The sequence below is a fragment of the Equus asinus genome, chromosome 22 (genome assembly GCF_041296235.1).
Source record: "Equus asinus isolate D_3611 breed Donkey chromosome 22, EquAss-T2T_v2, whole genome shotgun sequence".
In the NCBI taxonomy this organism is placed as follows: Eukaryota; Metazoa; Chordata; class Mammalia; order Perissodactyla; family Equidae; genus Equus; species Equus asinus.
In genome coordinates, this window is record NC_091811.1 from 18,943,063 (window position 1) to 19,087,241 (window position 144,179).

Consider the following 144,179-nt stretch of genomic DNA (forward strand, 5'->3'; position numbering starts at 1 on the left):
TTGTGAAGGTATTTTTGTCTGCAGATAGTTGTTCAAATCGATGTTTCTGGGTCGGGAGAGAAGTGGTAGAAATTCCTATGTTGGCATTTTGCTGATGTCATTCTCCTCTCTCTCTAACTTGTAGGCAACCTTTAGAGTAGATCTGACCTGATGATTCCTATATCCCTCTTGTGCCTGTAGTGATGCTGATCCCGGTCTTAGGTAGGTCACCACTACACACAGAACTTATTTCTTGTGCAGTTCAGGTCGTCCAGTCAGATGGGCCACAAGCCTGTTCCAATGTGAGCAGAGACCATAGCATTGAGGGATGTCCATGGGGGAGGAGGACATCACTCAAGTATTAGTTCTGATCATAGATCATAGATCAAAAGGCTTGGTAATCCATCTCCACTCTACAACACTGGAAACTCTCCTGTTCATCAGTCAGTTCTGTTAATGCACTGAGGTGAGAAATGCTAGTAAATAAGTTATGGATAAGTGATAAGTATTTCCCAAGACTGTCAGCCTTCCTCATCTGAACAGTTGTGAGCTCCCTCCTCTGAGACTGCAGGGGATTGTTAGAATGAGGTAGATGCTGAATCTGAATTTCTGCCAAAACTACACTGATCAGCTAAACACAAGCGGGCTTGATTTTGATTCAAGAGATCATGGAGAATTTGGGTATGGATGTCTCTCTGGAAGTATGTTTGGAAACCTGTAAGCTCATGAGAAATTACCTTCTTATCTTTAATCAACTAGTTTACTGATCTCATACTAATTAGATACTGATTGTACATACTATATACTGATTTTTAAGTTTTGAACAAGATTCTCTGCTAAATACTGCAGAAGTAGCTCAGATTTGATTATTGGCATTGCCTCCTTTGAAATTGGCCAAATTCAAATTTTCAAATTATCTGAGTTTCAGTTTCCTCAACTAGAAAATGTAGATGATTAATCAAAACTACCTTAAATGCTTACTGTGAGATTTGAATGGTTTAATACAAAGTAATTAATAGTTTCTCAATAAAACTACTATTTTTGAAAGATGAAGTTGAATCACTCTGGTAATGGTATAGGATTAAGCAAAAAATTATTTCTTTCAGGAATTTCAAGTAATTAGATATGGCTGGAATAACAAACTAAAGGTCCATATCCTGCAAGTGTCATAGTCACACCAACCATGTGAATCATATAGACTGGGCCCCTTGTACTAGACTTAGGGCATTTAGTTGTTCTATAAATGTTAGTGAATAAATTAAATTATATTTCACAAGATTTTTTCTGGAGTAATGGGAACAGTATAGTAAGTTGGGGAAGACAGGATGCTTGCAAAGTAGTTAGGATATCCTAGACTTTTCTCACAGAAAATATCTTATTAAGCTCATTGAGGCAATGATAGGACCCCACTCTTCATTGTGTCTCATACATGAAACTGACACAGCTTGGGAACAATCACCCACACCCTCTCCTTTCTTTGCCTTTACTCCTTACGTTTTATCCTGATCTTAAGATCACAGGCCCTGGGGAGGTACTGTTTTCTTTCTCTCTTCTGAGCTCCCAGAGGCAGGATTTGTGTGGAAACACAAGGAGCTATGAGGGAAAGTCACTGGAGAGGTGTCCAAATAAGAGTCATTTCTTGAGCATATAAATTTATGGACCTAAATTTCGCTATCTCATTTGCCAAAATATGTTCCTTTGTTGCAAAAGCAGTTCTGTGGCTGGGTTGAAGTCAGAGGACATTAGCAGCTCCGTGTCAAACTGGAGTCACAGAGAGTCCCTAGGCTCCAAGATGTGAATCTCAAGTCACCTCTCAGGGCTAAAGCTGCCTTTCATGAACTGGAGCTCTATGTATCCCAGGAAAAGACAGATCTTTAGAGAAGAGCTGTTTGACTTTTCTTTTGTAGTCCCGAGTGCACTGTGCAAACAGCTAAGGAATTCCGGGACTGTCATTTTTTTAAGGTTATCTTTTTTGTTATTTCCTTCGGCTTACTTGTGATACCCATCTATCTATTCATCCATTATTTGTCCATTCATTAATCCATTCATTCTCCACCCATCTCTCTATTTTTCTGTCTCTGTCTTCTCATTTTGTGTGTGTGTGTATATTTTAATTTATACCTTAGAGGAATCAGTTACCCTTATTAATAATAAATACTTCTGGTGTGGAAAATTAGTTCTTGGAAGAAAATAATTAAAAATCCTAAAGTAACTAGCATAAGCTCTTCAGCAACATGTATCTCCAATCAACACTAGATATTTTGATAAGTAGCAAAATAGATGTTAGAAATGATTTTTGCACATTTTAATTTTTATCTAATTTCGAATGTACATAAAAATTGCCAGAATATTACAAAGAACAATTCTCCACTTTTACCATTTAACATTTGCTCCATTCCCTCTCCCCCTCTTTTCTGCACTGCAGACATCATGTGCTCTTTTCCTGAAATTCATCACTGTGTATTGCCTAAGAACAATGATTATTTAAGGTAGCCAAGTACAGTTATCAAATCAAAATATTGTATCATGCAAAGTTCATATATATGTAGTTATTGTTTCAATTAACTCAATCCTGTCATCCAGGATATTCAGCCAAGTATATCATGTATTACATTTAATTGTCATGTCTCTTTAGAAAGTCTTCTTTAATGAACTCAGAATATTATAGATAAGTAGATTGATAGACAAATATATGGGTAGAAACATATCAATAGATATTTAGACAGATATAAAATACATATATGTGCGTATATGTATGTATATATGTGTGTGTGCACGTATGTTTATGTATGTGTATTTTTTTTCCAGTTCCCTGCTGAGATGGACTCTGTCTTAGTCACCTTGGACTGCCATAACAAAATATCACAGATTGGATGGTTTAAAAAGAGAAACTTATTTCTCACAATTCTAGAGGCTGGGAAGTCTGAGATCAAGGTGCTGGCAATTTGGTTTCTGGTGAGAAATCTCTTCCTGGCTGTAGACAGCTGTCTTCTCACTGTGTCCTGACATGACAGAGAGAGAGAGCTCTGATGTCTCTTACTTGTTCTATAAGGCAGCAGCCCTATCAGATTAGGGCCACCCTTATGACCTCATTTAAACCTAATTACCTTCTAAAGGCCTTATCTCCTTATCGCCAAATACAGTCATATTGAGTTTGGGGCTTCAGCATATGAATTTTGAGGGGACTCAATTAAGTTCATAACAGACTCTAAATAGTGACTCCCAGGAGCAATGAGATCACTTAAAACTCCAGTATTGCTTTCAAAATTCCACTTCCCTCTAAAAGAAACCAAAGCTCCTTGGAAAAGTGCCTAACTCCAGAGCTGGGAAAAGGAAACTACAAGACGAACCTGAGATCTATAATTGTGACATAAATTTAGAAGTACTCAAAGATGATGGAAATGTGTCTAATGGACATAGGAGCTAGCATGAGGGGGCCCCTACCGGCCAAACATGAGACAATTTGTGCACCAATGTAAATAATTTTAGCAACGAACTACAGTCATTCAATAAAATTAAAACTCATGTGTTCGTATTGAATAAATAAATGCAGAAGTAGGAAAAATTCTTTCTTACAGAATTTTAACAAATAAACAAATTAGAAATTATGGATTTAAAAGTCATCATTTGCTAATCATCATAGTAATAATTGATTCAGGTAAGATAATAAATAGATGCTAAGACTAGTAATTGAGGCACAATGGAGTGAGCAGGTTGGCAAATCCTCTCCCCCAAAAGAAACTAAAAAAGTAAATAAAACAGTAAAAAAAAAAAAACCTTTTCAGAACTCTGGAAATTGACCAAAGGCAAAAATCAATTTGAGGGGCGGCCTTGTGGCCTAGCGGTTAAGTTTGTGTGCTCGTCTTTGGCGGCCCAGGGTTTCACCGGTTCGGATCCTAGGTGCAGACATGGCACCACTCATCAGGCCATGCTGAGGCAGTGTCCCACATGCCACAACTAGAAGGACCCACAACTAAAATTATACAACTACGTCCCAGAGGACTTTGGGGAGAAGAAGGAAAAATAAAATCTTTAAAATAAAAAAAAAAGAACTACAAGGGCTGGCCCCGTGGCCGAGTGGTTAAGTTCGCGCGCTCCGCTGCAGGCGGCCCAGTGTTTCGTTAGTTCGAATCCTGGGCGCGGACATGGCACTGCTCGTCAGACCACGCTGAGGCAGCGTCCCACATGCCACAACTAGAGGAACCCACAACGAAGAATGCACAACTATGTACCGGGGGGCTTTGGGGAGAAAAAGGAAAAAATAAAAAAAAATCTTAAAAAAAAAAAAAAAGAACTACAAAAGAAATATTAACTTTCTCTTGGTAGTTAAAAAAAAATCAATTTGAGAACTGTCTATCATGAACTTTGGGTAGGAACAGTAAGAAATTGTGGCATTATTGCCTGGGATAGCTCTCACTCCCCCATCCCAATTATCCCACTGCCACCCAAAAAACCCAGTGGACTAGGTAGATACTTAACAGGGAGATCTGGGAACTGAGACAGCAATAGAAGAGTCAAATAAGATCTCCACACATCTCTGACTCACTGGAGGTTGCACACACATGCAGAAGAAGCACAAGAGGCTCTGGCAGAAATTAAAAGCAAGGGCAGACTTTAAAATGCCTAAACTTAGAATAAGTTCTTCAAACACACAGATCCAGTGGTAGAAGAAGGCGGCCTTACTGGTTCACTGTGTCTGAGCACGTCTAACCAATAATTGGCTGACCCTTAAGCATTGCAGATCGAAGAGTCATCTCCACAAAACCAGGTGTAAAAAAAAATCAAGAAAAAACCCTAAGTATAGACATCAGTGACTGCACAACATAAGGGAGATAGATTCCACAGATGTAGTCCAGGCAAGTTAACACACAAATCACAACAACAATTGCCTTGGGGCACAAAGTAGAAACCAGAATTGCAGCAATATATTATCTAAAATACAAAGTTTTAAACAACAACAAAAATGAGACATGAGAGAAACAGGATAGTATGATGCATACTCATGAAGAAAAACGAAAGCAATCAATGGAAACTATCTCTAAGTGAGTCAAGATGCTGGATTGAGCAGACAAGGACTTCAAAGCAACTACTATGAATAAGTTTGAAGAACTAAAGAAAATCATGTGTGTGGAATTAAAGAAAAGTATGATGACAATGACTCAGCAAATAAGAAGAGATAAAATCTGTAAAAAACCAATAGAAATTCTGGAGTTGAAACATACAACTGAAACAATAACTTATTAATGTGGCTTAGCAGCATATTTGAAATTGCAGAAGAAAAAAATTAATAAACTTCATCAGTAGAAACAACCCAATCTAAAGAACACGGATAAAAGAGATTGCAGAAAAATGAACAGAGCTTGAATGAAAACACACATGTACTGGGAGGCACAGAAAGAGAAGAGACAAAAAAGAGGCAGAAAACTATTTGAAGAAATAATGGTTGAAAACTTCCAAAATTTGATGAAAAACATTAATTTAGAAATCCAAGAAGTTCAACAAATCCCAAGGAGGAAAAACAGAAAGAAATCCTCACCTAGACATATCACAACCAAATTGTTGAAAAACAAAAAGAAAATCCTGAAAACAGCAAGAGAAAAATGACTCATCATGTACAAGAACACATATGATTTATGCTAGACTTAGTGGAAGTTTAAAGAAAAATAATGTAATAAGAATGAGGCATCTTTATTTTACTCAGATGGACAATATATGTTCATTTATATTCAAGAAAGAGTGACACAGGTAGACAAAGGTGGACATAAACATTCCAAAATGTTAACAGTAATTATCTCAGAATGGTAGAATTATTAGTATTTGTTATTACTCTTTCAATATTTTCCATATTTTTTATGAAACAGAAATAGAGATAGCTCTGCATTTTTATATAGGAACCCATAATATTTTTACTGAAGGACAAAATATTGGTCAGGGTTAAATGATAATATTTAAACTCTCTACTACATTTTTTCATAATATTTACTGCACATATAATGCATGGCTGGGCCCCAGAATTTACTTTAAATCTAAGGGACAATCTAAGATCTTGCTCTCTCTTGAGAAAAAGCTTTCAAAACAAGCTTCTTTTGGAATGGAGCGAATTATTCTTTCTGATAAGATTTATGGACCAAAGTGTCCTGATTTGTAGCCTCTCCAACTCCTTGAAAGCAGAGGCCCTAAATGAACAAAAGGTGTTTGGGGACATAAAGATTATAAAATTTCCCTTATAACAAACTAGTCCTCTTTTCCTATTTTTACGTCCCCTCTAAGAGCTCCATGAAGCCTATTGCTTTTTCCAAAATTATTTTAATTTTGAGATATGTATTTATCACTGTAATATATCTGTTGCAGTTCCTATGGGAACAATGATATTCTCAAAATCTGAAGATGTTAAGCTAGAAGGAAGAGCAATTGAACAAAGCCATCAATGAATAAATCTAGTAGGGATAAAAATAAAGTGACTATTCTGACATTCAATTTTGAAAGTGATGCTTTCTACATTCAAATCTCTATGGAATTAAGCACACTTGATCCATAAGAACAGCCACAAATCAGCTTCAAGTAATGTTTTTCGTTGTTCAGTTTATTATGGTAGGAGTGTTTCTTAGTGATTGTCTTAGTTTGGGCTGCTATAATAGAATACCATAGACTGGGTGGCTGATAAAAGCAGACATTTATTTCTCAAAGTTCTGGAGGCTGGAAGTCTGAGATCAGGGTGCTAGTGTGCTCGGGTTCTGGTGAGAGCCCTCTTCCAGGCTCTAGACTGACAACCTCTCATTGTATCCTCCCACGGTGAAAAGAGAGTGAGAGCTCTCTGGGATCCCTTTTACAAAAGCATTAATTGCATTCATGAGGCCTCCGCCTTCATGTCCTAATTACTTCCCAAAGGCCTCACCTCCTAATATCATCATATTGTGAGTTAAGATTTCAATATATGAATTTGGGGCAGGGGCACAAAAATTTAGTCCATAACAGTGATACACATAATTTGACTTTTATTATCACCAGTCTTTACCAATTTAGCTGTTCTCTTATTGATCAGGAAATGTTGTTTGGACCAACTTTCCACAGGGTAAGTTGAATTCCTCTTCACTCATTTGAAAATTGCTGTCTCTTTCAAAAACATTTGGAAGCTGATCTGAAATTATAAAACAAGAGGCAATAAGCTCCTCTTCTTCTAAACAAAGCCACTACTGTATATAAAGACAAACACACACACGCGCGCGCACACACACACACAGCATGAAGAATTGATCAATTGGGACAGATCTAGCAGGTGTTAGGTCCTAATATTCCCTTCTATACCCAGATGTTAGTCAGTTTTCTTCCTGACCCCATAGTCAATCTAGAATTCTGAGTTCCAGCATGTAATAATATAATTTAATTGTCAAAGAAAGAGAGTTAAATAGCATCAAAATGAAAGAGGAAGGTAAAACTGTTTATGGGTTTGCTTTTGAAATGCCTCTGGAAATTACTCTTTCAAAATTCTATGGTTTGGACTCTGTTAACTCAGAATTTAGGATTAACGATGTTTAGACAGGGCAAGGGCGTTCCGTTATATCATACAATAATAAATCTGCTAAGTGTTGTGGGCTGAATCATGTCCCTCAAAATTTATATGTTGAAGTCCTAATCTCTAGTAGCTTAGGCTTTGGAGATAGGGACTGTACAGAGGTAACTAAGGTGAACTGAGGTCGTTTGGGTGAGCCCTAACCCAGTATGACTGGACCCTTAAAAGAACAGAATGGACACAGACACACACAGACCAAGGGGTGAACATGTGAGAACACAGACAGATTATGGTTCTCTACAAGTCAAGGAGAGGCTTCAGAAGAAATGAAACCTACTGACACCTTGATCTTGGACTTCTAGCCTACAAAACTGTGAGAAAATAAATTACTGATGTTTAAGCCACTCAGTCTGCGGTATTTTGTTTTGGCAGCGCTAGCAAGCTAATACATCCGCTAAACACAATAATAAACTAAACAGAATTGCTGGAGGAAAATGTTTTCTAATTTAAAACTTTAGTTTCAAGTATTTTAAAAGCAACATTCATACTCTTTGCATAGAATTCTGCTAATACAAATTACTGTTTATTAAAATTGGTTTAGAATAATCTAGACAATCTTTTGTTCTTTATATCATGCAGATGGAAATATAAAATCCACTTTTAAAGAAAACATTTTCGTTCAAGATTTTCACTGAACTTGTCCAGATAAAGAAATTAGTATCCTTATCAATAACTAAGATATCGCATATGAAGAGAAAGGAGGCTTCAACTCTAAATACAAATAAGTTCTAGTATTACTTAAAACAGTTCCTACTAAATTATGTTGGGGCTAGTTACCATCTAAATGGTTTTCATGTTCTTTGCCTCTGATTTTTCTAACATTTTTCCTCTTATTTTGGTAACAATATATTTTTGGGAAAAAAAAAGAGGAACTCAAGCTCATTCACTTGGATCCTTCGGTCAAATGTGAAATAGTTTTGTGCAGGTGATGCCTAAATATTCTATAATAAAAATCAGGAGATAGGACTTATGTCTGCACCCTACCATCTATTCCCATAAAAAAAATTCATAATTGGCTCTGGATTACCTAGGAATGCTCTTTTCAGTATTGCTTGTTCACCCATGCTGGAAATTAGACAGTTTTCTCAATGCTATTTATAAAGCGTTGTGCTTTCCAGTGCTGTGACTTCATCAAGTTCAATTCCTCTCTCCATCATGCCTGGACCACCCACTCTCTGCTAGGTGTGGGCAGTGATTAATCATGTCCTGTTAAACCTTGGGATTCCTTGACAATTTAACAAAAAGCACCAGCAAGCTGTTATTCTAATAAGCAATGCTCTTAGAATTTGAGAGTCAGTATTGCTCTTTTCCTGCCAGACTTCCAGTTGACTTTGACTTTTGTCTCTTTTTGTCTTGGTACTGGTAGGTGTTTTAGAATTTCCCTTTAAATATATATATATATATATATATATATATATATATGCAACATCATCATATAATGAGTGCTTGTTTTCCTAAGTCTCTAGAGCATGATTCCATTGTTTATTATGTTAAAGTTTTCACATCAGATAAAGATACCTACATTTAACAAATATTAAGCATGTATTATATGCTAGGCACTGAAGATCAAAACAATAATGGGCAATATTAATGCACTGAATCTGGGCTGTACTTAATTAAATACGAAGATCCTACTCTGCGTAATCGAAATGAACAGATGGGCTCACCCGGTGGTGCAGCGGTTAAGTGCACACATTCGGCTTTGGCAGCCCAGGGGTCGCTGGTTCAGATCCTGGGTGCAGACATGGTACCACTTGGCAAGCCATGCTGTGATAGGCATCCCACATATAAAGTGGAGGAAGATGGGCATGGATGTTAGCTCAGGGCCAGTCTTCCTCAGCAAAAAGAGGAGGATTGGCAGCAGATGTTAGCTCAGGGCTAATCTTCCTCAAAAAAAAAAAAAAAGAACAGAAATCCTAGAAACAGAGGTTGTTAATGAGCAATATTTGAAGCTGGGATCTAATCATCCTCTTTCTTAGTGACAGACTATCCACAGCCTCAGCCAATGATCAGAAATAATCCTGATAAACTCTTTAAGCTTTCTATAGGAACAACTTTCTCATCATCCATTCTCTTTTCCAGAGGGAAACTTTGAATACTCAACAGACTGGGGATATAGACCAGTCCCATAATATATATGGTAACATAAAGGTAGGAAAAATTGTGTTTAATTCTGTAAGGGTAGGAGATCTGTGTGTGTTGAGTTTTAGTGACAGAGCAATGTTCTCAAATTACCTAGTGGGTTTGGAAGCCCAAATTCATTTTGTGGCTTCCAAGACAGGAGGAACTTCCAGCAGTGTTATGTGGCCAACATCTTCACAACCATGGATGGAGGTGCTATCTAAAAAAAAAAGGCAAAATCTGTATTACCTAGTAGGAGAAAACATCCCTGCAGAGGGAAGAGCTGTTAAATGCAGTCTTTGAGCAGCTAGGAAAATACAATCAAGCAAGGAATGCTTATCACATGACTGAAGAGCATCCTCAGTTATTATTTTGAAGGAAAACATTTAATTATCAAGCTTAAAAGGTCAAACCATTAAGCTATTATCATCACTAACAGTGCAGCTATAATTAGATGATCAGATTTGCTCCCAGTATCTTGAAGGCCTAGAACTGTGAAATTTATATTTTGATTTAAAAAAAGGACAAGCAAACTCAAGGGTAAGAGTCATTGTCCAGAGATAGGAGGTACAATAAGTTGTAATGAGGGAAACATCCCATTCTTAGCAGAATTGAGAGAAATGGAGAATTGTTGTCTATGGATGGAAAAGTTTAGATAACTGAATATTAATAAGGTTGAATATGACTGGATCTGTAAGAGTGATTGCCTGAACTTCTGGTTTCCCATCTGGAATGTAAGAAGCTTGGAAGTCATCACTCCCATTCATACAACAACAAAAAAGCTGAACAAATTGAAAAGCAACAACTTTTCTTAGATCCCTCAGAGAATTGAGATCACAGGGGAAACCACTGCCCTCAAAATTGGAGAGACAGACAGGCAGAGACAGAGAATTACAAATTGCTGGAGCAGAAGTGCATGAACAGAAACCTTTGTGGGAACCAGTAATAGGGGTAGGAAAACCTAAACTGTAATTGACAAATTGCTGGAGATTCAGTGTGGACAAGCTTGAGTGTTAAAAACTTCAGGGTTCCTACAATTTTGTTAGTTTTACCTCTAGGAGCTCTACTACATTCTCACAGGGAAGATTGGAGAAAAATTCCTGTGTGATTACAGCAGGAAATATACACAAAGTATTCTGTTCTTCTTAACAAGGCCTGCCTTTAAGAGAAACTATTTTATCAGAACCTAAGGATTTGGGATTTTACCAGAGCCTAAATGACCTGGGGGAAGGGAAATATCCAGCCACAGCCCCCTCTAGCCTTCTTGTCTCAGTGAGCTAAGAGGGGAAGAAAACCGGAGAAGCACTTGTGAAGGTCACAGCCCAAGGGCACAGGCTCACTAGAAAACTGAGACCAAATCATGGGACTGTACAATGCTTCCCCTCCTTCACATTACTAGCACACCAATAGGGCTCCTATATAATAACTGGGGAATACAAGTGGAAGAGCTGCATATCTGAGATGTTATTTAAGAAGAAGTCACTAGGGAACCCTGAAGACAAGATGGGAGACAAAAACAGGGATACCAGAAGAAACTTCAGCTTCTGACACCTAAACCTACAGCAAATGGTAAACACAGCCCAACTCCTAGCCAGATAAACATAAAACCTCATACCAAAGGCCTATTTACCTCAATTTCCTTTAGCCAGTCCCTCATGTCTGGCTTTAAACAAAAGATGGCAAGGCACAGAGAAAGATAAAAATACACTTTGAAGAGACAGAGCATGCATCAGAATCAGACTGATTATGGAAGAGATATTAGAATTATCAGACCAGGAATTTAAAATAACTATGATTAATATGCTAACGGAAGAAGTGGACAACCTGCAAGAACATATGGATAACATAAACAGATAGATGGAAATTCTAAGAAAGAGTTAAAAAAATACTAAAAATCAACAGTGTTGTAACAGATACGCCTTTGAAAGTGGCCTAGGGGCAGGAGAGCAAAAAGGAAAAAAACAGAGGATTCCCACATATCTCTGGATTTCCCTTCCCCAGTCCTCTGGCCAGAAGGATGGGCTTCTCTGGCAGACCAGGAGGGAAAAAAAACCCAAGAAATTCACCAGCACAGCCGTAATAGTCTTTCTTCAGTTTTTAAGATCCTTCTCAAGCTATTTACTTTTCAGAGTCTTAAGGATTTTTCTTTTTTTTTTTTTTTGCCATCTTAACCATTTTAGGTGTACATTTCAGTGATATCAAGTACATTCATGTTCTCGTGCAATGATAACCACCATTCATCTTGAGAACTCTTTTCATTTTGCAAAACTGAAACTCTATACCCATTAAACATAACTCTCATTCCCCCTCCCCTGCAGCCCTTGGCAACCACCATTCTACTTTCTGTCTCTACGATTTTGACTACTGTAGGTATGTCATATAAATGGAATCATACAATATTTGTCTTTTTGTGATTGGCTGATTTCACTTAGCATAGTGTCCTCAAGGTTCATCCATGTTGTCGCATGTCAGAATTTCCTTTCTTTTTAAGGTTGAATAATATTCCATTGTGTGGATATACTACCTTTGGCTTATTCATTCTCTGTCAATAGACATTTGGGTTGCTTCCATGTTTTGGCTGTTGTGAATAACGCTGTTATGAACACGGGTGTACAAGCATCTCTTAGAGACCTGTTTTTGATTCTTTTGGATATATACCCAGAAGTGGAATTGCTAGACCATATGGCAATTTTATTTTAAATTTTTTGAGGGACTAACATACTGTTTTCCACAGTGGCTGTATCATTTTATATTCCCACCAACAATACATGAGTGTTCCAATTTCTCCATGTTTGCCAACACTTGTTATTTTCTGTTTGTTTATTTATTTATTTCTTTAGTAGGAGCCATTTCAATGGGTCTGAGGTGAGGTGGCTGTTTTTCATATTTGCTCAGAGATTTTAGTTATAATCAGTAGGATATATAGGGTACAGTTGGCTTATTTCATCCTCCCTGAAATTGATGTCACCAGTTATATTTATTAGATATTTTAATCATACCCAATTTTCTTCTTATGAGTTTTACTATACTTTCATCCTTTGTTTTTTTTTTTTGTTTTCTGTAAGTCCAATTATTATCTATTGGTCTATCATACAACTCACTCTTTCTCTTTTAAGCTCTATTCAATTTTATCTATTGAGTTCTTAATTTCAGTTTTGTATTTTTCACTTATAGGATTTCTATTTCATTCTTATACATAACTTCCAATTCTGTGGTGAAATCTCTATCTGGCCAGATTTTTTCTCGAATTCATTAATCATAGTTATTTTAAAATATCTGATAACCATAGTATCTGAGTCACCTTCGGTTCAGGTTCTTTTGTATTTTTTTACATTTGGTCCTATTTCTTGGTAAGCCTGGCATTTTTTTAAATACTGAATCTTGTGTTTAACATTTTAGATGTTCTGGATGATATTATTTCCCTCAAGAGAAGATTCACTTTATCTTCTGGCAGACAGCAGAGTTGCAGATCATGTCAATATGGTCAGACGGTAATTAATAAAAATGTGGAGCAATAGGAACTTTCCTAGACTGCTGTTGGAAGTGTAAATGGAAACAATCACTTCAAAAAACAACTAGATGTATCCAGCAATTTGGAGATAGCACGCTCTACACTGGCACAATTCTTTTACTAGGTACAGGTTACGGGCCGAGTCACGTCCCCCTAAATTCGCATGTTGAAGTCCTACTGCCTAGTACCTTAGAACATGAGTGTATTGGGAGATAGGGTCTTTAAAGAGATAATTTTAAATGAGGTCATTAAGGTGGGCCCTAACCCAATATGACTGGTCTTCTTATAAGAAGAGGAATTTAAGACACAGAGAGGTACAGAGGGAAGATATGAAGACACAGAGACTGGCCGGCTATCCTCAAGCCAAGGAGACAGATCTCAGAAGAAATCAACTCTGCTGACACTGTGATTTCCGACGTCTGAACTCTGGAATTGTGAGGAGATAAATTTCTGTTGTTTAATTTATCCATGGTGGCTTTCTTATGGCGGCTCCAGCAAAACTAACACAGTAATAACCCCCACCACCATCAATGAGATAAGTGGGCTCCAAATTTTCAATCAGATAAAATGCAGAGCACTGTTGAAAGAAAGCACTGTCTATTCTCTTTTTTGTACCTAACAGCCCTAAATTTCCTCCAGTGCAATACAAATCCACTTAAGAACTTTAAAGTCAAATGACAAACTGGGAAATTGTATATAATGGATAACATAGAAGAAGAATCAATAGTCTTAATATTAAAATAGTACTTGCAAATTAAGACATGTATTCAATGTTAAAGGAAAAACTGGCAAGTCTTAAGGCTTTAAAATTGGTTAACACATATGTAAAAAATAATGTATCTCCTTGGTAATTGAAATAATGTTAAAATAACAGTGAGATACCATTATCAAATAATTAGCAAAATTATAAAAGAGGTGAAAATATTTAGTGTTAGAGACTATGCAGCAAAATACCTTTTCACTTATAACTTACAGGAATAAAATTTGTTATAACTAGTGGAAAGCCACTTGCCAGACTCTGTTTATTATGTAGTCACAGCAATTCTACTTATAGTTATTTCTTCAAAGAAATGATTAAAAGCTTTATGAACTGTTTTGTACATATATTATATGTCATAAAAACATTTTAAATAATCATAAATGTACAAAAAATAATACCCAATGAAGATAGCCATATTAATAAAAATGAAAATAAAATAAAATTGAAAACAATTGTTTATTGCTTATTGGCTTTGTAATAAAACTGAGGACAGACATTTGACTGCTCACATCTGAAGCAGTTCAACACTTTTCATTTTAATTCTCTCCACTTGGTTCCTCTGCCATGGACTAAATATGACGCTGAAGATGAAATGAATGAGGGTGTAGATTCTAATTTTCTTAATTTTGAATAGTGTTTTATTTCATCAACTCCTCCTTTTGCTTCCCTTTCACATGAAGTATTTTGTATAGGAGGCTGAGATAAATCTCAGTCAAGTAAGAGTATCTAAATACCAGTGGTATTTCCTCATATTCCCACCCTCTCTATAGAGTGAGGCCACTGGAGTCACAAACCTGAAGTGCTCATCTGCCGTGAATCCTCTCTGGTAAGGCAGGTATCCATCTCATGGAATAGGTCCTCCTCTAGAGAATCTCTTCTTCTGGATGAAACTGAGAATGATGCCCCATGGTTAGGATTTAAATTCAAATGGCTGATCTCTTACACTAGGACATATATCTACGAGGTTTGAAATATATTGATCCCTCTGAGTTAAAATCTATAGATCCTTTCAGCACCAATTTCTGCTAGTGAATTCTCAATGTTTCTAATATTCATTATCCTTTTGCTGAGCCCTTGAAATTCCTCCATTTTTATTACCAAGTCCTTTATATAACATTTACTGTGTGCTGGCCACCATTCTTATATATGATTAATTCATTTAACTCTCATAATAATCTAATGAGGTAGCAATAGTATTGTCTCTACTTTACAGATTAGGAAATTGGAGCTTGACAAAGTAAACTTTCTAGTCAAAGGTCACGCAGCTAGTAAATGATAAATAGCTGAGGTTCAAACCCAGGACATCTTTGCTTTTAATTCTCCACCACGGTTCGCCATTTCCCATTGGCTGTTTCTTATTTCTGCAATCTGGAGCCTGAACCAAAGTACACAATTACCTTCCTTTCATCAGCTAAGATCATTGCCCATCTGATACATCACCTCTATTGTATACTACAGCTTCCAAGTGATCACATTTCTACAAAAGGAAATTGTGGATTGGCTGATTCTTGATCATTCCACGTGCTTCTCTATTTGGCTGCCACTTTCCACCCAACTCACTCAAGGTGGCAAATGGTTTTGTTTCTCTCTGCGGGAATTCCCCATTCCTTGTGCCCTTGGTTCCAGATAACCCACATTTTATGCAACTCTAATGGGGCTCTCACCTCTGAGCAGATGTTTTTTCTTCTCTACATGAGACCACACAAGAATAAATAGAATAAACAGAACCAGGAGGAGCCCAAGGATACCAGACAAAATAAATGCTGAGTGACCTGTATAGAAATTAAACATTGATAGGCATTTAACTAGTAGATATCAATTGCGAATTTATACACTGAAAAAGAACCGACTTTCTAGTTGCCGAGAAGAATGAGGGCTATAAGTTTTTGCATATTCACAAATGGCACAATCTCTGAGAACTATCTCAGATAAAAAATATCTCTAAACAGTAGATTTCTTTTAATCTTCTACAGAGCTTTCCATAATTCTATTGTCCTAAATTCTCTCCAATTGTATACAAAAGGTTTGATGATTAAGCCTTATCTCTTGCATTGCATTCACCACTAAAACACCAGTCCTAGAAAATAGCCAGGGCTTGAGCTGTTTTTGCCTGTCTTATAAAGAATATTTGAGAACCTGCAGAGATAACTTTTTTTTCTGAGGGTAGCATGAGCGTTCCTTATCCTTCTCCATATTTAAAAAGTTACTTTTTTATAGAGAAGTTCTGCACACCAGAGTAGACTCATAGAGCTGTCGATACCAACCACTGCCATCCATAGTTTCATAATTTCTGAAGTCCCCAGCCTCCTTTGATTTCATTGCAGTTTGCTCTCTCCCTTGACCTCCCATATTGTCTTAGTTATTAGTGACATTTCTGATGGGCAGAAAACTGTACCTGAGACTTCAAGGGATCTCGGCGACTGTCCTGCAAAAGAAAGAGACAGTGAAAAAGAGAGACACATAAATGTAGATGAAATAGAAATCAAAACGGAACTGGGTATTTCTTTTTGCATTCCCTGGGTGTATAGAGTGTCCTTTAAAGTATCACTCCGAATCCTCTCAATTGGAAGTCTGAGGCTAAATCCAGCTTTCTCCCCTCAAAGTGATGAAAAGGTTTAGAGAACAGGGAAATGTTATCTTATTTAGTTAGGCAAAAGGATAATCTTTTTTTTAATTTTATTTTTTCCTTTTTCTCCCCAAAGCCCCCTGGTACATAGTTGTATATTCTTCGTTGTGGGTCCTTCTAGTCGTGGCATGTGGGACGCCTCCTCAGCGTGGTTTGATGAGCAGTGCCATGTCCGCGCCCAGGATTCGAACCAACGAAACACTGGGCCACCTGCAGCAGAGTGCGCGAACTTAACCACTAGGCCACGGGGCCAGCCCCACAAAAGGATAATTTAACATAGCCTTTCATTTCTTTAACAAGAAATCCTAGTATCCTCCAGGTCAACTATCTGAGGCTGTTTCTCAATGCTTTCACTCTTAGCAGGGCTCCTAGTTTAAATTCAGCCTTTTCACACTTACCAGAGCACCTCACACCAGCATCTTCCTTGTGTCCGCAGTCACTTTGTCCCCAGGGCTTGGAATGACAGTCCCACAGAGAAGACTCATTTCCCTTGCACTGTATGTCATCCAACCAGATAGGTCCAGTCCCCTGGCCAAACGCTGCCTCCCCCACAGCAGCCAGAGCAGAGCCACAGCCAAGTTGCTGACACACCACCTCAGCCTCTGCCAGGTCCCAGGAATCGTCACACACTGTACCCCAGGAGCTTTTGTGCCAGATCTCCACTCTCCCAGAGCACTTGGTGTCGCCTCCACTGACTCTTATCTTATCTAGAAAGGCACAAAATGGCTGTTATTAATCTTGAAAGTCGTTGTGGATGAATGCTGCGGTGGAAAGACTTGAAAGTGGTAAACCTGATTGATGAATCTGGAGGTGGTGAGGAAGGCAGAGTTCCAATGTTACACGAATTAGAGAATAATCTGTAAGGAGCAGAAGCCTCTACACATTGCTGTGGTTTGTCCTGGTTATGAACAAGGGGTGGAAAATCTTCAACCTGGCCGAAACTGGTTATTTGTTTTCTACTGTTAGATATTTAAAGACAAAATACATTGATTTCATTTTCCAAATTTCTGTGTCTTATCCTCTGACCCTAACTTCCTATCCTGCCCCTCTCATTTTCATAATTACTCCAGATATAACATTTGTTTGACTGAAGTCCGATCTACAGACCACTGATTCTCCTATTCCCTCGAATTATCATCTCTTCTTGCCTTCACTTCCCTGCCTATAATGCACATGGGCTATGATCATAACTACAAACATTCTCTTGCCCAAGTAAAAGACTCTTGGCACTACTGACATTCCATTATACCCACATGGTTGTGTATAAATACAGGGTAAGGTTAACTGTCCACTTCTTTTGAGTCAGTTCCTGAAATATTGAGTTTCATTTGCAGGGGAGCAGAATTTGCCACCCCAAAATGTGTCTCTTTGGCTTGATTATTTTTAACCATATAAGACTCAGGAAGAAACTTGGATCTTCCCCCTAACTGCCTGAAAGAATAGAAGGCCTGTTTCAGGAAGGAGCTATCACCATAGATAACCATAGTATAATGTGAACTAGGTGTGGTAGACAGGGAGAAACCTAGCAAGGCCCATTTGATCAAAGTCCTCTCCATGTCCCATTGTCTCTGCCCGGCTTGGCAAACATTTGTTTACCAAACATTTGCTTTTCCACCTCCATGTGAATTGCCTTCCTCCCCCTTGAAGTTCCAAACCACTACCCCCAACATTCTCTTTTGTCTTTAGTTGAAGATGATATTTAAGGTAGTGGCTTTAGCCATTTTGATGAGTTACTCAGTTTTCCTGGGTTTCTCTCATGTGTACATATAGTTAAACTCTGTTTGCTTTTCCTGTTATTCTGTCTCATGTCAATTTAACTCTTAGATCAGCCAGAAGAACTTAGAAGAATAGAAGAAAATTTCTTAATCCTCTAGAATTGCAGATAATCATAACTGGTGTCGTTATAAAATTATTGTTAAAAAATATGCTAAACCTTCAATATTTTTAAATGGTCTTACCATTCTTTTCAGTTAACTTTATTTCTCATTCTTCATTACTTTGTTAATGTTCTTTAATATCTAAACCTTTCCTTATCAATGCCCACCAACTACATGAAGATCAAGAGGGGGAGTCTCAGGATTTTACTTCACTTAATATTATGGGAAAAGCCACAGTTATAAAAGATAATTAGCTTTTAGGTAATCTGGCTTCTACCAGAGGGGTTTTGACCTGAACTCTACATCCCTAAGCACATTAACTTGATAGTTTTCACATGTGCTTTTTAAAAAATTTCCTTTCCTCTGGTTATAAGGACCCTTCTCCAGCTACCATTTTATCTGTTTTCTGCCTTACAGCAAAACTTCTTGAAAGAATTTGGTTTATTTTTGTCTTCATTTTTTAAAATTTCCTATTTATTAATAAACCCTTCTAGACTACCTTTTACCTTCCACCAATACCCAGTGCATCACCAAGTGGCCTATATCATCATAAATTCAAAGTATGGTTTATAATCCTATCTTCCTTAATCTTTTCACAAAATAGACCAAGAAAACTAAAATAATCCAATAATATTTGGTATTCTCTTAGATATTAATAAACTGGTATCCAAAGCAGTAGCAGATATTCACTTTGAAATATTAAAACAATTATTATGGTCAATATACTATTAAAGACCATAAAAGGTAGAATTTGTTCTAATGAATTTTATGGGGCAACAAATCCACAACCCTAAAATCAGCAAATATAAAAAGAGTGCTAAAGGAACACTATGGCACAGTATCTTTTACAGGTGCAAAATTTCTAAGTAAAATATTCGCAAATTAAAAGTTAAGATGGTTGAAATCCAAAATTTTACTTAATGCAATTGATGATTCAATAGGTAAGTTGATTTTTCTTAGAAAATATTAAGAAGTATGCTTAAAAATGATTTTCTATATGTTTAAAGATTTTTTTATGTGGTGTTATTTAAAATGGAAAAATAACTTGAATTCTCCAAATGTCCATCAACAGGTGTTTGGTGCACTGAATCAGAGTATATCATACTATAAAGAAGTATGCTTTAACATGAAAAAGTGTTGCTGAATCAGAAGAGCAAGAGACAGAAATATACATAGTATAACTTTGCTTGTACCAAAATATATGCAAATGTACTGTACACAAGAATGTAAAATCAGCTAATATATCATCAGTTAACAATGAGATTATAGCTATTTGTGTCTTTCATGATTGCTGTATTTTCAATTTTTTTTTGTTTTGAGAGAGATTTTATGTTATGATAAAAGTCACATAGTAAAAAGAAGCAAGAAATTTAAAAATATGAACCCCAAATGGAAAATATTCATGAAAAATGTCTGTATCATTACTAATAAAATCCATTCAAATTATGTTGAGATAGGTGAAATTTAAATTTGGGAAAGTGTGCGTACATCTCTGTGTGTTTCTCTCTGTGTATAACATTGGTTGGAGGGTAAGAGGAAATTGATTCTCTCGTATACTGATCATAAGAATGGAAATTAATACACAAGTTTTCTGTAGGGGCAATTAGCTAGTATGTATAAAGAATCCTGAAAATGTTCATTGCCTGTACCCTTTCATTACAAGATTAGTCATACAGTTTTCAAGTATAATCAGAGATTCACCAAAATGGATAAGAACGTTTGCAATGGTGTTATTTATACTGGTTTCACATTGGGAAATAGTCTTAATACCAATAAAGACATGATTATTTAATATTTTATGGCATTTGAGGACCACTTATTGAAATTAGAATATATTCACAGCATAATTTTATATAAAAAAGGATACAAAAATCAAAATGTATATAATATATATCTAAATAAATATAGTGTAATACTATACATTACATGTATATATACTATACTATATAAACATACACAAATTATATTATAAAGGTTATAAATAGTATATCTAAATTTCCTATATGCAATCATAATCACAATTAGAGTTTTGTACGAAAGGAAGCCCAGTAGTCAATACTTGTGAATATTAGAGAAAGTTATTTATTTTTATTTTTTTGAGGAAGATTAGCCCTGAGCTAACATCTGCTGCCCATCCTTCTCTCCTTGCTGAGGAAGATTGGCCCTGAGCTAACATCCATACCTGTCTTCCTGTACTTTATATGTGGGATGCCTGCCACAGCATGGCTTGATAAACGGTGCCAATGTCCGCACCTGCCACCCCAGGCCACGAAGTGGAGCGTGCGAACCCAACCACTACACCACCGGCCAGCCCCCAGTGATAGTTATTTTTGATGGTAGGATTAAATGTGGAATGCATTTTATTACTTGTAATTTTAAAAATGTCTAAATTTCTATAATAAACATTAAATTTTAATTGAATAAAGCTAATTATAAATGTACAAATTATCAACTTTTCATACTGGAAATTTCTGCAGGAAACAATGGAACATTTTAATCTCCCCAATTAATTTACATACTTCCCAAAAGTTCTAAGATGTCTAGAATTTCTAAGACAAATTATATTTTATTTATAGTATATTTAATATAACATTTTAATTTAAGAAATATATTTATAATAAGAAGACATATTATATTTTTCAGTTTCTACACCACCACAATTTTATATGATTTTCACCCATCTGCTCACAGGGGCCTTAAAGGAAGCAAACAAGACAATACACACTACAAAAACCGAACAAACTGTAAAATACCAAACCAGAGTAACGAAGTTGCACTGTGGGACAGAAGTGATAAATCAGCATTTATTGTCATGTACTTTTTGTGAGTTTGCCATGTGCTCCTGAACTGAAAGATTAGATATTTGTTAGTGGCAAATTATATTTCACAGGGCCTCAGATGGCAGCCAGTGTTCAGAAGGATACCCACCTTCACATGTGATCCAGGCCTCTTCTGCTGGGCTAGATATTCTCTTCTCCCAGGGGGCAGATGGGCACTGCCATATGGAGATATGCATTTCAGGACACTGAATGTCATCTACCCATATGAAGCCAGAGCCTGTCTTATATGAAGGGGACGGGCTGACAACTCCATTCTCTGCACAGCCCAGCTGCCGGCATACGATCCCCGCTGTGACGGCAGTGATTCTCCTGCCCACGCCGCCCCAGGTCCCATTGTAGAAGACCTCCAACCTCCCAGCACAGGTGTCCCTTTCAGTTTCACTGTAGAGCCTCAAAGCTGTGAATTCTGGAGAGAAATAGAGAATATAGAGTTAATTATTTCCTTTAGAGTTTCAAAAGTATTCCTCCCTAGGATCCATTTTTTTTTTCCTGGAAATAGTTTTTTAGGGCTCATAATACAATTTCATAAACGATACTAACATATTAACAGAATGTCTCCAGGGGAAACTAAGGATCTCGGGTGATTTCAGGGTTAATATGGATTTTCCAAGGATGGTATTTGAGCTTTAAACTTGTATCAAATTAAAATGCATCTCTCTTCCTTCTACTCTCTCACATAAATTAGAGTCAGAAAATAATCAGGTTAATCTCATTTCTGCTACTTACTGGAATGTGTTTTGGGGCAAATTACTCAAGGTCTTTTGGCTTCTTAACACCAGAGTGGATAGAATGTAAGGTCCCTTTCTTGGGGTCTAACTTTCCCTGATTCTAAGATCAACCCTCTATTTCCTAAATTATGAAAGGACACTCAAACAAATGAAATATTTTGGCAGGGTATTAAGAAATCAGTGTAAGAACAGGATTAAAATCAATTCTCAGATCAGTACATTTTCACTATACTTTACCGTTGTGCCATGTGGCGGTGTGTATGTGTGCGTGTGTATAGGGGAGGGTGTGAAGGTTGCAGCGCAGACCTGAGCAGATGACCCCTGCGTCTTCCTTGTGCCTGCAGTCCTGCTGCCCCCAGCCCCGGGAAGGGCACTTCCACACGTGGGACTCCTTTCCTGTGCAGTTCAGGTCGTCCAGCCAGATAGGCCCTGATCCAGCCCCAAAGTGAGCAGATTTGGTAGCATTAATGGCTACTCCACAGCCCAACTGTCTGCACACCACGTGGGCATCACTCAGGTCCCAGTTATCATCACAGATGGTGCCCCAGGAGCCCTGGTGAAAGATCTCCACTCTGCCGGCACAGCGACCGCCCCCGTCCACCAGGCGGAGCAGTTTGTCCTCTAAGAGGTGAAAGTCCAGTTAATAGGTGACATTTTTTTAGAGTTGCAAAGCACTTCCTGGCACTGTGATTTACTTACCTGAGCAGATGAAATCACTACCTTCTGGGACTACAGACATAGATAAGTCAGATAAACTTGCAGAGCATGGAAACAATGGCTGGGTCTGGTTTCCTGGTGGGGGTGTAGGAAATGGGGCAAAAGTAAGGTCAAAATACATAAAAAAGATTGAACAGTTCTCTGACAAAGTAGAATAAGCAATCATGGTAAGGACTCTTCAAACTCTTGTGATCAATAAAAATTGTCTTTATTAATGTCTACTTGCAAACCCCAAATGGAGAGGTGAGTTACCTTTGCCCTAGGAGCATCCCCAGTCATCATTATTCATTACATGTTACTTTTTGACTGTCATGCCTATCCTACCCCCACTCCCCACCCCGGCCCCATTTTCTTATCTATCTTTCCTTTAATCCCTTACCTCCTCCAGTACTTCTGGGCTATATTGCCAGTAGGTGACCAGGAGCACTGTTCCCTTACCTGAGCAGGTCACAGAGATGACATTTTCATGGGCACAGAGAGGTGCTCCAAGGACTGTCATCTGACAATTATCCAGAAGGGACTCATTCCCTAAGCAATGAAATCTGTGTCCCCAAACACGACCACTTCCTTCTCCAATATATTTTCCTTTTGTGGTTGAGAGAGCAACCCCACAGCTGAGTTGACTGCATAGGACATTGGCATCTTCCAGGTCCCAGTAACTGTCACAGAGGGAGCCCCAATATCCAAGCACCTTGATCTCCACTTGCCCCTCACATTGGGATTTGCCATTCACAAGTCGGGCGTCTGTATAGCCTAAGAGGAGATAAAGCCTTAGAGAAGAGGCCATGACTTTTCAACTCCAGCCCCACATTCTCCATCTCCAGCCCCAGCCAATTAAGCTCATTAGATAGCTTACGAGAACAGACAATTCCAACTTCTCTGCTGTGGTTACAAGTCTCTTCTGGATGGGGCACAGTGGGGCACAATGCAAGGTGAGTTTCATTCCCTTCACACTCGAACTTTTCAGCCCAAATTGGACCATTCCCATTTCCAAAGTGAGCTCCCACAGAAAGAGATCTGGCCTCTCCACAATTTAATTCTCTGCACAGCACATTGGCAGCATGGAGAGAGAAGTCAGAATCACAGACAGAACCCCACGTGTCTCCATGTTTCACTTCAACACGTCCAGAACAGGAAATATCAGTTCCAACCAGCCTGGGCTGCCTGTGGACTACACAGAATATTTCAGAGGTTAGTTTTTATAGTCTCCAATTCTATCCCTGTCCTCTAATCTCCATATCTAACTCCAGGGCACTTTTTCTCCATTGATCATTAGAACACTCCATTTGCAGGGGATCAGAGAATGATGTTATGTAATTTAGACTTGGTTCCTAAGATCCAGATTATCCGTTTACTCTCTATATTTTGGTAACACACAAATCCAGGATTAGAACTCCTCTGAAGGAAGTGAATGGCACAACTAGTTTACATTAAAAAGTACTGACTGGGTAAACTTCAGCATTAAACAAGAGATATTAAGATTTTGTAATCCTTTTAGGAAGGTGAGGATGTAATCTAAAAATAGAGGGTTAGATCCGAGAAACACATTTTAGTAATCTAAAAACAAACAAAAATATTGCCTTGTTTTTCTGACCCCATCATTTGTAGCATAACTACTTGTATTAATAATCTATGATATCTGCTTCCAATCCAGATATTTTTTCCAAACTCCTGACTCATTTATCCAACTGCTACCTAGCATTTCCAACTGGATTTCTTACAGACATCTCAAACTGAATTCTTGACTGTCCTTTCAAGCATCTTCTAAGACTGCAGTCTTCCATATTTCAGTTGATGGAAATCCATCACTCCAGATATTAAAAAATATTGGAGTAATTCTTCACTCCTATTACATCGTATATTCCACCTTTTAGGAAATTTTGTTTTCTGTATCTTCAAACTATGTTAATAATCCCAACATTTATCACCCTTCCATTGCTAACACCTGGACTGGGCCACCATTATCTCTTGCCTGGATTACTGCAGTAGACTCCTATGAATTCCCTATTTCCATCATTGATCCTCTATAGTTTATTCTTAATTAAAAAGCCAGAGAGGTCATTTAAAATTAGAAATCAGACATTATCAGGTTTTTGCTCCTCCAATGGCTCCATGTTTCACTCAGAGTAAAAACCTAAATTCTTGACCTACTTATTCCCAAATAACCTGCCTCATCCAATTACCTCTTTTTTTCTTTTAAAAGATTGGCACCTGAGCTAACAACTGTTGCCAATCGTCTTCATTTTTCCCCCTCCCCTTCTCCCCAAAGCCCCCCAGTACATAGTTGTATATTCTAGTTGTGGGTCCTTCTAGTTGTGCTATGTGGGACACCGCCTCAGCATGGCCTGATGAGCAGTGCCAGGTCCGTGCCCGGGATCCGAACCGGCCAAACCCCTGGCCACCAAAGCAGAGTGGGTGAACTTAACCACTCAGCCACGGGCCAGTCCCCACTTACCTCTTTTGATGCCATGTCCAACTGTTCTACTTCTTGCTCTTCAACCCACACTGGACTCCTTACTGTTCCTCAAACATGTCAGGCATAATCTTGTCATAAGGCGTTTGAACTGGCTGTTTCCTCTACCTGTATTTTTCTTCCGCATATATGCGCATTACTAACTCTCTTGCCTCCTTCAATTTTGTTCAAGTTTCACCTTTTGAATAAGGCCTATCACAGACATCCTATTTGAATTATATTGTGTCCCATACACAATCTGAATCCCATTTTTCTTGTTTTATTTTCTTTTTGTATAGCCCTTAACATCCGCTAATTGTATATATTTTACTCTATCACAGAAAGTTCTATTGAACGACGCTACTCTCAACTCTTCTATCAAAGAAAAAATTAAGCAATTTCCCTGGACCTATATTCCTTTTTAGTCATCGCCTTAGCTATCTCTTCCCCTTAAAATTTGTCTCTTTGAAAAATTGTCTATAATTGTCTTCCCAACATCCTAATTCCCATCAACTGTTCAACTTGAAACTATCTTTTTTTTTCAATGCAACAAGATTGCTTTCGTTAAGTTTACTAAACTTTGTGGAAAATGTTCAGTTTCATCTATATTAACCTCTCAATAACTTTTGACAGAGCTGATAATGCCTTCCTTTTTGAAATGTCCTCTTCCGTTGATTTCAGTGACATGACATTCTCTGACCACGATTCCTCAGTATCCTTCTCCAGCTTCTTTGAAGTTGATAAACCATTTAATATTGTTATTCCTCAGGGATAAGAACTCTTTTTTCTTGGGTCTATTTATTTTACTCCTAGTTTACATTTTATCCCTAGGTTTTAGTTAACATCCACATCCTAGTATTTATCTCTCTATCCAAGAAAAGTCTTCTGATCACCTAACTCTTATATCCATGTTCCTGCCACCCCCTTTATTTGACTGTTTTACAAATACCACAAACTCAACATTTACAAAACTAAATTCATCATTCCACACTCTCCAACTTTCTCCTCTACCAGGATATTCTTTTTAGATGACACAGCTGCAGTATATCTGTTTGCTTAGTCCAGAAATCTTGGAGCAATCTTTGAGTCTTCTTTATCCAAACTCCTACATTCAATGAATTATCAAGTTCTTTTTGTTCCAGCAACTAATGTTTCTTGGATCCGTTAACTTTTCAACAGACCCACAACGAATATCCTACTCAGAACTTCATGCTTTCATTAGAATCATCAAACAACTTGACGTCCTGCATCCTATAGCCCCCTACCACCTCCACACACACACAAACACACACACACACACACACACACTACAGACTTTTCTCTTTAAAATGTATCTTCTCATGCTTACGCCCTTCAATGGTTTCCCTTTCACTTTAGAATAAAGTACCAAAATCTCTACTCCATAAATAATCTTGCCCTTGCCTACATCTCAAGGCTTTACTGGAACCTCTTCCCCTTGTTCATTCACTTAGGTCTAACGCTTTTCCTTCAGCCATATTTTGGTTCCCGGAATCAGACAAGCTCATTCCACCTTTGGTACTTGAATAAAATACTATCTATATTTTTCCATGATCTTCCTAACACTTTTTTACTTGATTAAGTCATACTCATACTTTAGGTCCTTTCTTAAATATCATCACAGAAATATTCTTTGACTCTGCAAATAGGTAATATCTTCTAATTATGCCTTCTCATTTCATCTTGTACTTCTGCTTCATACAACTTTAAATCAATCATTATTTCATTATATATTTTCATTATACACCTATCGTCTTCTTTTCTATATAAGAGAATAGAGCTACTTTTATTTAGCTCATCTACTTTTGACCTAGTATTGTTAAATAGCCACTCCATAAATATTGATTAAATACATGAAAGAATAAATAGTTGAATAAATGTATTTTTCTTTGCCCAGAAATTACCTGAGCAGATCACACTAGCTTCTGTATGAGAAAGACATGTAGTCTGTATCCACTTCCAATGGGCACACTCCCAGAGAGAGGCTTCATTTCCAGTGCAGCCAGATGTAGATAGTAAGATGTGTGATGTTCTCCCAGTGAAATGAAACTCTCTGGAGATACTGAGTACAGAGCCACACCCGAGTTGCCTGCAAACAACTGCAGCAATGTTCATTCCCCAGCGGGTAGCACACACAGTTGCCGTGGCACCCTGGACTTCCACCTCGACTCTACCAGCACATCTGCTGCCTCCACCCACAAGCCTCAGTTCCATATCTGATTCATCTGTAATCAAAACACCAGAGTGATTTTAGAGAAGTGTACCACATAAGACATTTAAGATTCTTTCCCACTCATAAACCAGTGATCAAAAGCTGAGAGATTGTCCAGGTCCTGACTTCTCTAGTGTGTTTAATAACTTTATTTTATGTTTTCCTTCAAAGTTCATGTTTCCTTTTTATTGGATTTAAAAAAATGTATCACTCAGGTATGCTCCAAACTCATGAAAATTTCTGGTTTGTAAAGAAGTGGGGCTGGCCCAGTGGTGCAGCGGTTAAGTGCTCACGTTCTGCTTCTCGGTGGCCCAGGGTTCACTGGTTCGGATCCCGGGTGTGGACATGGCACTGCTTGGCACGCCATGCTGTGGTAGGCATCCTGCATATAAAGTGGAGGAAGATGGGCATGGATGTTAGCTCAGGGCCAGGCTTCCTCAGCAAAAAGAGGAGGATTGGCAGTAGTTAGCGCAGAGCTAATCTTCCTCAAAAAAAAGAGAAAAGAAGGGATATCACTTTGCCTACAAAATCTGAACAGAGACTTTGGATAAAAGTAACATTACACCTACAACACGACTGACAAAAAATAATATACAACTGAAATTTCACAAGATTGTAAGCTATCATAAACTCAATAAAAATTAACTTTAAAAAAATAGAAAAAATAACGTTACTTAATGGTCTTAATTTTTGTCTTAATTTTGAATAACTACATGTTATCTGCTAGAGACTCAGGAGAATATTAAGGAAAGGTGATATAATATATGTGGAATCAAAGAAGAAATGCACACATCTGTGATATTACAAAATCCAGGAAAAGCTAGAATAAACTTAAATCTGTTAGAGATGCTAGATGAAAATAATCTTAAAAAGACATTGGCCTCTACGAAAAGAAAACATGAAATTTACTGTATGTGATTTTTTGAAGAATTAACATCTGCCGCCAATTTTCCTCTTTTTGCTGAAGAAGACTGGCCCTGAGCTAACATTTGTGCCCATCTTCCTCTATTTTATATGTGGGATGCCTGGCACAGCACGGCTTGATAAGTGGTGTGTAGGTCTGCACCTGGGATCCTGGCCAGTGAAATCTGGGCCACTGAAGCAGAGTGCACAAACTTAACCACTATGCTACCGGGCTGGCCCAAAACAGTCAGCTTTTGAAGGCAAGTCTCACAAGTATCGATGTGAAATGGAATGAGACCTGTTCTAGCAAAGCTGATTTATCTCTTTTAGGGCATGTTAGTAGTTTTTGGTGTGCTGTGGTATAGTTTGTGAAACAAATAATATTGCCTACTGATGTGAAAGTAATATATTTAATTATACTAAGCATGCAATACTTCTTTATCTAATTCATGCTTTAATTTTTAATGAATAGTGGATGATGTCAACTTATTTTATCTTATTTTTAATTAAAAAATAAAATTAATATTAATAAATATGTGATATCTATGTGAATTCATACTCCGTATTTTCTACTTTATTTATTAAATTATATTAATAGATCTAACTTACTAATATTGAAAGATCTGACATGTCAGAAAATCAGTTCTATTAGTGTGACCAAATTACTGCCGATTGGCCTTGAGGAGAGGAACAACATAATTAATATGCTCCAGAGGACCTTGCAATGTCTGCCCTTTCCTTTCACGCCAGCCCCATTGCCTGATGCTTATAACACTGCTGAGTAAAATTTAACTATATTAGTTATTTTGACATAATTATGTTTGAGTGGATATGGAATGATTCTCTAAGTAAAACTCCCATTAAATAGAGAAATAAAATTGCAGTGTATTTTCATTTTAAGCCTATATGTTTCTCTGTGTTATTGGGGCTCAGTGACAGTGTTTGTGAAGCAAGGGTTAAGGTCTTTTCATAGTTAGCAGAGGTTTTGAAAGTGTAATCATTTGAGGTTGGTAGAGCAGTTATTTTCAACTTTTCCATAATAGTAAAAAGACATTTTTACAAATGAGACTTATTTTAGGTACTGATATTTACAGAGCTATGCTTTTGGGGAGTATCTATATGTCTTGCAGGAATCTCTAAGAAGATTGAGATTACCTGAAAAGGTGGTCTAGAAGCAGACAAAAATTTTTTGCCCTAAGAAAGTACTCTAAATATAGGGAAAAACATATTTCACTGCTGGGTAGCAACATATATTCACTGTGAGACAGGCTTAGGTAGAAAATCAGTTGTAGTAGATGGTTCAGCATGAGAAGGTAACATCACATTGACATGTAGGTTTTCCTGAATTACACATCTTTAATATAAACAAACAATAACATCTCCCTCTAAAGGAGTCTGAAGTTTACCATAATAGATACAAGCACAGGAAAAAAAAATGTGGATAGTTTCTATGGACTAGAGTTGGATCTCATGTTCAGGGAACCTGAATTCTTTTATTGAAAGATACGTTGTGGCATTATGCACAATAGCCAGACATGCAAACAACCTTTGTGCCCGTTGATGGATGAACGGATAAAGAAGATGTGGTATGTATATACAATGGAACACTACTTGGCCATAAAAAAGATGAAACCCTGCCGTTTGTGACAACATGGACCTTGAGGGTATTATGCTAAGTTAGACAGAGAAAGAAAAATACCACATGATTTCACTCATACATGGAAGATAAACAAAAAACAACAAAACGCATGGGTACAGAGAACAGATTGGTAGTTACCAGAGGGGAGAGGTGGTAGGGAAAGGGTGAAGGGGAAAAAGGGGACATCTGTACAATGACAGATGGAAACTAGACTTTTGGTGGTCAACAGGATGCAGTATATACTGAAGTCAAAATGATGTATACCTGAAATCTATACAATGTTATAAACCAATGTTATGTCAATTAAAAAAATAAAATAAAAATTAAAAAAGGAAAACATATTGATATTCATGGCATGGGAAGCAAAATTTCCCCTTAAAAGAGGTTGTTTCAGTGGCAGAACAAGCTTCCAGAAGACATGTGAAAAATTCAAGTTGGAAGAATAGCTCCTCTGAGGAAGGATTGTAATTATTTGTAAATTGTAACTGTAGATCTACCTAAATTGAAAGGCAGAATAGAATGGTCAAAGTTTAAGAGGTAAATTTCAGATTTATATTGGAGTTTAATGATTCTTTAAAACACAATTCAATGTCTTACTCATTTATCTCAGAAAGGAACATATAGAGTAAGAGATAAAGATGTTGGGATTCACTGAACATAAGGAAACTCCAAGACTAATAAAACAGTATATAAAAAGTAAGGGAATTCAACTCTTCTGAAATTGTACTACCTGCATAGGTATACATGAAATTTTTCTTTGGACCATTTGAAAGTTGTCTAATTAAAACTTTGGCCTTGGAGAAGGAGTCTGAAGGGGAATTCTTGACATTTTTGAAATATAAACCATAAGCCCAGACTTTTAGATGAGGTTCACTTGCTTTAATGCTATTGGTATAAATTTTACATAAATAAATCTTTCAGGTAAGAATGCATATTTGGGTAATCATGGGAAAGAATTTTCAAGTATGTGGATGTTTTACCACAAGTGTTTAAGTGTCTTAATGACTGAATTTTTATTATTTTTTCCTAAACTAATCTGACTATGGATAATTTCTTTTTGTAGAATCCTTTGTAACACTAGTGTTTGGGGAAGCTAACCTTGGGAAAATCTTGGCAAATATTAGAACATAAGGTTTCATTTCCTGAGGGTTTGGTACTATAGAAAGAGGCATTAAAAATCTGAATGAGGATATGAGGTATCAGTAGTTTGCAAAAGTGAGAAATGAGTACTCTGCAATACAGGTACCCATTCAAGGGGAAAAAAAGAGTGTGTTAGGGAGCCCAGGCATTTTTATAGGAAATCCTGGTTTGGGTGTCTTACCAGAACAGGTCACTCCAACATCTTCACTGTGACTGCAGTCATGATTTCCCCACCCACTGTGGCTGCATGCCCAGAGTTGTGCCTCATCCCCATCACAGATAACATCATCAAGCCAAATTTTTCCAGATCCTACAGAAGCATTTCCAAGACCCATGCCAATAATAGAAGATGGACAATCCAGCTGGTCACACACCACAGCAGCAGCATTACTGCTCCAATTGTCATCACATACTGTGCCCCACTGTCCTTGAAAGTACACCTCCAGTCTTCCTGAGCAGCGGCTGTTGCCATCTATCAGCCTCAGGCTCCACTTTGTATTATCTACATCAAAAACAGTGAAGCAAGTAGTTAGTGGGTGTGATGGTTAATATTATGTGTCAAGTTGGCTAGGTTACGGAACTGAGTTGTTTGGTCAAACACCAGTCCAGATGTTGCTGTGAAGCTAATTTTAGATGTAAATAACATTTAACTCAGCAAACTTTGAGTATAGCAGATTATCCTCCATGAGGTGGGTTGGCCTCATCTAATTAGTTGAAGACTTTAAGAGAAAAGAATGAATGAATATCTCTAGACTGTCTTTGGGCTCAAATCTGCAAGATCAACTCTTTCTGGGCTTTCCAGTCTGCTGGCCTACCCTACAGATTTTGGATTTGAACCCCGTAATTCCTTAAAGTCTCTCTTTCCCTCAGTCTCTCTCTCACTCCGTCAATCTCTCCCTCTCTCTCCCTCTCTCTCCCTCTCCCTTTCCTTCTCTCTCTCTCTCTCTGTCTCTCATATATATATAACCTCCTCCCCAAGGTAGTTGCTTTGCATGACCCTCCTGATCCTCCTCAGGACCCACCCCCACTACCCTTCTTTATTTCTAGAACTACAACTAGACTCAAGACCCAGTAGGTCCCAAAGTGAGGTACAAAATGTGACTCATGTGGAAGAGTGCACAGAAAAAACATGATTTTTCAAATTTATATGGTCATAAATCTGGGGAATATGTGTGGAAATGCATATTAAGGGTGTGAGATAACAGCGGAAGGAAATTAAAATTGAATTCGGCTGAATTTATTGATATAGGCCCACTAAGCAGATATTCTAGATTTAATGAAGCAGCTCAGGTGGTTAGAAAGGGCTCTAATAGTTTGATTGGTTGGCTGAAACATTGACCAAAAGATGGCCTACATTAAATGAAGTTAAAATGCCAGAACTGCCTCTGTATATGGTAGAGGAAGAATCCAAAGGCTTAGGTAGCTTGGAATGTTAGAGTGGATTTATCATGTAAGATCTACTCATCCACCCTGGGAGGGTCCAGAGAACACACCTTTTACCGTGACTATGAGAAATAAATTTGTGAGAGGAGCCCATCATTCTTGAAGAGATTTGTAGCTGCTCTTCATACAGGTCAGAAAGAAATTACAATGGAAACTGCTGCCACTGAGTTCAGATTCTTAAATACAGTGGGGATAACTGAATTCCAAGGTGGTGAGGACAAGAGATGGGCGCTTAACTGTCAAAGGCAAGGTGGGTGTGGTTACCATAATAGATAGTACATTCAAAGCAGTAATCAAAATAGTCTGATTTGCAGAGACCTATGGCATCAGCTAGTTGATAATGGTGTTTATAGAAGTGAAATAGGCAGGCAGTCTATTAACTTCTTGATCTGCATAAGTAGAAGAGTTCTAGGTCAAGCAAATATAAATCTAACTTGAATCATAGGAACAGAGACTCATGGTCCCTCAATTGATTCCCAGACTTGAGTCAGTTTACACACCCAGAATCCCATGAAGGAAGGGAGGCCAGATCACCTTGAGGATGGACCCAGTCACAGTGCCAAATATTTATACTGTTAAATTTTCTCCCAACATTTCCCAGAGTGACCTACAATCTTTTACCAAGGTGACTGTGCATTTGGGAAAAGAAAATAATCAGACCTTTTAAGAACCATTGGACACTCACTCTGAACTGACATTAATTCCAGGAGACCCAAAACATCTGTCGGTCCACCACCCAGTGTAGGGGTTTATGGAGGTCAAGTGATCAATGGGGTTTTAGTACAGGTCTGCCTCACGGTGGGCCCACTGGGTTCCCTAACTCATTCTGTGGTTGTTTCCCCAGATCCATAGCTAATTGGAATTCGTTAATTCTAACTATGAATTATGCATAATTAGAACATACATACTTAGCAACTGGAAGAATTCTCACATTGGCTCCCTGACTTGTAGAGTGAGGGCTATTATGGTGTAAAAGGCCAAGTGGAAGCCACTAGAACTGCCTCCACCTAGGAAATTAGTAAACCAAAATCCATACCACTTTCCTGGAATGATAGCAGAGTTTAGTGCTACCGTCAAGGACTTGAAGGATGCAGGAGTTGTGATTCCTAACATATCCCCATTCAACTCACCTATTTGGTCTGCGCAGAAAACATGTGAGTCTTGGAGAAAGACAATGGATTATCATAAGCTTAACCAAATGGTGACTCCAATTGCAGCTGCTTTTTCAGATATGATTTTATTGCTTGAGCAAATTGATACATCCTCTGATAATTGTTATGCAGTTATTGATCTGACAAATGCTTTTTTTCCTCAATATCTTTTAAAAAAGACCACCAGAAGCAATTTGCTTTCAGCTGGCAAGGCCAACAGTGCACCTCCACTGTCCTACATCAGGAATATATCAACTCTCCTTATCTTCAAGTGGCATTTTGAACATGACTTTTCTGAGGAAGACTTGCCCATTACAATTCCTCACACCCTGACGTTTCCCAATGCAACTGCAGCACCTTTTAATTCATCCTATGTGGTTCTAGCCATACAATATTTTCCTAATACTGCATTAGGTTCACTTTCTGTACATTAGTCAATAAATTACCTGAGATATTCAACACTTTATTATAGGTTTTGTGTTAGATTATTTTGCCCAACTGTAAGCTAATGTAAGTGTTCTAGCCATGATTAAGCGAGGCTAAGCTGTGATGTTCAGTAGGTTAGGTGTATTAAATGCATTTTTTATTTATGATACTTTCAATTTATGATGCGATGTAACCCCAATGTAAGTTGAAGATGATCTGTACTTGATGATCCATGCATGTGAATGAGTTTTAAGCATTATTTTCTCACTGCCCAATAAGTCCAGGGTGTTCTCCACTCTGTTCAGGGGTCCTTGTTGAGTCTAACAGGAATACTACTAACCACAAGCGTATATACAGAGGTAGGAGGAAAATCACTACATATGTTTGATATTACTTAAAATTCAGATGAATGTGTTTCTATGACATTTCTTAATTATTTAATAATTTATCCAATTAAAAATAATTTTCTTAATTATTTGAATAAGGCTCTTGTATATCTATTGTCACTAATCCAACTATTTCACAATAAGTTATAAATATTCAGGGTCTAATAATATTTTCTAAAAGAAAATCTAAATATTTACCTTTTATCAAATACTATACAGATCTTCCCTGACTTGTGATGGGGTTTCATCCCAATAAACCCATTTTAAGTTGAAAATATTGTAAATTGAAAATGCATTTAATACATCTAACCTACCTAACATCGTAGCTTAGCCTACTACCTTAAATGTACTCAGAACACTTACATTAGCCTATAGTTGCGAAAAATCATCTAACACAAAGCCTATCTTATAATAAAGTCTTGAATATCTCACATAATTTACTGACGACCGTACTGAAGGTGAAAAACAGAATGGTTGCCTGGGTACAGATTGGTTGTAAGTGTATTGGTTGTTTACCCTTGTGATCACGTGGCTGCCTGGGAGCTGTGGCTTGCTGCTACTGCCCAGCATCACAAGAGAGTATTGTACCGCACATTGCTAGCCAGGGAAAAGATCAACATTTGAAATTTGAAGTATGGTTTCTACTGAATGCATCACTTTTGCACCACTGTAAAGTCAAAAAATCATAAGCTGAACCATTGTAAGGCGGGAACCATCTGTAATATCTCTTAGCCCTGTATTATCCCTATGAAATATTTTCATTTTTTTGATTCAAATGTACTTCAAATTCCTCTTTCCTTCTTTTAGTGCTATTGGGAAATTCCTAGTTAGACAATCTTTGAAAACTACAAGGCTACAGATAACAGATGTTTTAAAATCAAGACTGAGAATATGAAGGGGAGTAAAAGCAATAAATGAGGTGGGGGAGTAGAAGATAGCATTTTCTCTCTTCAGACAATGACTTTTGCTAATACTTTCTGATTTAACAGTGAGAGTTTTCTAACTATATACCCCATGTTATAAAGTCTGTGGATTCCCCCCCCCTTCTATTCTGCCTCAACCGTATGAAGTGCCATTCTTATGAATACTATTCCTTTTGTCAGGATAGAATAAACAAAATGAATCTTACCTGAGCAGGTCACAGTCACATCCTCTCTGTGTACACAGTTATGCTTTCCCCATCCAGCGTGTTCACAGTCCCAGATAGTTGACTCATTTCCACTACAAGAAACATCATCCAACCAGATAGGTCCTGATGCTTCCGTAATATGGGTCATACCATATATATGGACAGGATTTCCACATCCCAATTGTTTACACACAACAGCTGTATTCTTTGTGCTCCATTTGTCATGGCACACAGTCCCCCACTCTCCTTGGTATTTCACCTCCAATCTCCCATAACAGTGATTATCTGTACCCACAAGCCTCAGGTCCAGATCCACCTCATCTGCAAGAAAGACAAAACTGCACGTTTGAGATAAAATTGATAGGACCCTTTCAGAAGACTAAATGTGGCATTTTCCTCATTTAATATACTCAACACTCTGAGACTTTAGGCTAAGAGATAATATATTAGGCATATGTATTGATGGACAGTTTTTCTTTCTTGTGATAATTTCTTATTTAAATTTTGGACGGAGGATGTCCCTACAGGATGAAACAAAAGAAACAAATTTACTGAAGTTAAGTCTGGGATCATTATAAAGCCTCCCAGAATGACTGACTTGGACAATGAAGGCAACATGGAATCATGGGTAGGGGTTCTTTGAGGCATGGGTGTATTCAGGAGATTAAAACTCTGGCACGTTTCTGTAGTGGAGTTCAGTGTTGGCTCATCCCCTCATATTCTTCATTTTAGTTTGTCCACCCATGTTTTATAAAGTAAAGGAGGTGGGAGTACATGAAAATGTCCTTTCATGAAATAAATTTCTTTTTATCTTGATTTTTCCAATGTTCAAAGCACTTAAGAAATATTTTTCTAACCAGCTATTATTATTATGTAGGAAAGATATAACATGTTATAGCAGACCACTTTAAAAATTCTCAAAGCTTTCCAATTCCTTTACTGGATATTCAGTAAGACAAATCTATTGTATATATATAATAATCTTCCACTTTATTCACCATGGTGTATATATATTTTTAAAATACAATATTTAATGGTTTCATGGTACCCCATCACACAGGGATTCTCTAAGTTATTTAATTAATACATAATTCTTGGTTATTCAAGTTATTGATCAATTTTCATTTTTGTAAATTATGCTGCCATGGACATTCTTGCCCATAAAGTTTGAGTATGTCACCAATTATTTCTAAGAGAATTATAATGGAAGTGAATGTTCTCAGTGTAAGTTAAATATATTCATACAATATATACATACAATATATAATATATAATCTCCATATATACCAAATAAAAATTCATAGAAACAAAGGAAAGAAAAAATTTTAATTTCCTGAGGCAAATAAGAGAAACACATAAATTAAATAACGTATTCTCTTCTCCTATAGCAGAACTAGCTGTTGTAATAATATAATTTCTTCCAAAATCAAGCCAATTCATATGTTTATTACCTAAAACCAATTTCAATTTTAACCCATATTTAGAAGAATAAATATGGAAGAATAGCAAGGGAATTTTATGAAAAAAAAGAATAATTACGGGGTATATGCCTCAATACACATTAACCAATAGAAAGCTATAATAATTAGAACACCATGGTTCTGAAAATAGAAGAGAGGATCATGTATTTTGCAGAGACTCTAAAATAGAGCCCCTGTTTTCATATTATGAAGACAAAGACATATCACACAATAGATAACTGGCCAAAGAACAAGAAAAGACAATCCACAAACAAATACAAATAAATTTCCAATGAAGAATTGGGGAAAAATTCTTCTTTGTTGTTAAAACAGTTTTGAGCACTGACTCTGGAGCCAAACAGCCTATATTTGAATTCCAGTGTCCCCACTGCCCTTGTAGCTGAGTAACATTTGGTGAGTTACTTTCAGTACCTCTATTCCCTCACAGTAAAACAGAGGCTGGAATAGTATCTACCTCCTGGGATTACATGAAGATTACGTGAAACCATATATGTACAGCAAATAGAACAAAGCCTAGCACACAGATGTTCAACAGTGTTAGTTGATATTATTATTATAATTTTTTATCATGCTGACAGTAATTTTAAAATATGAAAGTATTCAGTGTTAGTGGGATGAAGTGGGATAGTAGAAAAAAGAGATTTATGGGGCTGGCCCCGTGGCCGAGTGGTTAAGTTCACACGCTCCGCTGCGGGTGGCCCAGTGTTTCGTTGGTTCGAATCCTGGGCGTGGACATGGCACTGCTCATCAAACCACGCTGAGGCAGCGTCCCACATGCCACAACTAGAAGGACCCACAACGAAGAATATACAACTATGTACCGGGGGGCTTTGGGGAGAAAAAGGAAAAAAATAAAATCTTTAAAAAAAAGAAAAAAGAGAGATTTAGTAGAAGAGAAAAAAATGAAATTCCTGGAAGGTGATTTGTCAATATAATTCCAAACTTTGAAAAGATGCATACTCTTTTATATAACAATCTCATTTTTAAGTGCTTAGCAAAGTAAATAATCAAAGTGTGAAAAATGTATTTTTCAGTATATCCAATATAGCAATATTTTGAATAGTGAAAACTTGAAAGCTTTTAAAAACTTAACAGTATGGGAATAATTAATAAATTGCAGTACATTTAGGCAAAATACTAAGTAGCCTTTAACATGATGATAGATTAATAATGGCCATGTGGCATATATCTGTGATATATTATTCAGCAAAAAGAGTCACACACACAGACACATAGTTATGTATCCATGATGTTGTAACATAAACAACAAAATTGTAAAAAAATTTTACATAAATGGTGGCACTGCAAGTGGATTTTAAAGATTCTTTTTAATTTTTTGCATTTTGAAGAAAACTATGAATTAATAAAATTTAGCTTTATATTAGGAGGAACTTCCTAATTGTTTTAGAGATACAGATTAAATATAGGGATACATTTGGAAACCAGCTGCATTTGTTTTCAGGGAAGATTGGTGAGGCAATGAAAGCTCTCTTTTTTACAATGTGCACTTAAAAATACAGTCAGTCAAGGTATGTTAAAGGCAGGATGACGTGGAACTATCTTTTGTTAGTATATTAGAGTGGGATTCACTCATAGACTCAAATTATATTTCTAGATTTCATCTCTTCTAAGCTTGAGTTATGAAGATTAATCAGTGTTTTCTCATGAATAAAAAGCAAGTAACACAGCACTGAAGAAAGCTATAAGACAAATTTTTCCCTGCAGTTTGAGGGTATGTTAGGGTATCTTTTGTGTGTGTGTGTGTGAGAAAGATTCACCCTGAGCTAACATCCATTGCCAATCCTCCTCTTCTTTTGCTGGAGAAAGATGAACCCTGAGCTAACGTCTATGCCAATCTTCTTCTACTTTGTCTGTAGGATGCCTCCACAGCATGGCTGATGAGTGGAGTATGTCCACACCAGGATCTGAAACGGTGAACCTAGGCAGTGGTATTAGAGAGCTTGGAACTTTAACCACTTGGCCATGGGACCAGCCCCATGTTAGGGTATTTTGTAAGATCCAAAAAAGCCTCCCTCCAAGATATCAAGTGTTTACACCTCCCAACAAATTATACCTGAGAATTCAAAATCGTATACTCTCGTGATCTTTGAACCTTACCAGAACAGATTACGCCAGCATCTGATCTTCGGACACATGCTTGCTTTGCTTTTCCATCATACACGCAGTCCCAGAGAGCTGATTCATTTCCAGTACAAGATATACTGTTTATCCAAATTTCCTTAGATTCACTACTGGGTTTAGCATAGAGACTGCCAGTGATATCAGTTGGACATCCTAGCTGTTTACAAACCACAGTGGCTTGTTTGTTACTCCAGTCATAGCCACATATTGTCCACCACTGTCCATGGATTCTCACCTCTACTCTCCCTGAACAATTGCTTCTTCCATCCACCAATCGCAGGTCCAAATCCGCTCCATCTAGAACAAAATGGCAGAGAAATATCTCGGTCGTGTTTGGGACAGGATCATCAGCTTGCTTCACCCCCTAGCCCCACCGTGTGAAGATAAGATGTATCTTTCATATGCTGAGAAAAATGAAACATGAGAATGCATTTTTTCTAGAATTTTAACAAAAATTCTTCAATATGAAAATGTATGTCTGCCTTTTTGGAAACAATCCTCTCTTCGACATGAAAATTGAAATCATAAACCTAAGAGAACCTTGCTTTAACCTTGGCTAAAATTTAAGAAACTACGTGTCACAATGGAAAGCCTTAGAATCCTATTTTATTATAAATTATATTAATTTTCACAATACTAGATTAATTATTTTTAACTAAGTAAAATAAAATGAAGAGAGTGTTGGGAAATATCCTATTTCAGTAACTTCAGGAGGAAAAAGTACAAAACGAATGCAGCATTAGGAAAAACTTTTTCTTGGATTTAAAGGGAAACATATTCTTTCTCATACTATGTTTTCTATGAAGAAACAAAACTTCCTTTATAAAATATATTTGTTGTAGTTACCAGACCTTCCTAATTTCCAGACACATTTTGGGTACTTTCCTTGCAGTATTTTACTTAACGTTGTTGTCCTGTCTACAATATGAGAAACCGGCAGCTTAGAGGCTGATTTATACAAAGTCACATAATTATCAAACGACAGATTCTAAGCTACAAACTATATCTGTTTGGTAAAAAAATCCCTATGACTGTGGGGCTGAGGAGAAGACGAACGTACGTAGTTACCCATCTTCGCATGGTTGGCAGTGTGCATCTGTCCTCATTATTGGGACTCTTTTCTAATTTTATTTTCACATAACTTCCTTTATGGCTTTCCCTTACTCTTTCAGAAGCACACAATTCTAGAGATTCCAGAATTTGAAATGCAAATGTTCTCACAGTTAGGGATATTATGTCAGAAATGCACTACTGTGCATTCAATTTTGAATATTGTAAGAAAGTTTATGTTTAATCAAAATGATTGAAATTCTCTCTTTCCTTCTCCTTCCCTCTCTCCTTTCATCTCATCTTCTCATGTCTCTCTCCTCTCTTCCCCAAGTTTTTCTTTCCCTTTCTAGTCTGTCCATTTATGTAATAAGTGATGGATTAGTTAACTATATTTTGGGAAACTCTTCTTTTGCAGGGTGGAAGTGGTTGGTCCCCAGACAAAACTTGCAAGCAAACTAGTGTAAAAAGAAAAAATAAAGTGAAAAGACTTCCTAAATATAGTCTCATTCTCAAATGTCCTTTGAGGATGGAATGGAGAGCTACAGTAATCAATAAATCTCACTGCCTATATGTGTTTTCCTCTGTGCACATTTCCCTGCACTTCTAGACTTAAGCAAAACTCTATTTAAAATCTATGGCCTGATCTCAAACTCTACAGGAAATTAGATGAAGGCATCTTGTGTGTCAGACCAGTGGAGTAGCGTCAGCTACTAAAGAAAATAATTTACTAAAGAAACCCCTTCCATCATGACAAAAGAGACTTTCAGAGGAAAATAATTGACTCTATATCTAGAGATTCTTCTTTCATAAGGATATTAGAAGGTGTAGATTTACTTTTACTAAGAGAGTGGACAGGTTTTCTTACATCTTTGAACATAGAACACTGATGTGAGATAAATACTAGGGAATATTTCAAGCCCTGGCCATACAAAGCTATAAGTAAACAACAAGGCGAAAATTGCTTGTAGATGAGAATTCAAAACTAGAAAATGAATGGCTACAGACAAAAACTTTACTAGTGTAAAGTATGAAGTAATTAAGACGTCATAAAGTTTTAGATACTGTTTGAAAATAGTTTATTTTAGTGAAAAGAAGTGCTAAAATAAGCCTAATTTTGACATTATAAAAAAATATTGTGTGTCTCTGAACATACCAAGTAATTAGAGTACACATTTAAAAACTTTTACTGAATATTAATAAATCATGCATTTGTGAAGACTAATAATAATTTTGACTAGATTGGATATTTTGTTGCATCAATAAGAATTAAGTAAAATGGTGTCAGAGATTATAAACCTCATTCCCAAGATAGGAGATTTACAATATAATATGCTAGAAGGTATAGAAACATCCCCTGAGGAAAAATGAAAAGTGTCAATTCCTACATACACAATTGGTTGTAACTTCAGGGCTTGTTCCTGTTTCTCCAAAAGAGATATTTTATCTGATGTACCATAGAAATGTAAGTCTTACCTGAGCAGATCACAGCCACATCCTTCTGATGAATACAATTATAATGTACCCTTCCAGAATGTCTGCAGTCCCAAAGAAAAGATTCATTACCAGAGCAGGAGACATCATCAAGCCATATAGTACCAGACCCTGATTCAAAATGAGGCAAGCCAGGGAAATGAAGTGCTGTTCCACACCCCAACTGCTTGCATACTACGTTAGCAGCAAGATTGTTCCAGTTATGGTGGCATATGGTTCCCCACTTTCCTTGTACTTTCAACTCTACTCTCCCAGCACAGCGGTTACTTCCACCCACAAGCCTCAGTTCTAGATCAGTACCATCTGAAACAGAGATACAAACAAAAATCTCAAGTGAAGTTTTGATCAGACACTTCAGACTCCAAATCTTGTTTCCCCAAATAAGCACAAATATATTGTAATTTGATTTGAGAGTCAATGGATGTCTAGTCCTTGCCTTTTCAAATCCCTGTACAAGTTTAATGTAGTAGAATTTTTTTTCCCGGGAAGGGATCACAGTATGATATTGACAATATACCATAATCTCTGTTGTTTGGGGAATTAAGCACAATAGAGAGTGGAAATACCCTTTCTGATTGTGAGGTAAGAATCAACTAATTATGGGCCAAGAATCATGCCCATTTGTTCTTGAAACAGAGATCTTCTCATCCTCTGCCTTCTCCGCCTAGCCAGAGGATATAATAGAACTTACAATTGTGTTAAATAAAGGCAGTGGGATGAGATATCATCACCATCTCACCCATTTCAATATTGTCACTAGTCTTCATTTAAACAAGCATTTAAGTCCAATTTCTTGTAACACAGCTTCTAACAGTTCATCTTATTTAGATTTATTCTCTTGAAAGATACCAATGACTAATAAAGCTTCCAAAGGTGAAAGCAAGTGTGACCAGCAGTAAATTATCATCTTGTCATTTTGTTACAGTACTTTGTTGATTTAATCCAAATTCTCTATTCAAAATGCTCTTTCTCTGTGTTCTTGTTATATATATGCAAAGGAATCTTAACATTAAGTAAATCTACAGTGGTCACTTCTAGTTATGAAATGAAGAGATAGAAAGATATCTTTAGACACTAATTTAAATATCACATAATTTTCTCTTGCTTCTATTCTGCATGCATTCTCTCTAATGTATTATCTGAAACAACATATCACCACATTCCTTAGAATCAACACAACTACAATGCTACCTTAGTGAAGAGCCTTGAAATAAACAGATGTAAAGATAGAAAAATTGCAAAGCTACCACATATTCTGAGTCCATCTTCACCCACTGTGATAGAAATATATTTGTTGGTAAACATAGGTGTAGATTAACTATCTAATTAAAGATCTTATCCCTTTTTGGCCACAGCCATTTATTCAGATATTAAAATGCCTTCTTAAATGGAACTGATTTCAATCCTTAGTCTAAACTATTGGAGTTTTTGTTAACAGTTATGAAGAGATCTGATGTTAGCTATGAAGATTTCTAATTATTCAGAAGAAGAATTTCATTTCCTGGCCTTCTCTCAGTCTTTGCCTCCATCTGCCAAGAATACATCCTCTCTCTCTAATTGCTTTTTGTCCCCATTTATCTCAGTTAAATAAATTAAATTATATTTTCCTAACCCAAGAATTGTTTAAGGAAATAGGCATCCTATCATTCATCCAAAGGTAAAAACATTTTTTAAAAAAAAAAAGAAAGAAGGACCATCCTTATCACTGCTACTGCATGTGTATATGACCTCAGTGGATGATGGGATTATCATAGAATATTAAAAAACAGATGTTTTATTGAAGCCATATAGTAGGTTTATAAGCCTACAGTTAAAATTAGCATTTTCACAAGAAGGAATTGTCCTAGTATCATATGTTTCAGAAGAAATAGCCTCTGCCTCTATAGTCATGGAGTTAGATAAGGAATATTAACTCAAAATATGGTTCTTCAGTAGACATAAGAAAGGAACTTATGTTTTTCTTTCAAGTATCTATCATTTGTAAATACTTTTAAGTATATGCAAAACCCCCTCATAAGGCAAGTTTTATCTTTATATACCCATTTATGTAAAATCTTCCTGAATTCAGAACCCATCAAGAAGGAGAAACCTCAGTAAACCCACAGACTTTGGGAAGGTATCCCAAAGGGTACATTCCTAGGAGTAAGGAGTAGGAATAGACCAGCCTTTGTAGGAACTTAAGCCTGTATTCAAATGTTCTCTAGCTGTGATTGGATTAAGTTGTATTCCGAGATTTCCTTCAGCCAAAAACTTAAAATTATCCTAGACCTCCAATTGTCTTTATAATTTTTCGTAAACCATGTTTATCACTGTCTCATAAATAATAAAGATATCAGAAGACAACATACTCTAAAACCAGGAGAAGCAAAAGACACAGATCAACAGGAGGTATATGTAATTGAATTACCAGAAACAGACTTTATATGACCATCCTTAATATGTCCAACAAAATAAAAGGCACGACTGGGAATTTTGGCAGAGAAACAAAAAACATAAAAGAAACCTAACAGAGATTCTAGAATTGAAAAACATAATCACTAAATTAAGAACACAATATATGAGTTTAACAGCAAATTTATCACAGAAAAATAAAGTATTAGTGTAGTGTAGGATACGCACAGAATCAAAGAGAAAGAGTCAAAAGTATATAAAATACATAAAAAATACTTCAAGAGGCATAGAGGATGGAGTAAGAAGAACTAATATATGTGTAATTGGAGTCCAAGAAAGTGAAAAGATAGAGAATTCAGCAGAAGAAATATTTGAAAATACGATTAAGAATTTTCTAAAAATGAAGAAGACTTTCCAAATATAGCCAAAAATTCAAGAGGCACCACTGAACTCCAAGCAGAACAACAACAACAACAACAACAACAACAACACCATGTCTAGGCACATAATGGTATAATTATTGGAAACTAAAGACATAGAAAAAAACTTTGAAAGCATCCAGAGACATAAAAAGACAGATTACCTTCGATGAAAATTCAATAAGGACAGCTCACTTTTCAACAGAAAAAATGAAAACCATATAATATGGAACAATACTTTCCAGATGTTAAAAAGAAACCAGACCAGCCTAAAATCCTGAGATTAATTCTAAGGGTGATATTGCTAGTTTCCTCTTTTAAAGAATAAACAATTATGATAAATTTGAACACATATTTCCTTTTTTTTTGGTTTCCATGGGTTGAAAGTATTACCAGATTGCCAGAACAGATCACCCCAGTAGCCTACTTATGATTACAATTATTATTCCCCATTCATGGTGTATGCATCCCCAGAGAGCTGACTCATTTCAAAAGCAAGATAAGTGATAAATCCAGATTTTCTTGGATGAAACACCATTAGGATGAAAATTTGTCTTGATGACAGTGGGGCAATCCAGTTGATTACAAACAATAGTAACATTATTAACAACCCAGTTCTGATGACACAGTTTCTCACTGATCCTGGACTTTGACATTTACCAATCCTTTGCATTTGCTTCCACTCACCATCTTTAACTACAGATCCTTTCCATCTGCAAAGAGATGGAGGTGTAGGTCGTAAATGAGATTAAGGAAAATCAGCCTTCCTGGTTCTGAAAGCATCTTTCATTTCCATAGGATATTTCTTCTTGACTCAAGACTCATGGCTCTAATGTCAAAATATTGTCCTCTCAATTCATTTTACTAAAACAACTGTTCTTTCAGTTCCAGAAAAAAGAGAATTCACACAAATGATGTACTCATTCACTTAAGCAACATAAATCTTTTGGCTGACACATTTAAGATTTATTGTACCCGGGAGGAAAACAGACACCCCCAGGAAATGGATTTGAGGGAATATCTGTGGATGCCCTCAAATGCTGTATTTTACAGGTACCAAAATCACATAAGTAATTTAAAAACTTTTCATGATATGATCCTCAGTCAATGGAGAAAAATAGGGTTGAAGCAAGCTCTCCACAAAGAGCTATTTGAAATGGACATAATAAAATTTTCATGGAATGAAAGGTTCATCATTTGTATATGCATAATTAAAATGTTTTAGAACCATGCAAACCTAATCACAATGATATGCTTTTAGTCTCAAAAGGGAAAGGCTAAATTATGGTATAAAAGAAAAGCAATATTTCATATTATACAGAGAATTTAGAGTATGGTTGTTTTTTACTAAAAAGACGGAGATCACAGAAAAAAGTATATTATCAGCCTGTTATCAAGATAAAAGCAAGCCGGGTAGCAAGACTTTGACAATGTCAGGCTTAGCAGGTGTGAGTCTTGTTCAGCAAACATGACAGTCCCTTCCGCTCAAGCAGGTATATTTCCAAGTTGATGTTTCAAATTGTCTATGTTTAATGATAGTGGTTAATCATTAATTATAACTTACTTCCCTAGCTTCTTTTAGTTAATTCTCACTCAACATATTATACAGTTACGTAATAAATTTCTGTATCAATTTTCCTATAATGTATATTCTGACCAGCCATCAAATACATTCTGATCTACTTGGTAGTTATATTTCTAACTGCAAAACAATAATTTGGAAGTTTATTTCTGTGTCATTCTATTACAAATTTAGTAATGAATAAGGCCTGAATAATATACCTGCCTGAGTGGAATAGCTCATTTCTCAAAATTTTGGCAAGAGTTTGATATACTATTTTACATTTTTGGGGCATTTGAGGTCACTTAAATGTAGTGAAACTATAAAATCAACAGTTGCTAATTCTGCTGCTGATATCCCTTTCACAGATTGTAGGTAGCCAGAAGATGTTGGCAAATTTAAGTAATCTGGTCAAATCATTGGGTCCATAAGCATGTGGACCCAAAGTAAAATGTGAATAATAAATTATATTCTGCATGTCTTCTACAGAAGCAGAATTTTAAAAATTTGATTATATATAAAATATTGTGTTATATGCCAAAATTATTAAACATAATCAGAAGATATATTTTTAGTAATGTTTAATAAACACAAAAAATCTATGTAAAATAAAGGGTATTATTATCTCATATTTGAAATTGTAACCTGGCGCTTTGAACGTCCTCATTTTGTCCTGAAGAGAAATATATTTTTAAACTATTTAACAATTAAAAGACATTCTGGGTTAAATGATAGAATTTTTAGGAAACATTATGGCATTTAAAAAATCTAAACAAAATGTTCATGTGGTAGACAATATTGCAATTACAAAAAATATTTTATGAATCTCCTTGGGATTTGCCTTCACAGTAAATTTGCAAACCAAGAAAATATATCTATTTCAATTCCTTTGAAACCACCCAACAATTTATCAATTTTAAAGGCCTCAAGCACTACCGATATGCTGACACCTTCCAATTTATATCTCTAGTTCATACCTTTCTTCTGAGAATTCTCAGTGTGAATATCTACCTGTATATTTCCCAAGTACCTAAGAAATGTTCTAACACAGAAATCATCATCTTTCTTGCAAATGGTACCACTAGCCACCTGATTGCATACATAAGAAATTTGGGAAGAATTCTTACTCTTCTTTCTCTTTCATCTTTATATCTACATTTCCTGGTGCAGTTAATTCTACATTGTAAATATAATTCAAACCCATCCACTTATCTTTATCTTACTGGTATAGCCCTAGTCCAAACCACCATGATCTTTTATCTTGACTCCTTAAAGAACTTCTTGTTTCTTTGCATCCAAGCTTGGCTCCCATCAAGTTACTCTCCATTCAGTTAGTCCACATACTTTAATAATCAGATCTTTTCAAAACTAATTATCTGTATAAAGTTCTCCCAAGAATATCCTTGGCATTTAGGATAAAGTTTAAAACTCTTAACAAAGCTCCCCAGTCTCTTGCTCCAACCCTCAGCCCATCAACTACCATTCAACTTGCTCATTAAGCTCTAGCCACACCAGTGTTCTTTCTATTCTCGGAAGCCACCAAGTTCTTTCCTAGTTTAGGAGCATTGTGCTCGCCCCTTTGCCTGAAATGCTTTTCCTGGAAACATTGCTTCTCATATTTCAGGACTCAGTGAAGCCAATTCTGAATGCCTATACTGAGTCAGTAATCTTATTAAGTAATCTTATAACACTCTGTACCTTTCTTTCAAAGCACTCATCAGAGTTTATAAATGTATGGATGTTTGTAGAAGAGAGAATGGGGGAATTCTAAGGACTTCATAGTAGGATCTAAATATTCTCCTTGACTTTGAACTACTCCAAGACTTTTGGTTCTTTCAGATTATTATCCACTTTGGGTAGGAAGAACTCTGTCGACATTGGAAGACAGAAAATTTAGAAATTAAAGAACTTTGTAGCTTCCTGCAGTTCTAAATATATCATTTCAGTCTGATGATGTAATGAATGTATGGTGCTAACAGATTAAAAAACAGACTTAAAGATGATCCCCTAGATTTATGACTTGAGCAATTGAGTGGGAGATTGTGTCATTTACTGAGTTTAGGAAGATTAGAAGAAAAGTAGAGAGAGAATAATAAGTTTACTTTTGGAAATGTTAAGGTTCAGATATATTTTGGAGATATCATAGGCAGATGGATATATGTATCTAGAGCTCTTAAAGAGGCATCTGGCCTGAAATTTTAATTGAGATGGGTTAAGCTGAAGCTATGAAAGTAGACGTGATTGCTGAGGGAGAGAGTTTAAAGTGAGAAGATCAGGGGCCTAGTCCTGATGAAATCCAAGTTTTGGTAGTTGGAAAGAGAAGAGAAGCGGTAAAACAAGACTAAGAATGAGAGACCATAGAGAAAGAAGGAAAAACTATAATGTTGTGTCAAGAAATACATTGAAAAAGGTTTTAAGGAGAAGGGACTGTTCAGCATGTGGAATGGTGCAAAGTGATGAAGAAATATTAAAACTACAAGTGTACTTTGGACTTATTAGGAAGAACAGTTTTGAAAAAGCATTTAGGATAAATCCAGAATAGAGTAATTTCAAGAGTAACCGAAGTTTCTTATAACCAGAGAAAATTCTTATCCAGGAAATAATTGGCCTTTCTCCTTCCATACATATTCTTTCCAAACAAATTGTTCCTTTCTTCCACATGATGTCTTGAGATCTTACCAGAACAAGTCAATGTGGCATCCTCATTATGATGGCAGTCATGTATCCCCCATTCACGGTGACCACAATCCCAGAGTGCTGACTCATTGCCATTACAGGAAATATTATCCAGCCAAATGGGGCTATATGTAGCAGGGCTATTAATGAGTCCAGTAAAAAAGAAAGCAGATGGACATCCCAGTTGCCTGCATACCACAGCAGCAGCATTCAAGTCCCAACCATCATCACATACAGTCCCCCACTGTCCTTGGTATTTCACCTCCACTCTCCCTGAACAGGGGCTGCTTCCATCCACCAACCTCAAACCCAGGTTGTCTTTACCTATAAGAAAGACAAACAGACATGTCAGAAATGGGCCCAATTTGAGTCTGAAATGAAATCAAAAGGATCCTTAGAAGATAGCCCTGTTATCAAGGAAGTTACCAAGAACAAAAAGAAGTCTATTAAAAAATATTTAAAGGGGACAGTGTAGGAGACTTTTCCGGAAACATGAATACACGGGCAAAGAAGCATTCTAGGGTGAAAACCCAATCATTAGCACGGTCTTCTTTATTTTTTTGATTTTATTCTATATTGTGTTCTTCACAAAATATTTTTTCTTTCAGTGTTTTCAGCACATGAGAAAAGACATTTAAATCAAAGCTATTCCTAAGGTTATGAATGTAATTTATAAAATTACTAAAAGAGTACTTAAATTTAGCCAGGATTACTTGAAATAACATTTAAATTAAATTTGAATGTTGTTACTTTAGTATAGTATGTAGTAGCCAAAATGACAGCAAAATGGTTGAGCCAAAGAGAAAGTAATGTAATGACTCTCACAGATTTTTGAATCATGGAACATTGTTAAGGTCTCATCATGCCCATGTCCATAACTATGTCTGACAACTTACTGAGTGTCTATTTAAATAATGCATAGTATTAAACATATATTAAGCATTAAATTAGTGTTGAATGAAATTAAATTAAAAATGAAAACAACTCTGTTTTCCCAACTCTGTTTTCCCAACTCTGTTGTGCCCAAACCTCATCAAACACTGGCAGTTGCTTATGTTTGATATTTTATAAAATAGGCAGTCAGTATATGTTAAAGAAAAGAATGAATCATTGGATCTTGCTCTTCATATACAACTTATTAGAGAACACAAGAATGTGTAAAACAAAAAGACATATACTGAGTTTGAAAGTGCCACTACCCAAGATTTTCAAGTAATTGTGTCTTTCTCCTGGATTTCACCCAAAAGTGAAATTTCAAGGATGTAACAATTAAATTCAGCTAAAGTCAGCAGTGTACTATTCCCTAGAATTATGTTTTCTGCATGAATATAAAGAATAATACAAATAAAAAAAATAAGACCTACTTTTTCTGTCCTAATAAAGCTTATAATTTAGTGGGAGCACTTAAGTGGGAGTGAAGCAGAAAAGAAGGATGGGATACATGAGCTCATATTTTCAGTTCTTAAGATGTACTAAAAAATTTACATACATCATTTCAAACAAAGAAATGAATATGTGAAAATATAAAAATGAAATTATAAACAGCAACAAGATAAAGAGTACAGACAAAGTGAAAATGCTAAGTTGAAATTTATTCTGTTAAGAGGGAATAAGATTTTATAAAGCAGAAATTACATTGGTAACTGCAGTGTGCATGCTCTTTCTCTGTGTCTGCCCCTTTTTCATTTCTATCTAATCTCAGTTGTAGTTATAAAAAAAGAACAATAATTAGACATTACTTTGGAAGAAAGAAAAAGGGTAGAATATACCTCTTTACATCTTCCAGAGAGACATTGTTAAAGTCTGAATAGAAATCTCCAGCTCCCAGAAAATGCTTCCTGAGGATAGATCTTACCTTACCTCACCTTATCTTCTTACTCTGGTTAGACTCTTACCATAACAGCTTACACCAACATCCTCTCTATGACTACAGTCATGGTTTCCCCATTCCTTGTGTTGGCACTCCCAGAGAGCTGATTCATTCCCATAACAGGAAACATCATCAAGCCAAATTTTTCCACGTCCAGCCATGGCATTTCCGAGACCAAATTTGGTGATAAAAAATGGACATCCTAGCTGTTTGCACACAACAATTATTTCAGCAGTAGTCCAACCATCATCACACACGGTCCCCCACTCTTCATGGAATTTCACCTCTACTCTTCCAGAGCAGTTACTGTCTCCACCGGTCAGCCTCAACTCCAGACCTGTTCCATCTGCAAGAAAGACAGAGACACAAATTTGAGGTGGCAAAGGCTAGAAAGCAGAAATGATATAAGTAGATGAGACTAATAATGATAATTTAGTCTGCATGATGTTATTAGAAAAAATGAGGAAATTTGAGGTTAAAAGCTTTGATGAAAATATGATCTTGGATTTTTCCCTGTAGAAAATTAAAGATCACTTTACAGCACGATCTCATTTTGCATTCTAAAGCGAAAGTAACAAGAGTAGGAAGGAAATTTTCCTTTTGGTGATATTCCCATCAATATAAACCATAGTAAAGGAAACGTTTTCTTTTGCACAGCAAGATGACAAGAAAGTACTTTAGCTAGTCAGTTTCAAAGTTATCTATACCTGAGGATTATATTTCACATGTCTGCAAAAGATATTTTACATTATTTAACTTAATAATTGCAAACATCTTGTACGGTTGACACAATAATCTTCACATTTACAACCAACTCAATAAAATCTATAGCATTAAATACTTTTGGATATTTCTAGCTCCAAATATTTTAAATACATACTAAAATAAGCCTTGTGGGAGAAGACTTAGTTATCCATGATTGTAGTAAGTTACACTACCTACCCTAGTCACAGTTATTGGAACAGACAGCTACCTCAGGAAGAGTCAGTCCTTTGGATGACCAGTGACTATTCATATTCCTTGCCTTGAAAATTTGAAATAAAAAAACAAAGAATGACTTGGACAATTTCGTCATTGAAGCCATGAGACCAAGTAGAGTTAGCCTTAACCCAAGTCTATTTGCAAGCAAAATTTTTGAGTAGCAGACATTAGAATTTAATTGGCAAACTGATTTGAGGAAAGAGAAGATTAAAGCAACCATGAGTTTGCAATATGAAACATTATGGTGATGAATTTCATGACTATGATGGTGGTGAGGGACTGTGATAGAGTAAGTGAGGAAAAGGGAGAAAGACAAGCGATAAAGAGGAAGAAAGAGAGGGGAAGGAAAAAGGAAGAGAGAGACACATAGAACATTTGCAAATCCTTCTGAAACAAAGAGAAGAAAGAAGTGGTTTTAAATGGTTGTATAAGCACTTCCAGTGGATATTTCCCATGACTCAGCACAGGGCCAGTAGGCAAACCTACCCACATCCATATTTCTCCCTGAAAGGGCTAGACTGAATGTCTACTGTCCTGACTTTCCCAGCCTCTGTCTGAAGGTTGGGCTTCCAATTAGCTTGTAGCTTGGAGTTGATAGAGCAGGCAATAAGTACTCTTCCAGAGCATGAAGGGCCTATGGGCACTTCCTTTGCCTTCAGGACATCAATGGGACTGAACAAACTCTAATCTGTTGGGGTCAATAAGATAAAAGATGGCAGTTTGACAAGCACAAAGGTTTGAGAGGCACCCACAATATCTGGCTGGGCTAATTGGTGACATTTATCTCCTAAACAAGGCCAGTCTCTCAAGACTGGGAAAGGTGGCTGTTTCATCTAATGCAGAGAAATGTACATGGAGAGTCAGGTAAAATGAAGTAACATGGAAACATGTTCCAAAAGAAGAACAAGATAAATCTCCAGAAACAGAGATAAGTGATTTGTCTGACAGGAAACTCAAAATAGGGTCGTAAGATCACTCACTGAGATCAAGAGAGAATGTATGAATAAAGTGAGTTTTTAAGAAAGTGACAGAAAATGTAAAAAGTACCAAATAGAAATTATAAAGCTGAAGAATACATAAGTGAACTGAAAAATTCAATAGCAAAGTTTAACAGCAGACTAGATCAATCAGAAGGAAAGATTAGCAAATTCAAAGACAAGTCATTGGCAATCATGCAATCAGAGGAACAAAAAGAAAAAAAGATATAAAAGAGTGAACATAGCTTAGGGGACATCATAAGTGGACCAAATATGCATTATGGGAGTTCCAGAAGGAGAAGAGAGCGAAAAAGGGGCAGAAATCTTAGTCAAAGAAATAATGGCTGAAAACTTCCCAAACCTGGGGTGAGAAATAGATATCTAGATGCAGGAAGTGAAAAGAACACCACATAATATGAATTCAAAGAGACCCACACTGGGACACATTATAATTAAATTGTCAAAAGTTAAAGACAAAGGGAGAATTTTGAAAGCAGCAAGAGAAAAGTGACTTGCTATGTACAAAGGAATCCCCATAGAACTATTAGTGGTTTTTTTTCAGCAGAAATCTTGCAGGCCAGAAGGGAGTAGGATGACATATTCAAAGTGCTAATGAAGAATATTATACCCAGCAAACCTATCCTTCAAAAATGAAGAGGACTTCAGAAAAAGACTTTCTCAGACAAACGAAAGCTGAGAAAGTTTATCACCATAGACTTGTCTTACAAGAATTATAAAGGAAGATCTTCAAGTTAAAAAGAAGACTGCTAAACAGTAACATGAGAGCATAAAAAAGGATGAAACTCATTGGTAGAGGCATATATATGGACAAAGCAGAATATTGTATTACTATAAGAGTGGTGGGTAAACCTCTTTTAATTCTACTACAAAAATTAAGAGATAAAGTATTAAAAACAACTATAACTAGGTTATGTTAATGGATACATAACATAAATAGATGTAATTGTGACATCAATAGCATATAAAGTGGAAAGAAGAGAGGAAAAATGAGAGTTCTTGTGTCCAAGTGAAGTTAAGTTGATATCAGCTTAAAATAGACTGGTATAACTTAAGGTATTTTATGTCAGTGCTTTGGTAACCTTAGAGAAAATACCTATAGAAGTTACATAAAGGAAAAAGAGAAAGGAATCAAAACCTATCAATACATAAAAAAAGAAGCACAAAGGAAGACAGAAAGAGAAAAGAAGAGAGACAAAAGAACTACAAGACAAACAGAAAGCAATTAACAAAATGTCAACAGTAAACATTCCCTTATCAATAATTATTTTAAATGTAAATGGACTAAACTTCCCAATAAAAAGATAGAGAGTGGCTTAATGGATATGAAACTTAGTTCCAACTATATGCTGTCTATGAGAAACTCCCTTTAGATTCAAGGACACATGCAGACTTAAAGTGAAGGAATGGAAAAAGATATTCCATGCAAATGATAACCCAAAGAAAGCAAGAGTGGCTATACTTAAATCAGATAAAGTAGACTTTAAGTTAAAAACTGTATCTAGAGAAAAAGAAGGTCATTAAATAATGATCAAAAGATGAATTCAACAGAAAGATATAATAATTGTAAATACATATGCACCCCAAATCAGAGTACCTAAATATATAAAAGAAATATTGACAAAGCTGAAAGGAGAAATAGACAGCAACACAATAATAATAGGAGGCTTCAATACCCCACTTTCAATAAAGGATAGAACATGCAAACAGAAAATCAGTAAAGAAACAGTGGACTTGAAAAACACCCTAGACCAAATGTACCTAACATACTATGTATACAAAACGTTTAACCCAACAGCAGAAAAATACAAATTCTTCTCAAGTGCACATGGAACATTTTCCAGGATAGATCAAATGTTATGTCACAAAACAAGTCTTAACAAATTTAAAAGGATAGAAATCATACCAAGTATCTTTTCCAACTACAATGGAATGATACTAGAAATCAATAATAGTAAGAAAACAGGAAAACTCATAAATATGTGGAAACTAAATAACACGCTCTTAAGCAACCATTGGGTCAAAGGGGAAATTGACAGGGAATTTAAAAAATATCTTGAGACAAATAAAAATGAACATACAACTTACTAAACCTTACATGATGCAGCAAAAGAAATACTAAAAAGGAAACTTATACAGACAAATGCCTAAATTAAAAAAAAGAAGAAAGATCTCAAATAAGCAACCTAATTTTACATTTACAACTAGAAAAAGAACAAATTAAAACCAAAGTTAGCAGAAGACATGAAATAAAAAGATCAAAGCAGAAATAAATCAAATAGAGAATAGAAAAACAATAGAAAAAGTCAACAAAACTAAGAGTTGGCTTTTTAAAAAAAATAAACAAAATTGACAAACCCTTAGCTAGACAGGGAAAAAAGGGAGAAAAATTAAATAAATAAACTTGGAAATGACAGAGGAGACATTACAATGGATGCCTCAGAAATAAAAAGGATCATAAGGGACTGTTATAAAGAATTATATGCAAATGAAATTAATTTGGTGTACATGGTCTAGTATATATAAAAACTAGTCTAGTATATATTAGAAAACTAGAGTAATTAAAACAGTGGGATATCGGTGTAGAATTAGACAACAACTAATTGGAAGAAAATAGACTGTCTTCAAAGAGTTTCACACAACATATACTACGATATATGGTACAGACAGTGATTCAAATTAGCATGAAAAAGAGTGTCTACAATAAATTGTGCTAGGAAAATAGATTATCTACTTGGAAGAAATTAAATTAAATTAGTGTCTTATTTCATGCATTAGAAAATCTAATTTGGATCTTTGCAGATATGTGAAAAACAACACCTTATGACATTTAGAGGGTAAAAAGCAATATTCATTTTGACCTTGGGTAAATAAGCTTTTCTTTAAACAAGATGCAAAGAGTACTAATTATTAAGTAAAATGATTCTTTAATTAAGAACTTCTGCTCTTCAAAAGACATCATTTAAAAAGCGAACAGACAAGTCCAAACTTGGAGAATATATCTACAACATAAATTATGACTATGGATTAGTATTTAGATTATATTTAAAAAATACATATATTTATAAAAACATACAAAGTGAGCAAATGACTTGAACAGACACTTCACAGAAGGAAACAAAAGACCTGACCATTAATACATAAAGAGATCTGAAACTCTTTAACATTTTAGAGACTGAAAATTAAGATAACATGATATAGCTTTATACTCTCTAGTTTAGCAAAACAAAGCCCTCTGAATATTTCAATGTTAGAGAGGATTTGGATCATAGGAAACACATACATTGTGGGTGGAAGTCATCCTACTTGGAAAGGTTGAAGACGTGCATCCTAGCATCTGGCAATGTCACTACTACCTGTAGATCTTAGATAAACTCCTAAAAATATGCACCAGAGATATGTAGTACAAGAATATTTATACCAGCACATTTGATAATAGTAACAAACAATCCAAACGACTGTTGACAGGATAATAGATAAATTCATTGGGAATTTTTACTTATACAAGAGAATATTGTGAGTGAAGTAAACTTACGTGACTGAAGACTAAATTAACTACAGCTATTGTAACAACAGAGATGAAACTTAGAAATATAATATTGAAAATAAAAGTAATCCCAGAACACTAAATGCAGTTTGATATTTTATAAAGCTTAAGACAAGCAAAACTAAACAACGCATTATTTACTTATAAATATATCTATGTGTAGTATATCAGTAAGCAAGATAATGAGAAATACACCATTCAGGATAGAAGTAACCTCTAGAGGTGGTGGCAGATAGAGTGAAGAGAGGAAGGAAACTGGTAGGAAAAAGAGGTTGGCAAAGATCCAGTTTCCTGTTTGAATGGTGGGTTTTTGTGCATTTGGTGCATTGTGGGTTAATAAATTGTATACATGTTATGGACATTTTTGTCTAATCAAATATTATATTCAGCAGAAAGGAATTTAAAGCAATTTAAAAAGCAAATAAATGAGTGGAAAATATTTGAAACATATATGATGAGAAGAAATACTGTTTTCATACTATTCTAATGTTAAATAGAAATATTAAAAATACATGAAAAAACTAAAAATTTAATTAAAATAAGCATTTTAATATCATGATTCAATCTCAAAAGCATTTAAAATGTTCACTTAAAACAATACAATACATTCAGGCTGTAACTTTGGCATTAATTAAAATCATAGAAAATATGAAAAGCATATAAAAATGATAATTTCTGTATCATGTTAGATAATTACTGTTTAATGATACTGTGTCAGATCTATGAAATATAACGTATTTGCAAGATTATTAAAATATAAAATTTAATGAAAGAACTTCAATAATCACCTGTAGAGTCTTATTTAAATCATTCGAGTATTTCCAGGTGATGGAAACATTCACAGTCAATAAAACTGTGTATCATAGGTGAATATGTGATGTAATAAAAATGTTAAAGAACTATACAGATAGTAACTTGTAGTATAGTATAATATTAACTTTCTCTCAAATATTGTATATTCATATAAAAATATATCACAAATTGGTATTTCAAATTCTGAGGTGTGTTTTTCTCTGGGTGTTAATATTACCTATGTTTTATTTTGTCTAATTCTCTCTGATTTCTGTATTTTTCAAATCTTTATTAACTTTTTCCAGTTACAAAAATACACTATGTTTATATATCCGTATTTTTTCCATGAGACTTCCAAAATTATTTTCACATGTTCTATTGACCTCAAAATAGTTATTTTGGGTAGTGAGTAGAGAAAAGGTCGGGTGAAGGAGAGACAGCCCAAAAGTAGTCATCTCACAGAACTCACTAAAACAGCTGGTGAGAAAGCAGGAATTCAGGAACAGGATGTAAACTACCACAGTGGGCAAAAGACTCTGATGAAAGCAGCATCTTCCAAAACCTGTAGGAACAAAATATAGCGAGATGGAATTCCATGCCTTTCTGAGGAATGTGGATGACTTCAGTCATTTAAACCCACAACGGAGTAGGAGCAGTGAAAGGATTCTTCCAACTGTCAAGAAAATGGCACAAAAACTTCTTTTATCCTAGGAAAATGTCGCAGGATTAGATCCTGTTTGTGATGCAAAGCCACCAGATGGTTTACATCAGGGTATTTTAGCATGTGATGTTAGAAGTTTACATTCTGTGTCCAAATCTATTTTGTGGCTTTTTGGGGGTAATTTAATTAGTATTTTGGGCTAGTTGTTTTTACTTCTCAGCTCTTTGGTCTGCCTTCTCCTCAGTTTTATTACCATGTTTTTCCTCCTGACCTTATCACTCCACTTTGTTCATTCCTTTACTCATTTATTGAGTATGAAGTATGCACCAGATTTGACACTTTGTTATGGGAATAGAAGGATGATTAAAAGTATTCTTCCCTGCATTCTACTCAGTGGCTTCGGACTGGAATGTACAAACAAGCCAACATTTGCAGCTCACTCTAATGATCACTGCTGATTAACGTTATGATGATTTACCAGAACTAACCACTTTTCTTCCATCTCACTATTTTTTTTAATTTAATAGCTGCCGTTTCTTTCTTTCTTCCTCCCTCCCTACTTTCTTCCTTCCCTCTCTCTTCCTCTCTCACTCTCTTTCCTTTTTTTCTTTCTTTCTACAGCTTTTTTTTGAGATGAATAAATTCAGGGGATCTAATGCACAGCATGGCGATTATTTGGTAATACTGCACTATGTACCTGAGAGTTGCTAAGAGAGTAGATTGTAAATGTTTTCACCACAAAAAAGAAATAGTAATTATGTCACATGATGGAGATTTTAGCTCATGTTATGGTGGTAATCATTTTGCTGCGTATATAATTGTATCAAATCAAAATGTTGATTATATCTCAAAAACTCATCTCACTATTTTATCTACAGAATCTTGTCACTTTCCTCACTTCTCTCTCCCTTTCCAATTTGTTCTCAGTTCTGCACCTAGCAAAGTATATGTTAATATATGGGAAAAGAATAAGTTGAGATAGGCAAAAGCAACATACAACCAAAGGGATCAAGACTTTATTCTGATAGTAATTTAGTGACTTCAAGGAATTTAATCAGGATATGATAAATAACATTTTAGAAAGATTGCTTTCAAAGTAGATAGGAGGATTAATTCATGGGGATTTACAGGGATAAAGGTAAATTCACAAGGGTAGTGTAAAACATTATCATATTTACGTGAGGGGTATAGAAAATCTGTAATTGTTAAAGAACTATTTTAAATAGTATTTTTATTAGTACTTATAAGAAAGATGAAGCAAGAGTTAAACTGAATATACTTAATTTCAGATAATGAAAATGGAAACCGTAGGAGAGCACAGAGAGGAGGACCAGTAGGAGAAAGGCCCAACCAACTGGGGCTGTGAAGAAGGCGGGATGAGAAGCACTAAGAGTTCTGAGCCCTAACCTGGAGTGGCACTGCTTTGGCTCACATTTTATTTTTCCAGATGATGCTTTGAGACTGAAACTGATCCCAAGAGCTTCTCTAAGAACAAGTAACCCCAAATTGGATTCCTGCAACAATCGATAATAACCAGAGAAAATACATTATTGTTATAACTATCATCAATCACTATAATCCATCAGTCTCAGAAAGAGTACCCAAACCGTTAGAAAACTCTCCCTATAGAACCAAAGATGGAGAAACAAAAGATGTGGAATGCACAACTAGTGCCCCAATGTCCTTCTTTTCCATCATTGTCCAAAATGATTATTAAGTTGGTCTTTTTTTTCCTCTTATTTTTCAGTTCCTAATTACAGGAATATTTAGTTCTGTCAAACCTCATGGGTAAGTTTATCTTAGGAGGCCATTTTGCCCGCCCAAATTCCTCCAGAAAACTATGAGTGGCTATCCATAAGTGGTTAGAGCAGAAGACAAGCTGTAAGGAGGCTAGTTAGCATGATCTGATACCAACATATGCAAAAACTGATGAGAATGTGAACAAGTAGGGCAGTAATGAAGATAAGAGAGACAACTATTAAAGTATTATTGCCAGACTTGTGGTCCTCTGTATAGCTAATGCCATCTTGCCAAATTCACAACTTTCATCTTCCTTGTTCATTTTCTAATTAGAGACAAGACATACAACATGCTAAAGGTTAAAGTAACCCTTTAAGTAACACACATGAATTATGAAGATCTGTAGTCCATTAAGTTGAACTTTGCTAGGTATGAGCGAGCCATGGCTCTTAAACTATATAGGTCTTCCTCATAAAGGAGTCTTTGAAAAAAATGAGACAGTCTGCTGATTTTCTAGAAATTTGCTGGTTTTCAACCATAATCAAAATAGTCACAAAATGTTAAATTGACTCAGTAATGGTGCACTGGTGTGGTGGCATAGAGACACAGCACTAACAGCAGTGTTGCATTTTCAAAAGCCTTTACGCTGTTTAAGCCTAATAAGTCCCAAATGCAGCAAAAAACCTCCTTCAGCCCCATAATGCTTCACCATTCCTTATTTCCACTAAATGTCTATGAAGTGTAAATTTAAAGATTTTCACTAATTTCAAATGCGTTCTGAAACATTTCTTAACTATATTTTTCTTTCTCTGTCCTTACTCTTCAGAGTCCATTAAAGATTTGTCCTTTGTTTTCTCATCATAATTTCCATTTTATTTCTCGTCCTTACTAAAATTTATAGCAGAAAGATCAAGGGTTTGGACTTAGCTAGTCTTTGGTTTAAATTACATTTTAGAATTTACTATATGACCTTACACATATTGGTTAGTCTTTATAAATGTTCATTTTCTATCTAACAATGGGGACAAAGATATCTACTTCATAGATTACGTGTGATAATTAAATTGAAATGATATGAAGTATTTAACATAGTAGCTGGCATTTGGTAACAATAAATATGTGTTTCTCACTTCTACTACTTTTTCATTTCACAACTTCATATCCTTGTGTGACTTCTAATCTCCAGCCTTTATTATACACTTTTGTTGACTTTATTATTTTCCCTTTTCTTGGATTTCAGTTCTGCCTCCAACATTCTGTTACTATAAGCTTCACAAAACTTCCAATAGTTTTTGTATTTCTCATTTTCCCTCTATTTTTTCCTTACTGTATGATATTTATATCTCTCTTTTGACATGCATACCCCTACTATATCCACCCTCTCCCAAATGGCAGAACAAAATAAAAGCAAACCCTTACCAATATGCCAAGAGTTTTGAGGAAGCATCATTATGAGAATTTCTCTTCCTGAGTCTTAAGAAGTGATTCCTGGATCCTCTTATATATGCCCTCAGAGGTGTGCTCATGATGTGTGAACAGATCTGTTCATTGGAAATAAGACCCTAAAATTGAGCTACTGGTACTTGAAAGGAGAAGTCATTATAAAAGCTGAGGTTGGTTTTTCCTTGTTACTTCCTTATCATGTCAGGATATGGGACAACAAAGGAAGTTAAAGAATCTGCCTAAAAACTCCCACAGAAAAGGGGAACTATAAACTTTCAAAAAGATTCATATTTTGTGTTAAAAGATTTATATGGAATTTATTTAAAGGATAAAAATATATCGCCAGATTTGTTTACTTTAGCTTACATATAACAACAGTCTATGTTAAAGGTCCCAGAGGGAAATTACATTGCTCAAAGCTGGATTTTCTATGAAAGTCTTGCTGATAATATGGGCATGGATAAACACATTTGAAAATATTCTGTAATCTTTGAAAATGTTTAAAATGAAATCCTTGGAAAATTAATTTTTTAATGTTAATGATAATATGAAAGAAAATGCTATTTAGTTATCAAATGAGTTTGGAAAACATCAATTTAAATGATTTTTAAAGCATTTGGCAGAAAACCAGAAATGGCTTCTCAGCTCACAGTTATTGTTTTATGTTCTCACGGGCCTGTATGTCCTACCCTACTTCTTTGGGAAAATTTATTTTTCTTCTCCATGTTTGATATGTTAATAATTAGAGCTCACATCTTCTTACAAGCCCATGTCTCCCTGATTACAGTGACAGGTCCAAGGAAAAGCCAACAAGCCTGTCAGAGTGCTTGTCAAGATTTTTCATAGCATACTTCCATGTGGAGAAGGTTGATTAATAAAAATGAAGCTAACATATAGAAATTAAAAGGATGTAAGAAAATAAAGACTTCAGATAAATAACTTAGCCCTTATAAATGTCCATTGATAAATTCAAAAACTTTTTCCTTTCTTGTCAACCTGGATACATGGCAGACCACATAACAAAGGTTAAATAAAATTATGTTGCAATTAACACCAAATGTATTATTAAGAAGTCTAATTAAATCTTAGGGCTTACTAGGTATGAAGTAGCTGTGCCTCTGACATAGTCTCTTTCTATCTTCTCAGAGCAGAGGTAACTGCTTCAAGTCAGAAGCAGTCAGAAGAAAAACAGGGAGAACTTTTTCTAGGAAAGCTTGAAATGAAACAAGACATTGGAGAAATATGATTTACTATCTAGGACAAAGTCATATGATCAAAGGAATGGAGGATACAAGAGGAGGGTACTGAAACTTGGTCTGATACCTTGTTTCTCAGCCACAACTTCTTGAAAATGTCAAAATACAGGATGACTGGAAAATTTTCACTTCTTTGATATTTATGCTGACACAATCCAGAGCAAACTGTTGCTGGTAAATGCTTGAATGTTGAACTACAGAAGTGAGAACTAAAACCAAAACAGTGAAACCTGGTTATTGTTATTCTTTGATAGAACCTGACAGAACCTATTGATGTTCTTTGACCTGCCTCCACAACACATTTGCTTCTGTTTTTGGCTTCTTCCATTTCCAGTCTCCAAAGTTATCTCACTCACACACTTGGCAGCTGATCCTAACCTAAATATTTGAGTCTCTTTCTTACCTTTGGCATGGGAAGGCATCACGAATGTGATAACTTTCTCTTTTGGGCAGTAGCTGGATCTCTCATAAGGCTGTAATCAAGTTGTCAACTGGGGTTGTGGTTTCACTTGAAGACTTGACTCGTGCTACCTTGGCAAATTCACAACGTTGTTTCCATAGTCACTATTATGTACTGAATTGAGTCCTCCCAAAATTTATAGGTTGAAGCTATAACCCCCAGTGTGACTGTATTTGGAGATAGGGCCTTTAGGGAGGTAATAAGTTTAAGTGAGGTTATAAGGGTGGGGCTCCAATCCAATAAAATTGGTGTCCTTATAAGTAGACAAAGAGACACCAGAATGCTCTCTGTATTTTTGCACACATACAGAGGAAAAGCCATGTGATGACACACTGAGAAGGTATCCATCTACAAGCTAGGAAGAGAGCTCTCAGTATACACCAAATATGCCAGCACTTTGATCATGGACTTCTAATTTTCTGAACTGTGAGAAAATAAATGTCCATTGTTTAAATTACCCAATCTGTGGCATTCTGTTACAGCAGCCCAACAGACTAACAGTCACTAATGAAGTTGTTGGCAGGATTCAGTTCCTCATGGGCTGTTGTACTGGAGGACTCAGTTTCTTGCAGAATTAGATGGAGGCTGCATTAAATTCCCTGTCATATTGACCTCTCCACAGGGCAGAGAGAGTGTGAGCTCCTGCTGCAAGTGAGAGTACTAGAAAGGTAGAATCACAGTAATTTATAACCAAATATTGAAAGTGACATCTCAGCACTTTTCCATATTCCACTAATTTGAAACAAGTCACTAGGTATAGCCCAGAGAGGATTATACAAGGCATGTAAACTTGGAGACATAATTGGGAACCATTTTGTAAGGAACTTACAACTAAGAGTGAAGAAAAATTGAGCAGGACACCCAAAAGCTATGGGACAGCATGTAACATTGCAACATATTTGTAACTGGAATACCAGGAGGAAAATAGTGACAGAATGGGGCAGAAGAAATATTTGAAGAAATGGGGGTTGAGAATTAATGACAGACACCAAACCACAGGTTCAACATACTTAAAGAACATCAAGGAAGAAAATAAACACACAAAGACACACACACACTCACATACTCTACCTGGGTATAATACATTCATCTGATATCAAGAGACAATGATGGACATTATATAATGATGAAAGGGACATTCGACCAAGAAGATATAACACTTATTAATATATATGTACCTAACCCAGGAGCATCAAAGTATATAAAGCAACTATTAACAGAGCTAAAGGGAGAAGTTGAGAGTAACACAATAACAGTAGGGGACTTTAACACTCCACTTATATCAATGGATAGATCATCCAGACAGAAAGACAGGGAAACAGTGGCTTTAAATGAAACACTAGACCAGATGGACTTAATAGATATATATAGAGAGAACATTTCATCCAATGCAGCAAAATACACATTCTTCTCAAGTGCACATGGAACATTCTCAAAGATAGACTGTATATTGGGAAACAAAACAAGCCTCAAGAAATTTAAGAAGATTGAAATCATATCAAGCCACTTTTCTAACCACAATAGTGTGAAACTAGAAGTCAACTACAAGAAGAAAACTAGAAAAGTCATAAATATGTGCAGACTAAATAACATGCTGCTGAACAATTATTGCATTAATGAAGAAATCAAAAGAGATATAAAAAAATCTGGAGACAAATGAAAATAAAAACACAGCATACCAAAACGTATGGGATACAGCAAAAGTAGTACTAGGAAGGAAGTTTGTAGCAATTAAAGCCTACGTAAAAAAACAAGAAAAACCTCAAATAAACAATCTTAACACTATACCTAAAGAAACTAGAAAAAAAGAGCCTAAAGTCAGTAAAAGGAAGGAAATTATATAAGACAGAGCACAAATAAATGAAATAGAGACTAAAAAAAATAGGGGCTGGTCCAGTAGCATAGTAGTTAAGTTCACGCTCTCTGCTTTGGAAGCCCAGGGTTTGCTGGTTTGGATCCTGGGTGAAGACCTACACACCACTCATCAAGCTAGGCTGTGGTGGGATCCCACGTAGAAGAGCTAGAAGGACTTACAACTAGGATATACAGCTATGTACTGGAGCTTGGGGAGAAAAAAAAAGAGGAAGATTAGCAACAGATGTTAGCTCAGGGGCAATCTTCCTCACCAAAAAGCATAGCTTCAAAAAAAGAAAAACTATAAAAATGATCAATGAATGCAAGAGCTGGTTGTTTATAAACATAAACAAAATGGACAAACCTTTAACTAGACTTACCAAGAAAAAAAGAGAAGGCTCAAATAAATAAAATCAGAAATGAAGAAGAAGAAATTACAGTGGAAACCACAGATATACAAAGGATTATAAGAGACTACTATGAAAACCTGTATGCCAACAAATTGGATAATATAGAACAAATGGATAAATTCTTAGAATTATGCAACTTCCCAAGCTGAATCCAGAAGAAATAGGGAACCTGAATAAATGAATCACAAGTAAAGAGATTGAAACAATAATAAAAAACTTCCTAAAAAACAAAAGTCCAGGACTAAACAGCTTCTCTTGTGAATTCCACCAAAAATCCAAAGAATATTTAATACCTGCCTTTCTCAAACTCTTCCAACAAATCAAAGAGAACAGGATGAGTCCTAACTTATTTTGTGAGGCCAACATTACCCTGATACCAAAACCAGACAAGGAAACAGAAAAAAGGAAAATTACAGGCCAATGCCACTGATGAAGGTAGATGCAAATCAGCAAAGCAAATAAAACAATGCATTAAAAGGATCAAACAGCACAATCAAGTGGGATTGATTCCGGGCATGCAGGAATGGTTGAACATCCACAAATCAATCCATGTGATACACCACACTAATAAAGTGAAGTATAGAAATCACATGATCATCTCAATAGAGGTAGAGAAAACATTTGACAAGAGCCAACATCCACTTATAAAAACTCCAAATAAAATGGATATAAAAGGGAAGTACCTCAACACAATAAAGGCCGTTTATGACAAACCCACAGCCAACATCATACTCAATGATGAAAACTGAAAGTTATTCCTCTAAGAGCAGTAACAAGATGCCCACGCTCACCACTCTCATACTATTGGAAGTCCTAGCCAGAACAATCAGGTCAGGAAAAGAAATAAAAGAGATCCAGCTTGGAAAAGAAGAAGTAAAACTGTCACTGTTACTATTTGCAGATGACATGATTCTATACAGAGAAAACCCCAGAGAATCCACAAAAAAATGTGGGAAATAATTAATGAATACAATAACGTTGCAGGATACCAAATCAACATACAAAAATCAGTGGCATTTCTATATACTAACAATGTACTAGCAGAAAGAGAAATCAAGAATTCGATACTATTTACAATTGCAACAAAAAGAATAAAATACCTAAAAATAAATTTAGCCAAGGAAGTGGAGACTTATTCAATAAAAATTGTAAGACATTATTGAAAGAAATTGAGGACATTAAGAAATGGAAAGATATTCCGTGGTCACGGATTTGAAGAATAAATATAGTTAAAATGTCCATATTACCTAAAGTAATCTACAGATTGAATGCAATCCCAATCAAAATCCTGATGACATTCTTCACAGAAATAGAACAAAGAATCCTAAAACTTATATGGAACAACAAAAGACCCCGAATAGCTGAAGCAATCCTGAGAAAAAAATAACAATGCTTGAAGTATCACACTGGCAGACTTCAAAATGTACTACAAAACTATAGTAATCAAAACATTATGGTACTGACACAAAAACAGACACAGAGATCCACAGAACAGGGTTGAGAACCCAGAAATAAAACCACACATTTACGGACAGCCAATCTTCCATAGAGGAGCCAAGAAGATACAACCGAGAAATGAAAGTCTCCTCAATGAATGGTGTCGGGAAAACTGGAAGGCCACATGCAAAAAAATGAAAGTAGACCATTATCTTACACCGTACATAAAACTTAACTCAAAATGGATCAAAGGCTTGAAGATAAGACATGAAACCATAAAACTCATAGGAAAAACATAGGCAGTATGCTCTTTGACATCAGTCTTAGCAGTATCTTTCTGAATACCATGTCTCTTCAGGCAGGGGAAACATAGAAAAAATAAACAAATGGGACTACATCAAACTAAAAAGCTTGTGCCTAACAAAGGAAACCATTAACAAAATGAAAAGACAACCCACCAACTTGGAGAAAATATTTGCAAATTATATATCCAACAAGGGATTAATTTCCAAAATATATAAAGAACCTATACAACTCAACAACAACAAAAATAACAACTCGATCAAAAAATGGGCATAAGATATGAACATTTTTCCAAAGAAGATATACAGATGGGCAACAGGCACTTGAAAAGTTGTTCAACCTCACTAATCATTAGGGAAATGCAAATTAAAACTACAATGAGACATCACCTTACACCTGTTAGAATGGCTATAATTACCAAGATGAGAAACCCCACATATCTGAGAGGATGTGGAGAAAAGGGAATGCTAATACACTGCTGCTTGGAATGCAAATTGGTGCAGCCACTTTGGAAAACAGTATGGAGACTTCTCAAAAAGTTAAAAATAGAAATAACTTTTGATCCAGCTATTCCATTTCTGGGTATTCATCCAAAGAATAAGAAAACACTGATTTGAAAAGATATATGTACCCCATGTTGATTTCAGAATTACAATAACCAAGGCCTAGAAGAAACCCAAGTGCCCAACAATGGATGAGTGGATAAAGAAGATATATATATACGTGCACACACCACAATGGAATAATACTCAGCCTTAAAAAAGAAAATCATACCATTTGCAACAACATGGATGGACTTTGAGGGTGTTATGCTAAGTGAAATTAATCAGACAGAAAAAGGCAAGTACTGTATGATTTCACTCAAATGTGAAAGGTAAACAAACAAATAGATAAGGGGAATAGATTGGTGGTTACCAGAGGACAAGTGGATGAAGGGAGGGTAAAAACGGTAAAGGGGCACATGTGTATAGTGATAGATGGAAACTAGACCTTTGGTGGTGAATATGATGCAGTCTATACAGAAGCTGAAATATAATGATGTGAACCTGAAATTTACACATTATAAACCAATGTGACTTCAATAAAATAATTTTTAAAAGTAAAAGAAAGAGAACGTAAGCATCATGGTGGAGTGAGCTTTCCTGGTAATCTCTCTGCTCCATCATACAATGAAAAAGATATTCATACTCCAACAGAGGACATCCAAACACAACACAAAAGATATCTGAGGGGCCCACGCAGCCATAAAACAGAGGGCAGAGAGGATGACACTCTCCTTGGAGGAGGTGGAAGAGGGTAAGAGAAAACTTCACTCCCTCCTGGGAAGACTGGGATCTGGGACCACAGATGGCCTCCAAGAGGGATGTGGACATTCATTTGTGGAGACATCAAAGATCCCTGAGAGCCCTTGCAGCTGAGGAGAAAGCCCCTACAGAGGTGAAATCTAACACAGGAGTGACCTCATCAAGTCAACACCCCAGGACAGCAGATAGAGAGGGTAGAGGGAGAAAATCCCAAGAGCACGCAGAAGAAAGTGACCCTTCCCCCCATGCACCCAGCACAGCTCCAGTGCCTGGGACCTCAGCAGAACCCAGAGAGATCAGAACACATGACTCTTGAACCCCACCCAGTGGCGATAGGTGGTAACTATGACCAAATAATACCATGATGTGCAAAAGCAGAGCCACACCCTCTAGCAGTATCAAAAATTATATTAAATCTCCAGACCAGAGAGAAGATGACAAGTATCCAGAAATCAGTCCTGAGGACACAGAAATATGTAATCTACAAGACAGATAATTCAAAATAACTACCATCAAAAAACACAGTGAGTTAAAGGAGAATGTAAAGAAACAATTCAACAAGTTCAGGAGCTACTTCACAAAAGAGATTGAAATTATAAAGAAGAACTAATCAGAAATATTGGAGATGGAAGACACAATGGAAGAGATTAAAAAAAACATGGATTACCTGAAGGCTCGAGCAGACATCATAGAGGAGTGAATCAGCATAATCGAGGATAGATGTGTTGAAACATTCCAGATAGAGGAGGAGTGAGAACTAAGATTAAAAATAAATGAAGAAAGTCTCTGAGAAATATCCAACTCAACAGGGAAATGCAACATAAGAATTATAGGTATTCAAGAGGGAGAGGAGGAGGAGAATGGAGCAGAAAACTTGTTCAAAGCAATAATAGCAGAGAACTTCTCAAACCTAGGGAAGGAGATGGAAATCCATTTGGAATAGACTACCAGATCTCCTAAATATGTCAATGTAAAAAGACCTACTGAAGGGCATATAGTAGTGAAACTGGCAAAAGTGAATGACAAAGGAAAAATACTAAGAGCAGCAAGGCAGAAGAAAATAACCTCCGAAGGAACCCCTATCAGGCTTTCAGTGGAGTTCTCTGCAGAAAACTTACAGGTTAGGAGAGACTGGAATGACATATTCAGATCTTTGAAAGAAAAAACTTTCAGCCAAGAATACTCTATCAAGTGAAAATATCCTTCAGATTGTCAGTGTTGCAATCCAATGTACACATCAGGATAGATGCAGAGAGGGCTGATGGCCACTCTGAGTTTATTATAACCAGCGTTTCAATATATACATAGCTTACAGCTGTTAAACATACACAGGTGTTCTGGATGAAGTAATTAGCGAATGCCAAGAAATCTTAGTGATTTCTCAAGGAGCCCTCCCTGGGCCTCTGTTTCGATATTATCATGCTATTGTTGTGCTCGTATATTTTTATCTTGGAGCAGGCAAGGTCTCCTAGGCAACGGCCCCTCCTGCTCCCGATATAGATATCGTGTCTCCATCTGTGCCCCCAGGCAACCACGCCTGTCTTAGGTTGCCCTGCCTTGGAGGTCTTACCCATCATTGGCTGACCGGTCTTCTCACCGCTGGGTCACAATTTGTTGGCAAGCCTTTTCCAGTGATTATTAACCCTTCCTGCATCAGGGGCGGCTACACAGATATGATGGAGAAATAAAAACTTTCCCAAATAAACAAAAGCTAAGGGAGTTTGTAGCCACAAGATTCCCTCTATGAGAAATCCTCAAGAAGACCTTCATACCTGAAAAAAAAAAAAAAAGAGAGAGAGAGAGAAAGGGGTTACAAAGCATGGAGTAATGAGATGAATAGGTAGACAAAATCAGAAAATTGTAGCTATACATCAGAACAGGTTAGCAAATGCTCAAGAATAGCATTAAAGATAAAGGGAAGGAAAACACCAAAACCAAAGGTAATCCTGTAATTTTAATCACAAACACAACACAAAATGGAACAAGATGTGAGAAAAACAACTTAGGAGTGGAAGAGGAAAGAGACTGAATTGGTTTAGTCTAAAGAAATAAGAGGCCATCAGAAAATGGACTATCTTATCTATGAGATTTTGAATACAAACCTCATGGTAACCAGTAAACAAAAAAGCAGAACAGAAACACAAATAATAAATAAGGAGAAAACAAAGAAATACAACATTAACAACTACATAGCTCGATTGGTAGACCAAAATACACAGGAGGAGAAACAAAGGAAATGGAGGACCAGAAAATGAGAGATAAAATGGCAGCATTAAGCCCTCATATATCAATAATCACCCTAAACGTAAATGGATTGAGTTCTCCAATGAAACGGCACAGAGTGGCAAGGTGGATTAAAGGACAAGAGCCAACAATATGCTGTCTCCAGGAAACACATCTCAACTCCAACAACAAACACGGGCTCAGAGTGAAGGGATGGAAGGTGATGCTCCAAGTCAATGGCAAACAAAAGAAAGCAGGTATCTCAATACTTATATCAGACAAAGTAGACTTCAAGGTGAGAGAGGTAAAGAGAGACAAAGTGGGGCAGTATATAATTATTAAAGGGACACTCCACCAAGAAGATATAACACTTATAAATATCTATGTACCCCACACAGGAGCACCAAAGTACATAAAGCAACTATAAACAAACCTAAAAGAAGATATTAATAATAACACAATAATATTAGGGGACCTCAACACTCCACTCACATCAATGGATAGATCATCCAGACAGAAAATCAACAAAGAAACAGTGGAATTAAATGAAAAACTAGACCAGCTGGACTTAATAGACATATATAGAACACTCCATCCAAAAACAGCAGAATACACATTCTTCTCAAGTGCACACAGAACATTCTCAAGGATAGACCGTATGTTGGGAAACAAGGTAAGCCTCAATAAATTTAAGAAGATTGAAATAATAACAAGCATCTTTTCCAATCACAATGCTATGAAGCTAGAAATTAATTACAAGAAAAAAGCTGAGGAAGAGACAAAGACGTGGAGACTAAACAACGTGCTATTGAACAACCAATGGATCATTGAAGAAATTAAAAATATCTGGAGACAAATGAAAATGAAAACATACCATACCAACTCATATGGGATGCAGCAAAAGCCACATTAAGAGGGACATTCATCACAATACAGGCTCAACTTAACAAACAAGAAAAACCTCAAATAACTAATCTCAAACTACACCTAACTGCTAACCAAAGTCAGCAGATGGAGAGATATAATAAAAATTAGAGCAGAAATAAATGCTATTGAAACAGAAAGGCAGTAGAAAGGATCAATGAAACAAACAGCTGGTTCTTTGAGAAGATAAACAAAACTGACAAACCCCTAACCAGACTTACTAAGAAAACAATAGAGAAAGCTGAGATAAATAAAATTAGAAATGAAAGAGGAGAAATAACAACAGATACCACAGAAATACAGTGGATTATAAGAGAATAGTATAAAAAGATATATGACAACAAAATGGACAATCTAGAGGAAATGGATAAATTCTTAGACTCTTACAACCTCCCAAAGCTGAATCAAGAAGACATAGATAACCCAAATAGACCAATCACAAGTAAAGAGATTGAAACAGTAATCAAAAGCATCCCCAAAAATAAAAGCCCAGGACCAGATGGCTTCCCTGGAGAATTCTACCAAACTTTTAGAGAGGATTTAATACCTATCCTTCTCAAACTATTCCAAAAGATAGGGAAAATGGAATGCTTCCTAACACATTCTATGAGACCAACATCATTCTGATACCAAAGCCTGACAAGAACGACACAAAAAAGGAAAACTACAGACCAATATCACTGATGAAATAGACGCAAAAATTCTCAACAAAATATTGGCAACCCGAATACAGCAATACATCAGAAAGATCATACATCATGATCAAGTTGGATTTATACCAGGGACACAGGGATGGTTCAACATCCTCAAATCAATCAAGGTGATACACTGGATTAACAAAATGAGGAAGAAAAGCCACTTGATCATGTCAATAGATGCAGAGAAAGCATTTGACAAGATCCAACAGCCATTTATGATTAAAAAAAAAAAACTCAACAAAATGGGGATAGAAGGAAATTACCTCAACATAATAAAGGCCATATATGACAAATCCACAGCCAACATCATACTCACTGGGGAAAACTGAGCGCCATCCCTCTGAGAACAGGAACAAGAAAAGGATGTCCTCTATCACCTCTCTTGCTCAGCATAGTACTGGAGGTTTTGGCCAGAGCAATCAGGCAAGAGAAAGAAATAAAAGGAATCCAAATAGGGAGTGAAGAATTGAAACTCTCACTGTTTGCAGATGACATGATCTTACATATATAAAATCCCAAAGAATCCATTGGAAAACCATTAGAAATAATTAACAGCTACAGTAAAGTTGCAGGTTACAAGATCAACTTACAAAAATCAGTTTCATTTCTGTACTCTAATAACAAACTTACAGAAAGAAAACTGAAGAATACAATTCCATTTACCATCGCAACAAGAAGAATAAAATATCTAGGAATAAATTTAACCAAGGAGACGAAGGACTTATACAAGGAAAATTATAAGATATTATTGAAAGAGATAGATGATGACATAAAGAAATGGAAAGAGATTCCATGCACACGGATTGGAAGAATAAATATAGTTAAAACGTCCATACTACCCAAAGCAGTCTACAGATTCAATGCAATCCCTATCAGAATCCCAGTGACATTTTCCATGGAAATAGAACAAAGAATCCTAAAACTCGTATGGGGCAACCAAAGACCCCGAATTGCTAAAGCAATCCTGAGGCAAAAGAACAAAGCTGGAGGCATCACAATCCCTGACTTCAAAATGTACTACAAAGCCATAGTGATCAAAACAGCATGGTACTGGTACAAAAACAGGCACACAGATCAATGGAACAGAACTGAAAGCCCAGAAATAAAACATCTATGGATAGCTAATCTTCAACAAAGGTGCCAAGAACACACAGTGGAGAAAAGATAGTCTCTCCAATAAATGGTGTTGGGAAAACTGGACAGCCACATGCAAAAGAATGAAAGTAGACCATTATCTTACACTATACACAAAAATAAACTCAAAATGGATCAAAGACTTTAAGATAAGTCCTGAAACCATAAAACTCCTGGAAGATAATATAGGTAGTACACTCCTTGACATCGAACTTAAAAGGATCTTTTTGAATACCATATCTTCTCAGACAAGGGAAACAAAAGAAGAAATAAACAAGTGGGAGTTCACCACACTAAAGAGCTTCTGCAAGACAAAGAAAACTAGGATCAAAACAAAAAGACAACCCACCAATTGGGAGAAAATATTTGCAAATCATATATCTGACAAGGGGTTAATCTCCACAACACATAAGGAACTCACACAACTGAACAGCGAAAAAGCAAACAGGCTGATCGAAAAATGGGCAGAGGATATGAACAGACATTGTTCCAAAGAAGATGGCCAATAAACACATGAAAAGATGTTCAACATCACTAATCATCAGGGAAATGCAAATCAAAACTACACTAAGATACCACCTTACACCTGTAATGGTTATAATCACGAAGACTAAAAATAACAAATGTTGGAGAGGGTGTGGAGAAAAGGCTGGTGGGAATGCAAATTGGTGAAGCCACTATGGAAAACAGTATGGTGATTCCTCAAAAGACTAAAAATAGAAATACCATATGACCCAGTTATCCTACTACTGGGTATCTACCCAAACAACTAGAAATCGACAATTCAAAGTAACATATGTACCCCTATGTTCATTGTAGCACTATTCACACTAGCCAAGACATGGAAACAATCCAAGTGCCCAGCAACCGATGATTGGATAAAGAAGATGTGGTGTATATACACAATGGAATACTACTCAGCCATAGAAGAAGACAAGATCATCCCATTTGTGGCAACATGGTTGGACCAGAGGGAATTATGTTAAATTAAATAAGCCAGACTGAGAAAGACAAACATAATATGATTTCACTCATATGTGGAATATAAACAAATACATGGACAAAGAAAACAGTTTAGTGGTTACCAGGGGAAGGGGGGTGGGAGGGTGGGCACAGGGGGTGAAGGGGAGCACTTATGTAGTGACAGACAAGAAATAATGTACAACTGAAATTTCATGACGTAAACCATTATGAACACAATTAAAAAAGTTAAAAAGAGAAATGAGAAATATATCTTTGTGAAAGATATGCTTATAAAATGTTTGAGGAAATATGCTGAAAACAGGCAAATGAGCAAGCTCTCCTATGCTTTTGAATGTGAACGTGGTCTGTAGAGAGGATTTATGATATTATCGCGAATCACAGAAATATGTATAACAAAAGTTTCTTAAGCCATAATATAATCCTTCTTTAAAAATCTTTATCTGAAGTTTTTATAGTCCAGTGTGGTCACAATATAAGTCAAGAATTATTTAGGGTAGATAAGAAGGTATTTTTTCCTTCCTTATAATTTATTTGGCATCACTATAGATGGTGCTGCAGAAGTTTGGGATAAGCTACATCATGGCGAGGAAGAAATGAGAAATTATAAGACCAGAGATATAAATTTTTTTTTTCATTTTAGAACTTTTCCTCCTAACTGGCAGACCTTTAGAGGAAAGTAGAACAGATATGCAAATAAGGCTGTGGATGATAGGAGTATTTACAGACCCTTGGGCTTTCAGCTTGTCGGTTAAACAATGGTACCATGCTTGTAGCAGGAAAAGCAGCAGGAAGGGGAGGACTGTGGAGGGGGTGTTTAGGTGGGAGGACATGGCAATTGCTTCTGATTAGAGACCGAAGGTAGACCACAGAAGAGCATACAGAGCTAGGAGGACCTGGGAAGTTCTATAAGTCAGGCAGGTGAGGTCATATTTATGGACTGAGTTGGTGAGGCCATAGAGTCAATAGCAGCACCAAGTAGAATGCATAGTACTGTTTCATCCAGGTAATGTCAACATCTGTAATTACAATTCACCCACCCCTAAATAAGTGCATTTGCCTATAGAGGCCAGGAAGGTAATGTAAATGCATGAAGTGGGCTGAGTGTGGATGTGTAAAACGACAAGCACATGTCCTATTGATAGAAGGAAGGGGCTACTTAACCCCAGCTCACTGCTGTCATGCTGGAATGATGGCCCAAAGTTTCCAGATCTCCTGAATTTTCAAGAGAATCAGAAATGTAGATTATGTTAGCCGTAACCCAGTTAAAACCCAGAAGAAAAAAAAGATATTTACAATGACAAAAAAACACAAAGAAATGTTAGGACTGTTATATGACAACTTATGAGAGAGAGAAAGATAGAGAGAGAGAGAGAATGAGAGATATTGAGAGAAAGAGACACTAATAATAAATGACTGTATTGGGTTTTTTACTGGTTGACAGAGGAAAGAATTCTGTAAAAGAGTCACTGAAAGAAAAGTAATCCAAGAGTTAAGAAGGGAAAGGTAAATATTCCCATTTTTAAAATACATCCTCTTCCAAAAAACGTTTTTAACTAGGTGATTTAAGTGGCCAAGTGACATAGATATGAAAGATGAGAAAATTTGTGATGCTAGACAGAGATAGATTTGGAGCAAATGGACTCAGGCAAAGATTGAGAGGACGGTTTGCTAATATAGATTTGATCCTTTTCTCTGTTGAGGTGGCCCATACTCCATTTTTGCCCTTGTTTCATCAAAGTAAATCAGTTCTCTACAAACGGTAACAGTGTCATAAATTACACGTAAGTGGGTATAAGACAATGAAAGTTGGAAATGTTTTGGCCTCATATAAACTGTATTTCATTTTGAAAGGCAATATTTATATAATATGATGGTTGAGAACATGGCCTGTAGAGCCAGTCCCTTGCTTCAAATTTCATCTCTGTCACTTACTAGTTGCATGTCTCTAGGCAAGTCATTTAACCTCTCTGTCCTTTAGTTTTCCCAAATCTAAAGTGAGTATAAAAAAGTATGTCCCTTATCAGGTTATTGTGAGGATTAAGCTGTTAACTCATGTAAAACATTTAAAGCATTCTCTGGTGCATAGTAAATACAACATGTTAACTACTATTACACAGAGTAGAGTTTTACCAGTCAGGGGACATGTTGAGCAATAAAAGGAGAGGGGAGCATTACTACTAATACTCTCTAAAACAGTGGTGGAAATTCTGAAATACCATCACAATTTTCATTTACCACCTACTAATTAATGTCCATTAATTAGGAGGTATTTTAACAATTGATGTCTGATACACAATTTTGGTAAAATAAATCTAAATATAGGTAGAGACTCTATTTCATATTATTTTAAAATATGTACATAAAAATTTATGTTTGGGGCCGGCCCGGTGGCATAGTGGTTAAGTTCGCACGTTCTGCTTCTCGGCAGCCCGGGGTTCGTGGGTTCAGATCCCAGATGCAGACATGGTACTGCTTGGCACGCCATGCTGTGGTAGGCATCCCACATATAAAGTAGAGGAAGATGGGCACAGATGTTAACTCAGGGCCAGGCTTCCTCAGCAAAAAGAGGAGGACTGGCAGTAGTTAGCTCAGGACTAAACTTCCTCAAAAAAAAAAAAAAGATTTATGTTAATTATCATATAGGTGGGGTTCCTAGGTGTGTATACTATAATTGGAGAGAGATATATATACACACACACACATATATGTATTTACACACATATATAGTACCTGATGTAATTGGATGCATGGCATATAATTGGGGATTTAATGAACAATACCTGACAAAAAACAGGTGCTCAATAAATTTTGTTGAATGAAAGAATGAATGATTAGATAACTTTTGGTTAAAGAACCAACGAGAGTTAGGCCTCTTAGGGATAACCATATATTATCAACAAACCCCTCAATAACCATTAACTTTCCCTTTCTTAAAAAAACTAAAGGAAAAATAAATTTGTTTTTATTTGCTAATAAGAAGAAAATTATTTAAACCAAACTAGAAAAATATATATTATAAGCAAATGAAAACATTGTCAAATGAAAAGACATCATATTATATTTAGGAAACTCCTAAAAAGGTCAGAAAGCCCATTCAGAAATTCATAAAATCAAGAACAAGAAGTTAAAGCAAATTCAAATTAGCAATATTGCTTTTTATTTAATCCCCTTGAAAATCTTATATACAACTCTTAGTAGTCACATTCACTGTTTAATTTTTATAAATTCAGCAGCAGTCTTTGGAACACTGGGGGAAAACGGACTGTACTGTAGTCTTCAGTGAGCGAGGTGGATTCGTGCTCCATTCAATAGTCCAGTTCTTCATCATGGTATCGTACAGGCCGAACTAAAGCCATAAATAGAGGGAAAAAAGTTATTTTTCTCTTCACCCACACACATAGAAGAATTACGTTAGAATATAATATAACATATTACATTACATTATCTCACACACTCAAACTCACATATACTTAAAAAGCATACTCCTTTCCTGAATTGAAAACTTATATGAAATGATTTTCCAACTTCAGTGTGCATAAGGTTTCTTTCTATTCCATAGAACTACAGTGGTACCCAGAAACGCCATTTGTAAAACCACCTCCATGTGATTCTAAAGCAGTGATTCAGCAGAAAGCACTTTTTAAGGAAAAAAAATAGTTTAATCATTATTTACTACATCAGAATAATATTCATTTGTTTGAGATTATAAATCAAAAGTCATTCAGTCTTCCTCAGTTTACAATGCTGTTAGAGTTTTTGAATGTTTCTTTATACATATACACATGTATAATTTTACAGATGTAAAAGTTATATTTAGTTATATTCAATAACATGAGCACATAAATGACATCCTTGCATTTTTGTTGATGATTTTTCTTTTTACTTGGCTGCATCATAATTTTTCCAACCACTACTCCACTGATTGGCATTCGCTTCGTTTCCAGCTTTTTGCCACTACTAACAATGCTGCAAGAAGGAGCCCTCATATATATATATGTTCTTACACAGTAGTGGCTTCATCTGTATGGAAGAAATTCTCAGAGGTGGAATTGTTGAGTCAAAGGATCTGTGAAGCATTTTCCAAAAATTTTAATAGAAGTTTCCAGATTGCTTTCTCCAAAGGCTACCATATCTCTCGTTTCCAATAGCAATGTTTGAAATTACTTTTTTCTCTGTATTCCCACCAGCAATAAATATTGATGCTGTTTTTAATTTTTCTTAGTCTGATTTATATATAGCAATATAATATTGTTAATCATAATTTGAACTGCCAGACATACTAGTGAATTCGAGCACTTTTTAAATGTCTACAGTCATGTCTTGCTTAACGAAGGGGACACGTTCTGAGAAATGTATCTTTAGGCAATTTTGTTGTTGCGCAAACATCATAGCGGGTACTTACACAAACCTAGATGGTACAGCCTCCAAGACACCTGGGCTATTTGGTACTAATCTTGTGAGATGACTGTCATATATGCAGTCCACTGTTGACTGAAACATCGTCATGCAGCACATGACTGTATTTGTCATTTGAAATTCATTTTGTGTGAATTGTCTTTTCACAGCTTTGCCCAATCATCCACTAGATGCTCTCTTTGTTTTAACAATTGATAAAATATATATAATTTACATATAAATATCAACCCTTTTCATGTTATATACAATTTATAAGAGCTCCCTCTCTATATGTGTATATATATAATAACACTTTATATTTATTTACTTCTAAGAGTTCCAACTTTTATCCTTTGTCTCAATTTGTATTCCTCTTATGTCATATATAATATTTCTAAAAAAGAACACACTTTTGCCACATATCATTTCTAAGTGTATAGTCCTCTCCAAATTGTTTTTTTTTTAAATAAGAAACGTCTCCACTAACTCATTTAACCATCTTTTCTTTTTGATGTATGACAAATTTTTTGCTTTGTTTACTTTTTCTTCTTTTGTTATACTTTCCTCATGAAGGAAAATTATAAAATTTGATTCTATCTTGCCCCAACTTAATCTTCCAAAGCCCACCACCTCCCCAACAGTCCCCAAAATAAAATATGAACATGAAATATAGCAGGTAAGAACATTACCCAGTTTCTCCTTAGCTCCGTAATATACCATTGTTATTGCTTAGAATACATATGCAACTGAGAAATGTACAAGAGTCAAATTTATAAAAAGCTGTTACATATTCTAAATATGGATACATATACACACATATATACATATATATGTAAATATATGTGTATACACATTCTTTCTTTCTAATACTGGAGAGTTCTCCGTTTTAAAAAGAAATGTACCTGTTGTGAACAATAATGAATAAATTCTTCTCACTCACCTCACTGGGTTATAGATTCCCATTCTCCTTTTCAGTGTACCTCAGAATGGTCCTCTTTTTCATGCAGAAATAGGAAAAGATTAAGATACAGAAATTAGTCCAGCAGCATTAAAACCATCTGACTCATTGGAATTTTTTGAAAGGAAGAAAATAATTTCTGGGAAATAAATCAGAACTTCCCACAAGTGTCTTCGAAGCTCTTTGAACATCTAAAGGTACTGTCCACATTGGGAAGACAAACAAATGTGATTTAAGGGGCATAGAAAGTCCTTCCTATGCTTTAAATATGTTTTCTGACATAGTTGCAGCAAACAGCAAATCCCTTGGATTGCAGAAGTGAGGCAGTCTCCTCTCAGAAGGTAAGGAATATTGAGAAGGCATCTAACTTTCATAGAGTATGTGGATATTGTAATATTTCTTCCAACCCTGCAGAGTTATACTGCTGAGAGGCATTGGTGTTAACAGAAGTCAAAGGACAAAGAAAGAAGCATGTCCTGTGAATAGTTATTGCTTCTGTTGGGATAATGATATAGAAAACTCAAATTTTTAGATTTTTAGAAAAATATAATAAATGTCAAATTAGAGAAAGGAAAGTAGCAGGAAGTGGAAATGGAATAAACTGTGGAAAAGATATGAAAAATTAAACTACCTTTTAGAAGATTAATTTCTCTTTTAAAAACATGAGGTGCCACATGATTCTTTGTACCTCAGTCAGAAGTAATCATAGACCTCTTAGCCAGAGGTCTCCTCGTGATTGAAACTTTCGTGTTTTCTAAAAATAATTTTTAGTTTAGTTTAGGGCTATAGACCCTCAAAGAACTCACAGACCTGAGGAATTCAGCACGTCCAGATCATCTGCCTTCAAGCAAGAATTCATCTCCCGGTATTGAATTTGGTGGACAGAATTCTCTCCTCTCGAGGACACTGATAACAGAGGTCCTAGGTTAGGGATCAGCAGATCATAATAAAACTTTGCCTCCCTATGTGGGTTTTTTCCAAGCAGTGCAAAGATACCTAACCTTTATCCATGTCTCCATCTCATTCTACTACCAAACTTTTCCCTTGTAATACTACATACACAAATGCAATAGGATGAGGCTAAACCTCCCCTATTGCCATCATATAACCCAGTTTCTTCCCCCAAGGCAGCCAGCAGTCTTCCCTAATTCATTGGAGATTTTCCTCAGATTTCCCTAAAATCTATCCTCTCCCCTTCATTCTCACTATAAAGTCCTTTTCATCTTTCATCTCAACTATTGCAAAATGCTATCTCATCAATAATGAGATCCTCCTTTGACCCTTCATACATCCGGTTGTCTAACAGAACTTTCTAAAAGACAGCTTGACTATTGCTCTTCCCCACATGATACTCCTTAATGACTATTAATCTTCTGACCAGAATATAGAACTTTATAATTTGTTCCTTGTCTCTTCTGCAGCCTTATCAGTAGATTCTCTCCTTGAAATCAACTTTTAATTTCCCCTAAAAGGACAAATGTGCCATTCTTTAAGCTTCTCTACACTCGTACATACTTTTCTCTTTCCCTATAATGCACCTTACTCAGTTCTTTGAGGCTTCTCTTCAAAATTTGTCTCAAAAGCTTCCAAGAAGCCTCTGATACTCCCCTACACTTTTAGTTAGTTACTCTCTCCTCTGTGACACTTTTGTTCCTTATGCATGTTAATGTATAATACTACATTGCAGTTTATTTGTTTATATGTATATCTCTTCTGCTAGACTTGAAATTCCAAGAAGACAGAAACACTTGATTATTCATGTCTGTATTTTCAGAGCTTAGCATACTTCTTGACAAAACAGCAAAATTAGTAATAACTATATAGGAAGAGCAAATAATGTTTGGGCAATAAAGGATTCATCCTAAATCATATATGCATATTCATTCTAAACTATCAGTTCTATGACATCACTATTAAACATGTAGATAGAGAATAGGAATCATCATCAATACAACAAAGGCCCATTTTCTCCTCTGAAATTTTGTTTCTTCTTTTCTGAGAACCGCTTAAACTTCTTCTAGGCTCCACTCTTCTGGCCATTTGATACTTGAGTCTAATACTTTTCATCTTTGTTTTTTTATCCCAAGAAGGTTCTTATTCCATGGAAACATTGGAGAGACCATAAATTGGCTCAGACCTGTAAGCAGCTGTCTCTGTCTTCGCTTCTGAGTCCACAAGAAGAGTGCAATGAGAAAGGCCAACAGAATGACACCAACGATCCCCAATACAACAAGGAATGAATGACCTGAGAACAAGTAAATGTCACAAGAGATGATAATGTCTTAGCCAAAAGACCTAGGTCCCTAGTTACTATCCCTCTCTTAGGTCAGATACAAAATTACTGAAGTAAATTTCAAATCCTCAGAACTTCTTCTGACCCAAAGTCTCTAAATGAGAGGCATTGTAAATAATGCATACAATTGGCCCCATACTTGTAAACCCCATGATATACCTGTGGCATTTGATGATTCTTTGACAAGTTCTGTAGGAGAAAAGAGAAGGAGACTCAATTTTGGGAGTAATATACAGAACAAATATTTCTATTTTCTGTCTGAGGGTTTCAAGCCTCTCAACCAAGTAAACTATTCCTTCTGACCTACGACTAGTCCTCTAGTCTTTCTTCCCTCTGCACAGGGATGCATATAAGTTATACTCTTTTCCTTGGTGAAGGCCAGTGTATAGCAACAAATGTTTTCATCATTCCATCAGATTGAAACATCGTGATTCTTTCCCCACCAGATCCCTGTGTTGATATGTCCAGTCTTTACGCAAGGCACTTCACTGCCCACACTCTCTTTGCAGCCAGAGAGTCCAAGCTTAAGCCAGGTTCCTGGAACTCACCTGAGCACCTCACAGCGGCATCTTCCTTGTGCCCACAGTCACTGTGCCCCCAGGATCTGGCAGGACAATCCCACAAAGAAGACTCATCCCCTTTGCAATTCACTTCATTGAGCCATATGGGCCCAGTCCCTTGACCAAATGCCGCCTCCTTTAGTGCCTCCAAAGCTGGGCCACATCCCAGCTGTCGACACACCACCTGAGCATCTTTAAGGTCCCAGGAGTCATCACACACTGTTCCCCAGGAACCTCCATGCCAGATCTCCACACGTCCAGAACAAGTAGTGTTTCCTTCTTGAAGTCTTATCTTGTCTGAAAAATCAGAGACAGCTAGGTAATTTCTGAGAAGATAAAGCTTCTAAGAGGTCACAGGGAAAAAGAGATTTGAAACTCTTTTTTAAATCTCTATTTTAAAATTTGCTTATTTAATTTGCATTTAAAAATATATTTTAACAAAATTCATCTTTTATGAAAGTGCATGTCTTTTCAGCAAATGGGGTATATTTCATCCTCTACGTAAGAACATTAGTGTTAGTCGGGAAACATCGAATGAATAAAGTTAACATTGCATAATGGTCAGTTCTCTCAAATAGAAAAGAGCTTGGGAGGTTGTCAGGTACGCGGAAATCTTCTTTCATTTTAAGAAGATGGAGAATGGGGAAATACTTAGGATTAATTTTTCTGACTGTTTCTCTCCTCATATTAGTGTAGCAAGACAATACTTGAAATAAAAATGGAAAAGGTAAAGTAGACCATTCAATAGTCAAATACTGAATCATGTATTCTTTGCTTCTCGTTTATTCACAGAGAAAGCAAATGAATAAAACTTTCAAGAAGACCATGGTGAGGATAATACTCTTGGGAAAAATTATCACTAATCCTGAATGCACACTGGCTAAATTAAATAAAATCAATTACACCATTCAGGTGCAATAAGTATTAACCAGAGGTTATTCACTCCTACTTAATGAAGTCAGAAGATGATAGCAGAATTACAGAATGGAATTTTCATATAGGTCAATGGATACTCACTGGTACATGTGATCCAGGTCTCCTCTGAGGGGCTGGCCAGTCTTTGTTTCCATGGAGACGATGGGCACTGCCATAACGTATCAGGTCCTTTTGGACACTGAACATTGTCCACCCACATGTATCTGGACATTGTCTTGTATAAAGATGCAGGGCTGATGTTTCCCTTGTCTGCACAGCCCAGCTGCCTGCATACCACTCCCACAGTGGTCTCGGACATGTTACTCTTGCCAACGGTGCCCCAAGCTCCATTGTAAAAAACTTCCAGACGCCCTGCACAGGTCTCTCTGCTGGTTTCACTGATCAATCTCAGAGACATGAACTCTAGGGTGGAATACAGAGTTAGTAGTTTCATAACCTCTCTGATGATTCAGAGGACTCTCTCTCTTAATTCTGAGGTGAAAATTCTTTAAAAATAGGTACAATATGTCAATTACTGGTAATTCTTCAGTAACTTCTGGATGATTTAGTAGATTTTAGTGAAATATAGTATTTGTCCTATAAATATTTTTATGGTTTTCTAGTCTTGGGTTTTGGACTTAGGGACCTCTTTAGAATGCCACCAATGATTCAAAGTTGACTTCTAAATCTCAGTCAAAGGCTCAGAGCCTTTCATCAGTTACATAATTTGGATTTTTTCCCGTAAACTACTGCAATTTTAGCCTCAAGAAACTTATTCCGTTCATTATTTTTGCAGTTGTCTTTGATAGTTAAAATTTGTGAGGTACTGCAACACTAAACCAATGTTTTGTGTACATTACTTTAAAATAAAATATTTCCCTTTCTGACACTTCCCAATTTTTCCATATGTGTCCTCTACCAGATTTATGTCATTAAATATGAATATCAAAATCACTTCTAGCATATAGAATTTTTCACTTCCCTAAGTTTACTGAGTCACGGTACTGTTTTCCCTAACATATAACGACTGAGTCCATTTTTCTATTTCAGAATACTTTCTAAAGTTTCCCATGAATACAAAACAAAAGCAGTGGCCTCTTATGGTAACTTTTGTTCCTACAAGAAGTCAGTCTCATTTGTCTGTCATGAAAAATTACTTAGGCATGGTAATTATCTTTTTCTCTGTATAATGTAGCACCAAATATATTTCTTCGTGTCTCTTTTAATCTACCTCTTTATTAATACAGTAGTGCACTGAATCCTTACCCAATATCCAGCTCCATATATATTTATAAAAGAACTTATTATATTGTTATTTTCATGATATGCTAGCTCATTTCTGAATTCTTCTCTTCTGATATTATGCTACTTTGCATACGAGGTAGCAGTAATCCATCAAATCAACACTTATGGGATCTTGACTTACAGTACATTCCTCTGTGTCTGCTTTTCAGGGAATTCTCTGAGATTAACATCCCTCGCTATCCTGTCTCCTGCCTCACTCCTTTCTTATGTAATTGTGACCACAGGTTGTGGGCAAAACTTACCTGAGCAGATAACGCCTGCATCCTCCTTATGCCTACAATTTTGCCGCCCCCAGCCATGTGAATGGCATTGTGAAATACGAGATTCTTTTCCATTACAGTTCATCTCGTCCAGCCAGATGGGCCCTGTTCCTTCCCCAAAATGAGCAGAACCAGTGGCGTTAATGGCCACTCCACAGCCCAGCTGTCTGCACACCACATGGGCATCCCTCAGGTCCCAGCTGTCATCACAGATGGTGCCCCAAGAGCCCTCATGATAGATCTCTATTCTCCCAGCACAGCGACCACTTCCATTTACCAGACGAACTTGACCACTCTCTGGAAAGAGAGAATAAAATATGAATAAAATGCATTCCTAAGGATCTAGATCATTTTCACAGATTGGTCACTGATTCTTACCTATGCAGGCAACAGCACTTTCTTCTGAAGTAGTAGAGCTTGTTGGGTCTGAAGATGATGAATTGCACGGAGATAGTGTGTGACTTTGGTTTCCTGCAAATATCAAATTGCTCAGTCATACAAGATACAAAAAGTTAGAGTGAGGAAGGGAGGCAAGATGGAATGTTAGGTGAGCTGAGGGCAAACATAGTTTTAGAGAGAGAGGAAGGTGAATGGGTCAAGCAGGCTGGGAACGAAGCAGTTCTTTGAGAAGAGCTGGCACGTGGTAAGCACTGGATAACTACAAGGTCCATGAAAATTAAGTTTACTTTCTCTCTAAAAAGACAAATGAGGTTAACATTCTGGCACACTTCTTGTGATCCCACAAAATGGATCATTCCCTTTTACTTTCTATCTTCATCTCTAAAGGTACAGCTACTCTTAAGGCACACCACCATGAGTGCCATTTATCCTCTTACCTGAGCAGATTACAGAGGCCACTTGCTCTGCAGAACATAGCGATGCACCCAGAGCAGTTACAGGACAATCTCCCATGTGCTGCTCAGTCCCAGTGCAGTGAAACATGTGCCTCCAGACCTGACCACTTCCTTTCCCAAAACGTGCTCCTCCTTGGGTAGAAAGGGCAACTCCACATTTAAGCTGCTGGCAAAAAACATGAGCATCTTCCATGTCCCAGTGAGAGTTGCAGAGGGATCCCCAGGTCCCAAGAATCTTGAGCTCCACTCTTCCCTCACATGCAGACTTGCCATTCACCAAGCGGATTTCTGTGTATCCTGGAAGGAGACAGGGCTTTACAAAAGATGTCTGTGACTACCTATCCCTACCCTTTTCACAGTATGAGAACAAATTGAACATGTTCTTTGCATCTCACTTGAGCAGACTACTCCAACGTCTCTGCTGTGGCTACAGGTCCCGTCGGGGTGGGGTGCTACTGGGCAGAGTGAAAGATGGGACTCGTGCCCCTCACACTGGAATTCTTCAGTCCAGATCTGTCCAGTTCCTTCTCCAAAGTGAGCTCCCCCTAGGATAGAGACGACTGTGCCACACTGTAATTCCCTGCACAGCACACGGGCAGCTTCCAGGGAGAAGTCAGAGTCACAGACGGAACCCCATGTGTCGCCATGTTTCACTTCAACACGACCAGAGCAGGGAACGTCCCCTCCAACCAGTCTGGGTTCCCTGTGGGCTGAAAAATAATAATAGTTCAGTGAAAGATAACATGATACTCAGATTTTCCTTCAGGTGAGGAAGGGAGTGAAGAGTGAGAAAGGGAGACCAGAGTGTTTAGTGATTTTCCACTCTCATTCCTTTTGGCTTTCCTTTTTTTTTTTTAAAGATTGATACCTGAGGTAACATCTGTTGCCAATCTTCACTTCTTTCCCTTGTTCTTCTCCCCAAGGCCCCCCAGTTCATAGCTGTATATTCTAGCTGGAGGTCCTTCTGGTTGTGCCTTGTGGGATGCCACCTCAGCATGGCCTGATGAGTGGTGCCATGTCTGAGTCTAGGATCTGAACTGTTGAAACCCTGGGCTGCTGAAATGGAGCATGTGCACTTAACCACTCGGCCATGGGGCCGCCCCCCTCTTGGCTTTTCTGCCTGGAGTTGGGCATGGCAATTTCTAGGTCTCCCCATTCCTCATTGGACCAATTCATCTGGAAGAATTCTGGAACTTTGCCTCCTGGGACCAACCATGCCTGGAGGCATGATAATTCTTTCCTTTCAGTATTTTGCTTACGTTATTCCTAACATTGGAGACCACAGTAACATATATCCACTCTCTCTTTTAGCCCTATACTCAATCCTCCGCCCACTGCAATCTGCAGTCTGCCCCAACCTTTTCAAATGGTTCTACATGAAGTTTTTTGATGTACTTCCCATTTCAAAATGAACATCAGACCCCTTCTTCCCTTTGATAACTGTTACACTTGATACATGAGACGCTTCTTTCTCCCCTTTACTCCTCCTTCCTGCCCAACAGTACTTTATCATGTATTCTCTGACCAAAGTTCTATCCTCCACTTTCTCATCCTCTCAATGGACATCTTCTCTTAACTGCCAATAAGTATGTTTTCATCTATACATTTCCCTTTACAGTTATATTCATAAACATATTTACTTGTTCAACTGGAACTTAAGGTGTTCAGGACTGAATGAATTAATGTACTGATAAGACCACTGTATTCTTTATGCACTTAGTGAGATTCAGATCAAATTAGAATCACCTAAAATTGAACTACTCCTTTATCTCACGAGGAATAATGGTAATAATAACGATAGTAGTGAACATTAAGTGTGCACCTATTGTATACAGGGCATTTTGCTAGGTGTTCCGCAAACATTATTTAATTCTTACAGATACTTAAAGGGATAATTATTAATATCATTCCAATTTTACAGACAAGGAAATTGAAACACAGAGAAATGTAGTATTTTGCTAAGGTCACACCCGAGTTAGTGAAAGGCCAGGATTTAAAGCCAGGCACTATATTCCAGACTAGAATCTTGACCCTCACAATGACTGCACATGTGGAAAACCACCACTGTTTGTCCATATTTATTGCTATTGCTTTAATGTAATTTGTTATCGCATGTCATGTAAACCTTTGCAATAGTGTCCTTGTGGTCTACTTGTTTCTAAGTCCTCTTTCCAATATGTCTATGCCAAGACCACAAATATATTATTAAATTTCAAATATTTTCACATGATATCTTTGTCTTCAAGATAGTTCAATGTTTCTTTATTATTTATACAATAATTTATCCTTTAAACAAATGTTATTAATTACCTACAATGTTTTAGGCATTTGGATGGGCTAAAAAGTCTGTCACAGAGTTCAGTCTATCAGTGAAGATAGATAATACTAATACCACTAATAACAATCATAACCATAGTAGCTAACATGTATTGATCACTTGCTGTGTAATTCCTGTGAGGTAGGTATTATTATTACCATCATTTTTCTTTTGAGGAAATTGCAGCACAGAGAGCTTTGGTAAATTCCCCAATATTACCTATCTATTAAAATTAAGGAAAGATGATAAATGCTAATTTCTTGACATACTTTAAAATGATCTATGATGTTACCTTAGAAGACTTAGTTATCTATTACTCTATCATGATGTTACCTTAGAAGACTTAGTTATCTATTGCTCTATCAATCATACCTGACGCCCCAGCTTAAAGATGCCTGGGCATACTATGCTTTTTCATGCTTCTGTGCCTCTGCCGAAACTTTTCCTTCTAACTGTAATATATTTCCCAACCTTGTGTACCTGGGAGAAGGCTACTTCTTTTCAAGGCTGCTCAATTTCTCATTGATTGCTCTCTCCCCTAAGAACTCACAGTTTAGTAGAAGACACACATGTTTAAATAATCATGAGTCCAAAATTAGAAATATATGTTGGATAAAAAAACTGAAAAATGAAGAAGTCATCAGTTCTGTTTGAGTCTTAGTAGGAAAACTCTAGAGACTATTATAAATCTGACCTGAGTTTTGACAAAAAAAAAAAAATGAGGGATTTACCACATAAACAACGTGTGAAACAGCATTTAAAGAGTACAATTTCTTAGACTTCTTTCTGTCTGATTTGTCTAAACTGCACATCAGAGAGAAACTATTTTATCATTCTAGTCTTCCTGCTTTATTGAGTTTTTCTGGCCCTTTGCAGCCATAAAGACTTGTGCTCTATAAAAGTCTAAGAATTCAAATAGATTATGGAATTTGCGATTTGAATTTTGCAGGCATAGAGACAGTATTCCTCTATTTTTTTCCTGGAAATCTTCTGAAAGTATCAAGTAAGGCAAGGAACAAAATTACAAACCCTATTTCTAGCAAAACAAGGAGAGAGCTAAAATCTGGGCCGCAAAATAAGTGAAAAAGCTTCCAAAAGCTACATAAATATAACAAAAAAGTTTAGAAAAGAAAGCAAAGGAAACACATGACAAATAGCAAACAAAAATATAGTTCTGTAGAGAAAGGGGCCCACCTTAAGTTGGCAACTTATCCTATTTGGGATTTCTACTACATGCAGCTGAAAAGAATCTTAAATAATTCAGAATGTATTACCATAAGTGAGGTACTCTAGTTATGAAACCTAGATTTTGAATGTGGTTAAACAGAATTGATGGGCAGAATATACCAATGACTCAGATATTGGAGGCTGGAAAGCTAATGAGTCTTGTTATTCATGGTAAGATATTTGGACAAATGTAACCTTGAAAAGAAAATCATGTGCTCATTAAAGCTGAAAAATTGGAGAACATTGAGGAAGGTATAAAAAACTGAGAAAAAAATCATAACGTTGGCATGACATGAAACCTTCTTGCCACTTTTAACACTTACCAGCAAGAGATAAACTCAGACTAGAAGTAGCCAGACTGCAAGAAGAAGTGGAAGGAAAAGTACCAATTTTGTAAGGGAGGCATGCTCTGCCTGCAGCTACTATATGTAGTTAATTGTAAGTCCTATAATTTAAAACTTGCAGGACTAAAAAAAAAGCATAAGTATCCTGTCCCCCAAATTGAAATGGTGATAAAACTGCAGCTTTAGCAGAAAATAAAATTGATGCTCCACTTACAAAGACAATGAGCCTACCAGCAAAGACAGGATTTAGGTCTTGCCTTTCCTCCCAAACTCATGGTTTCAAGTGATTTTAAGGAAGTGGCCAATAAATTAAGAGGAAGGGACTGGCCACAGCATAGATCAAAGTATGTAAATGTATTCTTTGACTGTGGTTACTTTCACATGGCATTCAATTAAAGCAAATAGACCAAAAGCCTACTAAGTTTAGAGAGCATTGTTTTGCTGATTTTGATGGCAGCTGACATCAGCCAGTGATTACTCAACCCTTACAGCAACCCAAGGGTCGCTAAACTAATATCAGCAGAAAATGGGTTGTGAAAGGTGTGGATATAATCTCCAAACCGAACTCACATGTGACTATGGAGAACCATGCACTAGGGAGAACTGCCCTAAGAACGGCACCTGGGCTCGTGAAGGACAACAGACAGAGGGCAACTTCAGAAAGTAGAGCCTGGGCTATCAGATTGGCCTACCAAGGAACTCACTCAGTTGCAGGGCAATTCTTCATTCTTGTCAAGGAGGATTTGATAATTACTGCAGAAAAACAACTCTAGGTGTTTCTTGGTGACCACAGTGCCACCAAAACAGCCTTAAACTGCTTACCTATCTGACTTTTCTTTAATGAGAAAAAACCAAACTTTTTCTTCAATCACTCTTATTTGATTTTTTTTTAGATGCAGCTGAACTTAGTGCTAATATGAAATACAATTAATAGGAAAATATACAAATCTTTCTAAATTTAGAAGAAAATTATCAGACATAGAAGTATGCTTGCACGTGCTCAAACACATGCAAAGTCCCCAAAAAGGTCACATAGTGAAAAATGTTTTTAGTTGTAGCATAATACATAATGACTGTAAATATTCTGTATACATAATAGGACAATATAATCTTAATATGACTAAGATCAACTATATCTCTCATCTCAAAAGTAATTTAATCAGAGTCCTTTTTAAAATAAATCTCAATTGTATGATGAGTACAAGTGATGCACCTAAAACAGAATGATTTATAAAGGTTGAAAATAAATAAAGCCGTAGTCATGATATTAATATCAGACGAGTTTGATTAAGAAAAAAAATCACTCGACCATAAAAAACTGGAAACTTTATAATGCTAAAAAGAGCAATTCACAATGACCACATAGTCATAGGAAGATCTATGTCCCAGATTCACACAGTATTAATCATCAATTATGCAAAACAGCTACTGGTGCACTCAGTGGAAAACCTATAACCTCAGATATTTATATGAATAAATAAGAAAGAATCAAAATTAATTAAACATCCAATTCAAGAATTCAAGAGAAAGAAAGAAACCATACTTTAGGATATCAGAAGTGAATTAATAGAAAGAAAAACAAATTTTAATGAATTAGAAAGCACACATAGCACTAATCTTAAAAAATCCAAATACTAGTTCCTTAAAAAAAAAGCTAACAGCTAATTTTATCTAAAAAAGAAATTAAAAATATAAATAAATGCACACACTAAAAATGCTGAGAAAAGAAATGTCATGGATGCAGAAATAATTTCTGAAAGCTCTTTAAAAACTGATATGAAATTATGGTCAAGATATTTTATTAAGTAAATACTCAACAGAACAGTTTATATAATATGCCACCATTTGGATAACAAAATGAGGTGAAACTTATATATGGGTTTGTTTGTATTTTCTTGTATTTACATAAAATGTCTCTTGAAGAATATATAAATACTCCAACCACAGAAGTTGTCTGTGGAGAATAGAACTGGATAGCTGGGGACAGCAGTGGAGGAAAAGTTTACTCTTTCATGGTTTGAAGTTTAAACTATGTGAATATATTGGCTAATCAAAAAATACCTTTTTCAAAAAAAGAAGATTGAAAAGCAAATGTATAAATTCAAATTTGTATCTTAAAAGACTGTCTTATTTCAATCAGAGGATAATTGCTATGTAACCAGAGGTAGACACAATTTGCAACATCAGGGAATGACCCTAGGAGCATATCTAGGTTAGGATGTGTCCAGGGCAAAGCCATTGGCTAGTGGACACGCAGCACATAAGTTTCCACCCTATGACTAGGTCTCTGTATGTTTAATGGTTTTGCTCTTACGTTGTTCTCTCTAAAGTCTTTTTTTTCCCAGTATATTAGTAGTAGCTACATCAATATATTACCTTACAGTTGTTGAAAAGGCATCACTTTTTAACAAAGTTAGCATTTGTATAAACATGATTAGTGTAAAATAGCAGAGATTATCCACAAGCTAGCCAACTCACTTTTGAGCTTTTTAAAGAGGTTGCCGTGAAATACACAAAAATGTTCAGAAAGAGGAAAATTCTTTCATAGTAAGATAGAGGGAGCCTAAGTGTCAATCACGCCAGTTTATCCAAGTTATTTTTTAAATCTTTTGGTGACATTTGCATGAAAGACATATTTAAGTTTTACCTTAAAAATTTTAACCTCCTTAATCTTTCACACTTCTATGTATTTAAAAATAAGTCAAAAGTTAAAGTGAGCAAAAAACAAACACCTGTGTGCAAGGTACAAAATGAATTATAAATTTACCTGAAATTCTCACAATGGAGTAGATATTTTCTGTTTTTTTGAGAAAAATCTAGTCAAGGAGAACAATGTTTCTGATCAGTTTCGAAGTTATTACTGGAAATTTACGCTCTCGGAATTCAACTTCTTAACACATTGATTGAAAGTCTTACCTGAGCAGGTAATTTTGGCTTCTCCATCGTGCTGGCAGTTAAGTCCGCCCCATTGCCAATTCTTGCACTCCCAAAGAGAAGTTTCATTTCCATTGCAGCTACCTGAAAACAGCCAAGTGTTTGTTGCCTTAATTTTGGAATAAACTTGATAGGATGTTTTGAGTGCAGATCCACATCCCAGCTGCCTGCAAACCACATCAGCTTCTTTCAGTCCCCAGCTTCTGTCGCACACTTTCCCAAACAGTTTCTGAATTTCCACCTCCACTGTCCCAGCACAACGGCTGCCTCCACCTATAAGTCTCAGTTCCAGATCTGATCCATCTGCAAAAGAAACATACACTCAGGCCATAAACACTTAAGGAAGTTAGTTCCCAAAGAATATATTTTTAACTTGCTCCTTCCCAGATACTGAGACACTGGAAATTATGGCTTAACTATCTCCCAGCTTTTTTTAACAGCCAATATAGACTATAAATTTGGTTATAAATGGGATTAAGTTTCAAGGGTTAATAGAAATTGTTAATGGCAGAAAAATATGAGCAAGTCAGATATATTAAAAAAAGAGACCTATAACATTTTGTCTCTTAGAGCTCCAAGAAGATTTAGAGTTCAAAGTGTGGTCCCTAACAGCAGTCTGAATAATTAATACAGAAAATTGAGTAAGACAACACTCCAAACTAGTCAAATAAAGAATGCATAAAAGAATCCCTAACAAAAAAATCAATAGATATTTCCATCTCTCATATCTCACACCTGTTCCTACTCCTAAAGACCACAGGTCCTTCCCTCTGTTTTTCTCTCTGTTTGAACTTACCAGAACATGTCACCCCAGCATCTTCATTATGATTACAATAATGCTTTCCCCATTCATGGTGTTGACACTGCCAGAGAGCAGATTCATGTCCATGGCAGGAAACACTGTCAAGCCAAATGTGTCCAGTTCCCTCACTGGCATTAACTCGACCAATGGCGGTGATGGCAGTTGGACATCCCAGTTGCTTACATACCACAGCGGCATCCTTACTATCCCAGCCATCATCACACACTGTCCCCCATTCTCCTTGGAATTTCACTTCTAATCTTCCTGAACATTCAGTGACTCCATCTACCAGTCTCAGGCTCATATCTGCTCCTTCTGTAAGAGAGAAACAAAACAAGTCCGTGACAAAGAAACAACAAGAATAAGGGGATTCTAAATAGATGTACCTGAGATGAGTTAAGGAAAAAAGGGAAGATATAGTCGAGACAGAGAAAGCAGTAATATACTACCACTGAAAATCAAAGATGGAAGGAGGAGTGGATCAGGCAAGAAGACAGTACTTCTCAGTAAGGAAAGCATGCACTATAGGAAACGTTCCTAACAGGAGGTTCAGGGTGAAATTTTCTTGTTTGACCACAGAGTTTTTGTTGGAATTTTGTTGTTGCTGTTAAATATACATTTGCATGTGTTTAGGTGGTACCTACACACTCCAGTTTGCCTCAATATTCAACACTCACTTTTGCCTCTGACTGCATTACCTATCTATATTACCTGGTTTATATTTTATACTTGGTCCCTTTGTGACCACTTCCTTAGTTTAAAAGCAAAGAAAAGAGAAAAAGGACCTCCCTATTACTACCTTCTCCTTCCCCCAATCAATATTCGTCAAAGAACAGATCTTGATTCTGAGTAATATCTTGTAATAAATAAATTGCTTTTTTTTTTGCTGGCCATTTTAATTTTTGTTGCCATCATACTGTTTATTGTGATTCCTCAGCATGTATAAAACACATTGAGAAAAATAGTGCTGATAGAGGACCTAGAAAGATTTTGATGGGTAAAGGAAAATAGAAGGTACATACTGTGTTTTTTCTACCCCAAATCCCTTTCACGTTCTTCAGCTAATGAAATCCATCTTTTCGGTAGGAATCCCATTCTTTGTGGTTCAGACTATAGACAGCCATATTGTTCAACAAGAAAAAAGCAAGTTCAAGAAATAGAAAACCCTGATGACATTGTTTAGGTGCTTGAATCCAGCCATGCATGAAGCTAACTGTACCTCCTAGATTTCCCAGTTTCTGAGTCAGTATTCTCTTATTTTAAAGTTAGTTTGAATTGATTCTCCTTCATTTGCAAAAGAAAAGATACCTGATGACGACAGGCATGTTTTTACTCTAATTATATTTTCCTAAATGTTCCCTGGGATTCAAGATATACTAGGTCTTCATCAAACTAAGAATTGAAGCGAAAAAAGGTGAGTGGAGTCCCTGCACACACAAACCATTGTCCTCGTCCCTCCTGATCAAGCATGGAACCTGAAAGTCTCTAGACACAATGTCTGCTCATGCCATTGCACTAGCATAAATGAGGTTTCAATAGGAAACCAAAATTATTTTTTTTAATTATTTGATTCTGTGAATTTGGACTAACAGTTTGGGAACGGGTGGGTTAACGTGGCTAAAGAGGAAACTTTTGTAGGTAGAGGACAAGGGGGTGATTTACTTTTAAAACCCATCTAGAAAGCAAAATTTGCTAGTTAGGCTCTTTTTTCTTTTTCCTTCTTTCTTTTTTTTTTTAGGGGGATACTGGACTGTTCTCTAAACACCTCCTTCTATCCTCATGACTTGGATATCAATTTCACTGTTCATCCTTCCTCCCTAACCTCTTTATCCTAATTTCAGTTAAGGTAAAATCTCCACAGGTATCAGAACTGAAACCTGAAATTAGGTAATAATAAAATGATAAAAGAAGCAGTCTTCATTATGTTTTTAAGAGTTCAGGATTTTAAGACCCTTACCCCCTTTCTTTTGTCCTCTCATGGGGAACAGAACAAACTCAGATCAGTCCTTACCTAAGCAAATCACTCCAACATCCTCAGCGTGATCACAATTATGCTTGCCCCATCCTTCATGTTTGCAGTTCCAGAGAGCTGACTCAGTTCCATTGCATACAAGATCATCAAACCAGATTGGTCCAGAGCCTTCTCCAAAATTAGCTGAACCAGAGAAACTGACAGCACTTCCACATTTAAGTTGTTTACAAACCACAGAAGCATGATTTATGTTGAAGTTATCATCACACACTGTTCCCCACTGTCCTTGGAATTTGACCTCTATTCTGCCTGAACACCGGTGTCCTCCATTCATCAGCCTCATCTCCAAGCTGGATCCATCTAGAGCAGAGAAAAAGCCAGAGTTTGGAAGTGATTTTAGAAAATAGGATTCCTCCCGACACTTGAGATTTGATGCTGTCCTTAAAAATGGTGCCTCATTGTGGATGCTACCCATCTTTACATATTGCAAAATTTTAATCTTTTAAAAACAAGCTAACAATTAGGGCTTTCATCTACATCTACTTACCAAGGAAAATGTTTACAGATTAAAATTTACTTTCTGTTTTGTTTTGTTTCCTTTCATTACTAAGACAGAGTAAACCCTCTTATATGTAGAAATAGATAAATTTGTCTCAAAGTATTTCTTTTAAAAACTAGAAAAAATAAAACTGGTGCATACAATGAAGTAGTAAAAATGACAAGTTGGTCGTTTGTTGAACACTTAAAATCTTTAATCTTTCTTTATTCAGAGCATGGATAATTGTCTAAAGTTGAATTTGAAATTAGAAAACAAGAAAAAGCAAAAAATAAAAATGCATAAGCATGCATAATAGTTTGCACAAGTACCTTATGGTATATCAAATTATTAAAAATTGAAGAAAAAATCTGTCAAAATAATTCCTTTCTTACCAATTTCCTATTTGAATTGAAGCTTTTTTTCCCCTCCCCAAAGCATCTGGCACCATTTTTAGCAAAGAACAACTTTCTTATAAAGAAGATTCTCTCTATACGCTATCACTCAGATTTTCTATGAGGACTAAAATATCTGAGAAAAGAAGATTTGGAGTGAAATTTGGGGACACCTGAAAAACAAAAACTGTTTGTGGTTGAACAAAATGTTTAGAAGTTCTTTTTTGAAACCGTAATTCAATTTCAAAAGTTCTAAACTCCAGGCAAAGACCTCCTCTTAAGATTTTTGATTATGGACAATTAATAATAATAATAATGATAATAAGAGCTCACAATCAAAATATGTATATGCTATTCCAAGTGTATCAAATACGCTATCTTGTTTAGTCTTGACAACAGCATTAAGCATTATGCGTTATTACCACTATCCCTATTTCACAGACCAACAAACTGAGGTTAAATAATTGGCACAGGATCAAACACTTAGAAAACAGTAGAACTAGGATGTGAAAAAAAGACAGTCTAGCGCTAGAGTCTATTCTATTCACCAATATGCTGTACCACCCCAGTGCACGTGGTGATAATAAAATCTCCCAAGAGGTTGAGGCTCTGAGGATTGAGCATTAATCATGGTGAAGAGTCTCAGAAATGCAGGCTCTGAAACCTCAAGAGACTAGTGAGTCCTGGAGTGGCTATGTGTCCCTTTCTGTTCTTATGTCCCAGTTAGAGCTTTAGGTGCATAAACTTCAAAAAGCAAGTTTGATGAACTCCATCTTTCAGATAAAAATAACAGAAAGCTAGAGTCAAAAGTACTACACTGATGTCTTAGCTTAAACAGTCAGCTCTATAGACGGTAATAATTATAGTAAGAACCTGGCAAAATTTATTATGATTTTTAACTTTGCTGTCTATGTTTGATTTAGATGTTCCTATTATCATTTCCTATCTTTTTTGCATAATGATTAGCAATAAAAGGCAGGAAGAAGAGGAAAAAGAAGGAAGAAGAGGAGGAGGAAGCGGAAGAGAAAGCAGGAAGAAGAAAACTAAGTTGTCAAGGTAACGAGAAACAGTGAGCCATGAGGAAACGAATGTTAACCTTTAATACTTATTATACATCAGACAGTGTACCAGTAGCTTTACATGTGTTATGTTATTGAGTTCTCAAAAACTAAAGTTTAGAAAGATTTAACAACTTGTTCAAAATAATTGCATTAATGAATGGCTGAGGTGGAATTTAGTCCAGTGTTTTTCTTCTAGATGCTAGCCTGTGTTGCTCCCATTATACCACAATGCTTGAGTAGAGATTAGTCCTTTCTAAACTCAGTCTTAGGGAGGAGATGGTCTTTAAGACAGAGGCTGGGAGGTGAGAGGGTTGCATAAAAACCGATGAAATGAGCAAGGAGAAACGGGAAGACCAGGAATCTGAATTGGGTCAGAAACATGGCCTTAGGGTTTGTCAGCAGAAAGATCTGACACATAACTTTCTGAGTTAAGGTAAGATCAACTGAATTAAAACTTACGAAATGTTTTATAAATTAAAACTACCATGTAAATGAAATGATTAGCACTGTACACTGGAAAAAGCAATCATACTTTGCAAAACATCCTTCCTCCAACAAAGAAAGATTAGTGTTAAGAATATTTATTTCTTAATTCAGTAAGTTGATTATCAATTAATGGACAAAAAGGTCATGATTTATGGACGAATGTATGAAAGCAGCACATTACTGGGAAGTGGAACAATGAAATAACCTAGATATCATGGTATTTTTATATAGGAGTAGGAGGCTATAGCAGGATTCCTAAATATAAAATTGAAGCTAGTCACTTCCTCATTGATAGTAGCATTCAGAATCTCTTTTGATTTTTTTTTAAATATAGGCTTTGCCATGTATTTTCTGGTCTTTTAACATTGGGTTGGATAACTTTATTCGTGGACTATGATACTTACAGAAAACTAGCTCTTTTTCATTTTTAACTCATCTAAATATTTTTTCCTGCAAAACATTTCATGTTGGGGCTTTGAGTTATGCAAGTCTTACCTGCACAGGTTACTCCAGCATCTTGTTGGTGAGTGCAGTTATGCTTTCCCCATCCATCGTGTTTGCAATCCCAGAGAGCTGATTCATTTCCTCGACAGGAAACATGATCCATCCAAATGCGTCCAGAGCCTGCACTGGAATTAGCCCATCCAGTGGCTTTGATAACAGTTGGACATCCTAGCTGCCTACAAATCACAGAGACCTCATCCATGTCCCAGCCATTATTACACACAGTTCCCCACTCCTCCTGGACTTTCACCTCCACTCTCCCAGTACAATTATCTTTACCAGCTGTTAGTCTCAGCTTCTTGTCTGTTCCTCCTGCAACAATGGATAAAGGCATCAATTGGTCAAGATCCAAAGAACAAGTAGAGAATTATTATGTTTTAGATTACTTACTTATTTTTCAAAGCCAGATTTGAGAAACATTCCTGGACCCACCCATGTACAATAGAAGAATGTTATTTCATAAGAATTCAAATACAAATATCAGTATCACAGGCTTCAAAGTAAGTAAGGATGTAAAGCTTGTAAAGCTAAGCAACACAATGCTATATGATATCTTTATTTTATGACTGATATTCATGATAATGTCAACTTATATAACCTCCAAGGAGAGTTTAATATTTAAATAAGTTGTTACAAAATTTTACAAGGATGATTTACATAAGTTTCTCCAAAATCCTAAAATCAATAGAAAGAAGGCTGATGATGATGAAGGAAAGACCAGTAACAAGAAATTTAACACACATTTCACACGTATATGTAAAATGCCATGAATTTTTAAATTAGTAGTTGAAATCTGACTGAAACTTATCTATTTAAATGGAAATTAAGATGGAAATATTTTCCTATTACCTTGTACCATAAAATAATCACGCCCCTCCCCCCTAAAATAGCTACCGCGCGGTGATTATTTTAGCTAACATCGGAAGCTGTGGTCCCACTGATGGATATCTGGCCTCCCTCAATACATTTTTAGATTAATTTTTAGCATTTGAATTTATTAAAGTATTCCTAAAATTCCCTTTCATCTCAATAATTCTGTATTTTTTATTTTTTAGTTAGACATAATTTCAAATCTTTAAGTAAAATGCATTTTCTTCCTGTGAGAGTTTATTTTATTTTGGGGGGAACTGTTCTAATATTTTGTTCATTTTTTGGGGTCTCATGGTTATGTCCTTATTTTGTTCTTCTAATATCAATCCTTTGGAACCATGGAGCATGTTTTTAGATGCTATTTAGCCTTCAGGAGAATTTTTTGCTTTTCAATGATTCTTGTCTGAGTGGGCTAAGGCTGCAAGTAAATCTGACAAAGTACTCACCGAGAGAACTGGTGATCAAACAGGCACTGAGAACTGAGACCACAGCAATAGGGAAGGAACTCAAGTGGACAAAACGTCTTCTAAATTCTGTGAAAAAAAGAAAGAGGGCAAAAGTATAGTCTTCCTCCAAAGAGACTTTGGGGAAGACAGATGGTTTCAGAGGTTTGACATTAACAAAGAAGGTCAAACCAAGACTGAAAAACCTTCCTTCTAAATGGCAAGGCAGACAGGGAAAAATTCATACCCAGAACGGTATAGTGAAATAGCTTTGAAAATGTTCATTTTTATAGACAACCTAGGACTAAGTACTTAGAGGAAAGTAGAGGATGGAAAAAAATGGCAAGACCAGGCCTTAAAACCTGGAAAACTGAAAAGGCATCAATGAAACTTAGAAGTGGGCAGTTCTCCCTGCAGGCACAAAGCAATATTGAACTATCATGTCCCCATCTCCAAGCCTACCTGATCCACATTGTTAGATGGTAAGTTCCATGAGGGAATGGATTATATCTATCATGTTCACCATAGTTTCACCAGTACCTGGTACAGCGCCTGCTAAATAGTAGCTGAACAATACACTGATGGAATAAAGTGACAGTGTTTATATTTGAAAAACCCCAGTATTGGATCTTATCTCCAGATATAGCATAAAACACTCTTTAAAACTGTTATCACTCTCATACCTCTAGTCTACTCTAACCTGACATGAATTTAAAAGTAAAAATGCTATGGTAGCCACACAGGAGCACTCACTTTGGGATAAGTCACTGAACTGTGCACTTAGGACTTCCACTTTCATGTGGCATGTTATACATCAATGAAAAGCTTGAAAAAAAATTTTTAAAAAGTAAAAGTACTCAACGAGTTTAACACGTCCATATAAATCATGAAGTAGATTTCAACACCCAGGGGTGTTATTCTAAATTTCCTCTAAGCAATCAACTTTCAATCAATATTCATTCCTACATATTCTATCTTTTCTAACGACCATTGTTTTCATACTCAGTACAGTTCAGTTAATTTCAGTTCCTTACTTAATTTCACGTCAGCAGTTTTACAAAACTGATGCCAAATCTAATCCTTATCTCATATCTTCGATTTTGAATCTATGGCAGATAAAAGATACTGCCGTATAAGCTTAATGCCCTCTTCCAATTCCTCACTCTCCTGATGCCAATTACTATTAAATCAGATCCACTGACTGTCAGAATCACGCTATACTCCATTAAAGTATAAATGAGAAGCTTTTACCAGCAGATCCAGGGTTTTCATGTAGCACCATTCTGAGTTTGTCTGTTCCAGAGTTGTATGGTTCCTAAATCTCCTTGTATTGTTCCCTAGGAATGTTCTCCTAAGGAAGAGAACCACTAAGAACTGTAAAAGTCATCTCACCTCCACAAAAAACCAGAAAGGTTACATAATAGAGGTGGAGTCAACCAAAAAAGAGAAGTCATTAAAAGAGTGAAGTTCCCTTTCATACCCATATTTTCTTCAATATAGGACATGAAACAACCAAAGGAAATTGAGAAATATTCACTACAGATTTACAAAAATTAAGGGAAATATTTACTCATATACTGTTGTTATTGAACTGAATATTTTAAATTTCTGCCCTTTCTTTTGGACTAATATGTCAGAAATAAAAATAACAATTGTTGTGTAGTTAAATTATGTCAAAAACTAAAGTAAAATAGGCAAAATATAATTAGATAATTAATGACTTATTGTACAACATTTTTAATATTATTTCCATAATCAAATATGTCTAATAAACAATTTTGTGTAATTGTGTACAATAGTATCCTAGAACAAAGCTTAAGAATGTTTAAAGGAATAAAAAAAATTTTTTTAACTCAGCAAGGTTCAATTCAGAATATCTGGAATTAAATAAAATATTACCTAGTATGGGGGCTGGCCTGGTGGCCGAGTGGTTAAGTTCACACGCTCCGCTGCAGGCGGCCCAGTGTTTCGTTGGTTCAAATCCTGGGTGCGGACCGGACATGGCACTGCTCATCAAACCGTGCTAAGGCAGCATCCCACATGCCACAACTAGAAGGACCCACAACAAAGAATAGACAACTATGTACCAGAGGGCTTTGGGGAGAAAAAGGAAAAAAACAAAATCTTTAAAAAAAACACAAATATTATCTAGCATGGAAAAAGTAGAAAAAGACAACTCATAATGAGAGAAAAAACTAATCAATTGAAACCAAACCAGAATGGATAAAGCTGTTAGCATTTGCAGACAAGAACATTAAAATAGTTACGATAAATATTTTCTGTATGTTCAAAAATTATGTAGAGACAAGAAGTATATAAAGAGAGCCAAAATAGATTTCTAGAGATGAAAACTGCAGTAAGTGATATTAAAAAAAATACACTGAATGGGATTAAGGGCAGATTAGATGTTGCAGAAAAAAAAAGATTAGTAAATTTGAAGACATAGCAATAGAAACTACCCAAAATGAAACACAGAGAGAGAGAAAAAATTAACTAAAATGAAAAGAGCATCAGTGAGCTATGGGACAACTTCAAGCAGCCTTATATATCTGTGATTGAAGTCTTCCAAAAGGCAGTGGGCATTTGAAGAAATAATGGCTTAAAAACTTTCAAAGTTAGTGAAAATTATAAGCCTGCAGATCCAAGAAGGTTGACAAACCTCAAACACAAGAAACGTGAATAACACTACAACAAGGCATATCACAATAAATTGTCCAAATCCAGTGATAAAGAGAAATTTCTTTTTCTAGGTTTCTGGCTCAATGCACTTGGTCTTTGTTAGATAATATAGCACGGAAGTGTGGCTTACTTTTATGCTTTTTTTTTCTTTTGGTTAGGAAGAGTGGCCCTGAACTAACATCTGTTGCCAATCTTCCTTTTTTTTTTTTTAATTCACCAAAGCCCCAGTACATGGTTGTATATCCTAGTTGTGTGTCCTTCTAGTTCTTCTATGTGGGATGCTGCCACAGCATAGCTTGATGGTCAGTGTGTAGGTCTACACCCAGGATCTGAACCTGCGAGCCTCAGGCCCGTGAAGTGGAGCACGTGAACTTAACCACTATCCTATGTGGCCGGTACTAATAAGAAGAAAATTTTAAAAGCAGTCAGAGAAAAGAAAAAGACTCATACGTACAGAGCAACAAAGATAGGATAACAGCAGATTGCTTGTCAGAAACATGCATACAAGAAGACAGCGGAGCAACATTATTAAACACTGAAAGACAAAGACATTTCCAACTTAAATTTCCTTAACTAGCAAAAATATCTTTCAAAAATGAAGAAGAAATGAAGACGCTTTTCACCTTTAAAAGATGAAATAATTCATCACCCCTAGACCCACACCACAAGAAATGTAAAAGAAAGTCTTTCAGACAGAAAAAAAATATTAGATGGAAATATAGTTCAACACAAGGAATAAAGAGTACCAGAAATGGTAACTACATAGGTAAATATATAACTTTTATCATTTAAGTATTTTTTAAAGACAGTTGTTTAAGCAAGAATAATAGCTATGTAGTGTGGAGTTTATAACATTCATAAAATGAAATATCTTTTGAAGGTAGACTATGATGAGCTAAAATTGCATACTATAACTCTAAAACAGCTACTAAAATGACAAAACAAGGAGTTACAGCTAACGAGCCAACAAAGTAGATAAAGTGAATTGTAAAAAATGTTCAATTAATCCAAAAGAAGCCATAAAGAGATGAAAAAGGAGCAAAGAATAGATAGGACAAACAAAAAGCAAAGAGCAAGATAAGAGATTTGGACCCAAATATGTCTATAATTACATTACATGTAAGTAGTCTAAGTACACTCAGCTAAAAGGCAGAAATTGGAAGACTGGATTAAAAAGTAAAATTTAACTGTATGATGTCTAAATAATATAAAGACGAAAATAGGCTAAATGTAAAATGATGGAAAAAGATATGCTATGCTAACACCAATTAAAATAAAGCCAGAGTGGCTATACTAAAATCAGCAAAAGTCCATTTCAGAACAAAAAGTATATCCAGGGATAAAGAAAATCATTTCATAATAGTGAATGGATCCATTTATTGAGAGTGCATATCAATCCTGAATGTTTATGAAATTAACACTGGAGCTTCAAAATCCATGAAGCAAAAACTTATAGAACTGCAAGGAGAAATAGAAAATCCTCAATTATGGTAGAAGATGTAAATATCTCTCAATAACTGGTAGAACAAATAGGTATAAAATCAGTAAGAACATAGTGGAAGTGAACAACACTATCAATTTAACCTGATCAACATTTATAGAACATTTCATCCAGTAATAACAGAACATATGTTCTTTTCAAGTGCATACAGAACATTTCTTAAGATAGATAATATTTTTGAACATATAAAAATTCTCAGTAAATTAAAACTAATTCAGATCATATGAAATATCTTCTCTGATCACAATAAAATTAAATTAGAAATCAATAACAGAAATATGTCTGGAAAACTTCAAATATTTGGAAACTAAATAGCACACTTTTAATAATTCAATAGGTAAAGAAGAAATCAAAAGGAAATTAGAAAATATTTAAGAATGAGTGAAAATGAAAATGCAAGACATCAAAATTTGTGGGATGTCACTAAAACAATCCTTAAGGGGAAACTTATAGCACTAAACACTATAGTAGAAAAGAAGAGAGGTCTCAATCGTCACCTTAAGAAACTAGAAAAAGAAGAGAAAATTCAGCTCAAAGTAGGCAGAAGAAGGGTGTAATAAAGATAAAAGCAGAAATCAATGAAATAAAGAACAGAAAAATAAAGAGAATAAATGAAACCCAAACCTGCTTCTTTGAGAATACAAATAAAATGGATAAAACTAAAGTCAGACTGATGAGGAAAAAGAAAGACACAAATTGCCGATATTAAGAATGGGGATCACTATAAAGTTTACAGAATTAAAAGGATAATAAGGAAATATTATGAAAACTCTTTGCCAATAAATTGATAATTACATAAAAAGGACAAATTCCTTACAAGACACAAACTACAAAAGCCCACTAAAAAAGTAATAATTTGTATATTATTGTTACTAAAAGTCTCCCCACAATGAAAATTTCAAGCCCTATTGGTTTCACTGGTAAATTCTAACAAATATTTAAGGAAAAAAAATACCAATTCTAAGCAAACATTTCCAGAAAATAGAGTCGTGACTACCTTCCAATATGTTCTATGAGACCAATATATCTTGATATCAAAACCAAAAAATACATCACAGGGAAAGAAAATTACCTATGAATATCTCTCACAGACATATATGCAAAAATCAAAGCAAAATGTTAGCAAATGAAATCCAACAATATATAAAAAGGATAATATATCATGACCAAGCAGGGTTTATCTGAGGAATGCAAGGTTAGTTTAACACTCAAAAATCAATTAATACAACTTGCTATCTTAAAACACCTAAACAGAAAAAATAATTCAATCAACTTGATAGATGTAAAAAAAAGACTTTTGCAAATAAAAACTCTCTGCAAACTGGGTATATAAAGGATGCCTATGAAAAACTTGCAGCTAAAATCATACTTATTGTTGAAAGACGGAATGCTTTCTTCCTAAGATCAAGAGCAAGACAAGAATGTTCACTTTTACCATTTCTATTCAACATTGTACTGGAGAGATTATCCAGTCCAATCAGGTAAGAAAAAGAAAGAAACGGCATCCGTATTGAAGAGGAAGAAGCAAAACAGCCTTTCTTTGCAGACGACCTGATTGTCTGTGTGGGATGTCTGATGGAATCTACAAAAGAACGACTAGAACTAGTAACTGAGTTTAGCAGGTTTGCAGGATACGAGATCAACATACAAAAATGAAGAGCCAAAAAATCAGACATTGAAATGGAAAAAACAAATTCCATTTAATAGTATGAAAATTATATAAAATATTTAGGGATAAATCTGACCCAAACTGTGAAAATCCTATCCACTCTAAACTACACAATATTGCTGACAGAAGTTAAAGAAGACTTAAATAATTGGAAAGATACACTATGTTCTTGGCTTAGAAGACATTATCGTTGTGTCGATGCTCCCCAAATTGATTTACAAATTCTATGCAACCAAAATCAATATGGCAGTAGGCATTTTTTGATAGAAATTACAAATTGGTTTTAAAATTTACATGGAAATTCAAAGGATCTAGAATAGTCAAAACAAATTAGAAAACAAGGAACAAGTTGGAGATCAACATTATCATATTTCAAGATTTTTTAGTAAAGCTGAGTAGTATTATGAAGACAATGTTGTATTAGCATAATCAATACATATATGGATGACTCATTTTTGATAAAGAATATTATATTTTTAACAACAGGCACTGGAGCAATTAGCTATCCATATGAAGTAAGATGAATTTCAATCCTTCCATCCTATGCAAAAATTAACTCTAAATGGATCATAGACATAAATCTAAAACCTAAAACTACAAAACTTGAAAAAAAAAAAAAAAGAGGAGGGGCCGGCTCTGTGGCCAAGTGGTTAAGTTTGCATTCCGCTGCGGCGGCCCAGGGTTCGGATCTTGGGCGCCGACATGGCACCGTTCGTCAGGCCACGTTGAGGCGGCGTCCCACATCCCACAACTAGAAGGACCTGCAACTAAGATATACAACTATGTACGGGGGTGGGGGTGGGGAGGGGGTTGGGGAGATAAAGCAGAAAAAAAAAAAGATTGGCAACAGTTGTTAAAAACAGAGGAGAAACAGAGGAGAAAATCTACATGGCCTTAGGTTAGGCAAAGATTTCCTAGATACAATATCAAAAGCATGAGTCAGAAAACAAGAATTTGATAAATTGGATATCACCGAAATCAAAAAGTTCTGCTCTTCAAAAGTCACAGAAGAATGAAAGACAAGCCACAGACTGGGAGAAAATACTTGCAAATCATGTATCTGATAAAGGACTTGTATTGAAAATTTATTAAAAATTCTCAAAAATCAATAATAAGAAAACAATCAACCTTACTGAAAAGCAAGCAAGAAATTTGCACAGGCACTTCACCAAAGAGTGTACATGATGGCAATAAGCACGTGGAAAGATTTTCAATATCATTGGTCCATAAGGAAATGCAAATTAAATCCACATTGAGATACAACTACATATCTATTAGAGTGTCTAAATTTACAAAGACTGACTATACCAAATCTTGTCGATAATGTTGAGGAACTGGAACTCATACAGTCTTAATGGAATTTAAATGATGTAAGCATTTTCAAAAACAGTTTGACAGGTTTTTTTAAACTCTTAAGTTTTTACTTGAGACATGGTAACGTGTATCCATTTAATGACTTGTACGTGAGTTTCTATGCCAATTTTATTTGTAATAGACAAAAACTAGAAACAAACCAAATGTCCTTCAACTGGTGAATGGGTAAACAAACTAAAAAGGAATGAACAGGTGATACATACTACAACAGGAATGAATCTTACACTTTATGATTCTATTTATATAGAATTCTGGAAAATGCAAGCATTCTTGTACTGTGACTGGAAGCAGTGATTGCTTAGGGATAGATTGGGAGGCATGGAAAGGAGAGAATACATGGTAGGCAATTATGATGAAACTTTTGAGGGGTAATTGATATGTTCATTATCTTGATTGTGTTGTTGGTTTCACAGGTATACACATATATCAAAACTAAAAAATTGAACACAGTAATTATGTGCAGCTTAGTGTATATCAATTATACCTCAATAAAGCTGTTCAGAAAATCTTAGTGAGCAGTTATTGGTGGAGGATGAAGGAAAGGAAGAAGTCTAGCATCAACGAAATTTTTCAGGTTTACAATACATGGTGCAGGGCAAACTCTCCAATGAGAGCCAAGTTTGGGGGAAACTGACTATGGGAAAAAATTTGAATGGACCTGGAAGTTAGAAGATAATTTGTTAGGAAACCTGTGACATTTTTATATGGGCCTATGCATGACAAGTGGAAGAAAGAAGAGGAATAGAGAAAGAGGATGGTATCAGATTTGGGAACTCATTTTGATTTTGGAACAGATTTTGGGCTTGTTAGTAAAGTGATTGTGCTCATATACCCATTGTATTTCTTCTCTAAATGAAGTCATTAGCTTTGTCAGAATTACCTGGTGCTTTTTATAATGAAATAAGCTTCTTTATTGCTGTGTTAAAAATATCTACATATAAAATACAATTTTATAGTATTATTATATAAATCATGGAACAAACTCTCGTCTTTTCATTATTCAGTCTTCCACCACTCAATGGTAGAGAATATCTGTGTTCTCCTCCTAATTTGCCTAAGATATAATTTCATCGTGATGCTGAGCAAACTCAAGCTCAACTTTTCCCTTTTTTAGGCTCTACCACTCACTGTCTAGTCTTCTGTTGCACATCTTGGAGAATTGCCATCTAGACCTAATTATCCTTTGGGATAGAGTGCCAGGACTCCCTTGGTTTCCAATTCTTCAACAATTTATTACTTTTCAGTCTTTCTGAAAAGTTCTTCATCCCTCATATCTGATTTTTTTCCCTCAAAACCTCACAGTGCCATGTCTTCTGACTCCTTTATGCTCTTGGCCCTAATTAACTCAATATTGCCTTTTTCTTCAGATTATTGTCCCTTAATATTCTAACACATTGAGTATAAACTTAAGCTACATATTTGCAAATTCATCATTTACATTGAACATATACAGTGTGGATGTCAGCATAATATGATACTTGCTTGTTGATTATGAATAGTTCTTTGTAGGCTGCTTATTGACTAATAGTTTTCTTTGATTCCATCATGCTCTGATTTTTTTCCCAGTTCTATTAATTGGACTTCTGCTTTGTTTGTGCCTTGTGACAGTTTTTGTCATGTACCAATTCCAGTAATTTGTTTCATATCATCTACTTATGCTTCACTTACCATCTTGATTACCTCTCCAAATCAATGAGTGCTTCAAGACTGGGGGTCCTGTCTTCCAACAGATATTATAAGACAGAAGCAAGATATTGTCTTCCTACTGTTTTACTGTGAGCCAGAGATTGGATATCTTTCTCTTTACTCCAATAATTGCTATGGCTAAGCTACCTAATATTACAATTTTATGGTTTACAACTGACCTAGATTACCAACACATTGAGTGTAAATTGTTTTTCTCCATTAAGTAACATTATAGATGCCCGTACACATTTATGGTTCCCCTGAAAAATTATCATTTGCGTAGCCTTTCGTGTGCTCTGTAAGCTAGTCAAACAAACTGCACTCTATATACACATCTATTGAATACACTTTATGGATAATTCCACATTGACCTTTCTCCTTGTTCTCACTCTTTTCTTACTCTTTATCCACATCTCCTGTAATATAAACTCTTTGCTCTAAATCTGAACTGTGATCATATTCCTGGTAGCTTAGATTTCATGTTGGTACTAGACATCCTCATCATTTGATATTTGAGTTTTCCAACATTCTCCAGCAAGTCCGACTGTTCCTTTTTAAGAGTTCTATATGAGGAAGCAGTTTAAAATCACAATTTGCTTATTTCACCCAATTGAACTCAGTACAATATGTTTTCTACTCCATATTTTATATTTTTGCATTTAACAAACAAGTATATTTAAATGTCTACTCTACTCAAGTACTCTGTTGGTTTCCTGGAATACATTAGGAATCAATTCATTCAAGGCTTCTAAACTCATTGAGCATTGAGCATATCATTGAGGAATGATAGACATAAACATAAGCAAATAACATGTTCTATGTAATATAGAGGGCAAGAACATAGCAAGTAGACTTAACTTCTTACAACCAATTCTAGAGTATTTGCACGACATCCAGGAGGAAATGTCCTTTAATTTGAGCTCTGAAGGATGAGTTATACAGCAATGATGGGAGAGTAGAAGATTCCTTAGGCAGAAAGGAAAGCGTGTTTGAAGTCCAGGAGGTAATAAATAGACTAGTGCATTGAAGGAGCTACAAACCCAGTGTGGTTGCAACATAGAAACTGAGGATGATATTTAATGAGTTCAGAGGCAGGACAGGGACAGATCTCACAGAATACTGAAGGCCATGTTAAGAATTTTTCCTTAAGGTCAAAAGGAAGATCCTGAGAAGTAGAAAACAAGGTAGTAATATGATCACACCTCTGTTTGCAACAATTACTCTGGATACACTATAAAAAGAGCTTGCAAAAGGGCAAAAGTAGTTGTAATAATGCCAGATAGGAGGCTATTACAGTGCTCAGTAAGAAACGACATATGGTATAGTTGATGGGATGTAGTGGTGGGTTCATCAGTATTTAATTATTCCTAGAAATAAATGACTGACTGACTAAGTAATTGAAAAAGGTGTATACATGTACCAGTATAGCACAGTGTGCCATAGCCTGAGGATGATCATTGGTCCATTGATGTCTACTTGAGATCCAAGAACACAGGAAGAAGAAGACAAGTGGATATGGGCAAAATACACTCTGGTAGTCTAAAACAAAGATAAACTTTGATGATTGATAATGAGAGGATGAGACAATTCAAGATTATGGATTTAACAGCTGATAAAGTTATCATTAACCATGATAAGGAACATTGGAGGAAGGACAGATTTGGAATGAAAGGTAGTAAGTTATTAAAATTGGCCACTTGACATTTGAAGTCTCTTTGAGACATCCAAGAGGAGGCAATGAGTAAACAATATGTATGCAATTAAGAATTGTGAAGGAGCGGCCAGCCTAGTGGTGTAGAAGTTATGTTGGCGCGCTCTGCTTCAGTGCCTGGGGGATTTGCAGGTTTAGATCCCGGGCATGGACCTATGCACTGTTCATCAAGCCATGCTGTGGTAGGCGTCCCACATATAAAGTAGAGGAAGATGGGCATGGATGTTAGCTCAGGGGCAAGCTTCCTCAGCAAAGAGAGGAGGATTGGTGGCGGATGTTAGCTCAGGGCTACTCTTCCTCAAAAAAAAAAAAAAAAAATTGTGAAAGAGAAATCTGGACTTGGGACATAAGTTTGGGAATATGTAGATAATAATTGAAGACATAGAAATCGAAGAGATACCATAAGAGCATGGGTAATGATGAACATCCAGGAAACTCCAACATGGAACGATTGGTAGAGGATAAGATGTTTTCAAAAGAAACAAAGAAGGGATGCTCAGGTATATATGAGAAAATCCTGGAGAGCAACGCCCTGTAGTCAAGAAAAGAAAATATTAGAAACAAAAAAAGATAATAGGCTATGTGTCAAATCATGTTGACATATCAAATAAGATGAAGACCAAAAAGAGCTTGTTGGATTTGTGATGTAGAAGTCAACATTGAATTTGGTGAGAAGAGTTTCAGTGAAGTGATTTATATATTTTTTTCTGTGACATGTGAATAAGCAACATAGGACAGATTGTGGTAGATGGAGCTGAACGACAAACTGAGGGCCCAGGTGAGGATAACGATCATTATTTAAAATGGTTCCTATCTGCTCAGTTATGTCTTTTTTTCCAGCTGTAACAATTGTGTCACCACGAACAGGAGTTCCAGGGGAGAGAAACTAGCTGAGAAAAAGAAGCAGAGCAAAATCCAGTTACAATGTCTCTGAGTCATGCACTCAGAACTTCCCCATCATTGTGTAACAATGCATCATTCTTGCTAATTCCAGAAGAACTGCACTGCAATCCTACCAAGAAATGGTTACTTCCTATTCTTTCCAGCCCATCTTTTTTTTTTTTTTTTTTTTTCAGCCAGAACACTGTGTAAATTACTTCTGGCTTCTGTGAAAACATTATACGTTTCAGAAATGCTGTAGATGACAAGTTCTTCTCTTAATTGGCCACTGCAAGTTCCAGAAACAGATACAGGAAAAGTTGGGCTGAAAGGAAAATCAAGGGTTAGTGATTTCAGAAAAACGAATAAGACGTGTCTTGAAGGCATGTGAAAAAATTCAACTTGTGCTGTGTTACAAATTAAAGACAAGGAAGATAATTTATTTTTGGGGGGGGATGATTAGCCCTGAGCTAACGTCTGTTGCCAATCCTCCTCTTTTTGCTGAGGAAGACTGGCTCTGAGCTAACATTCGTGCCCATCTTCCTCTACTTTATATGTGGGACGCCTGCCACAGCATGGCTTGCCCAGTGGTACCATGTCCACACCCAGGTTCACCCAGGTGAACCCTGGGCTGCCTAAGTGGAACGTGCACACTTAACTGCTGCGCCACCGGGCCGACCCCACAAGGAAGATAATTTTTAACTCAATTTATTACAAGACAATTGAAGAGAGAAAAATAACAACCTAGAGCAGATGAAAACTCCTACACAGCTGTGCTGATTTCAGTGCTCCATTGCCGTAGCTCATGCGTATATAGCTACAGTGGGACCATCTAGAAACAAGAAAGGATTTATGGATTTTCTGAGAAGTTGATAGAATCACTATGTGCATGAGTTTGAATTCTGGACATGTTAGTTTGAACTGATAAGAAGAAGAAGGAGAAGTGTGTGTCTTGCTATTCTGCTACAGTACATGAAACATCATTCAAGTGACTTGCATCTTAAAAAATACCTTTTAAATCTATATGCACACTTGAGGTTTATAGTTAGCTCCACAACACTCTAAATCTTAGTTCTCAGTATGTGAGAAACTTTATATTTTAGAATCTTTTGCCCGTTCACTTTTATTTTTAATTTAGAAAAATATTTCCACAGATTTTTATTTGCTTTTTCTCATATTTCATCCCCTTTCAAAAGTTGTCAAATCTTTTACCGTCTGGTCACTTTTTACCAAAGCATTTCATCCAACTTACTTTAAGTCTGTGTAAAGATAAATTTCAGCAGTTTTTACTAGAATTACTTTCAGATATTGAAGACTTTACCTTTGGGTGAGGAGATACTTATAAAAATTAACCATGTGGATTAAATGATTTTTGAAATATGTGTCAAACTTTACCTTTTCATACATAAGGATAAAATATATATGTGCAGAAAGCAACTTGACTTAGGGAAAAACTATATCTGAATAAGGAAATATAATGGGGGAAAAAACAATGAGCTGATTATGAGATAAAAATGCAAATATTATATCACAGAGTAATAACATAAGAGCTTATTAGTATCTATTAATAATCTAACAGGAATTTCTTTGCCAAATAAGTAGCTAATAGTGTGTAAAAGTCTCAGGGAAGGTAAAGAAAAGCATAGTTCTAAAAAAGTAAAGATTTTGGAATGAAATACACAGGAAGAGCTGTGTCATTAAGGTCCATAAGGCAAATTGCAAGGGGTAGAAAATATCAATAGACATGTAGAATATGAACCACAGAACAAAATTATTGAAAATAACATTTAGTTTTACAAAACAATTCACAGGATAAAGCTAAAATTACTCCATGTGTCACTAATATTTTTGAAACTGGCACATGATATTAAGCACTAAAGGAAGATATGTTTACTGAATAAATGAATAAAGGAATATATTTTAGTTACAAAGTATTTTGTTTAAAAGATTTTTTAATACAATCCCTCATTTGTCTGTTCTAAGATAATGTCAGAGTATACCACGGAGAAAATTTTCACTTAATGGATCTATTATTCCATTCATTCTGTATTTAGTTAATGCAATTTAGAGCATGCCAGAAACTGTGTTAAGTGCAAGGAATAAAATAAGTGTGATCCTTGCCCTCAAGGAATTTATTATCTAATTTAGAGCTTAGACAATTACAATGTCATAAGATTTACATACAAAATCATATGAAAGCATTAAAAAAAGCTCTGTTCTTGATACTCTACTTGGGAGTTCAAAACAAATCCCAGTACAAGATGTCAGATAACCCTATGTCAAATAATTATATGGGTAAATAAGTAACAAAATGAAAGAAAAGTGGCAAATGTTTAAGCTGAGCATATTATCAAATTAGAAGTTGCCCCAGAGACCCTCCCAAATTGTGGAGTTTCATTGCGTTTCCAAAAGGCTCTTTTGAGCCAGATGCTTTGGCTTTTGCAGCTGGATTATTTCATGGCCAAGTTACACACAATAATGAGTTCAATTTTAAATCCATTTTAAATCCAGGTGTATATGATTTAAAGTTAAAAGAGTGAAAACTCAGGATATAAAATAGGTCATTTTAAAATTAGGTCCAGGAAATAGCGAAGGAATAAGAATGGCTGAAGCAGGGGATTGTAGCAGGCTCACCAAATAGGAGAGGCCATTTAGGACAAAGGACAGAGCAAGTGTTCCCTTGAGTGTTAGAAACATAGGACATGAGGCAGGGGTGGAGCCCAGTTGTAGCAATCAGGTAAAAAGGCAGGGAAGAGAGTATTTCCCCTGGGTTATCAAAATATGCTGGCATTATACTTGCACAAGAAAGGAGAATTGCCAGTGTGAGTGGGTTACAGAATAGTATATCCAGAAGAGAAAACAGGCATTGCGGAAATCTTTATACCTTCTGCCAAATCATAAGGTCTGGAATATGGGTATCAAATTTGGAAAGAATTAGACCTTTTCTTTAAAAATTAAGAAAAAGTCACTTTAAAAATAAGCTATTGAGGGCTGGCCCCGTGGCCGAGTGGTTAAGTTCGCGCTCTCCGCTGCAGGCGGCCCAGTGTTTCGTTGGTTCGAATCCTGGGCGTGGACATGGCACTGCTCATCAAACCACGCTGAGGCAGCGTCCCACATGCCACAACTAGAAGGACCCACAACGAAGAATATACAACTATGTACGGGGGGCTTTGGGGAGAAAAAGGAAAAAATAAAATCTTAAAAAAAAAAATCAGATATTGAACATGAAAAAGGAAAGCATATTCTGAGGGACAAAGAGGAATAGTAAGTGTGGAATTCTGACACGTAAAGTACAAAGCGACAGAAACTAAGGCTTTTGTGAAAGCGTAGCCAGTCTTGTCCACTAACAAGCGCAGAGGAGCCCTTCTTTGCTCAGGTAATGTGTTGTTCATTTTTAGGCATGCGACCTCATTATTCTTGCCAGTTATCTTGCAAAATAATTAATAATTTCTTTATCTTGCAGATAAGAGTACTGACGCTTAAACAAGTTAAATGGCTTACCAAATATTGTTTATTATGTGGAAAAACAAGGATTGAAACAGTGAAATTTTGACTCCATGCCCATTTTCCTTTTCATTTAAACATATTTTACCTCAGAGTTAGAAAATTTTTTGAACTCTTTGTAAAAAGATCTCAGAAATCCTTAAAGCAAATCACATAGTAACTTTCCATCATGAAGAACACAATTCCAGAGACCAGAAACTTTCATTTAGGCTGAAGAAGTTGGAAAGAAGGGAAAAACTGAATTCCAAGCAAAACCTAAATCTTTAGAAAAGTGCCAGTATGGATGGGCAAATATAACTTGGTGGGGTTGAGATATTTGACTCTTTTCTTGTTGTTAGCGCTCCTGGTAAAGATGTTGTCACTTATTTATGATAAAAAGAATATTTCCTCTTATTCTTTCTGGAAAAAGAAAAGAGTAATAAGCTAGGTGACAACCAAACTGCTTCTTCCTATTGAATCCTAAAATTGATGTGTGAGCTCTATGTTCATCCTTGTAAAATTACTTTATATTTTGCCGATGTAGAGATGAATGTTTTCAGAAACGGATTTTTTTAAGAGGAATGTAATGTTCTTCCCTTTTTGAAAGTAGCTATTTGCAAAACCCAGGAACATCACATTCAGTTACTTGCTGAAATCTTCAGCCTTTTATGTCTATAATAAGAAGTGGTTACAAAATGTACACAGCACGACTTCTCCATGTGTGTGCTATTAAATCCTTAAGTCAGAGATATTTAAGAATTCATTCATAGGCAGCGGTCCTGAGGAAATAAGTGGACAAGTATCCAAATATAAATATGCAGGCTTATCTAGAATAATGAAAATTTTGAAATAGACATGTGCCCAATAAGGGGATAAAGTTTTGAAAATTTAGAACATCCATTCGATGGAATACTATGCAACTGTTAAAAATAATAATGTCACTTCCTATGTACTGACTTGGAAAAGTCCATGCTGTTTTATAAGTGAGAAAAGCAATATACAGAATATTATAATATAATATGATTACATTTTACAAATATTTATATTTGTGCACACACATCTATGCACATACTGAAAGTCCTGAAACAAACAAAAATTGAATTGTACTTTATGATTGATCGATACTATACATTTTATTTTTATATTAAAAGTAAAGGAGTATCTTTTTAAAACAGCATATGGCTCCCTGACAACTTTATTTATCTATTGAATTTCCTACTTAAGAAACATTTACTGAATATCCAGTAGATGCTATTCTCTGAGACAGACAGTATGAATTCATAGATGAACAAGACACCATAAACAAGAAAATCAACAACTACAAGAGTGTGACATGGGTTTTGATGGCAGTGTATATGGATACTATGAGAGCATGGATAAACATCTTGTAACTCGACATAAAGGGGTCAAGAAAGCTCTGTTTGGAGCTACATCTGAAACTATCAATAATAGTCATGCAGATAAGGGAGGAAATATTTCAGTTATAGATATAACTAGTGCAAAGGCTTTGTGGCATGTGAAAATATGACACACTTGGGAACTTGGAAGTTGTATGAATAAACTATAAGTTATGTAAAGATGTGGAAGGATTTACGTTTGGAAGTTAAGAAAAAAAGAACAAACAAGAAGTCTTGACTTTGTATGGAAGATAACGGATATTTAATTAAGGTATTTAGTCATGGAAATATAGTTATGTTTAAAAGATAGAAAGTCAACTCAGAAAGGGAATGAAGAACAATATGGAAAGCAGGATGTGTATCCCAAGACAAAACCTCCGCACATCTAAAGTCAACTTTCCTTTAATACTTAAGCATCTATAATCTGAACCTTTACCCTGTGGTCCTGTAAGGAATTCCACCCCTGTGCCTAAAATTTCTGAAACTCTTCCGTGGATGTTTACATGTTTTGATTACTTCTCAAACTACCTCTCCTACCTTCTTTAGGATCTTCTCTGCTCGTTTGTCTGTGTTTCATCCGAATATTGCTGTCAATAGTTCTTAATGAAGATTTAAAGAAATCATTAGAAAAACAAGAGAGAAAACAGAAAACTGAATATCAGATAGCACTTGTCTTCGTGCCCATTAACCCTTCCCTGTCACAGGGTTCCTCCAAAATTCTGCCATGTTTCTGGAACTTGTTTCTACTTAAATCAGAGGCCTCTCTCTAATATTACTTCTTTGCCAGGTCCAAGGACTCCAAAGAGTAACAAAAATAAAAAAATAATAATAATCCATTATTATTCAGCCAAATAATAATTGATGAGGTTCATGGCAGGCCGCCCCAAGATGTGCCACTCTTGTATGCAGATTATTTTGAGCTAAAGTAAATCAAGGCTCAGAAGACTCATGAAGAACATTTGACTTTCCCACAAATTTCCTTAAGAAATTTAAGATAGAAGAGGCTGTCCCACGAAGGAGCTATCACCATAGATAATTCTAGGTGTGGTAGGTAGGAAGGCATCTAGCAAGGGCCATTTTATCAAAAGATCTCTCTCGGGTCCCATTATCTATAGACGGCCCAGCAAACATTTGTTTACCAAATATTAACTCTTTTCATCTTTCTGTAAATTGCCTTCTCCCCCTCTGAAGTCCCAGGCCTCTATGTCCCTCTCCTTAGTGCAGAAAGACATACACCTCATTTTGCCTGTCTTCGGAATTCTTCATCTTTATGTGAAATTCCCCATGTACATGTACTAAACTTTGATTTTCTCCTGCCAACCTGCCTTATGTCATTTTAATTATTTGAAATGCCATAAGAACTAGAAGGGGAAAAGGGGGAGGCATTCTCCCTCTTCTCCCACATAATCTTGACATTCATTAAAGAGAATTATATTTCTTTATTTGCAGAGCTTTTCCTACTAGTTTTAGCTAAGTATCTTTAGCTTTCAGAGGATAAGTAATGGGTTTTTCCAAACAAATGAGCTCCTAAAGATGACTTCTGTAATTCTAGAATGTTGAGGTAGCTATAGACAGCTTTTAAATCAGTACTTTTTGTTGTACTTGCTACACAAGTAATTCAAGAAAGAAATGTTAAGAGTGAGTTGAAGCAGGGGTAGTGCACATTGAGAGGAAACTATAGTTAGCGGTTATTAAAATGAAGAAGAAAATGGACCTGGTTAAGGATGAGGGTGCTAATGGAGTGGTGTGGATGACTTCCAGGTTTTCTGCCAAGCAATGAGATTAGAGGAGAAGAAGGTTTGTGGGATCTCCAACATGACTGCCATTACTGGTATATGAGTTTCATTATATGTTTTAAAGCTCCATATGAAATTAAGATTATTCTGTGAAAGTCAGTCCCCAGGGGTCTGGTATTATAGAGAGAAAACTGAAAAAGAAATTGAAAATCTTCAGACTATGGATTAAAAAGAAAGAAGAATCATTCATATAGTTCATGACCTGTCAATCAATTCAATTTACAAATACATGCAGAAACAAGTGCCCAAACAGTAACCATCAGAGGTCAGTTGATAAAAGTAAAAATGTGACAGGTAGGTTAAAGAGACATTTTATTGAACAAACGTCAACCTGTAATTATTCTATGACAGCTTTTATGATCAAGATAAATGACATACATTATGTTGACCACCAAATCAAGAACTTGACTTAGACACTGGGAAAAAATTGTTAGAGAACCACTACAAATGTTCCAAGCCACTTAGGAAATGTTCCAAGATGGAAAGATGGACTACTGTGGAAAGTCTGAGTGAAATATTTCTGGAGACTGATTCTAAAACACATTCAAACTCAGCTCTAATTCTTTGTGCACAGCCCACTCCATAAAGAAAATAAAAAATGCAATTTGAAATAGGCATTAAAATCTTTCAGTGGAACTCTCCTAACCTAAGTATTAGTAGACATTATAGGATGTAAGTAAAGAAAATCCATGGATTACGAATATGGATTCTAGGTTTTCACTGTCATGTGAAAGGCAAATTTATGTCACAATTTTCAGTTCTTCTGACCAGAATTCTTGTAGTCATCATTGATCCTTCTCTTTCACATCTCATATTCAGTTCTTTGGGAAATCTTATTTGCATCACTTTAGAAATATATCTGCATCTGTTACAACCACCCCGGTCAGAGTCACCATCATCTCATGCCTAGAATCCTGCCTGAGCTTCCTAACTCACTTTACCCCTCCCAGGTATCTGTTTTCAACAAGATAACTAGGGTAAATCTTTTAAATTTTAAGTCAGATCATATCATTTGCTTATTCAAAATTCTCCAAAGGCTCCCTATCTCACTCAGAATGAAAGTAGAACTACTCAAAATGGTCTATAAGGGACTGACCAACTCCCACCACCACCACCACCACTTCCCTTACCTCTCTGAATCTACTTTGACTCTTTCCCTACTCATTAATCTCTACCTACGCTGGCCATCTTGCTGGCTTTCAAGCACATCAAGCACCGTCTTTCCTTGGGACCACTGTACTAGCTGCGCTTTTTTGTCTAGAACATTAATTCCTTCATCCTCTTCAAATCTCAATCAGCTTCTCAGTAAGTCTTCTCCATAATTATTTTTTAAAATAACTCCCATCCTTATATCTCCACTGCTGTATTAATTTTTCTTTCTTCTATAGAATTTTCACTTTCTAACATACAAGGAGTTTACTTATTTATTTAGTCCATTTTTTCCTGGGTGTCAGTCTCTCTCCTTCCCCACTTGCTATATCTGAATATGTGGTCCATAATGGGGAGGAATTTTGTTCTCTGATATATGCCAAGCACTTAGACAACTACTTGGTATATATTTTTGAGTAGAATAATGAGTCAATTATGGCTTTTTCTTTATCAATTAATACAAGATCTCCTAATTAGTATAGTTCATGACAGTCTGTCCCTTACATTGAACAACTGATGCCATTCATTGGTATTAACACTCAGTTGGGGGTGCTTGGGAGAGCCATACAGCACAGTACCTTACTCCACTTTTGGGAACATCACTAATTTAATTTTGAAATTATTGTCATTACTAATATCCCTTGGGACCTCCTTTCAAAAGAATTTCTCTAGAGAAGTCATCACTAGTTGAGATATTTTAGGCCCTGCACTGTTATAGGAATTGTTCTCTGCATAATTAAATAAATATTTCACTAATGGATAAAATATGAATTAAATGAAGAGTTGTTTCTATACAGATGGAACATTTTAGAAAAGTGAGTCACTAGAAAGTTGTTGTTGGATTAAGTGTGAATAAGAATTGGAAAAGATTAGCAAAAAAATTCTAAAAACCTAGACAGAGCTTACATACAGATTGCTTTAAAAAATGTGTTTAAGCTCTGACTCTACTTTAAAGAATCTAAAACTGGTTATCTTAGACAATGTTTTATTGATGTAAGATTATTCAAGAATAAGGAGGCAGAACTGCAGTCAGTGAAACCAATCAAAAAGGAATAGCCTTGCCCTGTATCAAAAGATCGGTGGATGAATGTGCATGTACATGTTTTCAGCTATATCTATTCTCTTACGTAAGTTTTATTTTCTCAATCATCTGAGAAGTTGAGGACATGATGTTCATTTTCTCCTAAATAGTTCCTTAAAACAGGCAATTATTTCCTGTTTCTTTGTGTTTTCTGAAAGCATTCTCTTTCATAACCACAGTACAATTATGAAAATCAGGAGAAATTTACAAAATCAGGGGATTCACATGAGTACCAAATTCTCTTGTTTGATGTACAAACCATAATCATATTTTGCTAATTTCCTCAATAACATCTTCTATAGCAAAAGAAAATCCCAGATCACGTGTTGCTTTGATCACTTGGGTTTCTCCACTGTGTAAATTTATGATTTTCCTTTTGTACTTAGGTAATTTGCGGAAAGATACTTTGAGAAGATATAAGTATTATCTTCTCCCACCCCGGCCCACTTTCCCCTGGCCCAATATCCTATACCATTTAATTTAGTTGCCATATCTTTTTAGTCTTCTTTGATCTGAAATAGTTCTGCTGTTTTTCTTTGTCTTTGAATATATCAATATTTCAACTGCTGTGCACTTATTTTGTAAAAGACCTCTGAATTTGTTTTTTTCTAATGTTTTATAATAATTAACATTCAATTACGAGTGTATCCTATAATTTTTAAAAGTCCAATCCATTTAATTGAGAGGCTTTTCCCAATGAAATTGTACTTTTTATGTTTAATAATTATTTGCCAACATCTTATAATGCTTATGATTATGTTATTTTGATTGTTTATGCACTAAAAAATGATAAAAACAACTAATCCAGAAGAATTTATTAGGCAACTTTTGAATTCATCTCAGTGCATTATATCAGGGACAAAGGATGTCAACTTGTTCCACTATTGATAAGGTTAACTTTGATCCTTTGGTTAAGGCTTCGATGTATTCTAGGAGTGAGTAAATATACTGGGGGACAGGTTTCCCGCCATGGGAGAAGAGAGTTACAAATACGGAATGAGAGCAGTTAGAATGAACCTTGGGATATTGGGTTGGATTCAGAGAGATGAGTATGAATTCATTGTTTTTAATAGATAGAGACATACATATAGACGTGTGTGTGTGAGAGAGAGAGTATGTGTGAATGTATGTGTGCATGGGGGGGTGTGTGTGTAAGTAGCTCTGACTGCTTAGAGAGCCTTAAAGCAATGATACTTCAGAAGGAATAAGCTCACTTACTGCTGAGATCTTGGTTTCTAAATACCATTCTCCAGGAAAAGAACCAGGAGGAAAAATGGCTGATTCCAGCCTGGAGGAGAAAAGTCTGTAAATTTTTGTTTCACTTCCATTTATAATTTTATTTTACTTTAATTTTTAACTCCAGATGATAAATTTCTTGTGGATTTAGTTATGATTACATTTTTACTGGTACAGAAACAATCAAAACAACATAATTATATTGAAATACTTGTGTATAATTATTAAGCATAAAAAATACAATTTTATTGGAAAAGCCTCTCAAACTTTTACAAATCATAGTATGTATCCATAATTAATATTATGTACTACAGTAATCTGTACGGTTCAGCATAAACTCCATCATACTTTTTTATAGATCAAGACAGTGTGAAATCTTTTTCAGATACATAACGGTAATAGGAATGGAGAAAATTTTGTTACAGCAATGCCATTTGATTTGTTGTACTCTTTTCGAGTTGTGCAATAAACTATCATCAATAATTATTATTAATGATGATTTGGCTAACCACTCTAGTAGATACTCCCTCAATTTTATGGAAAGCAAAGAAATGGAAACATTCTAACTTTCAAATGTATTTTTCACCTATAAGTAAAGTAATTCCCCTTCTAAACATTTACCAGTATTTCATTATATGTTAATTGACACAATGGAGTTTACTACATCCCCAGGAAGCACACCATAATGAAATTAAGGAGAAAGGAACTTAGATATCTTTCTTTTATTATTTTTATTTATTTATTTGAAGAAGATTATCCCTGAGCTAACATCCGCTGACAATCCTCCTCTTTTTGCTGAGGAAGACTGGCCCTGAGCTAACATTGGTGCCCATCTTCCTCCACTTTATATGTGGGACGCCTACCACAGCATGGCGTGCCAAGCAGTGCCATGTCCTCACCTGGGATCTGAACCAATAAACCCAGGGCCGCCAAAGCAGAACGTGCGAACTTAACCGCTGTGCCACCCGGCCGGCCCAGATATCTTTCTTTTACAAAGTAGAAAGAGGCCATTGTGATGAAGGAGTTTGGAAGTCAGTAATTTTAGCAAAGTACATGTGAAACTGAAGATCTGGACAATAATTTCCTGTAAGCTATCTTTGCCAGCACTACCTTTGGAAATATCACCAAAATATAGGTACTCAAATTTGAAAACTACTGAAACAGATCTTATATGAGAACTCTATTTGAGTTCTAAGATTTTATGAAATATAAACTGCAGGAAATTTGGAATAGTGTGACTTTTTCCAACTACTGGTTAGCAAATCACTGGAGTCTGTCACAGTTGTAAAAAATATTCATATCAGTAAATGAGGTAACAGGATATTTCAATTTCTATTGTTGAAAAAGTTAAGAAAAATTATAAAATATTTAACACTTTTAAAGGAACGCACTGGGAACCTTCAAGTGGGCACATGTAACAGTGAGGTTGGAGCAAAGGGCCTGTGATAGGGTTGATCTGGCACGTAGTTGACAATAATGAAAAGTTTATTATTATTATTAGTACTAGGATATGGTAAAAATCATTCTAGATACCAAAAATTCGAAATTATAACTACTAGTCGTTGGAGAATTTTAGCCACGGCTGGCTCTATATTTTTTACAACTTGATTTAGTCATATGAATTTAGAAATAGTGAGATAGGACTTAAAAATATTTTGTGAAGGAAGGTGGCCAAAAGGTACAAACTTCCAGTTACAAGATAAACAAGTGCTGGGGATGTAATGTACAGCATGGCGACTATAGTTAACACTGCTCTATAATATACATGAACGTTGTTAAGAGAGGAAATCCTAAGAGTTCTCATTACAAGGAAAAAAATTTTTTTGATTTTTCTTTTTCTTGTATCTATATTCGATGATGGATGCTAACTAAACTTATTGTGGTAATCATTTCACAATAGATGCAATACAAACTATTATTCTGTATACCTTAAACTTGTACAGTGATGTATGCCAATCATATTCCAATAAAACTGGAAAATAATAAATAAAATAAAAATATTTTATGGATTACATTAGAGGGAAAAATATTAATCTGTGAAAAAAGATTTTATTTTTTGAAATCTATCTTTAGAAAATAACATTCACAAACTTGTTTTGATAATCGTAAAATATGTATTATGTTATATGAATAGGAAATATGTCTCTTTATTAAGAGAATGCAGTCATTGTTGGAATTTATTTGAAATGGGATATATAAGGTAATAATGTAGCGAATTAGACTGAACTCATGTGAGTAATCCAGTCTTCTGTTGCAGTTAATGGAGAATGGTCACCTAGACCTAATTTCCTTTGTGATAGAGTGCCAGGACTTCCTTGGTTTCAAATTCTTCAACTATTATTTTTCAGGCTTTCTAGAAAGTTCTTTGTACCTCATATCTGATTTTATTCCTCAAAACCCCAGAGTGCAGTGTCTTCTGACTCCTTTATGCTCTTGGCCCTAATTAACTCAATATTGTCCTTTTTTCAGATTATTTTCCCTTAATATTCTAGCGTATTGAATATAAATTTAAGGTACACATTTGCAAACTCATATTTACATTGAACATAAAAAGTGTGGGTGTTGGCATAATATGATACTTGCTTATGGCATGTAAATAGTTCTTTGTAGGTTGCTTATTGACTAATAGTTTCCTTTGATTCCATTATACTCTGATTTTTTCTCCCAGTTCTAGTAACTGGACTTCTGCTTTATTTGTGCCTTGTGACAGTGTTTGTCATGTACCTATTCCAGTAATTTGTTTCATACAATCTACTTATGCTTCACTTACCATCTTGATTACCTCTCCAAATCAATGGGTACTTCAGGACTGGGGGTCCTGTCTTCAAACAGATATTTTGAGATGGAAACAAGATACTATCTTCATACTGCTTTACCATGAACCAGAGATTGGATATCTTTCTCTTTACTCTAACAATTGCTATGGCTAAGCTACATAATATCACAATTTTATGGTTTACAATTGACCTAGATTACTCCCATATTGAGTGTAAATTTTTTTCTCTACCAGGTAACATTATAGATGCCCCTACATGTTTATGGTTCCCTGAAAATTATCTTTTGCTTAGCCTTTCATTTGCTCTTTAAGCTAGTCAAACACAACTGCACTCTAGGTACACAACAGCTATTGAATACATGCTATGGATAATTCCACACTGACCTTGATCCTTGTTCTCAATCTTTTCTTGCTCTTTCTTCACATCTCCTGTAATAAAAACTCTTTGCTCTAAATATGAACCGTGATCTTATCCCAGTAGCTTAGACTTCATTTGCTACTGGACATGCTCAGCATTTATTTGAGTTTCCTAATGTTCTCCAGCATAGACTTGCAATTTCTGCTTTTCCCTTTTAACAGTTCTTTGAGAGGAAGCAGTTTATATTCAGAATTTTCTTCTCATTTTACCCAGCTGAACGCAATACAACATGGTTTCTACTCCACATTTCACATTTTCGCATTTAACTAACAATGACTTACCTGATACTGTCTGGAAAGAACTAGAAAAAACACATATGAAAACCATATATCCTTGATCTCAAGATATTAGGACTGCCGAGATCTATCCAGTGCTTGTAAGTGTATTTCCCATCCCACAAATTATCAAGAGCCTATTTAAATAACATAAGAGTTTTTAACAATATGTCCAAGAGCAAAGATTTTTGTTTGTGTAAGGGTGACAATCAGTCTCCTCCCTTTTCTCCTATTAATGTTTCTGTTATTTGTCCTGGTGATGGGCAGTAATTTGAGCTGAAAATTGGGAGGGGATTTTTAAAAATGTGAACACTGGCCAAAGCATTTTACTAATACAAGCGTTTGTCAAGATCCACTGCTCAGACCTGAACTTTAGCTGAAATGATGTTAGTTGCCATCATGAATAGTCCTTTTTAGGACTTTGATACTTAGAACAACTGATCAAGAGTAGAAAATGAATTGGGATGTTTTCGCATCCCCGTGTATGATGGGAATGAGTTGTAATTTTCAAAATATTCCGTAAATTGAACATTTCAAGAACCAGATCATATGCATAGGATGGTACTCTATGTAAATTCAGCTGTGCTAAAGTAAAGGGATATCCTCTAGAAACTGGTTTTGCACCAGAAGCAGAGTTCATCAAACTTTCCAAAAATCAGCATTACTTTTGTGAAGAATTACTGGGTAAGTCAAGGAACGTCAACATGAAGGAAAAGCAACTCTTGAGAAGGGGAAGAGGAGCAGAAAAAATATTCAGATGTTTTGTCATCCTCAGTAGGTTGCCAGATGTTGTGGTCTTTATGTGATGTGAACAAGTAAACATGTGAAGAGAGCAAGATGACATAAAATTATAATAGATAGACTTGGAATAAGGGCTTGATGAAGTTAGCAAGGCTTGTAGAACATTAAAAATGTAATAGTGTAATTAAAATCTGTATTGCAGGAAGTAGAGAAGATAATCGACAGTACGAAAAACTAAATTTATGAAAGGAAGCTAAATCTGAGAAACTCTGTTAGACTATTGAAGAGAAAGACAAAAATGATCTATGTGTGTTGGAAATTAGGAATACAACCTAAGAAATGGAGTTCTTCCCTACATGTAAATCACAATAGATAGCATAAAAGAAATAGTCAAATATGTAAGTAGAATAACAAAAGTTTTGTACATAGAGAAACAAATATGTAGACTAAAATAGATCATTGTATTTTGGGAAATAAAAAATCAAAAGAGACTCACATATTATTTGGCAACATATTTTAAGTAAAAGGGGGAAAAATTCTGAGGGAAAAAAAGTAGGTAATTATAATCTAAAGGAACAAAACAACACTGGTTTCAGATTTATTTTCTGCCATAGGTGACAATGGACATATGGTAATGGGTTGTTGAAAGAAAATGTTTGTGACCCAATAATTCTACTTAATCAACTCATCTGTCATGTGCGAGGACAGCAGAATGTTTTAGTTACATAGTGTTTTAGAAAATGTACATTCACACATAATACCCAAAATTATTTCAGAAAGAAGAGACATAAGAAAGATATGGGAAAGCAGAACAGGGAAGAAAGCAAGTGAAGACAGAAGAAAATGTGTGTCAGCAGGACTACTGGCTAAGTCCTTTGGAATCAGCAAAACTAAGCGTGAGAGGAAATGCTGAGCTTATTGTTTAGGAGAATTTGTGGTTGAATTTTTCACCTCTTGCCATGCCTTTCTTCCTTCCCCAGTCCCCCTTCCCTGGCTACTGTCTCTAGAGTTAGCAAGGGAGGGAGAAAGTAAGCTTGAAGAGGAAGTAAATTTGGAACGAATGAAGAAATGTAGTCAATGCTGTGACCTCCTCTTAAACAGGCAAAGGAAGTAAAAATGTGCAATTCTGAATTACAGCAATTAAAATGAGGGCTGTAATGTGATCAGGAAGGCTCATATGATTTGGAAGCCTATGACGTTGGGTTAAAAGACTTTTAATTTTCCAGTGAGTATTTGCTCTCAAGACTATACTGTAGAATACTAGTATTTAGTAGCTCTGACTTGAATGTTATTAGTCCTTACACAGACATGGCGGATAGAAAAGGGATGGTATCAAGAGTTGTGGGGGATATAGGGCCAGATTAAGACCTTTAGGCTGTTCCAAGATCTGAAGAGATTATGGTGCTCTTTCATATACATAATTTAAAATAAAACTGTACTAAACATTCAAATATGAGTAAGGAAGTCCAACAAGATTCTAGATTATTTTCCAACAATTACTTGACCAATTTTCTTTTTAATATGAAAAATTTTCCCCCAATTGCATTTGAACACAATAATTTGATGCTACCCTAAGCACATGCTTAGTCTTTCTGTTAGGTAAGCCTTTACTGGGATTGTGGTCTAAATACTCATGTGTATATGCACATCTGTTTATCTCTTACTTGATTCCTATCAGTAAAAATACACACATCCCCATTTAGCAACTCCTGCCACTTCATAACTTTTCCCCTCTCCAGAATTTTCTTGTTCTTCTCCTAGGCCCTTCCTTATGTTACTCTTTCATGTTCCCATGTGATGCACCATGTCCTCTCATGCACGTCCCACCTTCTCTCTCTCTTTCGTCATACTCCTGTTACTTCCCAACACATCTTGAATTTATTCTACACAGCTCGTTTACCTCTCTCTTCACTTTTCTAGACTTACAAAAACTTGATTTACCAGTGAAGGTAACTAGTTTCCTGCCTCTTTTCTCTCCAGCCTTAAACTGTTCCATATCTGTCTCAATGAGAGAGAGGACAATGAGTTGGTCTTGTCCTATGTTAGTGCTCCATGTTATTCCTGACTTATAGAAACACTGTTAAGGTTAAATGAAGCAATGGTTTTAATGTGCTTACTACACAGTCTGAGACAGATTAGACAAGCATTAAAACGTACCTCTGGTTGTTTGCCATGGAGTGATCTGAGAGACATTGAGCTAAATAAATTTTATGCAATTAATACTCACTCCAATTTTGTTTTATTCCCATTTTACATATTAAGTTTAAGGACCTATGGTCGAGCTGTAAAAAGGAATAATGGGAGCCAACCTGCGTGATCTAGTGGTTAAAGTTTGGAGCTCTCACCACTTCAGTGGCCCAGGTTTGTTTCTCCCTCATGGAACCCCACCACCAGACTGTCAGTTGCCATGCTGTGGTGGCAGCTCACATAGAAGAAGTGGAAGGACTTACAGCTAGGACATACAACCATGCACTGGGGCTTTGGGGCCAAAAAATAAAAAGAGGAAGATTGGTAACAGATGTTAGCTCAGGGCAAATCTTTCCCTGAAAAAGAAAAAAGAAAAATAAAGAAAAAATATTGTTATCCTTTTAAAAAAGGAATAATGCTAATTCCCCAAGGGAAGGGTTCAAACTAATTATTGCACATCAAAAATAAAAAAATACACACTGAAAATTTAAGAAATTAGAATATTCTACTTCTTCTCTTTCCTTCCCACCTTGTTGCATATTTGGTTTCTAAAGTAAAGATTTTAGAATCATACTGTTACTATTATTGCTGTTATAATCACTAGTTTTTCTATAGGTTCTCTGTTTCTCTATGAAGGATTATTTATTACATTCACATAGTTTTATAACCCTAGTTGAAGCAACTATTTAAACAATTCCCATGTTTAATTGATTTTATTGTTCATCATCATCCCGTTAACATTTTTCTAGATTCTTTAAAAAATTTTTTCTGGGGCTGGCCTGGTGGCCCAGCAGTTAAGTGTGCACATTCCACTTCGGTGGCCTGGGGTTTGCCAGTTTGGATCCCGGGTGCGGACATGGCCCTGCTTGGCTAAGCCATGCTGTGATAGGTGTCCCACATATAAAGTAGAAGAAGCTGAGCATGGATGATAGCTCAGGGCCAGTCTTCCTTAGCAAAAAGAGGAGGATTGCCAGCAGTTAGCTCAGGGTTAATCTTCCCCGAAAAAAAAAATTTTCTCACTTTTTTGTTAAGATAAAATACACATAACATGAAGTTTACCTGTTTAATAATTTTAAGTGTACAATTCAGTGGCATTAAGTACATTTACAGTATTATGTAACAATCACCATTACCTATTTCCAAAACTTTTTAATCCTTCCAAACAGAAACTTTGTACTCACTAAGCAATAGCTCCCCAGTGTCCCCCTGCCCTAGTCCCTTGTAGCCTCTATTCTACTTTCTGTCTATATAAATTTGCTTAGACTGTGTACCTCATATAAGTGGAATTATACAGTATTGTCCATTTATGTCTGGCTTATTTCACTTAGCATGACGTTTTCTTTTTTTTGTTTTTTGAGGAAGATTAGCCCTGAGCCAACATCTGCTGCCAATCCTCCTCTTTTTGCTGAGGAAGACTGACCCTGAGCTAACATCCATGCCCATCTTCCTCTACTTTATATGTGGGATGCCTACTACAGCATGGCTTACCAAGTGGTGCCATGTCTGCACCTGGGATCTGAACCAGTGAACCCTGGGCCACTGAAGCAGGGCACACTTAACCTCTGTGCCACTGGACCAGCCCATAGCATGATGTTTTCAAGACTCATCCATGTTGTTACATGTATCACAACTTCATTTTTTATGGCTGAATAATATTCCATTATATTTACATAGAAACTTTTTTTGACATATAGTTTTTTACTTTAGTATAGTCATGCATCATTTAAGGACATTTTGGTCAATGCTGGACCACACATACAATGGTGGTCCCATGAGATTAGTACCATATAGCCTAGGTGTGTAGTAGGCTATACCATCTAGGTTTGTGTAAGTACACTCTATGATATTTGCACAACTAAATTGCCTAATGACACATTTCTCAGAATGTATCCCCATCATTAAGTGACATATGACTATGTTTGGCAGAACAAAGCATACCTTTGGGTTTAGTTTTTAGTTGTTCAGCTGTCACATAACTTTACCTATACTTACTGTAAAGCCATCATGTTCTCTTATTCATATGTCAAATTTGGATTTTCATATATTAGTCAAACAGTTTAAGGTATTTCACTATTATATTCCCCAGCAACTACCAGTTTTGTCTTGTTAATGCCACCACCTTTGACTATATAACTTTGTATATTCATTTGAATATTTTTAATCAGACTTCTTTTTGCACTTAAATGAGTACAAACAGGAAAATTTGATGATGCTATTGTTGAAATGTGCAGGTTTCATGAAACTACAATGGAGATTGTAGGGGAGGAAGACATTTCCTCTACCCACTCTAGGTCCTTCTGGCCAGGCTATGAATTAAATTCACATGAGACAGAATAACAGAAGAAAATTAAACAAAGTTTTATAACATGTATACATGGGAGAGACTCAGGAAAACTGAGCAATTTGCCAAAATGAAGGAAATACTCATCTTAAATACCGTCTTCAGCTACAGACAAAGGAGGATGTTGGGGGTGGGAAGAGTCTGTTATGGGAGATTACCAGAAAAGTACAGTAAACAAGAGTAAAGTTATTATACAGATTTAAGTCCTTGCTTTCCATATTGATAAGATTTTTTAGAGATAAGGTCATCTCCCCTTCTTCCTGGTACAGAGAGGGAGACACCTTTACAGATAGAGATTTCCCTTACAAATGTAAATGTGTCTCACAAAGGGTAACTTCTGCTTTTCAGAGTTTCTCTCATGTCTGTAGTTTTTTAAAAGTAAGAAGCCCAAAATAATCCTCATGACAAAGACACATATCTTGAGGTGGCCAATTCCAATCCACCACAACATACACATATTAATGTACTGAAATGATGAATCGTTGGCCTCAATTGAATAGTCATTGCAATTAAATTACTTTATTTTGTGTTTGTGTGAAAAAAAGTAATTAATTTAAAGGGATTAGCTCTCCTTCCCCCATTTTCCCTGTTCCTTCTTTGGGAACTCTCTTTAAATAAGATATGAGGCTTGGAGAAGTGATAACTATCTTGCAACTATGGAGGCAAGGTCAAGAAGATGGCAGAAATTGAAATTAAGTGTCTTGACATCACTGAGGCAGCACATAATTCTAGATATGCTCATTTCTACAGTTCCTGTTATGTGTAAAAATTAAATGCTCTTATTAATAAAAAAAAGTGAGACAGTAGAGTATTGTGAGAATAAGGACCACATTGTTCCATTTCTTCGTCATTGTATCCACAGTATCCAGCAATAGTAGATGACAAACAAATATTTCTCAACAGAATGAATACACACAAAATGCTTAATGTATGTTATAAAAGAATGTCAAACAGGTAAGATGTAATATGATTTCATGTACCTCCCACGTCCTATAACATGTAAACTGCACATTGAAATTTCTTATTTATTAATTTTTCAGTGCTTATTTTTTATTTTTCTATTTTAAATTATTTTTAATTAATTAATTAGGTAACATTGGTTTATAACATTATATAAATTTCAGGTGTACATCATCATGTTTCAATTTCTGTGTAGATTATGTCGCGTTCACCACCCAAAAACTAATTACCATCCCTCACCGTACACATATGCTTAATCACCCCTTTTGCTCTCCTGCCTTCCCACTTCCCCTCTGGTAATCACCAATCCAATCCATCTCTATGTGATTGTTTTTTGGTGTGGTTTTTTTTAAAGAATTTGTTTTTGAGGAAGATTAGCCCTGAGCCTACATCTGCTGCCAATACTCCTCTTTTTGCTGAGGAAGACTGGCCCTGAGCTAACATTCATGTCCATCTTCCTCTACTTTATATGAGGGACGCCTACAATAGCATGGCTTGTCAAGCAGTGCCATGTCCGTAACTGGGATCCAAACTAGCAAACACTGGGCTGCCAAGTGGAAAGTGCGAACTTAACCACTGTGCCACTCGGCTGGCCCCATTTGTTGGTGTTTTTGTCTTCTTATGAGTGAGATCATACAGTATTTGACTTTCTCTCTCTGACTTATTTCAGTTAGCATAATACCATCCATATTGTCACAAATGGTCGGGTTTCATCTTTTTTTTATGGCTGAGTAGTGTTCCAATGTGTATATCTGCCACATTTTCTTTATCCATTTTTCCCTTGATGGGTACCTAGGTTGCTTCCAAGTCTTGGCTATTGTGAATAATGCTGCAGTGAACATAGGGGTGCATGTAGCTTTATACATTCGTGTTTTCATGTTCTTTGGATAAATATCCAGCAGTGGAATAGCTGGATCAAATGGTAGTTCTATTCATAATTTTCTGAGGTATCTCTATACTATTTTCCATAGTGGCTGCACCAGTTGCACACCCACCAGCAGTGTATGAGAGTTTCCTTTTCTCTGCATCCTCTCCAACACTTGTTATTTCCTGTCTTGTTAATTATAGCCTTTCTGACCAGAGTGAGGTGACATCTCATTGTAGTTTTGATTTGCATTTCCCTAATAATTAGTGATGTTGAACATGTTTTCATATGCCTGTTGCCCATCTGTATATCTTCTTCATAAAAATGTCTGTTCAGATCTTTTGCCCATTTTTTAATTGGGTGGTTAGTTTTTTTGCTGTTGAGAAGTATGAGTTCTTTATATATTTTGGATATTAATCCCTTATCAGATATACGGTTTGCAAATATCTTATCCCAAATGTTAGGTTGGTGGGGTTTTTTTGTTGATGGTTTCCTTTGCTTTGCAGAAGGTTTTTAGTTTGCTATAGTCCCATTCATTCTTTTTTTCTATTGTTTCCATTTCCTGGTCAGACACGGTACTTGAAAATATGCTGCTAAGACCAATGTCAAATAGTGTACTGCCTATGTTTTCTTCTGGAACTTTTATGGTTTCAGGTTTTACATTCAAGTCTTTAATCCATTTTGAGCTAACTTTTCTGTATGGTGTAAGATAATGGTCTACTTTTATTTTTTTGCATGTGGCTGTCCAGTTTTCCCAATACCATTTACTGAAGAGACTTTCCTTTCTCCATTTTATGTTCTTGGCTCTCTTGTCAAAAATTAGCTATCCATAGATGTGTGAGTTTATTTCTGGGCTCTCAATTCTGTTCTATTGATTTGTGTGTCTGTTTTTGTGCCAGCACTGTGCTGTTTTAACTACTATAGTTTTGTAGTATATTTTGAAATTGGGGATTGTGATATCTCCAACTTGTTTTCTCTCAGGATTCCTTTGGCTATTTGGGGTCTTTTGTTTGATATAAATTTTAAGATTCTTTGTTCCATTTGTGTGAAAAATGTCATTGGAACTTTAATAGGGATTGCATTTAATCTGTAGATTGCTTTAGGAAGTATGAACGTTTTAACTATGTTAATTCTTCTATTCGAGGAGCACAGAATATCTTTCCATTCCTTTGTGTTTTTTTCAATTTCGTTCAACAATGTTTTATAGTTTTCAGTGTACAGGTCTTTCGCCTCTCTGGTTAAATTTATTCCTAGATATTTTATTCTTTTTGTTACAATTGTAAATGGGACTGTTATTCTTAATTTCTCTTTCTGCTACTTTGTTGTTAGTGTTTAGAAATGCGAGTGATTTTTGTATGTTGATTTTTCACCCTTCAACTCTACTATATTTATTATTTCTAATTGTTTTTTGGTAGATTCTTAGGGTTTTCTACATTTAGAATCATGTCATCTTCAAATAGTGACAGTTTTACTTTTTCCTTTCCTATTTGGATCCTTTTTATTTCTTTTTCTTGCCTGATTGCTCTGGCCAGGACTTCTAATACTATGTTAAATGAGAGTGGTGAAAGTGAGCATCTTTGTCTTGTTCTGTTCTTAGAGGAATAACTTTCAGTTTTTCATTGTTGACTATGGAGTTAGCTGCAAGTTTGACTTATATGGTGTTTATTATGTTGAGGAACTTTCCTACTGTACCCATTTTATTCAACATATTTATCATAAATAGATGCTGTATCATGTTGAATGTTTTTCTGTGTCTATTGAGATGATCATGTGATTTCTCTTCTTCATTTTGTTAATGTACATCATGCTGATTGATTTGCAGATGTTGAACTATCCTTGCATCTCTGGAATGAATCCCACTTGATCATGGTATATGATCTTTTCAATGTATTGTTGTATTTGATTTGCTAATATTCTTTTGAGGACTTTTGCATTGATGTTCATCAGTGATAGTGGCCTGTAATTTTCTTTTTTGTGTTGTCCTTGTCTGGTTTTGGTATCAGGCTAATATTGGCCTTCCAGAGTGAGTTAGGAAGCATCTCCTCCTCTTCATCTTTTTGGAAGACTTTGAGAAGGATAGGTACTAAATCTTCTTTGACTGTTTCATAGAATTCACCAGGGATTGGTTGGATCCTGGACTTTTGTTTTTGGAAGGTTTTTGATTACTGTTTTAATCTCCTTACTAGTGATCTATTTAGATTCTCTATTTCTTATTCAGTTTTGAGAAGTTGTATGATTCTAAGAATCTATCCTTTCTTTTAGATTATCCAATTTGTTGATGTTAGCTTTTTGTAGCATTCTTTTAAAATATTTTGTATTGCTGTGCGTCTGTTGTAATTCTCCTCTTGTTTCTGATTTTACTTATTTGAGCTTTCTCTGTTTTTTTTTTCTTGGTGAGTCTAGCTTAAGGTTTGTCAATTTTCTTTATGTTTTTAAAGAACCAGCTCTTAGTTTCTCTGATTTTTTTCTATTTTTCTTTTTTTAGTTTCTACTCCATTTATTTCTGATTTGATTTTTATTATATCCTTCCTTCTACTGATTTTGGGCTTTGTTCTCTTTCTAGTTCCTTTAGGTATATTGCTAGATTGTTTATTTGAGATTTTTCTTATTTCTTGAGGTAAGCCTGTATTGCTATAAACTTCTCTCTTAGAACTGCTTTTGTTGTATCCCATAAATTTTGGTGGTTATATTTTCATTTTCTTTTGTTTCCAGGTGTTTTTTCGTTTCTTATTTGATTTCTTCATTGATTCAATAGTTATTCAGTAGCATTTTGTTTAATCTCCACGTATTTGTGGCTTTTCTGATTTTCTTCCTGTAGTTGCTTTCTAGTTTCATACCTTTGTGGTCAGAAAAGATGCTTGTTATTATTTCAATTTTCTTAAATTTATTGAGACTTGTTATGTGGCCTAATATGTGATCTATCCTGGAGAATCTTCCATGTGCATTTGAAAGAATATGCATGCTGCAGTTTTTGGATGGAATGTTCTGTAAGTATCTCCTAAGTCCATCCGGTCTAATATGTTATTTGAGGCCAATATTTCCTTATAGATCTTCTGTTTGGATGATATAGCCACTGATGTAAGTAGTTGTTAAAGTCCCTTATTGTTATTTCTTGCTGTCTATTTCTCCTTTTATATCTGTTAATAATTGCTTTCTATATTTAGATACTCCAATACTGGGTGCATATATATTTATGTGTAATTTCTTCTTACTAGATTTTTCCCTGTATCATTATGGAATGCCCTTCTTTGTCTCTTGTTACCCTTTTTGTTTTAAATTTTATTTTGTCTAAGTATTGCTACCCCAGCTGTCTTTTTTTCCATTTGCATGGAGTATCTTTTCCATCTCTTCTCTTTTAGTTTGTGCGTGTCTTTAGGTCTGATTTGTGTCTTGTTTTTCTATCCATTCAGCCTCTCTAAGTCTTTTGATTGGAATGCATAGTCCATTGGCATTTAAATTAACTATTGATAAGTATGTACTTATTGCCACTTGTTACTTTTTTCTGGGTGTTTTAGTATTTCTTCTCTGTTCTTTTCTTCTTCTCTTGCTTTCTTCTTTCATGAGTTGATAGCTTCATTTAGTATTGTGTTTGGTTCCTTTCATGTTTTGTGTATTTATTACAGGTTTCTAGTTTGCGCTTACCATAAGGTTCATATATAATAACATATGTAAATAGCAAACTATGTTAAGTTGATGGTCCCTGAAGTTTGATCTCTTACTAAAAGCTCTCCACTTTTGCTCCTCTCCCCCCACAATTTACGTTTTTGATATATGTATTTTGTGTGTGTATCCCTTACCTTCTTATCATGTAGATAGATTATTTTAGAACCTTTATTTTTATACTAGCTTTATATATATTCGATCTGCTACTTTTACTGTATATTTGCCTTTATTATTGATAGTTTATCTTGGATGATATTTTTATTCCTATTTGTGGCTTTTCTTTTCACCTTAAATAAATCCCTTTAACATTTCTTGTAAGGCTGGTTTAGTGGTGATGAACTCCTTTAGTTTTTGCTTGTCTGGGAAACTCTTTATTTCTCCTTCCATTCTGAATGATAACTTTGCTGGGTAGCATATTCTTCACGGTAGGTTTTTTCCTTTCAGTACTTTGAATATATCATGCTGCTCCCTTCTAGCCTGTAAGATTTCTGCTGAGAAGTCAGATGATAGCCTTATGGGGTTTCCTTTGTATGTAACTTATTGCCTTTCTCTTGCAGCTTTTAGGATTTTTCTCTTTATCTTTAAGTCTTGATATTTTAATTATAATTTGTCTTGTGGTGGGCCTCTTTGGCCTCATCTTGTTTGGTGCTCTCTGTGCTTCCTGTACCAAGATGTCTGTTTCCTTCCTTAGGTTAGGAAAGTTTTCAGCTATTATTTATTCAAATGGTTTCACTGCCCCTTTGTCTCTCTTTTCTCCTTCTGGGTCACCTATAATACAGATGTTAGTATGCTGATGTCGTCCCAGCAGTACCTTGAACTGTCCTCTTTCTTTTTAATTCTTTTTTCTGTTCAGTTTGGGTGATTTTCTCTACTCTTTCATCCAGATCACTGATCCACTCTTAGGTCATCTACTCTGCTGTTGATTGCCTCTAGTGAATTTTTTAATTTCCATTATTGTATTCTTCACTTCTGATTGGTTTCTTTTTATATTTTCTAGTCTTTGTTGAAGTTCTCACTGTGTCCATCTATTCTTCTCTCACAATCAACATTCTTATGACTATTAATTTGTACTCTTTATCAGGTAGATTGTTTATCACTGTTTCATTTAATCCTTTTTCTGAGGATTTGTCTTGTTCCCTTATTTGGAACATAGTCCTGTTTTCTCATTTTGCATACTTTTCTGTGCTTATATCTATGTTTAGGTAGATCAGCTATGTCTCTGATCTTCAAAATGTGGCCTTATGTCAGAGATGCCCTATGGAGCCTAGCAATGTCTTCTCTCTCATCACCCATTTGAAATTTTCCAAGAGTGGCCACTGTGTGAGTTCTGTGTGCCCTTATTTATGGCGGGGTTGCTCTTGCTGTGTGCACACTGGTAAGCTAGGCTGGCCCCCAGCCTAGCTGGTTGTAAGGCTCAGCTCTGTATGGCTGCTATGATCACTTTATTGGGTGGGACATGGCTGGCTGTGAGGTCTAATAGAACACAATTACTGTTGTTTTGATGTTAAGTGAGTCAGGCCCCCAGTGTGGCCGGGTGCCAGGCCCAGAGGTTCACAAATGCTGCAGGCCTCAGGTGTGGCTCTCTGCCATTTCAACTTTTGTTGGTGCTCTTAGGAGCACAGATTAGTGGCGCCAGCCCCAGACATGGCATCACACAATCATTTCAGGCGTTGGAAGGCAGGGAAGATCCCCTGTATGGCTGTTTGAGATGGCCAGTGGCACAAGTTTGCTGTAGCTGACATGCTGCACCATTTGAAGGCCCATGCATCCAGCCAACACAGGCCTGCATGCATGCATACCCCACCCCACCAACATGGACCCACTTACCCCACTGTAGAGGTCCCACACACTCTGCTTATGCAGGCCCACAAGTTCACCATGGTCTTGCCTGTCCTGGCTGTGCTGGATTAAATTGGTGTTCCAGTGTGCAGAGCAAACCCCTGCACGAACAGGTTAGAGGAAGGAATCCAATGGCATCTGCCAGTATCCATGTCAGCATAACTGAACTAGGGAACAATAATGGCTGCTGCCAGTGTCTCAGTCCCTGAGGAGATGGGCCCAGCTGCCTCCTACCTCTACAAGATACACTCAGAGTTAGTAAGTGAATCTCTTTTACCAATGGACTATGCACTTTTCTTTCTGGTGTCTTTGTATTCGTTTCCAGAATGAGTTAATGTGTGTGTGAGCCCTTTAAGAGCAGGGTTTCTTTCTCTGAAGTTTTATAGTTTTTCTGGGGATATTCCCTGTTGGTTTTCAAAGCCAGATATTGTGGGATTTCTTCTCAGTTGTGCTGAATCTAAGTCCTGGGATGCCTATAGTGGCATAGATCCCCCACTCAAATCCCCCAGCTCTCCTGAGAAAAAGCTTCATAAGTGTAAGATTGCTCCTAGCCTTGAAGAATCTCTGCTAGGATGTGCTTTTTTCCTCAGCAGAGGTGTATTTCTGCCTCTCCCACCCTGTCAGTGTGTCCCTTGTTGTGTATGTTCTTTTTATACAGCTTCCAGATCTCTCTCAGAGGAAATTACCCCATAGGTAATTGTAGATTTTTTGTGTCCACAGAAGGAGATGAGTCAGAGTCCTACACTGCCATCTTCCCAGAATCCCAATTTCAAATGTTTTGATTTAGTTAATAATATTATTAAGGTGACATCAACAAAATGGCAGACTAGAAGTGATAAGCCCTCCTTCCCCAACAAAGACACTGAGTTAACAACGATATACTGACCAGAATATCTCTGTGGGAACCCTAGAGACCAACTGAGATGCTACAGCATGCAGGCTACTGTAAATCAAAGAAAGGATTCCAGCGAAAGAATAGGAAAACTCATGGCATATGGCACACACTCATGTTCCTCCCTTGTGTGGCAAAGAATGAAGCAAAAAGCAGAAAATCCCCCATACTAAGGTTCCTTCTTTGAACAGAAGCAAAGGAATGGATTGTCCATCCAATTACTGGCTTGTGGAGGGGATGCCCCAGGGGATAGTTTCTGTCTTGCCTGACTTGGAGTGCTGAGAGGACCAGTACCAGAATTTGGAAGTCACTGAAAACAGAGGTGAGTAACAGAGGCAAGAACATTTTAGCTGCAATTCTGTAGGTGAATGCTCGAGACTAGATCAGAAAATATTTGAGAGGTCCTAGAATCTCCAGCTGGACCACAGGTGTAGGTCTTCTACTTCACAACCCAGCACACAAAGACTAGCAGAGGTGGCTGTTTTTTTTAATGCCAAAATTCCAGCAAAAAATTATAAGGCATACAAAGAAAGAGGGAAACATGGCCAAATCAAAAGAACAAAATGAAACTCTAGAAACGAACCCTAAAGAAACACAAATATATGAACTACCTGACAAAGAATTTAAAATAATTATCATCAAGATGCTCAATGAGCGAAAAGAGAACAAAGATACACAACTAAATAACATCAAGAGAGTAATGCATAAACAAAATGAGAATATTAACAAAGAGAAAGAAAATATAGAAAAGAATCTAAAAGAAATTCTAGATTTGAAAAAAAAATAGTTGAACTAAAAAAAAATATCGTTAGACGGATTCCAAAGCAGATTGATCAGGTAGAAGAAAGAATCAACAAACTTGAAGACAAGTCATCCAGTCAGAGGATCAAAACGAAAAAAATAATGAAGAAAAGTAAAGAGTGCCTAAGGGGATTATGGAACACTATCAAGTGCACCAATATACATATATTGAGAATCCCAGGAGGAGAAGAAAGAAAGATGCAGACAGCTTATTTGAAGAAATAATAGCTGAATACTTCCCAAATTTGAGGAAAGAAATAAACATACAGATTCAAGAAGCTTAAAGAACTCTGGCTAGAATAAATGCAAAGAGAACTACACTAAGAAATATCATAACCAAGCTGTCTAAAACCAAAGACAAAGAGAGAATCTTGAAAGCAAGAAGATAAAAGCAATTTGTCACATATAAAGGAGTTTCATAGAGTATCAGTGGATTTCTCCACTGGAAAACTGCAAGTCAGAAGAGAGTGGAATAATACAGTCAAAATGCTGAAAGAAAAATAAAGCTGTGCACCAAGAATACTGTATCCAGCAAAGCTTTCATTCAAAGTGAAGGAAAAATTTATACTTTTTTCCAGATAAACATAAGTTATTGGAGTTCATTACAACTAGACTTGCTCTACAAGAAATACTAAAGGGAGTCCTTCAAGTTGAAATGAAAATACAGTAGATAGCAACACAAAGGGCATGAAAATATAAGATCCTGTGGTAACAGTATACACATGGACACATATAGTAACCTGTATTATTGTAGTTTTAATGGATGGACTTTAAATGACAAAAGCATTAAAAACCTATTAATCTAAGTTAGTGGGTATACAATATATAAAGATGTAATTTGTGACATCAATTACATAATGTAGGATGTGTGGAACTGTAAAGGAGTAGAATTTTTGCATGCAATTAAATTTAAGTTGCTGTTATTTTAAAATAGATTGCTATTACTTTAAGATATGTTATCTAATTGCAATGGTTACCACAAACAACTTACTCACAGAATATACACAAAAGGTATATGAGGGGCCGGCCCTGTGGCCGAGTGGTTAAGTTCATGTGCTCTGCTTGGCGGCTCAGGGTATTGCCGGTTTGGATCCTGGGTGCAGATGTGGCACCACTCATCAAGCCATGCTGAGGCAGCAACCCACATAGCAGAAGCAGAGACACTCACAACTAGAATATACCACTATGTACTGGGGGGTTTTGGGGAGAAGGAAAAGAAGAAGAAGAAAAAAAGAAGATTGGCAACAGATGCTAGCTCAGGTGCCAGTCTTAAAAAAAAAAAGGGGGCCGGCTCCGTGGCCGAGTGGTTAAATTTGCACGCTCCGCTGCGGCGGCCCAGGGTTCAGATCCTGGGTGCGGACATGGCACCGCTCGTCAGGCCACGTTGAGGCCGCGTCCCACATCCCACAACTAGAAGGACATGTAACTAAGATATACAACTGTGTACAGGGGGGGTTTGGGGAGATAAAGCAGAAAAAAAAAAAAAAGATTGGCAACAGTTGTTAACCCAGGTTCCAATCTTTAAAAAAAAAAAGCAATGAGAAGAACTTCAAATCTTATTGCTACAAAAAATGAAATAAACACAGAGGGAGGCTGTAGAGTGTAAAGGAGGGACAAAAATGACACAAGACATACAGAAAGCAATTATCAAAATGACAATAGTAAGTTCTTCCCTGTTAGCAATTACTTTGAATGTAAATGGATAAACTCTCCAATCAAAACACATAGATTTGCTAAATGGATTTTAAAAAACAGGATCCAACTCTATACTGACTATAGTAAGAGACTCACTTTAGACCTAAGGACACACATAGGCTGAAAGTGAAAGGATGGAAAAAGATATTGTATGAAAATGGTAACCAAAGGGAACAGGCATGGTTAAACTAAGACAAGACAAAATAGACATTAATTAAAAACTGTTACAAGAGACAAAGAAATACATTATGTAATGATAAAAGGGTCAATTCACCAGGAATATGTAATAATTATAAATTTTTATGCACAAAACCTCATAGTTCCAAATTAGATGAAGTGCAGACTTTAAGAGAATTGAAGGGGAAGAGTAGACAGAAGCATAATAATAGTAGAAAAATTCATACCCTAAATTTCATAATGGACAGAACACCAGACAGAAGATCAACTGGAAATAGAGGACTTGAATAAAACCGTGGACTAAATAGACCTAAGAGACATAAACAAAACACTCTGCCCAACAACAGCAGAAGATACATCCTTCTCAAGTGCACATTCTCCAAGTTAGACCACAAGTTAGGCCACAAAAAAGTCCCAACACTTTCAAGATGAAGGAAATTATACAAAATGTCTCTCCAATCACAATGGAATGAAACAGAAATCAATAAAAGGAAAAAGAAAATTCATACATATGTGGAATTAAGCAGCATACTCTTAAACAACAAAAGAGGCAAAGAAGAAATACAAAGGAAATTAGAAAATACTTTGAGTTGAATGAAAACAAAACACAACACACAAAAACTGTGATATGCAGTGAAAGTAGTACTCAGATGGAAATTTATAGCAGTAAATGCCTACATTAAAAAGAAGAAATATGTCAAATAAATGATCTAACTTTGACCCTTAAGAAACTAGAAAAAAAACAGCAAACTAAACTCAGTGCTATCAGAAGGAAGGAAATAATTGAGATTAGAGGGAGATACATAAAATAGAAAATATAAAAGCAATAGGGAATGGACCTAACAGATATGTACAGGACATTCCATTCAACAGCCGCAGAATACACATTTACCTAAAGTGCTCATAGAACATTCTCCAGGATAGTGAGCATACTAGGCCACAAAAGAAGTCTTAACAAATTTAAGAAGATTGAAAACATCCAAGTATATTTTTTGGCTACAGTGGAATAAAACTAGAAATTAATATTGGAAGAAAAAAGGGAAAATTCATAAATACATGGAAACTAAACAATATACTCTTGAACAAGCATTAGGGCAAGGAAGAAACCAAAGAGAAACTAGAAAACGTCTAGAGACAAACTCAAATAAAAGCACAACATATTAAATACTTACAGGATACAGCTAAAATAGTACTCAGAGGGAAGTTCATAGTGATAAACCCCTACATTAAAAAAGATCCCAAATAAACAAAATAAATTTACATTTCAAAGAACTAAAAAAAAAAGAACAAAGTCCAATGTTAGCAGAAGGAAGGAAATAATAAAGATTGCAGCAGAAGTAAATGAAATTAAAAAATCAATAGAAAAAATTGACGGAATGAAGTGTTGGTTTTTTGAAATGATAAACAAAATCAGCAAATCCTTAGTAATACTAACTAAGGGAAAAAACCTCAAATAAAATTGAAATGAAAGAGAAGACATTATAATGGATGGATGCATCAGAAATAAAAAGGATTGTAAAAGAAAATTATGAACTAATATTTGTAACATTGGGCAACCTAGATACATGGATAAACTCCTAGAAATGTACAACACATTAAGACTGAATTAAGAAAAAATAGAAAGCTTGAAAGACCAATAACAGATAAACAAATTGAATCAACAATCAAACACCTCCCAACAAGAAAAGCCTAGGGCCAGAAGGCTTCACAGGTGAATTCTAACAAACATTTTTAAAATATTTAATATAACTATTAACTATTAACTTTGTAAAGTGTTCCAAGAAATAAAAGAGGGAACACTTCCAAACTCATTTTAAGAGACCAGCATCACCCTGATACCAAAGCCAGACAAAGACACTACAATTAGAGAAAAAGACAGGACAATATCATAATGAACATATGTAAAAATCTTCAACAAAATACTAGTGAAACAAATTCAATAGCGCATTGAAAAAATCATACACCATGACCAAGTGGGATTTATCCTGGGGTGCAAGGATGGTTCAACAAATGCAGATCAATCAATGTGATATACCACAGTAACAGAATGAAGGATAAATATCACATGATCATCTCAACACACGCAGAAAAAGCATTTGACAAAATTCAACATCATTTTGTGATTAAAAACTCTGAAAATTAGAAACAGAAGGAACTTACCTAAACACAATGAAGGCCATATATGAAAAACCCACACCTAACATCTTAGTCAATGACGAAAAACTAAAAGCTATTACTCTAAGATCTGCAACAAAGGAGTGATGATCATGCTTACCACTTCTACTCAACAAAGTAATGGAAGTCCTAGCCAGAGCAATTAGACAAGAAAAAAGAAATAATAAGGCATACAAATTGGAAAGGAAGAAGTAAAATTGTTTGCAGATGACATGATATTATATGTACAAAATCCTAACAACTCCACTAAAAAACCTGTTAAAACTAATAAATTCAGCAAAGCTGCAGGATAAAAAAATCAACATACAAAAATGAGTAGAGTTTGTAGACACTAACAATGAAGTATCTGAAAAAAATCAAAAAACAATCCAATTTACGTTAGCATCAAAAAGAATAAAATGCTTAGGAACAAACTTAACAAAGGTGGGGAAAGATATGTACACCAAAAACTACAAAACATTGATGAAAGCAATTTTAAAAGACACAAATAAATGGAAAGACATCCCATGTTCATGGACTGAAAGAATTAGTATTGTTAAAATGTCCATACTACCTAAAGTCATCTACAGATTCAGTGTAACACCTATCAAAATTCCAATGGCAGTTTTTACAGAAATAGAAAAAGCAATCCTGAAATTAGTTTGGAACCAAATACTCCAAGTAGCCAAACCATACTTGAGAAAGAAGAGCAAAGCTGGAGGCATCACACTTCTTGATTTCAAAATATATTACAAACCATAGCAATCAAAACAGTATGGTACTGGCATAAAAATAGACATATAGAACAATAAAACAGAATAGAGAGCAACAAAATAAATCAACACATTTACAGTCAACTGATATTTGACAAGGAGGCCAAAAATACACACGGGGAAAGGATAGCCTGTTCAATTAATGTTGGGAAAACTGGACATCCACATGCAAAAGAATAAAATTAGACCCCTGTCTTATACCACTTTCAAAAATTAAGTTAAAATGGCTTAAATATTTAAATTTAAGACATGAAGCCATAAAAATTCTAGAGAAAACATAGGGAAAAACGTCTTAACATTGGCCTTGGCAATTCTTTCATGGATATGTGCCAAAAGCACAGACAAGAAAAGCAAAAATAGACTAGTGGGATTACATTAAACTAAAAAGCTTCTACACAGCAAAGGAAATGACAAAATGAAAAGGCAACCTACAGAATGGGAGAAAATACTTGTAAGCCATAGATCTGATAAAAAAGGGTTATATCCATGACCTGACAGGAATAGAAATAATTATAACAGAATACTATAAACAAGCGTACTCCAACAAATTATATAACCTAGATGAAACAGACAAATTCCTAGAAACATACAAACTATCAAAACTGACTAAAGGACAAACAGAAAATTTGAATAGACAAATCTGTATAACAAAGAGATTTAATTAGTAATCGGAACTTCTCAACAAATAAAAGACCA

The 144,179-nt window shown here is 35.9% G+C and overlaps 2 protein-coding genes across 15 annotated transcripts; both read right to left on the reverse strand.

Moving 5' to 3' along the window:
- Positions 1 to 6,637: 6,637 nt before the first annotated feature.
- LOC106847298 (scavenger receptor cysteine-rich type 1 protein M160) lies at positions 6,638 to 61,021 on the reverse strand. Of its 4 annotated transcripts, XM_014866502.3 has the most exons (20): positions 60,845 to 61,021; positions 57,494 to 57,586; positions 50,735 to 51,055; positions 48,843 to 49,163; positions 41,775 to 42,095; positions 39,228 to 39,548; positions 35,629 to 35,949; positions 31,275 to 31,595; positions 27,104 to 27,424; positions 23,586 to 23,900; positions 23,168 to 23,482; positions 22,712 to 22,804; positions 22,319 to 22,633; positions 21,373 to 21,690; positions 16,966 to 17,274; positions 16,337 to 16,366; positions 15,606 to 15,713; positions 14,736 to 14,831; positions 9,785 to 9,890; positions 6,638 to 7,117 (listed from the first exon to the last, which is right to left on the reverse strand). In XM_014866502.3, the coding sequence occupies exons 1-19, from the start codon at positions 60,873 to 60,875 to the stop codon at positions 9,808 to 9,810; spliced, it is 4,353 nt and encodes a 1,450-aa protein (XP_014721988.3). In that variant the 5' UTR covers positions 60,876 to 61,021; the 3' UTR covers positions 6,638 to 7,117; positions 9,785 to 9,807. The 4 variants fall into 4 exon arrangements, with proteins under 4 accessions (XP_014721988.3, XP_044612028.1, XP_070351330.1 ...); XM_044756093.2 differs by lacking the exon at positions 41,775 to 42,095; XM_070495229.1 differs by lacking the exon at positions 27,104 to 27,424.
- Positions 61,022 to 76,979: 15,958 nt separating this feature from the next.
- Positions 76,980 to 124,248, reverse strand: CD163 (CD163 molecule). Of its 11 annotated transcripts, none has more exons than XM_044756066.2 (19): positions 100,537 to 100,667; positions 99,748 to 99,863; positions 99,289 to 99,375; positions 98,252 to 98,284; positions 97,964 to 98,148; positions 95,031 to 95,351; positions 93,014 to 93,334; positions 92,200 to 92,520; positions 85,791 to 86,105; positions 85,378 to 85,692; positions 84,920 to 85,012; positions 84,524 to 84,838; positions 83,079 to 83,399; positions 82,050 to 82,358; positions 81,661 to 81,690; positions 81,346 to 81,453; positions 80,019 to 80,114; positions 79,191 to 79,244; positions 76,980 to 77,201 (listed from the first exon to the last, which is right to left on the reverse strand). In XM_044756066.2, exons 5-18 carry the CDS (start codon positions 98,073 to 98,075, stop codon positions 79,222 to 79,224), a joined length of 3,000 nt encoding a protein of 999 aa, XP_044612001.2. In that variant the 5' UTR covers positions 98,076 to 98,148; positions 98,252 to 98,284; positions 99,289 to 99,375; positions 99,748 to 99,863; positions 100,537 to 100,667; the 3' UTR covers positions 76,980 to 77,201; positions 79,191 to 79,221. The 11 variants fall into 11 exon arrangements, 8 of the variants coding, with proteins under 8 accessions (XP_044612001.2, XP_070351336.1, XP_070351332.1 ...); XM_070495235.1 differs by having other exon boundaries at positions 99,748 to 99,837; positions 100,537 to 100,656; XR_011497193.1 differs by lacking the exons at positions 99,748 to 99,863; positions 100,537 to 100,667 and adding exons at positions 101,185 to 101,334; positions 124,087 to 124,248 and having other exon boundaries at positions 82,246 to 82,358; positions 97,964 to 98,284.
- Positions 124,249 to 144,179: the final 19,931 nt, after the last annotated feature.

Excerpts from the sequence above, each read along its gene's own strand:
- LOC106847298 (XM_014866502.3), bottom strand. The coding sequence starts at position 60,875 with ATGATGCTTCCTCAAAACTCTTGGCATATTG. Across the intron at positions 57,587-60,844 it reads TCAAAACTCTTGGCATATTG|GTTTTGGAAGATGCTGCTTT; the intron begins GTAAGGGTTTGC and ends TTGTTCCTACAG. Across the intron at positions 31,596-35,628 it reads TGTGACTGTGACCTGCTCAG|ATAATACAAAGTGGAGCCTG; the intron begins GTAAGATTCATT and ends TTTTTGATGTAG.
- CD163 (XM_070495231.1), bottom strand. The coding sequence starts at position 101,299 with ATGAGCAGTGCCATGTCCGGTCCGCACCCAGGATTTGAACCAACGAAA. Across the intron at positions 92,521-93,013 it reads TGCTGGGGTGACATGTTCTG|ATGGATCAGATCTGGAACTG; the intron begins GTAAGTTCAAAC and ends TTTCTTTTGCAG. Across the intron at positions 81,691-82,049 it reads TGCCGCTGTGAGGTGCTCAG|AACTTGTCAAAGAATCATCA; the intron begins GTGAGTTCCAGG and ends TTTCTCCTACAG.